The 121,353-nt window shown below is 42.0% G+C and overlaps 14 protein-coding genes across 22 annotated transcripts in view; 8 read left to right on the top strand and 6 right to left on the bottom strand.

Moving 5' to 3' along the window:
• metrnla (meteorin like, glial cell differentiation regulator a) overlaps window positions 1–3,458 on the bottom strand; it is a 6,643-nt gene extending 3,185 nt beyond the window's left edge. The window contains exons 1-2 of the mRNA XM_041062946.1: window positions 3,104–3,458; window positions 921–1,309 (exon numbers count right to left, since the gene is read on the bottom strand). Coding sequence (XP_040918880.1) covers window positions 921–1,309; window positions 3,104–3,201 — 487 coding nt within the window. The 5' untranslated portion in view covers window positions 3,202–3,458. The remainder of the gene's footprint in view (window positions 1–920; window positions 1,310–3,103) is intronic.
• Window positions 3,459–44,531: 41,073 nt separating this feature from the next.
• Window positions 44,532–67,831, bottom strand: tbcd (tubulin folding cofactor D). Of its 2 annotated transcripts, none has more exons than XM_041062931.1 (39): window positions 67,398–67,831; window positions 67,245–67,295; window positions 67,040–67,137; window positions 66,735–66,836; window positions 66,442–66,588; window positions 65,100–65,155; window positions 64,764–64,896; window positions 63,927–63,972; window positions 63,595–63,727; window positions 63,201–63,343; window positions 63,054–63,114; window positions 62,865–62,939; window positions 62,571–62,665; window positions 57,424–57,580; window positions 54,310–54,367; window positions 54,178–54,207; window positions 53,762–53,847; window positions 53,102–53,182; window positions 52,918–52,991; window positions 52,640–52,757; window positions 52,190–52,250; window positions 52,063–52,085; window positions 51,933–51,964; window positions 51,791–51,853; window positions 51,621–51,697; window positions 51,336–51,417; window positions 51,106–51,224; window positions 50,906–50,997; window positions 50,400–50,540; window positions 49,551–49,634; window positions 49,025–49,183; window positions 48,581–48,719; window positions 46,313–46,434; window positions 46,041–46,118; window positions 45,866–45,952; window positions 45,683–45,770; window positions 45,107–45,216; window positions 44,918–45,002; window positions 44,532–44,817 (listed from the first exon to the last, which is right to left on the bottom strand). In XM_041062931.1, the coding sequence occupies exons 1-39, from the start codon at window positions 67,579–67,581 to the stop codon at window positions 44,794–44,796; spliced, it is 3,594 nt and encodes a 1,197-aa protein (XP_040918865.1). In that variant the 5' UTR covers window positions 67,582–67,831; the 3' UTR covers window positions 44,532–44,793. The 2 variants fall into 2 exon arrangements, with proteins under 2 accessions (XP_040918865.1, XP_040918866.1); XM_041062932.1 differs by having other exon boundaries at window positions 44,532–44,814.
• znf750 (zinc finger protein 750) lies at window positions 58,544–62,795 on the top strand. The gene is made up of 3 exons (XM_041062933.1): window positions 58,544–58,661; window positions 60,136–61,421; window positions 61,582–62,795. The coding sequence occupies exons 2-3, from the start codon at window positions 60,157–60,159 to the stop codon at window positions 62,120–62,122; spliced, it is 1,806 nt and encodes a 601-aa protein (XP_040918867.1). The 5' UTR covers window positions 58,544–58,661; window positions 60,136–60,156; the 3' UTR covers window positions 62,123–62,795.
• Window positions 67,832–68,328: 497 nt separating the features above from the next.
• On the bottom strand, window positions 68,329–70,979 carry LOC121198633 (fructosamine 3 kinase related protein). The gene is made up of 6 exons (XM_041062896.1): window positions 70,730–70,979; window positions 70,309–70,460; window positions 70,057–70,148; window positions 69,788–69,870; window positions 69,511–69,633; window positions 68,329–69,413 (listed from the first exon to the last, which is right to left on the bottom strand). Exons 1-6 carry the CDS (start codon window positions 70,868–70,870, stop codon window positions 69,075–69,077), a joined length of 930 nt encoding a protein of 309 aa, XP_040918830.1. The 5' UTR covers window positions 70,871–70,979; the 3' UTR covers window positions 68,329–69,074.
• Window positions 70,980–71,141: 162 nt separating this feature from the next.
• On the top strand, window positions 71,142–73,164 carry arl16 (ADP-ribosylation factor-like 16). The gene is made up of 5 exons (XM_041063107.1): window positions 71,142–71,275; window positions 71,803–71,855; window positions 71,959–72,075; window positions 72,181–72,296; window positions 72,459–73,164. The coding sequence occupies exons 1-5, from the start codon at window positions 71,164–71,166 to the stop codon at window positions 72,622–72,624; spliced, it is 564 nt and encodes a 187-aa protein (XP_040919041.1). The 5' UTR covers window positions 71,142–71,163; the 3' UTR covers window positions 72,625–73,164.
• Window positions 73,165–73,308: 144 nt separating this feature from the next.
• Window positions 73,309–83,911, bottom strand: epn3a (epsin 3a). 3 transcript variants are annotated; one of them, XM_041063104.1, is made up of 11 exons: window positions 83,550–83,911; window positions 80,646–81,406; window positions 78,333–78,451; window positions 77,582–77,659; window positions 77,007–77,096; window positions 76,127–76,210; window positions 75,723–75,852; window positions 75,432–75,593; window positions 75,232–75,327; window positions 74,891–75,127; window positions 73,309–74,433 (listed from the first exon to the last, which is right to left on the bottom strand). In XM_041063104.1, the coding sequence occupies exons 2-11, from the start codon at window positions 81,241–81,243 to the stop codon at window positions 74,138–74,140; spliced, it is 1,890 nt and encodes a 629-aa protein (XP_040919038.1). In that variant the 5' UTR covers window positions 81,244–81,406; window positions 83,550–83,911; the 3' UTR covers window positions 73,309–74,137. The 3 variants fall into 3 exon arrangements, with proteins under 3 accessions (XP_040919038.1, XP_040919039.1, XP_040919040.1); XM_041063105.1 differs by having other exon boundaries at window positions 80,646–81,403; XM_041063106.1 differs by lacking the exon at window positions 77,582–77,659 and having other exon boundaries at window positions 83,550–83,910.
• Window positions 83,912–87,284: 3,373 nt separating this feature from the next.
• On the top strand, window positions 87,285–88,588 carry rasd2 (RASD family member 2). Its single transcript, XM_041063048.1, has 2 exons — window positions 87,285–87,825; window positions 88,071–88,588. The coding sequence occupies exons 1-2, from the start codon at window positions 87,285–87,287 to the stop codon at window positions 88,586–88,588; spliced, it is 1,059 nt and encodes a 352-aa protein (XP_040918982.1).
• A 1,123-nt stretch (window positions 88,589–89,711) lies between these two features.
• On the bottom strand, window positions 89,712–93,547 carry rsad1 (radical S-adenosyl methionine domain containing 1). Of its 2 annotated transcripts, none has more exons than XM_041063427.1 (9): window positions 93,200–93,547; window positions 92,908–93,041; window positions 92,596–92,800; window positions 92,141–92,506; window positions 91,409–91,472; window positions 91,164–91,311; window positions 90,782–90,851; window positions 90,523–90,626; window positions 89,712–90,281 (listed from the first exon to the last, which is right to left on the bottom strand). In XM_041063427.1, the coding sequence occupies exons 1-9, from the start codon at window positions 93,362–93,364 to the stop codon at window positions 90,134–90,136; spliced, it is 1,404 nt and encodes a 467-aa protein (XP_040919361.1). In that variant the 5' UTR covers window positions 93,365–93,547; the 3' UTR covers window positions 89,712–90,133. The 2 variants fall into 2 exon arrangements, with proteins under 2 accessions (XP_040919361.1, XP_040919362.1); XM_041063428.1 differs by having other exon boundaries at window positions 90,782–90,836.
• A 1,223-nt stretch (window positions 93,548–94,770) lies between these two features.
• LOC121198267 (GTPase IMAP family member 9) lies at window positions 94,771–96,462 on the top strand. The gene is made up of 2 exons (XM_041062265.1): window positions 94,771–94,789; window positions 95,438–96,462. Exons 1-2 carry the CDS (start codon window positions 94,771–94,773, stop codon window positions 96,460–96,462), a joined length of 1,044 nt encoding a protein of 347 aa, XP_040918199.1.
• A 521-nt stretch (window positions 96,463–96,983) lies between these two features.
• Window positions 96,984–99,993, top strand: btr02 (bloodthirsty-related gene family, member 2). Its single transcript, XM_041063429.1, has 7 exons — window positions 96,984–97,116; window positions 97,887–98,159; window positions 98,271–98,348; window positions 98,454–98,702; window positions 98,798–98,945; window positions 99,040–99,066; window positions 99,441–99,993. Exons 2-7 carry the CDS (start codon window positions 97,890–97,892, stop codon window positions 99,983–99,985), a joined length of 1,317 nt encoding a protein of 438 aa, XP_040919363.1. The 5' UTR covers window positions 96,984–97,116; window positions 97,887–97,889; the 3' UTR covers window positions 99,986–99,993.
• A 1,802-nt stretch (window positions 99,994–101,795) lies between these two features.
• On the top strand, window positions 101,796–103,569 carry cldnk (claudin k). The gene has a single exon (XM_041063430.1). The coding sequence runs from the start codon at window positions 101,802–101,804 to the stop codon at window positions 102,447–102,449; it is 648 nt and encodes a 215-aa protein (XP_040919364.1). The 5' UTR covers window positions 101,796–101,801; the 3' UTR covers window positions 102,450–103,569.
• Window positions 103,570–104,385: 816 nt separating this feature from the next.
• On the top strand, window positions 104,386–113,573 carry hgs (hepatocyte growth factor-regulated tyrosine kinase substrate). Of its 5 annotated transcripts, none has more exons than XM_041063423.1 (20): window positions 104,386–104,538; window positions 105,864–105,948; window positions 106,065–106,140; window positions 106,344–106,436; window positions 107,334–107,451; window positions 107,782–107,834; window positions 108,060–108,128; window positions 108,265–108,389; window positions 109,193–109,304; window positions 109,573–109,671; window positions 109,760–109,855; window positions 109,994–110,032; window positions 110,137–110,301; window positions 110,416–110,629; window positions 110,729–110,901; window positions 110,985–111,125; window positions 111,348–111,531; window positions 111,701–111,837; window positions 111,936–112,118; window positions 112,263–113,573. In XM_041063423.1, exons 1-20 carry the CDS (start codon window positions 104,502–104,504, stop codon window positions 112,362–112,364), a joined length of 2,301 nt encoding a protein of 766 aa, XP_040919357.1. In that variant the 5' UTR covers window positions 104,386–104,501; the 3' UTR covers window positions 112,365–113,573. The 5 variants fall into 5 exon arrangements, with proteins under 5 accessions (XP_040919357.1, XP_040919359.1, XP_040919358.1 ...); XM_041063425.1 differs by having other exon boundaries at window positions 107,328–107,451; window positions 109,220–109,304; window positions 110,419–110,629; XM_041063424.1 differs by having other exon boundaries at window positions 107,328–107,451; window positions 109,220–109,304.
• A 168-nt stretch (window positions 113,574–113,741) lies between these two features.
• zgc:103625 (methyltransferase-like 26 B) lies at window positions 113,742–114,911 on the bottom strand. The gene is made up of 6 exons (XM_041063187.1): window positions 114,712–114,911; window positions 114,415–114,577; window positions 114,230–114,289; window positions 114,048–114,115; window positions 113,870–113,948; window positions 113,742–113,789 (listed from the first exon to the last, which is right to left on the bottom strand). The coding sequence occupies exons 1-6, from the start codon at window positions 114,909–114,911 to the stop codon at window positions 113,742–113,744; spliced, it is 618 nt and encodes a 205-aa protein (XP_040919121.1).
• Window positions 114,912–115,703: 792 nt separating this feature from the next.
• Window positions 115,704–119,680, top strand: mrpl12 (mitochondrial ribosomal protein L12). Its single transcript, XM_041061654.1, has 5 exons — window positions 115,704–115,883; window positions 116,873–117,071; window positions 117,195–117,269; window positions 117,506–117,643; window positions 118,073–119,680. Exons 1-5 carry the CDS (start codon window positions 115,825–115,827, stop codon window positions 118,187–118,189), a joined length of 588 nt encoding a protein of 195 aa, XP_040917588.1. The 5' UTR covers window positions 115,704–115,824; the 3' UTR covers window positions 118,190–119,680.
• Window positions 119,681–121,353: the final 1,673 nt, after the last annotated feature.

Raw genomic sequence — 121,353 nt, 5'->3', positions numbered from 1 at the left:
TCAATCCACCAGTCCAGGGTTCAGATGACACGAGACCACTGTCTTTGTGAATCATCCTGGTGCTATCTCAGGCCACATCAGAGCACCAGATTTATACTGCAGAGCTGAGTGGAGCACACTAATGTGGTTAAAACAGCTCCACGCACACTCCTCTACATTTAACCCTCTCACTCTCCCTCACTCTCCCTCTCTGCTGTGCCAGATAATGACGCAGGATGTGGATATGTGAACCCAGAGAGCCGTAAAAACAGATGTGGGCCTGATACTGCTCATATTTTGCTTTAGGTGGAAAAAAAAACACAGTTGCTTGCACAGTTGCACAGCTTGAAACTGTGCAGGTTTGGCAGGTACGCAGCGTGAAAATAGATGGCTGTTTTTAAATTGAGGCCCTCTGTTTGGCTGTGCCCCTCTGCACACAAGCCAAATCCAAAAAAACAAACAAAAAAAACTATTACAATTTAGAGCCATGCAGCATTTTCACATCAAGTACGGGTAGTTACAAAATAGGCTGAAATATTAACATTATATCCTGAAAAACAAAAGGTTTTATAAAGCCTTAAAGGCCTCAAACAGTGCAAGTTTGAGATTGACAAGAAATATATTTTCCCCAAACCAAAATGTACAGACAATTCTACCAGAGAAATGGACCTTGGCTTCAGTATTAGCAGCGTGTTGGAGCAAATGTTGAGTTTCCTACTATTAGAGTCCAACTTAATAAAAGTTTCCACCAGTAGATGGCTGCATTTAGTGCACAGCACACACCACAAGGGACAGAGCACAAAGGAAACCAGTTCTGGAGGGAATCAATCAGAAGTCTGCAGACCTTTATAATGGCTACTTAGATAAAGTAAAAGACATTAATCTGCATGCTTGTCACTAATATTGTATTGCAGAAGCATTATAAAGGAGATAAGCCTTACCACCCAGTGAGTGCTCCTCTGCTCCCGGCCTGCCGCTGACCAGCTCGTACTGGAACGCTGTGATTCGCCGGCTGATGTCCATGTGAGGGACGGCCTCGATGAACAGCGCCCCCTCCTGGATGCTGAAGCAGTGCACCTTGCCCTGAGCCTGGTCCTCTTGGCGCAGCAGTAACCGCAGCTTGCCATTACGGTCCAGGTAGATGTTGGTGCCACTGGAGTCTCTGGTTGGTTTGATGCAGACAGAGAGACGAGCGGCGGCGGGGGAGACCATGTTGGGTCGGAGGTTCACGATGATGGCCCCCGTGGGATAGAGCCACTCCAGAGAGCCTTGGGAGCAACGTAGGTACACCTGCTCCACGTCCCTGGCATGGCCTTCATGAGTCAGACCGCTAGAAGAAAAGAAGGGAAAGGACGTCAGCAGACATCAAACATGCAACACCAAAAGGTTACAGGCATTGCGGTGCACAACTACATGAACCAAATAATGTGAAAGATTTCTTTGCGGAGATGTTTTCTAAACTCAACCTGAACCTTTTTTTTTCTTTACTACAGCATAAAGGGATTATTCAGTCAACTAAAAAATATTTTCTGGTCATTTATTGACTGAATTAACTGACCAAGGTGAAGACCTCAGGCAGACTCTAAGGACATTAAACCACATTCCTCCAAAAGCATTAAGGGCCGTCTGTGCACAAGACTGGCTGCATGACCAGTCACGAGCCAGAGCAGCCAAAATGACCTCAGCTCCAACACGCACACTCCCCATACCACATTGTTCCTCCCAGAGCTTTGGCAAAATGCACCACTGGCAGGCTGCCTTTGGGAAGAGTTTGGAGGCAGAAGTGGATGAATGGAGGGACGCAGGGGCTTCTGGGCAGACAACAGCAGCAACAGTAGCTGGGCCCGCTGCATGCAAGTGCAAATGCAGGTCACGCACCGAACCTCCCCCTGCTTTCAAGCCACCAAAGAGACTGGAAGAGACTTGTCCGGGCAGCACTTCGGACTCTGGCGCCAGCATGACCAAATGACTCCCTCCAGAACTTAATGCCTGGTCAGGGTTTGAAAACTCCAGTCTGTCAGTCATTCTGTGGCAAAGCCAGAGGCAGGAAGCCATCAGCAGTCTACCAGCATGTGCATGCCAAGCTAGTGGTTTGACTCTGGAGGAGAAACGCCCAGTTTCCTGAAAATGAGATGCTGAAATTCAAATTTGCCATAGATCTAAAGTAACCCATGGCACATGCTGAGCATATGCAGCTGAAGCCCCATAACCAGGCTCTCCTCAGCACGCCTCTAATTAAGTCCTTTCTAACTTCATCACTTCTGCATGCAATTAAAGGAGATTAGTCAAGAGACTCACTAATGAACAACAGATTATTGGTTAAGAGCTCAAAGTACTGAATATCGCCTACTCCTCCTGACTGAAGGATGAAAAACAAAACCACACTATTTGAGGCACAGCCTCTCAAGTGCAAAACAGATTTCAGCAGATGTTTGATGGGAGGTGAAACTTTCCAGTATATGCTGCCTGAGGTTTTAAAATCTGTTTAAAGATTTTAACCAAAATGCTTAAAAGCTCTTGAGCGATCTGTCACGGTAATCCTGTGAATGTTTCAGTAATTGTTTTTTTTTTTTTTTTTTTTTTTTTGTGGGGCTTATCAACCCTGAGACAAAATTATGAACTAATGTAAAATTTCCAACATCAGAATAATGAAGCTGAATAAGATTGTAATGACACATTAAAGTAATTAATCATTCAGTGTGAAATTCTGTACCAGTTTTACAGTCCGAATACTTGAAGTTCATATTATTATAGATAATAAGAAGCACAACTGTATTAAAAATCAACTCATAACCAGGACATTTTGTCAATTAGTCATTCATAAATCCAGCGCAAACCAGACCTAAACTTTTTCCGTCAACCTATAATAACCTTTCCTCAAAATTAATACAGTTTATTAACCTAAGAGGCCAGGCGGGGTTTTTTTTTTCTTCTATATTTATAATCTGTTAGAATTGTATTTCTGTCGTTAAACTCCGCTGTTTGCTTTCACATCACCGCCGCGTCTTGAGTTTCGGTCGCAGTCATTTCAGGTCGCAGCCGCTCGCTTACTTTCAGACTCCATCACACTCATTTCAGGTCGCATTTTAACCTGACGTTCAATAAACAGCTCGGCGAAGCTCACCTGCCCTTCCAGCTGCACTGGTCGCTTGAGTACTGGCAGAAAGAAATCCGACAGAGGAGGAGAAGAGGCAGCAGGGAGGCCAGCACCGGGGTGAGCATGTTTATCTCGCCGCTCACTTTGCCTCCTCTCGAGTGAAACTGTGATAGAGTCCACCGCCGTGTTTCCAGCTACATATCGTTTCCATGTGACCCCGGACCGCTCCGCGCTATTCCCCCGGGGCTTTCTCTTATTATTCCCGGAAGGTTGAGATGAGTTGAGGCGCTTCTTTAAACTCGGTCGTAGCGCTCAGTGCTGACAGCTCTCCGTGAAAATGTGGAGCGAGTTCAGCTCCGTCCGAGCTTCTGCAGCCCTGACTGCTCACCACGTCACACCCCATCCACAGCGGTTCATCGCATATGCTGCGTTCAGGTGCTCAGCAGAGGCTCAGATTTTCAAGCTTCACAGGGATAAAGCAATACTTAACGTAGCTTATGGCGCATTAAAATTGTTAGAAGTGCCTTTTTAAACTTTACCATTGGGCTATTCTGTTGTACGGTGGTTAAAAAAAGGTGAAAACTTTTAATTAATTAAAAGTTCTACTTGTATCCATTTGACAAGAATTTAAAATGATTATTTATTATTATAATTATTTTCTTTCTTTTATGAGTTACATTGTTTAAGATACAGCTCAGTGATTTAACGATCAAGAAAATGTCCACCTTCCCCCAGTTCTTTTTTTTTTTTCTTTAGTATTAAGGTGAGTTGCTCAACTCATCTCAACAAGTTGGAAAAGTTCTGACTTGTACTTGAAGGCAGCATCAAAGACAAGAGTTTTGTTTTGGAAGGACAAAAGAAAAAATACATTTTAAGTGAGCAGCATTGTATCTAAAGACACCGGTATGTGGATTGAACTTAGCTACGGTCATTATGACAGAAGGCTTATTGTTTAATTAAGCAGAATCTGATCAAAAGTGCCACCAGAAGTCATATTAAGATGATCTGCAATGGTAGTAATTTTAGGTCATGTTAGGCTTAATAGCAGTGTTACTACAGCACGACTTTGCTCAGTTTTGCTGCATTGTGCAATAGTTTTCAGCAATTGTAAAAATCTGTTGTGATTTAGTGGCTGAAAAGTGGTGATTCTTTGTGTCATGTATTACAATATAAACAGTACATCAACAATTACCCTAATAACCACAGCCGTTTGCATAGTTGTTGATTCAATTATTGCAAAAATGTTGATGTGTGAGAAACATGGACTGTTTGGAGAGCCAAAATGTTGTACTACTTCACTTACATCTCAGCAAGTTAACTGTTATTTATGTTCAGATGATTTCTTGGCTAGAGCGAAGAACCAACTGAAACTGAAAATCATGGTTTGGTCCTCTGGTCATAGACCCACAAAAATCTGCAAATATTGGCCACATCAGTGAGCAAATGGATGAAAGTCGTAAGTAATGGTCAAGTTAACACAACTTCACATGTTGTTTTTTTTCTGACATAATTATAGTTCTGTGTCTAAAATGTGAATAAGGTCACAGTGGCTCCATGTTTTAAATTTATTCTGTAATAGTTCATGTAAAAGATGAGTGGGAATTTGGAAGACCTCATGCCAGAAAACCAAACCACGGATTCCAGACAGTTCTCAGGTCAAAGAGTCATGTCAGAATATCCAATGAAAATAGTTCAATCACTATTAATTTCTGTAATTAAGTTACATTGACAATTGATCTATAACTTTATGACACACAATTCTCAACCATAGTTTACATGTAGGCCTGTTTCCAAGTGCAACGAGAGCTGCAGGGACTTGTAGGGTATGGGGTCCGTTAGTACTGGATGCATCTGTAAACATAAACTACTCATCATTCAAGTAATGGATCTTGGGCAACGTTTTCTTATGAAACAAAATGTTTTGCGTGTGGATGGTGTTTGGGATGGGAAAGAAACCCGTCTGACAAGGAAAACCAGAGTAGTTTGTAACTGCTACTTTTCCTCTCTGGTTTCTTAGGACTTGGAATTGGTTGTGGGTGGCTGGTGATCGACATGTCTGGATTACTGACCCGACATGCAGGGTACATGTCCTGGTTTGGGCCACATGCCACAAAAGGGCCCCACACACTTCAGATGTGTGCCGATAGATCTTCAGTTTGACTACAAATGTTTCCCCTCTAATAAAATTGCACAAACTCTCAGCCACCTTCCAGATTTTAACATTAAGCAACTTTTTAGTATTGTTTGCGTAATATGGATTACAAGCCTGAGTGGTGAGTGTGTGCTCTGGTTTCTGTATAGTCCTTGGCATATTGCAGGCAGTCTGGGAGTTGTACATCTTTATGAGGTAATAGAACCACAAGGCGTGTTTGGACATGATGTCTGAGGATCCATCACAATAACACCTGCACTGTTACGCCAAAGCTACACCTGTAAGACTTTCTTAATGAAGTCTGTGTGTCACACCCCTCGTTATATTTTAAGACTGTAGGTGACTCCTTCAACTCCACACATCAAAGTCTGTTAACAGGTCTTGGGGAGTTCTACCGCTTATGTAAAAAGTTGTTTAAAGTCTTTTGTGGCTCCAGACGAAGCTGTGAAAAACCTGAGAAACTGCCTCAAGTGATGTCACTTGAGGCAGTGACATCACTGGGGGGAGGCTTGGGGGGGTTGTAGTTAGAAAGAAGTGAGAAGTGAGAATCTCTATTTCTGCTGCTTCAGTCTTGACACTTTTTTTAAATTGTCCTTTGTGTGTCTGACAATGTTATAGGAGTGATGTCACGTGTCCTTGGATGGACACCAAACTCAAACTGAGTATGAAAAATTTCACAGGTGTTTAACTTTTTTCCAGCTTTGAATATTTACAATAGTATTTTCACAATGGGACAATAACTGTTTTAAATATTTTAGTGTGCATACTGGCTTTTTGATCTCTGTCATTTGAGTTTGCAGGGCACAAGCAAGTAGCCAATCAACAGAAAAATAGAATTAAAACAGAAGTAAAATGATGACATTTATTATACAACTAGAACACCTCTGTTCTCGAAGAAGAGTGCATTTGCCCTCATTTTGTTTTTCCAGTTGCTTGATCACTTGCTGCCAGTGTTTGTTATTTTCGCTCTCATTGCAGCTTTAATGAAGCAGGTTTAGCTCTCACCCTCCACCTGTCAGAAGTTTCACTGGTGGTGGGAATGGAGCATGGGCCGGGGGGGCAAATCAATGACAGATAGCAGGAGACTGAAAAACAGACAGTTAATCATATGGTGCGCTCGTGTTGTTGGTTTTAGATTGAAACTTGGCACAGGGACAGTGACGCTCAACAGTGAAGTGCAGTGTAAATTAGAGGATTAAGTGTGTTTGGTAAATATGTGTTATGTAGCCTGGGATAGTGAGGTAGAATTCAAGCGGAGTTTGGAGAGTTGGGGAGGGGGAGGCAGCTGAAGTTTTGGGGGGAGGGTAGGATTGTTTTTTTTGTCAGGCCTGTTGTCCCAAACTCTTGCTGAGTTTGACTCACTTTTATGCCTGGAGCTAGACTCCAGGTGAAAAAGCAGTCATAAAGTAGATTAGGCTGCTGACAGGATGTGATTTTTACTAGTGTTTGTCTCCACTGTCCCGTCTTTCTTTAACTCTTGTTTTGTCCTTATTTGTTTCACTGTGGTAAAACAAGAATGCAGGCTCATCCACGATTAAGCAAGCCCTTGTTAAGAGGACTGTTTTTTTTGATAGCACCTACTGCAGACAGTGAACAAACCTATTGTTCACTGCGGCATTTTCTGCTCTGGGCTTAAAAGTACAGTTTATTGATCTATTTGTCTGAGAGCTTCAGTTCTGGTGAATGAAAACTTGTCTGGAGTTAATTTTCAACAACCCTCCCCTCAACGTTAAACCTCCTGCTCTGAGAACCAGTTTGATGAATACCTAAACTGCTGCTGCTCCTTTTCAGAGCTAGTCCTGACCTGTTTCATTTGGCCTACTATCTTGGTTGTAAGATAAACAGTAAACTGCAGTCACACAAGACTGTCCGATATCTTGTGGTATGCATAAGCAGATTGCAAGGTGCTGATACCATCGGGAGGCCGTCTGCCTGTCATCATCCCTCTCTGGCTCCTTTCCAGGTCGTCAGAAATGCAGCTGAGCTCAAACCTGCGTCCACATTCCTCTCAGTAAACAGGAACCCTGTCATTTTGAAGTGCCAGCCATATGAGAAGACAGACGTGGTGTTTGTATCTCTTCTAACACCTTACACAACTTTGACAGTCTTTTTCTCTCGCTTGAACAACATGGTAATGAACATGGTGTACATTCCAGTTCCATAGCCCTCATGTCTCAATCATCAGCCCTGGTCAGTGATTATGTTGCTGGTAGTAAAGTCCATACATCCAGTCAGTGTGAAAGTATGTGGGAGGAAAGTGACATATTTGAAATATGCAGCAACTGGCCCATCTCACTCAGAATTCCCTGAAGTTTTTGCAAGCCATGAAGACAAAGCTTGTCTTTTGTTTCAGCCCTGATGGTGATGTATTGCCTGTGTGTTCATGATTGTGGGATAGAGAAAGAGAGAGGCAGAAGCCAGCAAATCTCATGGTTCTGCTCCTTGTGTTGTATCTATAGCAGGCCATGTGAGGATTGGCAGTGGAGATTGGATGTTGCCAAGGCCTCAACCCAGCGACATGCTCAAGTCCATGCTGAATTAGCCCTTGATGCCTTCAAGCTGTTCTCAACACCATGCTATCAGCTCCTTCATATCCCTCTTTCAGCAGCTCACAGAAGCCTGAGGAACGGCAGGACTGAGGGCTCATATAAAGAATTTGGGTCAGAGCTCACACTCGCTCTTGCAGGTGGGCAAATCTTATGAAAGCAACACAATAAAAGTGACCTCAGCTCTGCTCTGCCTTCAAATTTCCCAGAGATCAGATATGGATTGGGCCTACTGATCCAGGTGGTTGTGAAGCTTGAGGATTAGCCAATCAGTGGCCAAACATAAAGGCCATAGCTGAGCAAGAGCAGAGCATGGTAGGAACCAGTATTCAAGAAAATGAATATGACCCTTTAAGGAAAGTGGTTCTGTATGTTTAAATCGCACATCCTCTAGGACGATTTCCACTTTCCAGATTAGCTTCAGTGATCTGACTCTCATGGCTTCCTCTGGGCCACGTCCCTTCTGCTTCTTCATGGCCCTGTGACACGGGAGTTTCCTTGATGGGTACACTCATTCTTGGATTTGTTCAATCAGTCCAGGATGCTGTACACAAAAAGCTTCAGCCATTAGGCTCGTTGATACTGGGTGACAGCCATGGCAGACTCAGAGACTGTGGAGGTGGGAGGGAAGAAGCAGGAGCGCCTTCCTTTGTTAATTCCCAAGTTCTCTGATTCACATGGGAAGATTAGCTCTTTCTATCTGCCCACAGACTCTGGCATCGTTCCTGTGCAACGCTCTAACTGTGTTGAACACTGCAGGAGAACATTTGCCTGTACAAATGATATTGATTTCATATAGGCCGTGTCGGTCTCTGTGTCGTTCTTTTCAAAAGCTGGGTTTGGAATTCCCAGAAGAAAAAACAAACAAAGTTTTAACATTGCAGGGGATGTTGTCTGTGTTCAATCAGAGATGCAATGATCTGCCAGTGCAAACAGGCTCTCTGGGCATTTTCAAATGATGACTGAGAGTTTTTTTTTTTCTGTTTTTTTTTAGTTTTGGCTTCTTAATACTTTTATGAGGGGATCTTTGAGGAGAGACTTCTTGGCTTTCTCAATGTGGTTTTTAGCCCTGAAAAGTGAACTTAGAACACTTACCTATAAACACATTTTGTTGCTTTGATGTGAATGCATAGGTGATACTAATCGAATGTTATATACTAACATGCTCTGAGAGGGGCTGTTCTGTATGATAAGTGCTTTTACTTTTGATACTTTAAGTACATTTATCAGATAACTCTTCTGTATTTTGAGTATTTTCACATTGTGTGTATTGATACTTTTACTTAAGTAAAAGATCTGAATATTGCATCCAACAACAGCACAGCTGACACGGCCAGCCAAAGCCAGAGCTCTTTCAGTACAATTCCCATTAACAAGCTCATGTGTTTACACAAGGAGGGAGAATGAGAAAAGGAAATGCAGGAGAGGAGAACAGTTGCCCTATTGTGTTCATCCACATGCAGGGTTTTATATCAGCACATGGTTTGCCTGAAGAAACAACCAACAGACTATTTAGAACAAAACAATCTGTCAGATCTTGCTATAAACTAAGCACGATGGCTCTACATAGAAATTCTGACCCAGTGGTCTGGTTCTTGGAACGCTGATACAGAGGGGTCTTTAAGATCCTCTGGCAACCCTCTGAATGGATCTCATTCTGCCAGTAACGAGAGCTGGATTTCAGAAACCCAGAGTTCCGACACTGGTGTGGTCTGATCTGAAGGTGACACTCGCCTCATCTGCTGATTCACAAGCTGGTGACAGCTGCAGTCACAGGTGACAGGAGGTGGCAACGTGGGTCAGGAAAAACCATTTAAGCTCTGTGAAAAAGACAAAAAGGTTCATGTTTTGGGGATGCTCAAAGACACAAATGATCTCTCCTCAGCAGTTACACAGTACAAAAACCTGGAACCTTTCATCTTCTTTTCTGATATGTTCTGCTTCACTTTGTCAAGTCTTTATGGGCCTACAAAGACTCTACAGGTGGTCATCCTACTGTTTAACATATCACATCTTATTTTGCTGATTGTGTTGCAATGTTGACTCCAAGATAAGATGAGTGCACATGTGGTTTCATGATGATTCTCAATCTACTTTATCTCAAATGTGCATGATGAAGACAAACATACCAGGATGTCAGAACTGTTCCTCTTCCCACAGGGCCACATTAAGTATGTCCTCTGCTACCTAAAAGGTCAGCTTTGAGCTTGACTCAGTGTTCAGAATATTAAATTAGGTTTCAGTGCCTTGCTTAATTTGTTCTTCCTGAATTGTGAGGCAGATGTTTCATCGTCACCTCAGCACTGCTGAAAAACTGAAACTCACAGGCATATTTGAAAGGAAATGCCATGTACTAAAATAAACAGAGTGGATAGATAGGCTGAGTGGAGTAGGTAATACACACTCAGCACACATACTGGGGAACATTTGTTCAAGGGTTTTTTTTTACTGTTTTTTGAGACTTTGCTACAGCTCTAGCAGTGAGTGTGCCTCGCTGTCCCAGAGTATAAAATTACTACATTTCATCATCTTATTTTTCCTTGGTGCACTGTGAAGGGATCGTCTTTCTGATGAGGAACATGGACGGAAAAAAAAAAAAAAAACTGTTGAGCTTAGTGATTCTCAACGCCAAGTGATTGCTAAATACTCAAATCTCTCTTTTGTTTTTTTTGGACTCATATGAGAAAAACAATACAGGCATGCCATGACATGAATCAAAACATTAATAAAGGGCTTAGAGCAACACGCAAATAACCTGTTAGGTCTGTTATCTTCCTGTGTTCTGCCTGAGGTCATGTCAGGCAGTGCGCCAACAGAGCCTGTGGTGAAATGAAGAGCCATTTTGAGTCAACTAAATATCCAGTGTGCTCTGATGAAAATGGCCTCCTGGTAGATCTCTCACTTCTGACATATACAGAAAGACATCTAGTCACTATTTAGTTTCCTACTCTACACAAACACATGTAGCGCATAAGTGGTAGTGAGCAAAGGCTTTAAATGAGCCTCTGGACAAATGAGGCTTGATAGATACATGATGGGTGAAATCACCTGATAAGGTACCAGCATTATTACACTCACACTGAATTAGTTTGAGACTCTGCTGACAGGCCACGTCCACATCAGGAGATTATTTTAAGGTTTTAAGCAGGTGGTGCTGAATGCAGAGAAAGTCTAAACATTTAGTAACCTGGATGGAGTTGAAAGTGGCTGATGTGCTGACTGAGTGGAACACGGAGGTCATTGCTGCCAGATCAGCTGCGGGATCAGCTGAGGGATCATGGGAGCTGAGCACGGAGGCTGTGCTCTGTGATCTTATTACTGTGCTTTGTGTTAGTCGGCACTCTGCTCCAGTCTTCGCCCGCCTGGCTTAGCCTGGCTAAGTAGCTCAGTGTCTGAAACACACAAACACACACCTTTAAAACTATGGGGTTGAATCAGCAAGTTGTCTGGCTGGTTTGTGTATCTCTCTCTCTCTCTCTCTCTCTCTCTCTCTCTCACACACACACACACACACACACACACACACACACACACACACACACACACACACACACACACACACACACATACACACACACACACACACACACACACACACACACACACACACACACACACACATACACACACACACACACACACACACACACACCCTCCCATATACTCAAGGCTGGCACACTCCACACACACGTCCAGGGTCAGATGCCCCAGTGTGCAGATAGGATTCATCAGGTCAAAAGTCCTGTGGAGTCTTGATGTGGAAGCATATCAGATATACTCAGAACAGAAGACAGAAAGTTCACAATGTGAGAACAAATGTATGATAGAGGTTACGCTAATGGCACATCATTGGCAAACACTCTGGCATCAGACACATCAGCTGCCCTTAAGACAGTTAAATGTGTAGTTGTAGATCTGTGAAAATACCTTTTTAAGTTAAAAATACCATAAAGCAAATACCTGGCCTATAAGAAGAGTTGATCTTTTAAAGACACACACTGCTGCACACCGTTTGTGTATCACTTCGCTGAATATGCCCTCATAAGAAGGAGGTCATGTTATTGTGCTAACAGACACCTGTTGAAACACAGGAGACTCCGTCATGATGAGACATGCGTCTGTGCAGGTGAATCACAACCGGCTGAAAGAGCTGCAACAGGTGACACACAGCCACACACACACTCCCTCACAAAGAAGGCACGAGCAGAACACCCATTGCAGAGTGTAATGTTGATCATCTGATCTGCTGTGTCTAATACACAGCTACCAAATACAAGTTGTGCAACATTCACCTTTACACAACCTTTCATGACACTTGTAAATGATAGTTTTTAACACCATTTAGTGTTCCTAACTGCACTTTGTGAAGCCTGAACCTGAATCCAGTAGGTTGTCAAAAGTGAGAAGAGCCACAATATTCAGAGCAAGATTAAACATGCTTTCACATGTGTCTGACACTGCGTGAAGCCTGGACTACAAGCAAAGGTAAGCAGCTTTGAGTCCCAGCCATTTCAACCGTATGATTAAAATCCCAGGATATGTTTGCAAACAAAGCCAGCCATTCAGCGGTGGGCTCGCTCTGCACCTCAACCCTGTACCGCTCTCTTCCAGCCAAGCCTCAGATCCACCAGCAGCCTGGGGAATTGTATGTCGCACAATGGGCCCATTGTAAGTGTTGAGGTAACACCATAATTGTTACAATCTTCCCATTCAGGTGAAAAACACACCCACTTTTGACTCCCAGTGACATTTTGAGAAGGTTGTGGCTTTCAGTGATGCTGCATTAATCAGATATAATGAAGAAAAACGTGGGTGGCTCACGCACCTGAGGCTGTGGCCGGAGCCTGAATGAGCTCTTGTTTGTATTTTCTTGTATGTTAGTATGAGCCAATGAGGTCCAGACCACAATCTCTGTAGAACTGGAGTGACAGATTTAATAACATCCTGATATTTCCATGAATTAGATCAGTGGTCTGTGATGAAAGAACAGTCCACTGGAGAAGTTTAATGAGTCCTTTCTGCTAATATGAAACCCCAAATGAGAAATATTTTTTCCACTCAGATGATATTGCCAAAAAAGAGGCCAGTCTAAATAAACATGATGAAAGGAGTACACCTATATTCTCCAAGACTGGGTTTCTGCTCCTGGTTTTATTTATTCGTGGTGTGGTGCGAAAAACTTTCCAAAGGCAAAACATCAGCATGCAAGAAAACAAGAGAAAACAAAGTGAGGATCCTGTGAGGATTCCAGTGTCCTGACATGGTGCAGCCACATTAAATCCATTCATAGGATCAGACAAATTATTACTGTGATTAGCAGATAGTGATTAACAGTAGTCATCCTAATTGCAGTAAAAGTCAAATATAAAATAGATAAAAGTAGCAGATTTAGTGGTCAGCAAATGCAATTGCAGCATGTGCAATAAAAGGGAAAAATATAAACATGTTATTGTTTCTGAACAAAAGCCTTTAAATCTGTGGCTCTAAACATGAGGGACAGGAACCAAAAGGGGACCTTAGCCAAAAAAAAGTAGATAAGCTGCTTTTCTGAGTAAAAAAATATTGATACTGGTGTCGGTAGCAGCAGTACTGGCCCTGTATTTATCGGATCATACCAAACTTTGCAGTATCGCACACCCCTATTGGTTTCTATGTTTTGTTTCCTAATACATTACTTGAGATATAATGGTCTGGCCCAATTATCACTGGCCAATCATTAGCCAATCAGAGATGACGACCCACCTGGTTGTTAGAGGGGTGGGACTTAAAAAGGGCAGGTGAAGGCCGCGAGGCCGTTTGAATGAGGGGGACGCGGAGACGCTGGTTGTGTGTTCATTCAAATCTGTGAAACACTGTTGTTCATCAGGTGAAGACCCGGGACTTTTAGTCAGTGTGTAACCTGGTAAAACCGGACGCTGAGCCGTGTGTTGGAGCTGGTTTCAGCTCGTAGTTCAGCAAAACCACGGTACCACTGTGACCACCACGCAGTGCACCCAGTCCGCCATTAGTGCGCCGGTTTGGAGGAGAGGAGAGCGCGTGTGCGCGGAACAGAGACTTCCACCGAGTTTCTGCGTGAGTATGGAGACAGTGTGAGCACACTGAGGGAAACAGAGCAGGTGTATCAAACCAGGTGTATCAGCCTGTGAATCTTTTTGCTTCAGATGCTGAAACAGAGGCGCCAGGGGCCTTTCCACTGCGTGAGCCACAGACGCCACTTTCTGCTCACGTCCGCGCACACGCTCGGGCATCGCACCGCTCACCTTGGACAGACGCCTTGGAAACGGCTTTCTGAAATTTCTACGAAAAGTGAGTACACACAACATTTCAGTCCACGATTTCAGACGAGCCCCAACGAGCGCGCCAACGATACGGTTCCGAAAACAGTCACAGTTTACGGCGCCATGGTGCGCTGGTGCAACCTGGGGTTATGTTTTAAGGTGGAGCTCACCTGGTTCTGTAGTAAATATTTCTTAAGTCTTGGTGGTTTGACATATTTAAATTCTGGACCGTGATGTGGTTCATGTGGTAAAGATAAAGGCTGAGTATGGCACGCGGGACAGCGCAGCGGCACGGTGATAATTAGGCCTCAGCGGCCTCCTCAGTTCACGTTAGTAAACCCTTACTTCACCTCCCACGTGTTCAGGTTATCAGGGGTATGTGGAAAGGGGCCCGTAAGTCCTCAGAGTTGGACAGGGACGCCGTTTTCATCCACATAAACCTTTATTAGTTATATTAGAGCCCTCAAGCGCACCTGCTTATTTGGCTCACAGGTGCAGCAGCTGCCTGGGTGAAGATGAACCTGAGGACGGTGGTTCGCTCTGAGTGAAGCTATGACGGTAAAAAAAAAAACAAACAAAAAAAAAAAAAACACCGTCATCAGTTTGATCAGCGTTGATTTTCCGTTTTACATGTTGACCAGAATTTAATCAATAAACAATATTTAAAGATTGTGAAACGCTGCTCAGTGAAGAGAACATGCTGCCGATCTTTAAACCACCTGCAGTCAGTCTGAAAATCTTCATCTTTCAGCTGCACCACAGTCATCCTCACTCACACATCACAGTCTCCAATATGATCAATAACTATGACAGGAATGTTCCATAAGCTCGATCACAGCAGGAGAAATTATTATTCCCTGATCAGTGTGAGGTGGGTGTGTATGAAGCCTCACACCGATGGATTTATATTCAGTGAACTGATGTCCACAGAGTGTGAGTGTTGGACAGGATCAGTCCACTCCGTATCTTCACAGGTGAACTGGCTCTGACCTGCAGACTCAGACTGAGCTGGTTCATCATCATCATCATCTTCTTCTTCTTTCAGGTCCACAAACAGATCAGCATGAGAAGAAATCAACTAATTGTAAGTGAAGTTTTTATTCTCCTCCTGGGATGTTTGATCGGCCACTATGCCGACCTGTCTGTCTCTCTCGCACACACAGCACACACAGCACACACATACAGCACCAATCTGTCTCACCCTCTTTTTCTCTCTTTCTGTCTCACACACTGCTGCCATGCCATAATTATTTATGCCCGCCCGACCGTTTGCCTGACCGTTTGCCTGTCTGTCACTCTCTCACTTGCACACTCACTTGCACTCTAACCCTAACCCTAACCTTTTCAGCATTGTAGCGTCGATTTTGACTACGTGGGAAGAAGAGGCTATACGAGGTATAAGGTTCATTTCTTTGATGCCGGGATGTCTGGCCGCCGTGCCATAACTTTTCCTCCTAGAGAATTTGTTCCTGTCCATCCAGTGTGGCTGCCATCGGTCATCTCTTTATCTGTCTGTTGGTCGGGCGGTTGTATATTTGTTATATATTTGTTGTATGTTTTTTTTATGCTCGTCGATTTTGACTACGTGGGAAGAAGAGGCCATACGAGGTATAAGTCTTATTTCTTTGATGCTGGGATGTCTGGCCGCCGCGCCATAACTTTTCCTCCTAGAGAATTTGTTCCTGTCCATCCTTCCAACCTGGCTGCTGCTGTCCATCCATCCAGTTTTAGATTGAGTCCTCAAAAGGTACTAGGTATATTTTTTTTTCTTCAATGCTGTTCTTTGCTTGGCCACTGTGCCATCACTTTACCTTGTCTCTGTCCTTCTGTCTCACTCACACACATACAGACTCACACTCACACCTCTGTCTCTCTCTTTCCCTCCCCCTCATCAGCCTGCTAGGGGCTGATCTGGGGGCCCTGCATTGGCTTTATTATCAGATCAACCTAAACACCAAATTTCTAAAGCAGAAAGATGATTGCCAAAATATACAGTAATATAAAAATATCAGCAGTTATATCACATAAGGAAATCCTTCAAATAAGACAAATTAACTTAAACTTGTGACCATAGACACAAATGTGGAAGGACAGAATAACATGGGCAGCTGTAAAATACATTTAGATTCAGTTTAATTTGAATCTAAATGCTGGATTGAAACCTGGAAGAAAAAAAAATGCTGAAAAAAAAAAGCTGAGAAATATTTTTTCCCACAATGATGCGTCTTGTACATCGTCTTATCTTCTGGGAGACGACTGTGTCATTTCCAATGAAGAAAACACTTGCTGGTATATAGGACAGAAAACTGACAGCAAGGAGTATAATTATATATATTTTTCCTTTTTACTATTCAAATATATATATATATATATATATATATATTTTTTTTTTTTTTTTTTTAACTGTCTCCACATGTACTTCCCTGTAAATTCTTTTAATCTGTTGATTAACCTTGTTATTCCCCAGTGATAACTTCTCTAAGATGATCATAACTGATTATAAGGGCCAAGACTTTGATAATGACTCAGTTATTGATGATTGGTTCAAATGGGATTACTGATAGAACATTGCTGTTCTGATCTCTCTTAAGGATAACAGGCTTTGTCTTGAAGTAAAATTGCTCTTCTTTATAAACAAATGTGAACAGAGTGACAGCCATTTCAGAAGGCAAACCTGAAAAGATGTTTACAGATGGTAGAGAAACCTTTCCCTATGTTTTAGAAACCATGTCAAAAATGCTAGAGGGGAAGACACAGTTAAGGCCTTGTTCCAGTGCTTGAAGGAACAGAGTGAGGAAGACATGTTGAAGTTTGGACAGACTATAAGTTCTGCTTAAATGATTCTGTAGCTGCTGTAGCTCAATTATGAGTGAAATGAGGCCTTATTCTGTGGCTGAACTTCTAGTGATGGCGTTACTCTCTTTGTCCATGCTATTTACTTTTACATCATCTGTTGCACACATTTCTCCCTTGCTGTCAGTTTTCTGTCCTTTAGCACCTTTTTCATATACTTGTCATGTTATCTATTTTGGTTTGACTTTACATATTTATGTGTATGTTTTTTTTGTCTTCATAGTTAACCCCTTTTTGTAATTTTTTTTGTTATTGTGAATTTATTTAATTTTGTCACTTGGATGAAGAAAACCTTGTTTTCTGTAGTGCTTGATAATTTGTGTTTTTTGGTTACTTTTAATTTCTTACTTTACATTTGGACTTTTCTGTCCCTGAGCCCAAAACATGGAGCTGTCAACCTGTTGATATGATTAGTCTGCAAAAGGTATAAAGTGCAGTAGAAATCAACAGTGTCTTCTCAGACTGTCTCCATGTATGCCAGGACATTGGACTTGCTAATTACTGCTGAGCTTCTGTGGAAGGGTTTGCAAAGATCACAAGACCACAGCAGAACATGCTGAAGAGGAGTTCCACAGGCAATACAGAACTGGAATGTGATGAAGTTTTGCGTTAATGGACTGAGAGATGACTTTGGAGACTCCCAGAAGACTTTCCACACTGCAGGGATGGATGCACTGGACTGTTCCACAACAGTCTGTGAAAGCAGCAGACACCAGAGTCAGAGGAAGTGAGAGAGCGGCAACCAAAGGTAAGATCTGAAATCATGTTGAAGGTTTGGTTTAGTCTGTTTGCTTTTTATTTATTACTAATGATGGTTTTTTGTTTTGTTTTTTCTCTGTTCGAGTCATATGTTCAACCTTAAGAAAGGCTGGAAGGGGAATGTTGTGGCCTGACCTGATCCACCAAGCCCTGGACACCGCCTAGATCTCCGGACCTCATCTCTGAAGGACTGTTGCAGCCCACATCGCACAAGTCTGCAAGCTGCTCTTCAAACTACAGGACATGACCAGGAAGTGAATCTACTGCATCTGTTCCACAACAGTCTGTGAAAGCAGCAGACACCAGATTCAGAGGAAGTGAGAGAGCGGCAACCAAAGGTAAGATCTGAGGCCACGTTGAAGGTTTGCTTTACTCTGTTTGCTTTTTACTGATGGCTAATGACTTTTTTTTTCTCTGTTCAAGTCATATGTCCAACCTTAAGGAAGGCTGGAAGGGGAATGTTGTGGCCTGACCTGATCCACCAAACCCTGGACACCACCTAGATCTCCAGACCTCATCTTTGAAGGACTGTTGCAGCCCACATTGCACAAGTCTGCAAGCTGCTCTTCAAACTACAGGACACAACCAGGAAGTGAATCTGCTGCATCTCGGAGGTGGATGGGCTGATTTTTTGCGTAGTGAAGCTCAAGTGCTGATTAAGCACAGACTGCGACCATTTATTAACTCTGTTGTTGGAACCGAAGTTTTCCCAGCTCTTCACTTGTGATGCCTCAAGAGGACATGGTCTCAGGAAAGTGCAAACGAAACACAACTTGATCTGTGATGTTGGTTTTCTCAAGTGGTTGTTCAGCTCATAGGTCACATGGTATGACTGAATTGTCCAGCTGTGTTTTTGTTTTTTGTTTAGACTCAGAAACAAACACAATTTTCTTTGTGTGTGTATCAGAATCAGAGAAACTTAATTAATCCCTGGTGGGAAGTTCTTTAGTTACAATCAAACTCCCAATGGAGAATGAAAAAAATGCAATGTAGTATGCAGAAGAGTTGGAAGACAGAAGTAAGATGAAAAAAAAACTTTTTTTTTAGATAAATCTAAATTAAAAATAACAAATAGAACAATAAAAACCTACAATATCCACCCCTTTAGAAGGTACATATACCCCAATACCAGAAAAAATAAAAACATGTCTTTATTTATATTTATATTTATATTTACGTAGTAACATCATAGGTCTACTGTATATAGAAGTGATTACTGTTGAGGTACAAAGGTAGAGTGTGAGCAGGGAGACTGATAACTGGTTCAGATAGAATTATTGATGAAACATTGCTGTTCTGATCTGATGAATTGGCTTTAAATGTGTTTCTGGTGTTGGCTTTCTCGAGTAGTTACTCAGCCCGTGGACAATGTTTTATGAATGCATTTAAAATCTGTATTGGCATCCAAGATAAATTTGTGATCACATTTTTTGATATTGAGTAAAATCATTGTTAGGTCAGTAAGTTGGCTGGTTTTCCATCAGTAAATGGTGAAGGTACACAGGCAGGTTTGATGTAGATGGATTGGGGAACCTCCAAAGTAAGAGTTGTTTTTTTTTCATAGTATTCAGCCTGTGTCCTGAGCATAGTTGCATTGCTGTCCATCATCACCACCCAAATTTTGATAGAAGCTTTATTGTAAAATGAGGGTGAGTTGGACTTTGAGGTCAAACACTGGCTCGTCTGGCTCTGCCAAGTTTCGTTCCAAGGGGAGACTGGAGTAGGACCTTTCTGGGTTGAAGTGTAGTTATGGTGAGGAAAATTTTTGCGATTCTTATGTTTCTTTGGCGTCGGCACAAAGGGAGGCCTCCCGGCAGGGGACTTTTTTCCCGCCCCTGTAAAGCGCTACGTACAGTCAATCGTGGACAAGATTCACTGCAGTATCAAGCGACGTGGGGTTATTTGGGTCAGGTTTAAGTGTAGGTGGGTTCGTGCCTTTTTTATTTTCTTTTTATTGCATGGTGGACAGGGTAAAGGAAGGAAGCCTGGCAGAGAGACGACTCAGATAGCTCAGACGACTGTAAAGATGCACCCAGTTTGGGTATATTTGCTTAATTTCCCATCTAGTGGTGATGATGAACACAGTGACCACTGTGAAATCCTAAAAGATATGTCAAGTTCACCAGGTTGAACAATCATTATTAATTTGCCCCTACTGAGCTATATGCTTGAAATGAGACATTGTCATGGGCTGAATTAAAGAGAAAGTCTTAATTATAACAGGCTTTGTCTTGAAGTAGAATTGCTAATCTTTATTAACAAATGTGAACAGAGTGACAGGCATTTCAGAAGGCAAACCTGAAAAGATGTTTACAAATGATAGAGAAACCTTTCACTATGTTTCAAAAACCATGTCAAAGACACTAGAGGGGAAGACACAGTTAAGGCCTCGTTCCAGTGCTTGAAGGAACAGAGTGAGGAAGACATGTTGAAGTTTGGACAGACTATAAGTTCTGCTTAAATGATTCTGTAGCTGCTGTAGCTGCTGTAGCTCAATTATGAGTGAAATGAGGCCTTATTCTGTGGCTGAACTTCCAGTGATGAAGTTATTCTCTTTGTCCATGCTATTTACTTTTACATTGTCTGTTGCACACATTGCTCCCTTGCTGTCAGTTTTCTGTCCTTTAGCACCTTTTTCATATACTTGTCATGCAGTTTATTTTGGTTTGCCTTTACATATTTATGTGTATGGTTTTCTTTTGTCTTCATAGTTATCCTTTTTCATATTTTTTTTGTTATTGTGAATTTATTTAACTTTGTCAATGGGATGAAGAAAACCTTGTTTTCTGTAGTGCTTGATCATTTGTGTGGTTTTTTTGTTTGTATTTTTTTTAATTTCTTACTTTACATTTGGACTTTTCTGTCCCTGAGCTCAAAACATGGAGATGTCAACCTGTTGATGTTAGTCTGCAAAAGGTACAAAGTGCGGTAGAAGACAATATTGTCTTCTCAGACTGTCTCCATGTATGTCAGGACATTGGACTTGCTAATTACTGCTGAGCCTTTGTGGAAGGGTTTGCAAAGATCACAAGACCACAGCAGAACATGCTGAAGAGGAGTTCCACAGGCAATACAGAACTGGAATGTGATGAAGTTTTGAGTTAATGGACTGATGGATAAATGACTTTAGAGACTGCCAGCAGACTTTCCACACTGCAGGGATGGATGCACTGGACTGTTCCACAACAGTCTGTGAAAGCAGCAGACACCAGAGTCAGAGGAAGTGAGAGAGCGGCAACCAAAGGTAAGATCTGAGGTCACGTTGAAGGTTTGCTTTAGTCTGTTTGCTTTTTACTGATGGCTAATGACTTTTTTTTTTTTCTCTGTTCAAGTCATATATCCAGCCTTAAGGAAGGCTGGAAGGGGAATGTTGTGGCCTGACCTGATCCACCAAGCCCTGGACACCGCCTAGATCTCCAGACCTCATCTTTGAAGGACTGTTGCAGCCCACATCGCGCAAGTCTGCAAGCTGCTCTTCAAACTACAGGACATGACCAGGAAGTGAATCTGCTGCATCTAGAAGGTGGATGGGATGATTTTTTGCGTAGTGAAGCTCAAGTGCTGATTAAGCACAGACTGCGACCATTTATTTACTCTGTTGTTGGAACCAAAGTTTTCCCAGCTCTTCACTTGTGATGCCTCAAGAGGACACGGTCTCAGGAAAGTTCAAACGAAACACAACTTGATCTGTGATGTTGGTTTTCTCAAGTGGTTGTTCAGCTCATAGGTCACGTGTTATGACTGAATTGTCCAGCTGTGTTTTTGTTTTTTGTTTAGAGTCAGAAACAAGCACAATCTTCTTTGTATTTATATCAGAATCAGAGAAACTTAATTAATCCCTGGTGGGAAATTCTTTAGTTACAATCAAACTCCCAATGGAGAATGAAGAAAATGCAACATAGTATGCAGAAGAATTGGAAGACAAAAGTTTAAAAATGACAAATAGAATAATAAAATCTACAATATCCACCCCTTAGAGGATACATATACCCCAATATCAGAAAAAATAAAACATGTCTTCATATTTATATTTATGTAGTAACATCATAGGTCTACTGTATATAGAAGTGATTACTGTAGAGGTACAAAGGTAGAGTGTGAGCAGGGAGACTGATAACTGGTTCAGATAGAATTATTGATGAAACATTGCTGTTCTGATCTGATGAATTGGCTGTAAATGTGTTTCTTATGTTGGCTTTCTCAAGTAGTTACTCAGCCCATGGACGATGTTTTATGAATGCATTTAAAATCTGTATTGGCATCCGAGATACATTTGTGATCACATTTTTTGATATTGAGTAAAATCATTGTTAGGTCAGTAAGTTGGCTGTTTTTCCATCAGCAAATGGTGGAGGTACACAGGCAGGTCTGATGTAGATGGATTGGGGAACCTCCAAAGTAAGAGTTGTTTTTTTTAATAGTATTCAGCCTGTGTCCTGAGCATAGTTGCATTGCTGTCCATCATCACCACCCAAATTTTGATAGAAGCTTCATTGTAAAATGAGGGTGAGTTGGACTTTGAGGTCAAACACTGGCTCGTCTCGCTCTGCCAAGTTTTGTTCCAAGGGGAGACTGGAGTAGAACCTTTCTGGGTTGAAGTGTAGTTATGGTGAGGAAAAGTTTTGCGATTCTTATGTTTCTTTGGCGTCGGCACAAAGGGAGGCCTCCCGGCAGGGGACTTTTTTCCCGCCCCTGTAAAGCGCCACGTACGGTCAATCGTGGACAAGATCCACTGCAGTATCAAGCGACGTGGGGTTATTTGGGTCAGGTTTAAGTGTAGGTGGGTTTGCACCTTTTTTTATTTTCTTTTTATTGCATGGTGGACAGGGTAAAGGAAGGAAGCCTGGCAGAGAGACGACTCAGATAGCTCAGACGACTGTAAAGATGCACCCAGTTTGGGTATATTTGCTTAATTTCCCATCTAGTGGTGATGATGAACGCAGTGACCACTGTGAAATCCTAAAAGATATGTCAAGTTCACCAGGTTGAACAATCATGATTAATTTGCCCCTACTGAGCTACATGCTTGAAATCAGACATTGTCATGGGCTGAATTAAAGAGAAAGTCTTAATGATAACAGGCTTTGTCTTGAAGTAGAATTGCTAATCTTTATTAACAAATGTGAACAGAGTGACAGGCATTTCAGAAGGCAAACCTGAAAAGATGTTTACAAATGATAGAGAAACCTTTCACTATGTTTCAAAACCATGTCAAAGACACTAGAGGGGAAGACACAGTTAAGGCCTCGTCCCAGTGCTTGAAGGAACAGAGTGAGGAAGACATGTCGAAGTTTGGACAGACTATAAATTCTGCTTAAATGATTCTGTAGCTGCTGTAGCTCGATTATGAGTGAAATGAGGCCTTATTCTGTGACTGAACTTCCAGTGATGGAGTTATTCTCTTTGTCCATGCTATTTACTTTTACATCGTCTGTTGCACACATTTCTCCCTTGCTGTCAGTTTTCTGTCCTTTAGCACCTTTTTCATATACTTGTCATGCAGTTTATTTTGGTTTGCCTTTACATATTTATGTGTATGGTTTTCTTTTGTCTTCATAGTTATCCTTTTTCATATTTTTTTTGTTATTGTGAATTTATTTAACTTTGTCAATGGGATGAAGAAAGCCTTGTTTTCTGTAGTGCTTGATCATTTACGTGTTTTTTTGTTTGTTTGTTTTTTTATTTCTTACTTTACATTTGGACTTTTCTGTCCCTGAGCCCAAAACATGGAGATGTCAACCTGTTGATGTTAGTCTGCAAAAGGTACAAAGTGCGGTAGGAGACAATATTGTCTTCTCAGACTGTCTCCATGTATGTCAGGACATTGGACTTGCTAATTACTGCTGAGCCTTTGTGGAAGGGTTTGCAAAGATCACAAGACCACAGCAGAACATGCTGAAGAGGAGTTCCACAGGCAATACAGAACTGGAATGTGATGAAATTTTGAGTTAATGGACTGATGGATAAATGACTTTGGAGACTGCCAGCAGACTTTCCACACTGCAGGGATGGATGCACTGGACTGTTCCACAACAGTCTGTGAAAGCAGCAGACACCAGAGTCAGAGGAAGTGAGAGAGCGGCAACCAAAGGTAAGATCTGAGGTCACGTTGAAGGTTTGCTTTAGTCTGTTTGCTTTTTACTGATGGCTAATGACTTTTTTTTTTTCTCTGTTCAAGTCATATATCCAACCTTAAGGAAGGCTGGAAGGGGAATGTTGTGGCCTGACCTGATCCACCAAGCCCTGGACACCGCCTAGATCTCCAGACCTCATCTTTGAAGGACTGTTGCAGCCCACATCGCGCAAGTCTGCAAGCTGCTCTTCAAACTACAGGACATGACCAGGAAGTGAATCTGCTGCATCTAGAAGGTGGATGGGATGATTTTTTGCGTAGTGAAGCTCAAGTGCTGATTAAGCACAGACTGCGACCATTTATTTACTCTGTTGTTGGAACCGAAGTTTTCCCAGCTCTTCACTTGTGATGCCTCAAGAGGACACGGCCTCAGGAAAGTTCAAACGAAACATAACTTGATCTGTGATGTTGGTTTTCTCAAGTGGTTGTTCAGCTCATAGGTCACGAGTTATGACTGAATTGTCCAGCTGTGTTTTTGTTTTTTTGTTTAGAGTCAGAAACAAGCACAATCTTCTTTGTATGTGTATCAGAATCAGAGAAACTTAATTAATCCCTGGTGGGAAATTCTTTAGTTACAATCAAACTCCCAATGGAGAATGAAGAAAATGCAACATAGTATGCAGAAGAATTGGAAGACAGAAGTTTAAAAATGACAGAATAATAAAACCTACAATATCCACCCCTTAGAAGATACATATACCCCAATATCAGAAAAAATAAAAACATGTCTTCATATTTATATTTATGTAGTAACATCATAGGTCTACTGTATATAGAAGTGATTACTGTTGAGGTTCAAAGGTAGAGTGTGAGCAGGGAGACTGATAACTGGTTCAGATAGAATTATTGATGAAACATTGCTGTTCTGATCTGATGAATTGGCTGTAAATGTGTTTCTTATGTTGGCTTTCTCAAGTAGTTACTCAGCCCATGGACGATGTTTTATGAATGCATTTAAAATCTGTATTGGCATCTGAGATACATTTGTGATCACATTTTTTGATATTGAGTAAAATCATTGTTAGGTCAGTAAGTTGGCTGTTTTTCCATCAGCAAATGGTGGAGGTACACAGGCGGGTCTGATGTAGATGGATTGGGGAACCTCCAAAGTAAGAGTTGTTTTTTTTAATAGTATTCAGCCTGTGTCCTGAGCATAGTTGCATTGCTGTCCATCATCACCACCCAAATTTTTATAGAAGCTTTATTGTAAAATGAGGGTGAGTTGGACTTTGAGGTCAAACACTGGCTCGTCTCGCTCTGCCAAGTTTTGTTCCAAGGGGAGACTGGAGTAGAACCTTTCTGGGTTGAAGTGTAGTTATGGTGAGGAAAAGTTTTGCGATTCTTATGTTTTTTGGCGTCGGCACAAAGGGAGGCCTCCCGGCAGGGGACTTTTTTCCCTGCCCCTGTAAAGCGCTACGCACGGTCAATCGTGAACAAGATTCACTGCAGTATCAAGCGACGTGGGGTTATTTGGGTCAGGTTTAAGTGTAGGTGGGTTTGCACCTTTTTTTATTTTCTTTTTTTATAGCTTGGTGGACAGGGTAAGGGAAGGAAGCCTGGCAGAGAGACGACTCAGATAGCTCAGACGACTGTAAAGATGCACCCAGTTTGGGTATATTTGCTTAATTTCCCATCTAGTGGTGATGATGAACGCAGTGACCACTGTGAAATCCTAATAGATATGTCAAGTTCACCAGGTTGAACAATCATGATTAATTTGCCCCTACTGAGCTACATTCTATTGACATGCTTGAAATGAGACATTGTCATGGGCTGAATTAAAGAGAAAGTCTTAAGGATAACAGGCTTTGTCTTGAAGTAGAATTGCTAATCTTTATAAACAAATGTGAACAGAGTGACAGGCATTTCAGAAGGCAAACCTGAAAAGATGTTTACAAATGATAGAGAAACCTTTCACTATGTTTCAAAAACCATGTCAAAGACTCTAGAGGGGAAGACACAGTTAAGGCCTCGTTCCAGTGTTTGAAGGAACAGAGTGAGGAAGACATGTTGAAGTTTGGACAGACTATAAATCCTGCTTAAATGATTCTGCAGCTCGATTATGAATGAACTGAGGCCTTATTCTATGGCTGAACTTCCAGTGATGGAGTTATTTTCTTTGTCCATGCTGTTTACTTTTACATTGTCTGTTGCACACATTGCTCCCTTGCTGTCAGTTTTCTGTCCTTTAGCACCTTTTTCATATACTTATCATGTTATTTATTTTGGTTTGACTTTACATATTTGTGTGTGTTTTTTTTCTTTTGTCTTCATAGTTTTTTTTTTTTTTAAATTTCTTACTTTACATTTTCTGTCCCTGAACCCAAAACACAGAGCTGTCAACCTGTTGATATGATTAGTCTGCAAAAGGTACAAAGTGCAGTAGAAGACAATATTGTCTTCTCAGACTGTCTCCATGTATGTCAGGACATTGGACTTGCTAATTCCTTTGTGGAAGGGTTTGCAAAGATCACAAGACCACAGCAGAACATGCTGAAGAGGAGTTCCACAGGCAATACAGAACTGGAATGTGATGAAATTTTGAGTTAATGGACTGATGGATAAATGACTTTGGAGACTGCCAGCAGACTTTCCACACTGCAGGGATGGATGCACTGGACTGTTCCACAACAGTATGCGGAAGCAGCTGACACCAGAGTCAGGGGAAATTAGTCAGAGGAAGTGAGAGAGCGGCAACCAAAGGTAAGATCTAAAGTCATGTTGAAGGTTTGCTTTAGTCTGTTTGCTTTTTATTTATTACTAATGATTGTTTGTTTTGTTTTTTTCTCTGTTCAAGTCATATGTCCAAAAGGAAGGCTGGAAGTGGAATGTTGTGGCCTGACCTGATCCACCAAGCCATGGACAACGCCTAGACCTCCGGACCTCACCTCTGAAGGACTGTTGCAGCCCACATCGCACATGTCTGCAAGCTGCTCTTCAAACTACAGGACACGATGATGTTTTATGAATGCATTTAAAATATGTATTGGCATCCAAGATACATTTGTGATCACATTTTTAGATATTGAGTAAAATCATTGTTAGGTCAATAAGTTGGCTGTTTTTCCATCAATAAATGGTACACGGGCAGGTCTTATGTACATGGATTGGGGAACCTCCAAAGTAAGAGTTGTTTTTTTTAATAGTACTCAACCTGTGTCCTGAGCATAGTTGCATTGCTGTCCATCATCACCACCCAAATTGTGATACAAGCTTTATTGTAAAGTGAGGGTGAGTTGGACTTTGAGGTCAAACACTGGCTCGTCTTGCTCTGCCACGTTTCGTTCCAAGGGGAGACTGGAGTAGGACCTTTCTGGGTTAAAGTGTAGGTATGGTGAGGAAAAGTTTTGCGATTCTTATATTTTTTGGCGTCGGCACGAAGGGAGGCCTCCCGGCAGGGGACTTTTTCCCACCCCTGTAAAGCGCTACGTACGGTCAATCGCGGACAAGATTCACTCCAGTATCAAGTGACGTGGGGTTATTTGGGTCACGTTTAAGTGTAGGTGGGTTCGTGCCTTTTTTGTTTTCTTTATTGCGTGGTGGACAGGGTAAGGGAAGGAAGCCTGGCAGAGAGACGACTCGGATAGCTCAAATTACTCTCAAGATGCACCCAGTTTGGGTATATTTTCTTAATTTTCCATCTAGTGGTGATGATGAATGCAGTGACCACTGTCAAATAATAAGTAATAGATGTGTCAAGTTCACCAGGTTGAACTATAATGATTAATTTGCTTCTGAGCTACATGCTCTTAACATACTTTAAGTTGAACACCTTAATCCAAACCCTGGAGAAACTGTCTGAACATGTGCTGGATATCCGTGTTTTTTAATGAAATGTTATCTTAAAAAAAAAAAAAAAAAAGACAATTACAAAGTTGTTATTGTTCATTTACACTGTTGCTGACTCAGTCTTAAAGCTGTATTTTTAACCGAGTGATTTTATTAATGAATTTCATACCTGTATTGGCATCTGAATTATGTGTATTTTTAACAGAAGAAACCACAGCAAATTATTGTTCTAACTTTAGGTTCTTATGATATGGGCTATTCTGCTTTTTCCAAGGTTAACATACTCAGTTTGTACTGTGAGGTCAGTATTAGCTGTTATTGTGCTCTCTCCTGATTGTTCCATTCTCTGGTCAGTCTGTGTTGAATTGCGATAATGTTCATGATATAACTCAATGCGATGTAATTAGAGACCCAAAGTAATTTGTTCATATTTTATTTAATTTTATTTTATTCAAATTACACACACGGACGCACACACTCACACAGACCCACCCACTACTATTGAAATACACTATTGACTACTATTGACATTCTTCCATCCTCCCTAACTCCTCTTAAGATCTCCTTTTTATCCATATTTTCCTCCCTTTCCTAACCCCTCTGTGGCCCCATCCCCATCTATCCATCCTTTCTGTATCCTTCCTCCACCCTCCCTCCTTTCCTTCCTACAGTGATTTTCCATACTAGCCCATTTTTTTAATCATTCCCCTCATCAGACCCTTTTCTATCCGTCCTACGCTCCCTCTCTTCTTCTTCTCCCACCCTCCCTTTTATCTTACTTTCATTTGCAAAGGTAAAGAATGTATTTTGGGTTCTGCTTTACAGTAACAGTACAGACAATGAATGGGACAGCACAGCACACCGCACCACTCTTGCAACTTCCCGCAGGGAAATTGTCTAGTTTATTTAATTCTTCCCTCGACTGCCTCTCATCATGGGGCTTTGAATTTAATGATAAGAATGTCGGCCCCCTCGTTCTCCCCACGCGCCTGACACATCCTAGGGAGATAAATCACCACTATACGCCTGTGGCTGGGAGGGGCCAGTGAGGAGGAAACTGTATGGAGGTCTGGGTGGTTCCAGCTGGTCGGCTTCCAACTCTTAGTTGAGTCTGATGCAGGCTTGAGAGGAGCTTCCCTGCCTTTCATCCGTTTAGGAAACATCTGGAATCATCTGCCGGTTGAATGAGAGTGTGCGTGCACGTTTCTCTGTGTGTTTGTGTGTCTTCCAGGAGGTTTGCCAGGAATGTTATCATTGTGTAAAGATTAACCTTGCCGTCCAGAAAATAAATTAACAAAACTCTGGTGAATTGCCAGGAGATGTTTGGGCTTTGACATCATCTCCAGTGAACATATTCCTCCCGAACATCAACAAGTAGTTTACGATCAGTCTCCTCCTCATCATTCAATGAAGGGTGGGTCTCTCCATAACAGAGTATCTCTGTCAGAGAGTACACGCTTTATGTTCAATCATCCTGTTTTCTATAGCTTTTTACTTGTCAAAGAAAAGACTTCAGAATGCTTACAAGGGCTTGATAGTGAAGAGCAGCTACCAGTGCGTACCGTTGCTGTTTGACAGAGTGGATATTGTATCCATGTGAGCAGGTGAGCAGACAAAGCATGTGGTGGCGGCGGCAGCATGTTTCTCCATGCCTGAGCCGAGACATCAGGCCTGGATGTGTTGACAGAGACACATAGAGGCCGGGTCAGGAGTCACACCTGTCAGTAAAACACCTCTTTCTCTGTGCACGAGGCGCTGTCACCTCAAACACGCACACACACTCAGAGTGGCCCCCACATGACTGACAATACCTGCTGCCTGCACACAAACATGTCAGATCCTTCTCATCACAACAGTAGAGAATAACAACAAAAAAACCATCTGTGTTGCAGTGTTTGCTGTGTCACTGTGGGGTGAAAACCTCCAAAATGGCAAAAAAAAAAACCATAATAAAAATGACTGCAGTTTTTTTCATGTGTTTTTGAGCTTATTTGCTTCAAATAACACAGGAACATGTAATCGTTCTTTTAAGAGTTGCAATATGAAAATCACCAAGTGGTTCAGTTAAAGAGTTAAGTGGTTTTCGCACCACAACAACACATAAAAATATCATGGAAACATCTCTTCCTCCTTTTCCCCCTGTTTTTCATACATACAGTGTGTAAATACCCTAAAAGATAACAGACATTGCTGTCAGACATTACAATATAAATGTTTTTACAGCTGAATTTTTTGTTGCCATGTTATTAGTTGTGGACTAGGTGTGTAGGGAAGAGAGTTGCTGTGTTTGGACCGGGGAGAGGATGTTCAGGTCTGGCTGCAATGACACCAGGGGATGTGATTTTTGGGAGTATTGTGGAGGATGTTTTGCCTCCTGTGAGGTGACTCCTGACCCCCACCATCCTCTCCCAACCTGCTTGACCTCTGTCCTATTGTGGCTCTTATCAAATAGTTGAATGTTGAACATACATTCAGTTCACTGGCCTGAACAGGAGATAACACTGGCTCCGTCACACATCAGAGCAGCCTGCCTCTGTTCTCATAATTCTTATGCAGTATCTACTCCATCAGTCTATATGTAGACAGCTTCCCCTGTGTGTGTGCATGTGTGTGTGTCTTTTTTTACCTCTGGTCTATCCCTTTCTCCCTCCAAATCTGCACCTGCATGTCTCACTGCTCTGTTGTCCCATATTTCGATGTAACCTCAGCTCCCGTGCATGAGTGTTTTGTCAGAGCTGCCTGACTCCCTCGCCTGCTAAGACAACATGGTGTCGTCCTGAGGGTGCACCATGGCTCCTGCTGATCACACTCTGCTGAGCTGTGCTCGTACCGCTTCTCATCTTCACTAACACACACTGACGTGGCCCTTTGAAGTCATGAGGAGCAGCGTGGACCTGGGACTGGCCCAACAAAAGCAATCTGATCCTCGGCTGATGTGTCCAAGCATGCCTGAGGCCCCCCGACAATGGACTAGGACAGCAGGGGCCCCCTTTGCAACTTCTGTGTGTACCTAAGAATGGACCTGCATGCTGTTCGTGGGGAACTGGACATGTGAAAGATCTGATGAGAGAAGACGTTGTTTTGTGACTACAGAAAGATGGAGGTGCTTTTTCTGTCCAGTGGCCGGAGGTTCAGCGTCACTCTGGAGAGGGTTTTGCTCACTGTCTCTCACACATTCGAAAACAAATGTCTTTTGGACTCAAGGCCTTGTGCATGTCACTTCCCTTCTGGAGACTATGAAGGAATAAAGCCCTTGTTGCAAATCAGGCTCTGTCTGTGTCTGAGACTAGTTGGGCACAAAGGGAGAGTCAAGGACTGGCTGCTGATCTGGCCTTCAAAGCTTTTAGTACAACTAATTTGCCAAGTTTGATATTTGTTTATATTTCGAAATGATTAAAGACCAAAAAGGAGAAAAGAAGTTCTGTTGTGCTAAAGGGAGTAAAAGCAAGAAAGAAAGAAAGAAAGAAAGAAAGAAAGAAAGAATTTCTCAACCATAATGAGCCAAGCTCTTATGCCAGAGGATATCTGCCTCACTCTGCAGTCTATTGTCATTATGCAATTACCATCCTTTTTCAGGAGTGACACTGCATTCTGCAACATCTCTAATATGTAATTTATAAATAAGCTATTCGTATTCCCTTCACATTTCAAAAACCAGTGATGCCATGTGGTGTCTATGATTGGCAGGTTTTGAACACGAGGCTCTGGCAGGGAGGACTGTTCACTCTTACCATGAGTTATTCCTCGGGATATGGAGCTCAGACCTGCTTTTTATATCTCCACCTCAAATGTGCCAGTGACTCTGCCAAAACACCATAAAGAAGGATCCATGGCTTCCACTGCAAAATTTGCACAGTACCTCTCTGCGCTCAGTTTCATATCATCTTGAGTGAATGTCATGTCATCACCATGTTGACTGATCCCATGCTTTGAGATCGCTCACACACAGACGCACGCTCACTCACACTAACAGGAAGTGCATTTTCTTTCACACCTGTGTAAAACACTTCCTTGTTTGTCTTCCAAGTTTACACCAATAAGAGCATGCAAATTATACACCGTCGGCAAAACAGAGCCCAGGAATGACCTCAGCGCACAGCAACGCAGCTTGTCCCATCCACTACATCTGGTTCACTTTAGCTTCAGCATCAACAAGTGCTTCCACCTCCACAGTGCTGCTGCATGCTTTTTCTTTCTTTCTCTCTCTCTCTCGCACACACACAACACATATGAATCATGGAGGATGATGTGCTACAAAGCCAATGCATATTTCATGAGGCATTAGACACCGTATTATTCATGCTGGTCTACTCTTCTGTTTTGTTTGGGAGTCAGAGCTGAACAATAGATTCATGATGGAGGATTAGAATACCTAGAGTCCAACAAGAGCCCACAAGCACTCTTTATTCCCAGGAGGGGTCCATTCATAATTGTATTAAGAGATTTTCTGTGGAAGAATTCATGTTAATCGTTCTCAAGAATTTCTTTACATAAAAAAATGACTCATGTTTTGGATGTGGGCAGCGCAGAGGGGGAGTGAGAGAAGACTGGAAAGAGTGGGTGTAGTTGTGAATTCTGGAAGATGCCATAACACGATAAAAAAAAAATTACAGTGGCTTATCATGAGGTGGAGGAAAAAAAAGAAATCCAGCTTCCTCCAGAGGCCATGATGTGTTGGATAATCATCTTTCAACATCAAAAACTGGTCTGGAACTCACTACTGACTAACCTTATCCAGGCACTGTGTGTGTTCAGAAGAAAAGAACACATTCACTGAACCACCTTAACATTGACCTAACCCCATCTATAAACTTGCTTCTACTACAGTCTCAGTCGCTTGAACAACGCTCCCTTTGTTCCCTGTGTGAAGAGTGGAAAAAGAAGGAGACCGTGGTGCTACGCTGTAAAATCATTTGAAACAGACGGGGTCGCAGGTTTTGGTTGTAGTTTTTAACAGCTAAGCTTACCAAGTTTCAGCCCCATGAGCAGTCTCCTCTAGACCAGCTGCTGCTTTTCTGCAGAGCTGAACGCAGGTAGCTTTGCAGGGAGCAAGTGCTCGCTCCTGTTACATGTCAAAGGTATTTATTTGGACACACAAAATGTTTTTCTATGGAGGATCTGCAGCAAACCACGCTGCTATACATCTCCTGATACATTCCAGTGGATGAGCGGTTGATGACAAATTGTGCTCGGGGCACATTTTTTTGAGGGGGGGGGGGGGGGGGGGGGGGTGTTAACACCTTCAAAAATAAACACTTTCTTTGTTGCGTTCCAATGCACATTTGCACAACCTTTCTTTGAAACTTAATTGTCCTTAAAGCAGCTATAATTAATGTTTGTATATTAACAATGGATCGCAAGATTACTTGTAAGTGAAAGTGTTAGCGAGTGGTGATGAATCCACAAAGAATTATGACCCCTTTGGCAGATACACAGAGCTTCACAGCATCTTTCAGCTGAGCGTTCCTCGTTTTTTTCTGGCTTTGCTGTTTTGACTCACTGCTCCAATTGTGTTGTCTTCAGCTGCAGCAGACAGCTGTTCCAGGAAAAAAAAAGAAGAAAAAGAAAACTCCAGAAACCATCTGTACCCACCCAGGACCAAAAGGTAAACAAGTTACTGGTGAGTATTTAGCAGCTAAAAATCAAGATATTTCTCTCTTGTACACAATGATTTCATCCATCTACTCATCCTCTTTCAAATCACCCAGTATCGTCTCAGATTTGCTCCACAAGTTTTTGTTGTTGTTTTTTTTTGTCTGTATGGTTTTGTAATTGCTTTTAAAGAACTCAAGTCTCAATATTCTGAGTAAACATTCATCCTTGTAATCCATTTCTTTCAGACAGGCATCATACCCAATAAGATAAGGACAATTTAATACATTCCAGAGAATGAGTTCTGGATGACAAGTTGTGCTCAGGGCAGATTTTTTTTTTTTAAACCTGCACATGTAAATGCTTTCTTTGTTGCCTTCAAATCCTCATTCAAGTGTCACTTTTGTTTCTGCTAGATTCAATACTTCATCACTGTATGTGTTTGACACATTTCTAAGACATGGCAGGTGTTTGTAAGACATCTTAATAATTCTTAATGGTAGACAACCGAGAGGTTAATATGCAGAATGAGGGAAAAAATGATATACACAGCAGGGCGGAGTGGAAAAAGCAACATTAAGAAGTGCAAGAAGTAGGGACAGAGAGAGAAATAATTAAAAAAAAAAAAAAAAGCGAGCTGGGGGGAGACAAAGTGAGCAAATCCAATTTAGCCATATGTGATCCTATCTCCACAGCAACTCTTTGTGATTGCAGAGAGCAGTTTGTGAGCTTTGGCACTGACCAACTCTTCTCCCCCTGCCAGCCCCTTCCTAACTAACTGCCATCCCTGAAAAGACGAGGAGATGGATAGAAGGGGACACGATAGGGGAAAGAGATAAAATGCGAAGCGATGAGGGGAGAGGAGGAGAAAGGAGAGAAAGTGAGGGAGGAGAGGGAAAATAAAGAGTGAGTGGGGGATAGGGAGGTGATGAAGTGAGTGGAGACTTGAGAGGGGAGTTGCAGGACATTCCTGAGCCAGCTGTGGGTTGGAGGGGGAATTCTCACTGAATGCCTGACAAATAAAACAAGACACAGGCTATTTCAGTATTCCAGGCAAAAACCCACTGGCACATCGCAACGGAATGAGGGGGAAAGAGAGATTTTGGAAGGAAAAAGAGGGAGGCTAATGAGAGAACCAGCAGGCTGCAGCAGTCCGGTAAGGCAGGCCTATAACCGCAGAAGTCCAGCGGTTAACCTTTCGCTGCCTCTCCCTCTACTGTCTCCTGACTCCAAAATGGAGGCAGAAACTGGCGGCAGCAGTAGTGGTTCTTGGGCCCTCACAGCACACACATTCCTCTTGCACAGACAGGTGGTGGGGCTGTTTAATAAATACAGGATTTGATGGAGGGAGTCAGTGAAGAAGGAGGGGGAGGTCAAAGGCCATCGCAGACTGTAAACAGCAGAGCTGAGCAGTCATAATATGGCTACTGCTCTTCAGGGGATACAAAACCCGGACTCCACTCATAACTCCTTGTTAAATACTCACCCATTCAACTGAGATGTTGTTGACTATCTGAGCACTATTGTTCCTGTGGAATGACTGACTACAGATGGCTCACTATATTAAATGGCGCTGAAATATTACAGCGATGATGTTCCAGGGTAAGCAGTTGAAACAGTGAAGTTTAATGATTCTGATGCCGTGGCTCAAAAGCTAAAATTTCCATTTGATTTTCTCTAAACTCAGTTCCCTCAATCTAGACCAGATTTTGACCTGCTGCCATAGCCTCATCAGATGAACTCAACCTTCTCATTGATCCATCGTGCTCCAAATGTCTTCATTTCAATTTATTTTAAAGTGGATGTTTTGTTGTTCCAAAATTTTTCCAAACAATTGATTATGTCGGTTTGGTCAAGTTTGCATTTATACCACTACCAGGCAATGTTGCAAGGAGGATTGATTTAGTTTCATGTAAATAAAGCCCAGAATAAAAGTTCCCTCCTTCCTTTCTTGGTAACAGTTAATATCACCTACACCTTGTGCCAACTTTCGCTCTTACTCACTTTAAGAAGTGAGTAAGAAGTTATTTTCCCTCTGTTGATACAACAGTATCACAATTGATGATCTAAATGCCATTTGGTGAACTCACATTCATTGACCACAGTGAACAATGACTGAATTGACCTGTAGGAACGACCAAACAATGAAGTTCAATTTGTGGTAATGGAACAGCCTGTTATTTATGTCATGCATTTCCTGGTTTTACCAAGACCAGCATTAATAAGATAAAGATTTAGACCAATCAGTATAAACTGTGCTGTATCCTCTAAAGTTAATACCTCAAGTGGCTGCGACTGTGTTGCGTCAACCTCTAGTTGTTTGTCTCATACCATCTTCCTGTCAGGGCCCTGCAGGGCAGTAGCAGCAGCTCTGAGGTGGAGAGCAGGCACATCCACCACAGTCTTTAAAGAACTTTTTGTGTCACGCAGCAGAAGGCCGGGGCTTTCCGGTGAGCAGCACTCCACTGTTGCCACCCAGGGACAGAGGATGGCGGCCATGTGTGTCAGCGGGCCGCCACATCACAGCCACCCTCCTGCCAAAGTCTTTGTGATCTTCGCAGCAGCGTGAAAGCTCGCTTTTTCCTTCCTTTGCCCCCACCCCCCACCCTTTAACCACACAGATGAGAGGGCAAAAGGGAAGAAAGATCATCATTTCATGGGGGGAATCCCACATCCTGCAATTTTATCTTTTTGTCTGTCTCAGAAAAATTAGATAACATTACTGATGGAGACAAAAGACAAAACAAACAAACACTGGGGTAAAGAAGGTATCAGTGCACATGCAGTGCAATGCGAAGAATAAAAGGGAACAAGTATATAAACAGTTAATCAGCCTAGCGCAGTGTGCACACTTCCTTTATTGGATGTCAAAAGCCACTTCCTAGAGTTGAGTCACTCATTTCAGATGACAGTTGCTGGTAGACCGCCACAACCGCATCCACCGTCCTTTCTTCTTTTGTCTACTCATCCCAAATCTCCTCTCTCTCCCTCTCTCTTTCCTCAGCACTAGAATTAGTCTGCACAGGGTGCACTCTTGCTGGGTCAAAGCATGAGGGATGCAAATCACTGACAATTTCAAAAGGCTTCTCTACAAATGGCAGTTGTGCGGCGATCTCCACAAAACCGTTTGAGAACATTAATGTGGATAGTGAACATGCCTCATGGAAACAGCCCTGGAGCAGCAGAAGAGTTCAGTCCCTAACCCTGCTCTGTATCCCACATCACTGATGGAAATGATTAAGTATATTGGAGTGTAATTCCACCCCCCTCGGTCTGGCTCTTAAAATAGAGAAATAGAGAGGAGGGTGGATGGCCCGGGCGGATGTCTGAATTCCTCTGGTTGGAGCAGAGCAGCAACTTGTTATTAGGCTGATGTCGACCCGTGACCACAGCAGCAGGCCTGCCATGTGGGGGAGAGGGGCATGGCATCGCTTACCCAGAGGCCCCCCTCTCCTGTGCAAAAAAATCTTTTTGCCTCTTGTATTGCCAGCCAGTGTTTTTCCTTTTTAGTGTATTACTCATTTCAGTGGCATTCCTTACATTCAAATGTAAACAAAAAAGCACACACGTTTGTACACTTACACAGTTAACTCAGATCTTGAGTAGGCTCCAACAACAGAAGAGGCACTGGCTCATGTTTTGGTTGGTTCAGTATCTCTAAACGTTTCATAGAGCTGGTTTATGTGAAACATGTGTTTGAGTGCTCTATCCATAACTGCGAGTAGCACTGGCAGTGCTGTAAATAGTGATATTTATCATGTTAATAACCCACACACGTCTGGCACCGTGCAAACGCTCTGGTCATTGTGTTCACTGGAGGCTGGTAGGAAATGAGGCATGAACAACTGAAAGATTTCAAAGGAAGCAGAGGTTACGCTGAGCATGTGTACTCCCAACCACCTGAAAGTCGCAGCTTTCAGCCCTGTAATTTGGGCCGCTGATAAAAGACAAGGCACTTGCTACAATAACAGCAAAAATAGGCGTTAAAAAAATTTGCAAAGAACTGACGCTCTGGTGTTTTTGAAAGCCGAGGCTGTTGGGCTAACAGCAAGACAGGCGGCTTTTGAACTCAAGACATTGATCTGTCACGGTGAGGTTAACCACACAAGACTAAACAGTGGCCACAACCACATTTCAGATGTTAAAAGCCTTGTTACAGAGACAAACAAGCGAGATTACTGAACTGAGAGAAGATGTTGAAAATAAAAATCTCATCAGACCAACAGATGTAGGTTCCAGATTTTAACAGAGGTCAGCTGTTGAGTGGAATCTGAGTTTTGATGCTACCTCTAATAGTATGGTGCAACAGATGCACCCCAACCACAAAAGCAATTTGTTTTTGAAGTGGGCTTGGATCTGCTCTTGAAGTTCATGAAGATGAGTTATATCAATCCTCATAATTGTTTCCCTGGCAAAAATATTTCACCGATTTTAAAGGACTCCTTGGCTTGACCTCTGAACTCAAAAACTGCAAAGCCCTGACAACAAATATATGATTCCATAACTTCTCACACCCATAAAAAGAGCACAGGATGCAGCTGTGAATTAAATAAAGCACATATTGAAAACCTACAGCCCCACAGAAATATGGTGGCTGCGCCTTGCATCACATGACAGGAGAATATAGCTGAGAAGAAGCTGTCAACACAAGACCAAAAGAATTTAACAGCAACCATATCATCAGATTTGAGAGTCCTGTGACGAGCTTCGGGCCCCCCCGTTGTGAAGTGTCCGTCCATTTGCACGCCACAAGTTCACGGCCAGCCGTGGCTAATACACTGCCCTGGAGAGACCAACTTTGGCTGCACTGTCATCAGATACACTCAGTGCTGCAGCCTTATCACATGCTCCAACCACAAACCGTTGACTGCCTGTGACCCAGGTCACACTGCTAATTGGTAACATTTAAATTTGCCAGGAAAAAATTAGTGCAAACTCCTACTCGCACCATGCTGTGAAAATAGTAATCTGATACACTGGAGTCCAGCAGATGTGCACACAGATAAAGAAAATGACTCATATCACCTGAAACTTACAAAGTGATGCAGTTCCTGTGAGCTGATGTTATCTGATGTGATTCAACTGTTTTTCTAACTGATCAAATACAAAAAAAAAAGAACTCATTATCACTATTTTATGACTGCGTGGATGTGCACAGCTTTCGTGCTGCCTCAGACCAATTCCACTCAAGTACAACTTTTCCACTTAGACTTCATTTGAGATTATTTTTTAATTCATTTAAGTGAATAGAATGGATTTGGACAGAGGCATCATTTTAATTCTGGCGGCTATCAGAGCTGTTGATTTTTGTTCTAATACACTGTAATGTGGACATTAGAATAACAGGTAACATTTAAACTGCTGGGAAAAGAGAAGTGGAATGCAAATGCCCGTTTAAGCCAAGACCTAATAATAAAAAAAGTCAACACTGTCAAACACAATTTCAGAGATGCGGGATGAACTCAGTTTGACCAAGCGTTCTTCTAGTTGGGACGGTTTGATGATATTGTAGCAATGAGCTGCAATCACAGAGTGTTTCTGACCTCTGTGTTAAGCAGCCAAGTCTCCCCCTGCCAAGCACTGCAAGCAGATCCAACTGGGTCCAAAGCTGACCCACAGGCCCAGAATAGGACCCACATTATGTGACAGATGTTTATGATAGCTTTTTTTTTTTTTTGCCAACCACAGCCATGGCCTATTCCAAGTTATACCCCAGAAGAACACCTCTCCTCCTGCCTCTCGTCCCACAAAAATCCCCCTAAAGACCATCCCCTGGCCCATTTGCTCCCAGCCCTGGTGTCTCTAGAGCACCCACCTCCCTGCTGTGTTTGCCCTCCCACTGACTGATCTCAGAGAACAGCCGTTAATCTGAGGACGGAACGTTGTAGAACGTCTCCTTTTAATTATCAGAAAACTCCAACCAGCTCGGATAATGGATTCCAAATGGTGAGCTCGGGCAGGAGCGGGTGTAGGGTTGAAGGAGGTGGCCATGGAGGGAGCACAAGATCAGGAGGAAGGAGGAGGAGCAAAGAGATATGACTCCTTCTCAGGTTCTGACCTTTGGCTGCCCCCGCGCTTGTGTGCTTTGCCACAGATTAGAACCAGATTGACTGTGTTAGTCCAGGAGATGACTGAGTGACAGAATAATCTCACTAACAAAATCGGACGCAGCTCAGTGGAGCTATCTTTCCCCAGGGGGCTATTTTTCTGAGCTGTTGATACCTCATGTGCTCCAGCGATCTTTGACTCACGCAGACACTACTGATAGTGCGGCAGCTCTCTACTCAGAATGGTGATGAAGCATGGGTTGCTGTATGACGGAGCTAGCGACTTTCTCTGTCCTCGAATTACCAGAAGCCCATCAGCATTTATCATCATAGAAATAACTGAACGAGATAGAACCATAATCTTTTATGTGCTGTCCTCCTCTCTATTCCCAGGACGCACTGGGAGCTCGACAAAGACAGAGAATTCTTACAGCCCCAAGGTTTAACACTAAAGCAAAAACAACAGACTCACACAAAAACAAAACACGAGCTAATTATTATGGCTCCAAACACATCACAACTACACATACATTCACACACACGGACTACAGGACCACCCCTGAGAGCTGACCTGGCCATGCCCCCTACTGCTCAGCACTGGCGTGTGTCCAGAACAAACTGGGCCTCTCCGTAGGGAACGGCGGAGGCCTGAGGCCGTGCTGCTTAGCAGGCGCCGAGGGGGCGGCAGGCTGCCAGTGGTCAGTCCCTGCCGGAGCTTCTGGGAATGGTGTCACACTTACACTAAACCCCATCCTCACACCAGTAAGCTCCTGGGTTCAGGGCTGGGTGCAGAGGTCGAGAAAGAACAGCACTCCTACGACTGAGCAGCTGGATTTGCTGTCATGGATGAGCTCATTCTGGCCAGCATCCAAACAAGAGGCGAGCCAGACCCCTGACGTCTGAGCTGTCTCCATGAAGTCATTCTCCGAGCATAGATCAGTCCAGAGCAGCAGCAGCAGCACACAAACATGGTCTTGAGACTTTCTGAGGTTCAACCAAGGCCAGAGTGATGACAAGAAGTGAAGGAATATCTTAACTGGACTGAGCCTGAAATAGACAGCATACTCCAGAGTCCAAAGAAGTGTAAGGACAGCATCAGTGTAGGAGATGGACTGGCAACAGAAAAAAAAGTACTGAAACAACATTTTAATAAAAGACTCTCCAAAGAGGGCAAAGGGGCATGAAAAATGCAGCATGTCTTCAAGGCTAAATTTAGTCTTATCATACCCATAACCAGGCTACTGTGAAAAAATAACATCAAATCTTATCTGACACAAAGACCTTGACAACTCCAAGTGATGCCAAGAAAGCAGCCCTCAGCTTTCATCAGACACAGTACAGAGGAAGACATTTCCCAGAAGACAGTGAGGAACTCTCAGCAGGCCTCTTGATATCATTTTAACCCAAACAGACCAGTTGGCCGACAACCTCTTCTCCTGCTGCGCTACGTAGCACACACAGAACACGCCAGTGATTTGTGAACATATATGAACATAAAAATAATAAATACTGAGTAGTGGATGAGGAATCTGGGAGGTGCTGGAGCTGATAAAGGCTGTCAGACTCCTCCAGGACAACAGTGATAAGGAAGGCTAATTGGAGGCTGCCTACTCTTTAACAAGGTCGGTCAGTCTTCAGAAAACATCAGCCGAGGAAACTGTTTAATAGGACTAAATCACATTTTCTTTTGCAGATCCAACTTGACAACAACAAAAACAACAACAAAATGGAAAATAACATTAGTGCCTTGAGACATTGTCAGACTTAACAAACCTTTTCTAACACAGACAAGTGGCTTTCTGCCTCATAGAGTGTGAAAAGGAATGACAAAATAACAGAGGTCAAAACAAGAATATGACCTTTCCATTCGTTTAGCCAAATTATCTACAAGCATTTGTGTGTGCTGTTGATATAAAAACACACTGCCCATTAACCTGTGGTCTATGAAAGGACACAGGCTTAGCAATTAACCCACATTCCCAAACTTATCCAGCTGCCTCCATTTCCAAATGACTATAATTCCAAACAACGTGGTAATTTCCTAGGCAGAGAGCGCATGCCTGGTGTGCTGCTGATTATGGCTTTTGGAAACTTATAAAGACCGTGGTTTCCTGGAGGGAAACCGCATCAGCTGTCATATTCATAATTATAGCATTTCTGCTATTTCTATCAATCATATAATTATCGTATCTCTGCTATTTCTACCTAAACTTTGTTTCTACTATTTCCTGTTTTTCTTTGTAGTCAAACATCCATGATGTACACGACTTCTGGTGCAGTGTTGGCTGTTTTTCTTTTCCCCCTCATTTTCAGCACAAGTGCTGTTTTCAGTTCTTGTCTCTATATTTGCATGGCTAATTCACTACTCACTCATAAACCTGTGACTGTAGAGAAAGACATGTCTACCGCTGTCTTGTTGGTTATTTTCAGCCTACAGCTTCCCGTTTCAGATCACATGAATCATCTGAGAATATAAAAAATAAAAAGTACCAAGACTCAAAACTTTTACAAAATGCGTTTAACCCAATTTGGAGGGCTGTAAAGAGTCTTGAACCCAAAGCCAATCTGGTTGTAACAGCTGCTCCACAGGACCTCCACTCCATAAATTTAGGGCAATTAAGCCCTGAGCTCCACTAATGAACCTGACTAACAAGCCGGAGGAGGGTTTTTACTCCTGCACCAGGTGTTGAGGCCATACACAGGAAGTCCCAGCAGGAGCAACACCTGGGAACAATAAACTCTCTCAGTAGACAATAGCTCCACCTCAGGACTGGGTCACACTGAAGATTTGGTAAAAGCTGAACACCATGACTAGTCCAGTTTAACCATATTTGGGTGCAATTCAGAAGTACATTTGGAACAACAGGCCTGCATTGTGTAGGTCTTAAATATGATTGTTCAAGGAGTTTCCACTCTCATCTGTGGTTATTAGGCTATTGCAAGAAATGTTGCAGTGTGTACTTGGTTGGGTCCTTGCTTCCTTTAACCCAGGCAAGTATACAACGGACAGAGAGGATGAATGAATAAAAAAGAAAGGTTATCCTGAGGGCATTTAGAGTAACATTTGCCTCTGTGTCCACCACAGCTGAATAACCAATTGTAAAAGGGGATGTGATTTTGATTATATATGCTTCTGTGATGTTGATACCAATCAGTGGATCATGAGGAAAATTAGAAACACGCTGTTTTCTCTAGGCAATTACATCAACAAGTGTTCTAACTGACTTCATTCATGGTAAAACTGCACAAGCGCTCACATTGTCCTCCTGCAGGCCCAGCGACATGATGCACAGGACAAGGATGAACCATAAACAATCCTAGAGACCATCTTGTGATGGGGAACACACCAGTTGCGATGCCCGCCAACACGTTGGCGTTACGACCCATGAGCGCTCAGTAGTCATTATATTTCATTATTACAATGAGCCACTGTGGGTATTATTTATTATTTATGTTTTTAATTTCAGAAAGAAGACTGGATGTGTAGTCATAAAACAATATTAACGCAGCCTAAGTATTACCACTGCATAAGAGAACCTGACCATGTTCTATATGAACAGATCAAAACTTTACTACCCTCTCCACTCCATAACTGTTAACTCCAGCACACTGCTATGGGTACCACTTAATCTCATAATAACAGAACAGTGGAGAGAGCAAGGAGGTCCTTCCTAATATCACACCAAACTGAGTCAATGAGGGAGCAGCCCCCTCCTCTCTCCACTCCTCTAAAAGGCCACCATTGTATTTGAAGAATTGCCATGGCTACTGCCAGCGAACTGTAAGCCTTTTAGAATTATTAGCATTCCTCTCTACCCTGAGCACTGTAGCAAAGCTGCTCGCTTTACCATCAATCCGCCTTGAGAGAAACACACCATTTCTTTCATTAGCAACTACAGGAATTTCCATCTGGCTGGGAATTAATTAAAGTCGAATTATGGGCTGCAGCAATATTGGGCTACCCAGACAAATTCAACAACACCCACGGAGGGTGAGAGTGAATGTGGCCTTGTTAATGAGAATTGTAAGAGGCCAGCAAAGCCACTTGTCAGAGACACTAACTCAGCAGTTATTAGGCAAGACAGCGATGAGACAATTAACAATATGATCATTGATATGTCCATTTTCTTGGCTACCATTAATCCCTGTAGTAGCTGATGTTGTTAAGTAACTTCTGCACGCAACTGTCTTTATACCAAATTTATGTTTTGAAAGACAAGGAAAGTAAGAGTGATAGAAGACTTGGAGGAGTCTGGATTTCATGTTGAATAACCTCAAAGTTGGTGTCATATTTCCTGATTCTGTGCCACAGCAATATCATGTTGAGATTCAGTTTTACTGATGACCACAGATAAAAAATCTGTTATGTATTAAAACAACAAGTTAGTGTAAACCCACTTATGGAAAAAAAAGTTGATGACCGTAAGCCGTTTAACCAGTGTGGCATTGACGGCCAGAAGTTATACGTGATGTGGCTGCCGTAGGGTAAAAACAGCAGACATTTTTTCTACCCAGTATCATGAGTGTCCAAATTTACTTCAGTTTCCATCGGAAATTAAAAATCTACTTGAAATAATCAGATTACAGAAAAAATGTAATGCAATATACTGATTAGGAGCCTAGGGAGTTTCTTAAATATATTATAATCTGAAACCATCTATGTGCTAAAAAAAACAACAAAAAAAAAAACAGTTGTATCTTTGTCAGCGCGAGGCAGGGAAGCTGAAACAATGCGGTCACTATCAGAGTCTAATGAGAAAGCCTGGACAACAGGCAACCAGGGAGGCTCCACTATCAGGCCGGGGACTCCTCTAGTCCCTGGCACCTCCACTGATGCAGAAAAAGTAGGTCTGCATGGGACCCAAGGGAAAGCAGAGCCCCAGTGACATTCCATGGTTTGTGCCAACATGGCTAAATATAAACCATTTCCTTGGCGTGTACGCAAACTATAGTTTCAGTTTCACCTATCTGTGTTGTTCCAGGTAAAGGTAAACCGCTCCAGTGAAACCATTTCCAAAGTGTCACTAAATGTGACCTGAATGTAAGAAAAGTGTTATGCACAGGAAACTACAATGAAAGCTTTGTGTGAAGTTGCAATAACTTCCTGTGCTGAGCCAATGCAACAAATTTTTTTTCTCTGTACACTTGTTGCATACCTGAATGACAAAAGTCTAAGTCTAGCTAAATAGGGAAAAAGCAACACATGTTCATTTTGTCTTAACAACGTCACACTCCTCATACCATTAACAGGCAAGGACCACAGGACCAAAACACTGTAAATAAAGTGAGTACAAGTGATTGATCGTTTGCTGGATTTTATTTATTTATTTTTTTTAGTTTATTACAGTCAGTTTTTGGTCTGATGCATCTGTCAAAAATCTTTCTGGTGTACAAGAAATCTATGTTAAAAATAACAAAACAGGGCAAATAACTGTTGTTTTTGTCTATTTATTATCTTGTAAAGCTTGTGATTCAGGAGAGCGGCATTTACAGTCCATTTCTTTTTCTTCTTCTACAGGAGTTTGTCCAACTACATTATTTCCTGCTGGTTTTCACATCCACTGGTAATCAGGAAACCTGGACAGGGCTCTGCTGATGAAAGAGAGTGGTCCGGGTTAACTCCAAGTCCAACAGGGTAATGAAACATAAAAACTTTGCACTCAGTGCTAATTAATGGCAGTTAAATGGTTACCTTGGCAACCACCTGCGGCCTGGGGACTCCCAGCCAGTCACAAAGCTGATTCCTGTGAGGCCGTACTGTGGCAAGGTCACTCTCCCTTGAACAGACACCCAGCACAATAACACGTCACATACTGTACATACTGAGTTAATTTTAACTATTAAAGAATATTTAACAACAGCATCCAGTGTGACCGCTCACCAGTTGGTGTCACTTAGCAGCGTCATTACGTCATCCAGCACCTCTGGATCAATGACATCATCGTAGGTCAGCAGCATCTCATACATCTGGCTCGCTGTGGTCTTTCTTATCTACAGTTGTGAGAAAGGAAAAGTTTTGTTTGTTCTGTTTTAGGTGAGAGAGTCTGCAGTCACACCAGCGAGTCTGTGAGGCTACGACACTGACACAGCAGGTGATTTGAGCGAACAGATAACGACAGCTTAACATGCTCACAATGACAATGCTAACATGCTGATGTTAGTGACAAAGTATTGGACAAAAAAAAAAACTGACCTAATGATGGTGCAAAATGAAAAGTCACTGAAGGTCAGTCCATTCAACAGTTGTCAAGCCAGTTAATTAAAACCAATAAATGTCAACATAATGGTGGCATAGGAGGAAAAGTCAGGGTGACATTTGTTTTCATCCTGATGGGACTTTTTGTGTTTGTACAAGAATTTGAATTTTGTGCCACTTTTTTTTTATTCTAAAGCAGTTTATCAATTGTTCGACATATCTGCTAAGGATGGAAGAGTATTCCTCACTTTGTAAACTTACCACAGGGAAGGAATGGCAGAGCAGCATCAGAAGCTGGGACAAAACTTTCTTTCTCACCTCACCCTGGAACTGGATCAGCCCACAGAAGCTGGGAAACACCAGTCAGAACAGTCGTCATGAATGGTTCATTTTACTTCAGTGCTGAATGTAATGTTTACATTTATCAATGAGATAGAGACTTACACAGCTATACAGGCACGCAGCTTGGAAATATCTTTGGACTTCTTGAATTCTTTGCAAAGAGCCAAAAGATCCACACAGAATGGATGACTTAGAAAACACAGACAGAAAAACTTAAACTCTCATAGATGTCATCCACAATTTTGTTTTTTTTTAAAATAGCTGTCACAGCACTCACTTCTCTTGTGTGGTGAAGATTTCAAAGCAGCTGTTAGCGAGCATCTGATTGAGCATCTTGAGAAAAGGAACAGTCACCCTAAAAAAGGAAAAGAAATCACTTTCTTTACAGAGAAGATTAAATGAGATCAAATCAAACGTTTTGCATGGATTTTGGATTTAAAATTTTAAAGTGATTTCTTAAAAAGACGCAGACATTTAATAGAAAGGGCCTGAAGTAATAACTCTAGCAAGACCAAGAAATAAATAAGGGGTCTTTGTTTGTGTGTGTACCTGTCATTGCGGAGATTGTCTCTGAAGATGCTGAGCAAAGTATCACCAAACTGTGCCAGAGCGGCATCATTGTTCTGGATCCCTTTTAGGTAGTCAAACAACGACTGGGAAGAAAAATGCACCTGAATGGAGGCAGTGGAGAAGCAGCAGCAGTTAATGTGGAGTTTAGAACAGTGAAGCAGTGGTTGGGTGCTGTTTATCCAACACTGTCGCTGTCTTTAAGAAAAGAAATGACAGTGAGGTACAGAGATTGGCTTTACGCTTTATAATTTCCTGTATAATATCACCGTGTGCTTTTAAGTAAATGAGCGTGAACCCGAGGGGCCATGATATGAAAAACAGTAAAACAGATGATATCATCAAACGGCAGGAAAGAATGTGTCAAACATTGAAACTTGCAACCTAGCAACACAATTTGATACAGATAAACAAAGTTACATGGAAAGTTTGTGTCTGATTTCCTCATCTACAAATAAGCACAAAATAATCTGTTTCGTTTTTGTGTGTTTCAATGATTAAAGGTCATTTAAAGAATCAACCGACCAAAAATTATACACATGAATACTGTGAAACACCTGTGCACAGAAAACCGTTTTTGGTGCAGAATTTTTATTTTTCTTAGTCTTGGGGCTTTGGACAGTTTTGGTTGTTTGGCTTTTGCAGTGCTCTCTCTGCATTTAGACTGGCCTTCAAGGCAATTCCTGGAAAGTTGGTGGATGCTCCATCTCCCTTTGGCCTGTGTGAATATGTGCCTGTGGTGTGAGAATGGTAATCTTGGCCCACGTATCAATGCAGTCTTGGCTCAGATTCCCGCATGCAACCCTGTACAAACATATCAGTCCTCCCCGTCTCTGAGGATGTGTCTATGGCAAAGAAAGACTGGAAGAGCAGGAGGTAAAAGCAAGACGAGAGCCAGATTGTCTCCAAGGGAATATGTTTACAGCCTCCACTGGCAGAAAAGTTCAACTTTACTCACCTCAGTGCTGCTATTACAGGCTTTAAAGATATTTTTCTTTATTATATCCACAAACACTAAAAGTTAAAAATAACCTAATGATCACAAATCTTAACTGGCAGAACGTCTTCGAATGGTTAGGTCATACTGGAGGAGGGGGGAGAACTTGATCAACCCCAGTTTGGGGCCCAAGCTGAGCCTCCCAAGTGATGGTAGGGGAAAGGTCAGGAGTGGAGACTAATAGACATGCTTTTAAGTTGTTATTTAGCACAGCAATGCAAAGACCGAACTGATGGGAAATTCTTTCTTGACGGTACCACGAGGGACCCGTTAGATCAATTTGTTCTGGATAAGTCGGGGTCAATGCTTGAAGTTCAGGTGGTGAAGCTCAGGTGGCTGCCACAGTGCTGCAAGCTGGGACAGGGAGGACGTAACAATCTGATTTGTGATTTTAAGAATTCAGTGAAGTCAGGCCTTCTAGAGAAAGAGCGATTATTATGGTGCACAGGACTGAGTAGGCTCCATCAGACACATGGCTCCCCCTGCTGTTTAATTCCCTCCTAAATAATAACAACTACGAGCTGACTTTGCCAACTCTGACTTATTACTGGCAGAAGGATTTACCACCATCCAAAGAAGAAAAGAAAAACTGTTTGTTGCTCCCCCAACAAACAGTCAGGCCTTATAATGTGATGTAATGTGATGAAAATTGAATTTCTACAATGAAATGTAGCAGTGCTGTATGTGAAAACATCCCAGCTTACAAATGAGCAAAGTAGAATGATCTACCGATTAGTGTCTCTATTATTATGTAATGCCCATTATGTCATACTAGCAGTAAAAGGTTGAAACACCATTAAAGGTAATGAAGTGCCAAAGTCAACTATATATCAAACTCAATTCCATTTGCTATGTTCTCATTCCAACATGGTTCTGTGAAGCTTTTGTTTATGGCCTTCAACTGTGAATACAATTATAAATGCTTCTACTTAATCAATTTTGTAGGTGAAAGTGAAGTTTTATAAAACTCAGATGATTGACAAATTAAAGGAAAAACAAGTCTGAGAAGGAGAGCACTGTCTACTAAGCAGGTCCCCAATCAGCCATCAATATTCAGCTGGGTTGGGATCTAGTGACTGAGAAGGCCACAGTTTCTGATTCATACTCATTAATTCAGCATTCAGTGATCCCCTGTGTCCTGTATGAAAGTGTCTGCATTTGTTTTTTTGTTTTTCATTACATTTGTCACCCATCTGCACATCATACTGCTCTGAATTGACAATGTTCTACTCCTCCCAACACAGTTGACCTACTGTAGACTCAGTGATCCCTCCCACAGACACAGTGAGCCCCAGCAGGGTGTGGCACTGATACTGAGGCAGTCCAAGCAGCTGGGTGATATACTGGAAAGCTTGGGATGGAGCATTCCAGTTCAGACTGGTTATGGTCTCACTGAAAGACATAGCAAGCAGAGTCAAAGATTAACAAATATTACAAGTTATTGTGTGTAAAACTGCATCACGTCAAGCTTTTATATTTCATGTGTACTGTAGTACAAAAGTTTTAGGCACTTCAGATGTTAAGATCCTTTTCCCATCAGACAGTACCATCAGGGATGCATCTGATTGGCCTCAAATATACAGCAAGAGTTAGTAAGAGTCATTAAGAGCTATCTTCAACTGTGGCAAGTTCACATTGGTGCTGTACCTTGTATGTATACCAAACAGACAAAACAGCCTGGAATAAGAGTAACTCACACAGGAAAAATGTTCAGCAGCTCCTCTCGGTGGGGGATGTGGGGTACTGCAGGCTCTGTGCTGTGAAGGAGGCGCAGGAAGATGTTGCCAGCATGGGCTCTGTAGCGGTCAATCTTCTCTGCTGCCTGCTGGGCCAGGCAGCACATCATACACTTCAGCCTGCACACAGAATAATAGAAAAAAAAGATAAGTGGTATAATTCATGTTGATTCATAAAATCAACACATGGTGTCACTTCACAACTGAGGTATGACTAAATCACCAAACAGACTATTGCCTCTTTCTTAGGTACCCACAATTATCCAATAAATGATCCAAGTTGGACTGACTTAGTGCCATGGTACTGTGGCCACACCCTGAGACATCGAGGTGACACCAAAGATTACTCAAGCTCATGAGCAAACAGCAGGTCTGACACTGATTGATATTTCAAGTTTTATGGTCAGCTGCTCATGACATGTCACACTGTGTCTAGAAGTTTTTCTAGCTGTATAACAAAGTTAATAAAAATCTGATTTCTACTCACAGGTCTGCTGAAAGGATCTCAGGAGCACTGCCGGCCACCAGCATCGTCACATCCATCAGACTAGTCATTGCTGCCTCTCTCACCCTGGGCAAAGTGACAGAGAGAGTGGAGACTTTATCCTTGCGGTGACATGGGCTTGAATCTACTTTACACTCACTGACACACGCCACCATCTAAAACTTGTATTTCAGTGCCACTGGATTTGGCTGTTTTATAGTCAAATTAGCTTCATGGCTGCAGGGCACAATTTGCTTACGTGGAATGTTAATAAAGATAATTTATTCAAAAGGCACACCCTGAAACAGGTGCACAGGCGACTGGTGGAACCCCTGATTATTTGCCAGTTGTGTGAGGCAAAGAGAAATTGAGGAACATTTATGTTGTGATAAGGAAAATGAGAATGAAATGTGACCCTGCGTGGGTGTAGGCGAGAGGAAAAAAATAAAAAAAGAAGTGTGGAGTGAGTGTGGGGTGTCATGCAACATTAGCAGGAGAGATAAAGGTGTGCAAACAAGGAGGAAAACAGATTCAAGAGAAAGAATGAAGGAAAGAATAAGATTGCTCGACAGCCTGAGAGAAGAAGCCCATCCCATGTTGTGAGGACAAGTGACAAGCCTGGTGGCATTCCTGGCGAGTCGGTAAGCATGGCCTGGGGCTACTAGTGAGACAGGCATGCATGTCATGTCTTCATGTCCTGAGGTGAGGGGACAGAAAAACTCCAGAGACCTCAGGCAGGGGAACATTACTAAACCCTGAGGCAAATTAATAGAGCGTGTGTGTATCTGTGGACTGAGTGTGAGTGCTTGTGTGTATATGTACATGTGTGTATTGATGAGAAAGTTCACTCACCAGGCCCCGACATCCCCTCTGCTGTCTGTTGTGTAGTCATTCATGCTTTCGAGCAGCGTGCCATACACCTTGTCTACATTCTCCGAGCACAGAGCAGAGTCTGGGGAACCGTGGGCACAAACACTCGCCTTCACACACACTCTGATGGAGAGCGGAAAAAAAGTTATAAAAATAATACATAATAAAAAACAGAAAGGGACAACAAGCAAGATATCACATGAGTAGGGGAAATGGGATAAAATATTAGAGAAAAGAATTACAGAAACAAATGGGCCAACATGTCATTCAGGTCCTACAGGTATAGCCAGTCAACTGTTTATTTTAGCATTGCAGCCTACACAACTACACAGTTAAGCTAGCAGACAGGCAAGACAAAAGAGACGAGGAGACACAGGGGGCTTTGTGACATGAACCTTTAACAAATGACTTAAATATAAATATAGAAAAAAACTGAAGGCAGAAGGTGCAAAGATGAGAAGTCAATAAAACATTTATATGATACTCACTGAGCAATTGCTCTGACTGCATCTCTCCTGGCCTCTGTAAAATTCCCTTCCTTTTGGCTGACAGTGCACATCTGTTGGAGGCCTTCAAAGATCTATCAGGGAGACAGGACAAACTCACCCACACACTCACTTTATCCCTAAAAACGGAGGCAGATGAGATGTCAAATGGCTTGAAAATGTACACAAAACTTCAGACACACCTGCTTCAGTTTGCCATGGACCATAAATCTTGGTAGACAGCCGAGGGCAAGGGCAGATCCACAACGAGTGAGCATCTGTGGACTCTTCAGCCCCTCAATGTACTGAGATACCAGGACCTCTACACACATGCACGTAGACACACAAACAGACCCACACACCATGTAGAGATTATTTTCAAATTAAGACAAAGAGGATAGTCAGTGGAATAAGGAAATTATATTCAACCGACCTTGCATTTGTGAGTCAGCCTGGCCTGCCTGGGCCTGGTAGTATTCCTCACACAAGGCAGACAAAGCTGATACCACTGCAACCTGGAGATGCCGGTAAGATCAGTGAGAAGTTAACAACAAACAATCTTTCTGAACGAATTTCTCAAGAGCAGCCACCTGGTTCAATTACTTCCAAAGAACTGTATTTCTTTTAACTTGTATTTAACTAGTGAGTAAAAAGGATCATTTTCATCCTCTTTGATCCATGGGGTTACCTCAGTTTTATAAAGAAATATTACGCTCACCATAATGCCATCCTTTGCTCCACTCGAAACGAGATGAAGAGTTTTTATGGTGTCATCAATAAGCCACTGCCAGTCAGCTGAAACACAGTGTCACAACAGTATATACCTTTAGGTTAGATACTGAATGATATGAAAAGCGTAATAGCAGCTGTTTAAAATTATTAACTTACCGATTACAGGATTATTCTTAAAAGGCATTTTGGACAGGGACAGCTTTTCTATTAGGCCACACACTGCAGAAAAGATAAAATCAGTCATATCATCATCTTTCAAATAACTAAAAACCATTTTGGTATTTGTTGTTATACTTACTTGCTGGCCTCATTAATTCTCCACCAAAACCCCTACATAAGAGAGAATAATATTAATATGAATTTAACAATGTTTTTTTTTTTTTTAACGATACTGCTAAGAGAAAGTTAAACTGATTCAGTCTGCCTACCTGTACTGTTTTCTGTTGTGTAGCTGAAAGTGTGTCAAGAGGTGAAAATCAACAACAGAGGATGTTTTTACACAGTTTTTTTGTTGTCGAAGCTACATTTTTTGTAAGTTGCTTGAGGTACCCTTACCATCTGGTGGATGTTTTTTAATGCATCCACACATTCTGAAGAAATCATGTCCGTCACAGTCCTATGGAACAAATACAGGGAGAACAGAGTTGAAGGTGCATGTCCTACCATTGAACTGTATTTGTTATTTGTGTTTTTTCTATAGATGCTGCTCCATCCAGAAGTGTTTAAAACAATCATTGTGTAACACACGGCATGTGTGTTTTCACCCAGATGGTCAGGAGAGCCTTTGAGGATTCTGGAAATACCTCGAGAATATGCGTAAGTGTTGTTAAACAAGTTTTCAGATTTCATACATCGCTGGCTATTTATCTTGCAGAGAAACAGACACTTATCATTGTGACTCAAATGTAAAGCTAAAGCTAATATATGAGAAGCACAAACTGGGGCTCAGACTAGGACATCAACCCTTGGCTCAATGTTCTTTTGAGTGGTTGCTTAAGAGTCTACCTGTTGGTCTGAAGGCCCAGTTTGTACAGAGCATGTGTGATCTCTGCACATGCCATGATAGCTCCATGGCGACCGTGGAGGTCCATACCAACTGCCATGGGCAACAGCTGTGGCAGAACTTAAAACAACAAGGAAGAAAGCACATATATACATATATATATGACCAATGGCTGATAATTATAGGTTTCAATTAATTTCCAAAAGGCATTCCTCATGAGCAATTTATTTTCATTGAAAGCTCTACATTGCCTGGGAACAGGTAAGGCGACATTATTTACCTGTTGTTGCCATATAATCAGGCGCTTGAGGCGTCAGGTTGTGGAGTGCTTTAGTGGCAAGCTCCCGGATCACACTGCAAAACACACAAAGAATCCGGTGTTCTGCTTAAGAGATAAAAACAAAACTACAGTATCTATTTCCTCATATTTAACATTATGAGGACAGAACAATGCGAGTACTTACCCATCCCAGTGGTTGATCTTCATGGTTATTAAATGGTCTATCATGGCAGTGGTGTACTCTGGGAAACTAGCTATGTAAACACTGTGAGAACAACAACAACAATAACAACAACAAAAAGAAAAAAAGATGAGAATGAATACCAGCTTTTAACATGCCTCTGTAACCATTCAAAAGTGGGGGAAAAAAATAATTTCAGCCAGTTCTCATCATTTTGTGCATCTTTTTTTCATTTTACTTGTTATGTGCAGTTCTGCAGTCAGCCATACCCCGAGGCTAGCATCTTTATCCATTTTCACTGCTTGAATGTTTGCTCTGCTGCAGTTTTCAATATTTAGTTGTATTTGTTAAGAAGCTGCACATGTCTGGGTACTTCAATAAGCACAAATCATGTGATAGTGTTCATTCCATTGACATAGAAGGACAGGGTAGGACAGGGGAAAAAACTCTGATGGCCACAAATTCAGTTATAAATGTAGACATGTTTCTATTTGTTACTCCCTGTCCATCACTGAAGAAGAATGGGACAATACTGCTAGAACAAGTGTACTGTCCTAAGCATTTGCCCAAGTGCAGAGTCAATTGAGTATTTTATGACTAAGAAAATGTGGCTGTTGCAGACAAGCACTTCAGAACTGCCAATATGAATATATTGTTTCTTACCTGATATTCAGATAGCAGTTGTTGAGATTTCCCACAGCATAGTAGTCTGCTGCCGTTAAAATGTCAATGCCATGTGGAAAAGTTCCCTATCGAGACACAAACAAACAACAAGCAGCTGATTTTTCAGCTGGTTTTCAGGTGATTGTGTATGAATGGTCAATATTGTTCAGCACTAAAAAAAAAGATGTTGGAAATAAGGGATTTGGCTCCAAATTCAAGTAATGAACTCAGATTTTAGGACAGTTTTTTGGCTCCATGACTTTGGAAAAGTTTGTTGGTGCCCTGTGGCCTAACTGGGAGGCTACTTCTTTGCTTCAAAAGCTTTCACTAACAAGGCAAGTTTGAGCAAGACCTGGCTGTTTGGCAGAAAATAAACTTCAAATCCCAATAATTCTGTTAGTCGCAATGTCACAAACCTGTCTGCCGACATTCTCCTGGAAGGCAGCCTGGGACAAAATGAGACATAAAAATGAACTTGTGTGTGAACTGTGTCATGTAACCGTACATCTTTAGACAAGAGATCGTAGGATGTTGACCAGAGAACTTACAGAGGCGGCTCTCCGGCAGTTGACATTTCGATCAAACACAGCTGTGATCAGCAAAGCACTGCAGAGAGAAACACAGTGTGTGTGTGAGGGAGAATATAAATGATCTGATAAAAGACTTGTACCAAGAATTGTCCACATTAACAGTAAAGTATTTTAAGAGTCACAAAAATGCATAAAAAATGTTTAATGAGCAGGCAACTTAATGTGATAGAAATCAACTGCAAAAAAAACCCCAGTATATTTATGTTCTTCCCACTATTGCTTTGTAGGTCTAAGTATAAAATGTGATTCCCCGTGCTTTGTTACTTTGTTTTTTGACATTTAACTACTTCACAGTTCTGTAATTAACACTCATCCATTGGGTTTCATCTCTTTTGACAAAATCTTTTTGCAGCCTGGAAAAATTGGCACATATTTGCAAAACATATATGCAAAATATTACCGTTCTCAGTATGTCCTGTTAAATTGCACAAACGGCGGATCAACATCTTAATAATTTGTTAAGAATCTCTGACTAAGATTTTAAAATGACGCCCAAGTCTGGGTTACATCATCACCACAGAACTTTTTTTTTTTTTAACGGTGCACAGGTTCCAGGTACAACAGGTAAACGCAGCCACAATATGATTAACCATGACTGTTCCTGTAATACGGGAAACTGCGTGCGGTTACATTTTGACCTCAGCATCCCTCCACTGCACGTTGCCTCTACAAGTCTGAGGAGGGATGGATGTGTGAATGTCAGTTGGCGAAGGGGGGCCAGCCTACTTCATCACAGTGACAGCCTGACGCTAACTGCTGTTGGCTTTGTTTGCTCTCCTCCCATGTTCCCTGCCTCCAAACAGCAAGATTCAGGCCTGGAGCTTTACTAACTGCCCCAGTTTGACTTTACTAACTGCCCTTACCCTGAGGGCTTGGAAACAAAAACAGTCCTGATTCCACTCTGGATCATTCCCTAAAGGTTATTCTGTATTATGTCTGTGACTGCTACAATCAATAAGTACACAGTTCATCTGAGAAACTGTAACTGTGTAAGCAGAGATAGACCTGTGTGTATGTATGTGCCCCCAAGTCACTTAGTCCCGCATTCACAAAAGTGAATTTTCTGTAAATGTCATCAAGCTGTGATGAATAGAGCAGGAATCAGCTTGTCTGAGTGTTGCTGCCAAACGGTGACCGAAACCTACAGCAGCAGGCGAAACCTGGCAATCCTGTAGGCTAGGGAAAGGGAGGGTGTTGTCGCGACTGCTGATGATAATGGCAGTCGCAGGGGTTCAAACTGACTCTGCAGAGCTGGTCTGCACAGTCAGAGGCCACAGGTCCATACATGCACGCCGAGAGAGAAGAGATCAAGGAGGAGGCAAGCCGTTACTATTGACAAAGACTGAACATGCGTCAGTGTATGATATTACACTTTAGTTTCTCTGCACTGGTTGATGATTAGAAGTTTCAAGATGTTACTCACTACTTTTAAGGCTAACTCCTGCTTCTGGTCCTGAAAGAAGGCCCTGTAAGCCATTTTGCATTCACACAGTCTTACGTCTGAGTAAGCACCCTGGTCATGTTTATGCGAAATCCTCAACAGCAATATGCAACTGAATGTTGAATTGAATGTCTGCTCTTTCTGTAAATGTCCTATCATCTCTGAGTTAATCCACAAATAACATTAACATGAAAGTTACTTATGTCTGAAGGACAAAAAAAATTACTTTAACAGATAAATGAAGCCAGCACTGTTACTGTTTATCTTTTACCTACCTACAATTAATTTCATTGCCCATCTATAAATCTTTTTTTTTTTTCACAAAAAACAGAAAATTTTGAAAATCTCCTTGCCTGTGAAACAGTTTTTTTGTGGTTTCAAAGGTTTCAATACTTTGTGACAACATCTGCAACTACTTCTGCAGTTAAAAAAAAAAAAAAAAAAAAAAAAGTTTTCAGGCACAACAATATTTAATTCCACCACTAGATCTTTTGTATTTACACAGACCTTACAAATTTACTTCAGGTGCCATATAATGTTAAAATATGCTGGCAGTTCTCAAAATGTCCTTCCCAACAGCAGTGTGCTTGCTTAATTTTTTGGGAAAAGGAGCTCCATGAGATCATGGCGTATATCACTTTTGTGACAGACAGGACACATCAGAACAAATATTAATTTATATAAAAGAACCACTGGCACTGAGCCGCAAAAAGATCAAGCAGCATGCACTGCTTGGCAGCGGTGAAAGACAAAACACAATAGGGAAGTGCATGTATCCAATGAATGAAATGATGTCATTTATTAATGTCATTATTATTAAGTACCTTTGGAGTCACACAATATGTGATGACCACCATTTAATGAGTCTCAGAATGACACCTGTCCGTGTATTTAAGATAAAGAGTTACACGGCAGCCTACTTCAGCACAGAGGCATAAAACCAACACACAGGTATGTGTGCTGGTAACACGGGGACATGCAAGATTAATGTGGCACAGAAAAACTGGTTTGAGGCAGTAAATAACTGCTTGGAGGCAAATCATGCAGCTTCCATGCAAATTACAATGGTAATGAAATTCACAATGAGCTGCAACCTTAAAATCTCACTGATAACTTAAATTGTGTATTATGCTTCCACCTCTTGATTTCAGCTGTTGCATTTTTTATACAGCTGAGGAACACATGGTCAGTTGCCAGTTTATTGGATACACCTACAGCCTCTTTTGTGTTGCTCCATTGACAGCAAAGAGAAGGGATTATGTTGTTGAGGGTGGCAGTTACGGCATACCAGTAATGTTATTCCATTATAAATAATGCTGTAAAAATGCACATGACAATACATGCACATTTTTACAATACGAAGAGGACAAACAGCAGCAAGGACAATTGAAAATTGGATATTGGAAAACAGGTACTCTTATTTTGTAGATAAGCTTGGCTTTTTCCTGTTCCTGTGGTGAACAGTGAAGTGTTATTATAAACTTATTATTAGTGAAATGAATCATCTGGGCCCACAAAAGATGCATTCTTATCTCACAGTCTGCTTGACAGATAAAAATGTGTTCTTAGTGTGACTGTGCAGCAATATATGCACATGATGGTTTTAGGAAGGGAAAGAAGAAGAAGGTTACCTGGCAATCTGAGTGACAAAAGGCTTGAGCTCTTTGGGTTCATAAGCCCTGGCGAAAGACCAGCACACATAGCAGGCAGCGTCACGCACGTTGGAACCAACACTGCATGCTCCCCTCTTTTCCTCGTAGGTCAGGGACTTGATAATGAGTGGCACAACTGCAAGCAGACAACAGAAGTGGATGAGTGGTTGTATCTCCAGATCAAACAACTGAGATCAAAGAATGAATGTTACACATGCTGTACTGCAATCTTTGTGGTAAGGAGAGTAGCACATCTGACAAACAAAATCCCTGAGACTGAGACCAGCAACAACTAACTGAACTATTATGTGATTGTGCATGCTGAATACATTGTTTATCTCATAGTAATGAAGAATGCATTGGTTATTTTAAAAGAACATTTTTATTTTCCATATATTGAGCCTCTCAACTGTGGTAATATTTTCATGTTTTATTAATTTTATGGTTACATGCATTTAAAGCAACCATTTTGCAGCACATTAAGAGAATTGCTTTGTGGTGGTGTTCCTTGAAAATATTTGAAAATTTATTGAAAGCAACAGAAAGTTGTTGCAAAGAAAGCAAAGAAAGCAACAGGTAGTTGTCTGGTGGTCCAGGCAACTACCAAAATGGTGGCACTTCTATGTAACATCAGGGAAAGAAAGCACAGCACGATGAACATAGCAAGTGTGTATTGTTTTCTTTGTACACTGCTCACATAAAAAGTATGTTAAAAGTTTTACCTGCAAGTATGCAAATGTAATGCTGATGCTGCCAGCTTGCTTGTGAACTTGACTTGAAACTTGATGCATTTATGTAAATGAGCATGTTATTTTCAGTAACTGCAGAACGAGGCCTGTGTGGTCATTTCCACAAAAGAGAAAGATGGAGCAGGAAAGAGGAAGAAGGTGTCAAAGCCCCCACCCGACCCTATCATGTAAATCATCGCTTGAGGCTTGACTAATATCAGGTACATCGATGTTGCCCGAGGGCCCTGCTGTTTGGGCTGAAGCTCCACCCACTGGTGAGACAACACCTCAGAGAGAGGAACTCACCACACAACTAACCAAATACAGAACACACATGCACCATCACACACTTTCACAAACACACTCTGAACTCTTAGCACATACTGGAGTGAACGTCCTGACAAGACACTCACACTGGCTCTGGACTGTGGGGCGGCTCTCTGCAGGCCAAATACTCAGGAGAGGACACCGCTGCTACAACCGGAGCAGGTATTCATTTTTTTTTTTTTATCCTTCTTTCATTAACAGGAAAACAGAATTAAGTTACATTTACTTATGTACAGCACTTATGAAAAGACTGTCAATGATTTGTAAAGGTACTGTTGGCTGGTTTCTAGAGTGTATTTTAGGTTGGTATAAGCTTTGCATGCACCTGTTACCTATAAATCTTAATTAGCCCCTGCTTGCACTGCCAAAACTGATGCACAGGTAAGACGCTCAAAGTACCTAGCCCTTACAGAGAATCTTCTTTAAAAAAAAACAAACAAAAAAAGTTCAAGATACTTAGTTAAATAACAGCATTTTTTTTCTTTATAACATATACAGACTCGTGTGTAAATAAAAAACATCCCTGACCTCATTCAAGTCCAAATATATACTGTTTTAAGAAGAAAAAATAAAACTCAAGTTTTGACTGGGTTGTATTCACAGTGAAGAGGAATAATGTTAAAAAGGGACTTTTCGAATGAATTTCACTTCTTAAGAAGGGAGTGGCTTTGCGTGCTACTACAGTTCGACAGAAACTTGAGTGACAACTTCTTGCGACAGCGCATGACAAGCAGGTTCCTCCGAGTGGCACCCAGCAACACTTAACTCACAGCTTTAGGTGATGTTTCATTTCAAAGGCGAACCTGAAGTGCTTCAGATGCCACCTACCACCTACTACACCTACTTTAGCTGGTACATTACATGAAAAATTATTGAAGAATTAATTCTCATACTCTTGCTCATGAGCTCATCAAATGATGAATGGGAGCTGAGTGCATCCCACAGGTGTAGTCATGGGAAGCAGGTGGCTGGTGGTTCCCACGCCGACAGCACAGAGTTTTAGTAAGGTTGAGAGAGAGAGCAAGTCTCTGCATGCCCTCCAGGTCTGTGTTAGTAAGTGCCTAGTCTGCCCAGGGCCTGCCTACCTAGTGCCTCAGCAACTCTGTTACTTTACAGGGGAGATGACTGAAGCAATTTCAAAATGATATACAGGTGAAAAGACAAGCCAAGTAAAAGCGTTTGTAGGCTGCTGCCAATCAACTGAAACCACACTGAGACACGGGTGCACCTATGCAAACATGCGGGTGCCTTTTTGCATACAGGAGACAGGTTTTCATATTTATCTATTACGCTGTTTGGTGTCCAACCCAGTGCGAGGTAACAGTTGCAGAAATACATTAGCCCGAGGGTGCAGTGTTTTGTGCAGCTAGAGATTTTTCTGGCCGAGCAGCTAACGAAACACTGAGAGAAAACCCTTGCAGTGAGAGCCACTCTCCACCTGAACCAGTTAAACAACTTTATTAGCATCAGTGAGAATCTGGCACAAAACCTGCAATGATTCACGAGTTGCTCTTTTATGCTTCAGTGTCACATTCCCCAACAGCGTCGGTATACATGGAAAGAGGAACTTTAAAAATCTAAATCTAAACCACTACTAATTCCTCAATTTGCAATGTGCTATTTTTTCTTTCCTCAGATAGCGTGCATTAGAATCAAGATGGAGACTGCTCAGGAACGCAAGCCAAAGAGACCCCACTACATTCCCCGACCGCCAGGCAAGCCCTTCAAGTACCAGTGTTTCCAGTGTCCTTTCACCTGCAACGAAAAGTCTCACCTCTTCAACCACATGAAATACAACTTGTGTAAAAACTCAATCTCCTTGGTGTCACAGAAAACCGGACAAACAGCTCGACAGGTCAAGGCTGCGGCAAAGGGAGTCCCTGTCAAATCTAAGGATTGTCCAAGCCCCCTGCAAGCGGTTCAGAACAACAGTTCTGAGAAACAGAGAGCTGAGGAGAACAAAGCTGAGAGCAAAGAAGACACAGAGGAAGTAGACCATGGGTGTGACAGTCCAGTCAATAAAGACAGCCAGAATGTGACAAAACCAAACACAGTCACAGAGAGAGAGAACAGGGAGGTCAATGAGGCAAAGGCTCTGCCGCGCCCATCTGCCTTCTACCCTGTCACGCCCAACCGTGAAGGAGCAGATGCCTTCAAGTCATCTGTGGAGCAGTCAGAGGATTCGCAAACTCCTGCTCCCACCTTCAATCATCCAGGCTTCCCATGGGGCACGATTTCATCATCCATTCCCTTAAAACCATTACCCCCTCCCATGGTTCCCGAATACTCTGCTTACCTCCTGCCTGACAGGCCCCTGTATCCATCATACTACCTCCCAGGAAATCACCATGTGAATGAGCCAAACTCTCCTTCTTTCCGGCCGGAGTTTCTGGATCCCCAGAGGCCTTTGGTGCCACAACCCATTGCCCCACCTCACACTTCACTCTTTCCTGCATATACATACAGATACTGCCACCCTCTTCACCCACCACCCCCTCTCCATTATAACCTGTACAGGCCACATGAGCTCTCCATACCACTAACAGGACCCAGATATATTCCTCTAGATTTATACAGCCAGACCCTTGGGCCTAAAGACTATGACTTTTACATGCATTCACATCCCAGACACAACGGCTTCAATGCATCTACACAAGAGCAGAGCAACAATGACCAAAGTGGAGACAAAGCAACCAGGGAAAGCCCTAAAGCGGGTTGTTCAGCCTTGGGGTCCCCTGACAGACCCAGCCATGCACATACCATCCAGAGAGACACAGAGGCCCTGCACAACAACAGCACAGGTGAGCCACAGACAACTAGCCAACCAGAACACACAGCTACAGCTGTGCAACCCATCAAAAATGACTTGAGACAAGAGGAGTCTCCTGAAAGCTTCCTGCAGTCAAGAACCATAGATGGAAGGTAAGCAAAATCTCCAAATTTAGTTTGTGTGTTTTGTTTTGTTTTTTAAATCAAGAAAAAAAAGTCTTCTTCTTTTTTGGCTTAACTGAGCTGCAATATACTGTATTTGCAGTAATGGCAGTCAGTCATTTAAATTTTGGTTTTGGTCTGTCCCTTTCAGGTCAGCTGAGAACAGCAGATGTTCCTCCATGTCTGTCTCTGAGCCATGTCCTGAAAGTACATCAGAACAGGATGATGAGGACAGCAGAGACAATCTGGCTCCCCTCAACCTCTCAACGAGAAGACAGGATAAAGAAAAAAGTCCCTCTGACCACAGACTGAGGTGCTCAAACACAGAGAACTTCAAGGGTGATGAGCTGCCTCTGAACCTCTGCCTTCGAGCTTCTCACAGCAGCCCGAGGCCAGACGCTGAGCTGGATGAAGAACCATGCGACCAGAGGCAGACTGCAGCACTGGCACTCTGTCAGCTAGCCAGTGCAAGCTCTGCTGCCTCCTCATGTGACTTCAGCACCGCAGGTGGGCCCTTAAAGGAAGCCACAGACGCTAGAAGTCCTGGCTCTCCAGAGAAGACAAAGCACACAACCAAGGCTAAGGCAGGTGGCATGAAAAGAGCAAACCGTGGCCAGACCGAAAACAAGTGCCATACACCAAACAAGAAAGCAAAGGCTCCAGCACGGGTTCTGAGGAGGAGGCCTCGCTGATGCTAACAACTAAACTGACTAATAAAGACAGAATATCTCCCACCTTTACTACTGCAAGCCTCAACGTGAAAAGATCAAATTACTGAACACTGATGTTAATTAAGCACTGAAAGATTTGATTATTGTAGCAGGAGCAGATGTGACATGCCTACACTAACTATCACAAGGTCACTTGTAAAATAAAAATAATAATAGAATTTGTTGTTACAGTATGTGTCTATTATGTCTTGTTCTCACACTTCATTGGAAAAGGTGAAAATTAATTTTTGTAAGGGTTGTTAATATTTAAATTTTTTTGTAATGTAGAAAGCTGACTCTGGAAGATGGGGCCATGTAAATGTAAACATTGTAAATAAAGTAGTAACAAAAATTGACTACATGGACTACTGCTTACAGTAGTCCATGTATCTTATAATAAATGTTCCAGTGTGAATTTGTGGACACATACCATCTGTCAATCTGGAAGGCAGTAGCAGGCCTCTCCTACCAAGTTCTGCCAATGCCAGGCAGCCTCCATGCCAAGCATTGTCCGTTTCCTGGAAGCTTGAAAAATAACACAACACAGGTCAAAATATAGAACATGTTTCTGGAATATGGTGCTGCTTGAAAAATAGTCCCTGTGTGAGAAGTATTTTGAAAAAATACTTCTCACACAATTTCTTATATATATATATATATAAGAAATGATTACCAGCAGAGCGTGATTGATGGCAAGAACCAATTTGCCCCAGCAAGAACCTACCTGAAGCAATCCAACAATGATCCAACCACTTCATCTGCCAGCTCCTTGGGAAGCCTTCCAGTCACCCTCCCAATGCTGAAGGGTTAAATAAAATCACAAACTCACTGACATAAAGAATACCAACGACAAGTAGCAACAAGGATGACTTGCTATCAACTGTTGCAAATCTGGGTGAGGACAGATTGTTACCCCTTTGCTGCAGACCAGCGCACAATTGTTTCCTTATCTTTAAGTCCCACCAGCAGATGCTCTGTAAAATAACATGAAATTTTGATTTCCTGAGCAGACGTATCAACAACAATAACCTATTAAAACTGTATGGAAGCAGAAACTCACCAATGACAGTCTCTACTTCTTCAGGTATGTCATAGTCCTCCTCCTGTTCTTGTGTGTCCACATCAGGAGTCACAGCTTCAGTAGCTGAAGCAGACTGAGACATGGAAAGGTTTGCTGCTAGGGAGCGGCTGCCTCTCTGGTACCTAAAAAATATGCACATACATTTTTAGGACACTTAGCTCTGTGCTTCTGCCTGATCCAGACACATCTCCATAATGACAAGAAAACTAACCTGATTTAAAGCTATTCCCAACTGAATGGTTACTAATGGTTAAGGGAATCACTTCATTTCAGTACTGACAAGGCACTCTGAAGATACCCGTGTTTTTAGGTGTTACGAAGTTATGTTTTATGTAAATACACAATGAATTTATTCATTGGTATTACGTCTGACCTCCAAGCAGCCAAACGTGGCTTCAGTAGTGTGAGGCCAAGCCGCTGGATTAGTTTGACACCAAGCTTCCTCAGCATGGCCTGGCTGCTCTCTGACAGATGTTTCTGCTCCAGACACTGCAGAATTGTAGGAGCTGGGAAACACATAAAGACATAATTATTTTATGTTGTAATAACAACAATAACATGCTCCAATAACTCCTGTTCAGGAAATGCTGAAGACTGCCATCTTAACTATGTCTCCCTGCTGCCTTGATCAGACCCAAGGAAGTGTAGTGTCAGCTGTGAATCTTTTTATAGATTTATAGATAACAGGGAATAAAAGTAACTCACCATACTGTAGGAGGTCATCTCGTTTTCCATGTTTAAAAAGCTTCGCCTAGGGGACACAAATAAGATGACCAAATCAATTTAATATACTGCAGAGGACACAAGATAGCTGTTTTGAAACTGTATTTCAATAACAAAGTAAAAATTGCACATTACTCTCAGGAACCAAAGTTAATTACTAGTTACTAACTCATATCTACGTCTTGTTTTTTTTTTTGCATCACTTCAGCCTCAATCTACACACAAGAACATGAAAGTATGGGTACTGTAGGCTCCTTGGCTGAACACACAGAGCCAGTTTTGAACACCCAAAACACCACACAGGCTGGGGCCAGACTGACTTCACAGACATTAAGTTCAAAGTAATGCTTTCTAAACATGTTTTGCAAGTTTATGTGCCAATGATATGAATGTATAGTACATGTTTGAGGGCAGCAATAAATTACCTTAGCTGGTGGGAAGTGATATGAAAATACTCAATCAGTGATAAAGGTTTGCAGTGAATACAGGTGTAATCTGTGAGGCTGGAAAAGTGAATTTCACGAAAGTACCCTCAGCCCTGTTCTCATTTGCTGAAGAACCATTTATCTTAAAGCTGTGGATTAAACTGACATCACTCACTTGAAGCAAGAGATCCCACACACGCAGCAGGTGCATTACACACCTGCCAAAACCACATTAGGTATTGGGTGAAACATACCAGTCATGTCAGCTCTTGTAAACTACCCTCTGCAGGCCTTAATAGAGCAGTGTAGACAGATTACCTTGGCCTCAAACAAACACACAGACAGATGTGCACACAAAACCAACTTAGGTCGATCAGTGAGTATATGTGTTTACCAGAGACTGTAGAGCACCATCCAGCACCATAATGTCTGTCATTGACTGGTCATTGGTCTGTGATATGGTGGTGAGGCTCCAATCCAAAAAGTCTCCAAGGCGCTTCTGTTTCACATCAGGGCGTGTCATGAACCTGTGCAGTCATGAAAAACAGGACAAGAAAGAAATAATAGGTTTCATCTGGATAAACCAACGCAGACACCAGTAAAGACATTCTAAGAACAACTGCGCCATCTACTGGTCAGAAAACTAATTACAGTTATTGACTTAATGTGGTTTGTGATTTGGAGGCAAACACAATTAAAATACTATGTAATGACCTATTTAAGCACTTACTTTGACACCAGTACAGATGCAGCATCTCTGGGGGTATCACTGACGACTAGATAAGACTGCAAACAAGAAAAACACTGTCATTCTTACTGTATGATACCATGACTGTCAAACATCTTCACATACTTAAAAGCTAGAGTAATACAGATAAACTTTTTGGGGGGTAAATAAAACTCAGTTCATAAGTTATGCGCCACTGGATTCCTGAATTAAAAAAAAAAAGTTATTATGAAGTTATTATTACTATAAAGACATATAGACCAATCTCTCCAACACAAAACACAACACAATAAAGATTATTTCCAGCAGTGAGGATCACTTCCGCGTTCAAAAAGCTGCAGTTCCTCGGCTGCCGCTGGGGGCTGGCTCCAGAAGTGAGCAATTCTCCACTGACCCCCATGTTAAAATAGCCAACTTTACAGCCTAAAAAAACATATTTACAGCCTGGTACATTTCCACCCCCGTGAACACTGTGGGGCGGGTGAGTTTTTTGTACTACACCCGTTTTAGTGTTATTTAGGCTTAAAATTCTTTCATACATTAGGGCGTGGTTACGTTGTGTGACACCCCCATAGACAGGCACTGGCAGGTAGCTCTTTGCTAAAGCATCGGCTGGGCTAGGCGGCTACATTCAGAGGCCTCCTGCTACCTCCAGAAGTTGACAGGTGCTGCAGTGTCCGTGTTTGTTTGCCAATGTTCGGATAGGCTTTTGTGACAATATGGCTTATTGTAGTGTAGACTGTACTAATCGACCGTCGAATGAGTCTGTGTTGCAGTTTTTTCGGTAAGTAAATTTCTCACTATTTTACCTGGATGTTTGCACAAATTAGCATGTGTTAGCATATTTTACTTGATTGCCGATTTATGGTCGCTGCTCATACAGATAGAGGACCGGAGGAGCTAATGTTAGGAACGCTGTTGCGGTGTGTTCCGTGCTCTCAGAGTCCGTTTATTGCGGGAATACTAGGCTACAATTTTATTTCGTCTCATTTTTCTGTTTTAAAAGTCCGACATTGCATGGACAGAGCAGCTCCCTCAGTAAGCGGCTGCTGTTGTTTGTGTAGTGCTGTAACTGTAAGTGGATAGTGGATGGAGGCAGCGGTGAAAGCCTGTAAATATTAAATATTGCTCCGAGCTAAGTGGGCGGGTTCTCGGCCGGCTGACCCGTACAGTAACGGCCTCTCCGCCAAATATGGAAAGTACACTCCCACTAAAATCCAAGATGGCGCAGCTCAAATGCCCATGGTTTGGTCACAAAACCGACTCCCCGAAACCAATGGGTGACGTCACGGGTGCTACGTCCATGTCGTATACAGTCTATGATTATTTCATATACTTAACTTACCTTTGCAATAGCTAAAATTCGGTCCATAGTGGACTCTCTGGCCTTGCCATCATCTGACTCCAGATGTCCATCCAGACGAGAAAGGTCAAAGGGTATGAGGCAGGTCATGGACAGCCACAACAACAGCATATAGCGCGTTTCCCAAGTCTGGAATGTGTACATGGTAAAACATGCTGCTAGTAAAGCTAACAAGAAAATTAATACATGCCAAATTTGTAGGAGGAAGACGCACAGAGGTTAGATATGAAAGACAGGATTATTATTTTACCCATAGAAAGAAATGCCAGTCTCACCTCAGAGTCTTTGGGATCCTGCCTGGAGAGCAGATCCAGGACTGGCTGGACGTCGGCCACCTCATGAGGAAAAAGCTGCATAAAGACTTTATAGCCTCTTACCTAACCAGAAAATAAATAAATAAATAAAAAATTAAATACAAACACCCTAGGGCCTGCATTACCGAGCAGGATTACTGAATTAGCTGGACAGGTTTGCTGTGTAAGTACAATGTGTGTTCCAGGTTTTACTCTATGCAGTGCGGTCTAGTGGATTTTCAATGACTTGGCAAACTACTGTCAGCAAGACTTCTGTTTTTACTGACCTTACAGATGATGTAGAGAAACTTGAAGCCCAAATGAACCAGTGAAGGGGGAGACTTTTCACTCCTCACAAAATCCAGTATGATGTTTAACATCCATTCTAATATAGAGAAGGGGGCGTTTTAATAATAAACACACTGTCCAGGTGAATCTGAATTTACGGCACTAATACGAACTATATTCAGAATTATATAAATCATAATGTACCTAGATGTGGGTCCAGCAGATGCGGCTGCTCTTGGTATCTGTTCATTATCACTGTAGGAGGAAATGTGAATTATGAACAAAACCACCCATGCAAAGCACTAATTAAAATTTGTTTTGTTGAAAATTCATGAACTCTGCGGAGGACTGCCTCACCGAGGAACTTCTGTGTGGCGGACTCGCTTGTCACCGTGTCCCCATGCACCTCCGGCAGGCTGGAGATGAGAGCTCTGGTCTCACCGCTTTCGCTGAAGCCGCCCAAGACACAACTTGTGGCAATAACGTCGGATTCTCCCCCTTCGCCACCGGAAGACCCATTCTCTGATTCAGATAGGGCCATTTAGACAGATCTTCACCTACGAAGAGTCTCTTTATAGAGGCTAACGTTGTCGTTTATTGTTGTGAGTTATGAACCGGTTAGCTAGCTAGTATTACCAAAAGCAACGGGTGTGGATGACTATTACCCTAGGAAACGATGTGACTCATCACTGAATTAGTCTAGAAAGTATTAACGAGAGAAATGCCTATACTCGAACTGAAATTAATTTCACTAAACAAAACCGTTGCAGTATGCCTCCTCTCTGCTGCCTTCGAGCCCCGCCCCGGTATGGCAAGCGAGACGTGCCACTAGATTAAAGTAAGTGGTTCTGTTGCTGAGTGTAAGCAAAATGCATTGTTACTTAATGTTGCAAGTATTTTTCATAATGCATGTTTATTGATAATTTGATTTGCATCTGTGTTTTAAAGATGCAGTATATGAATAAGCTTGCTTTGTAAATCACTGGCCTAATAGCACAGCCTGTACCACTCTCTGGAGAATTGAAACTCAAAATTCTAGTTAGGCATCAAGACAAAAACCTAAAACATCTCAAGTCTATGGGTTCATCAAAACCTGAGAGCAACAGAAATTATGACTATGTTTTAATAAACTGCAAAAAGACTAATAAAAAAGAAGAAGAACCTGGAAGAAGAAGAAGCTGTTGCTCATCCTGGAGGCAAGGGTCAAACAGTAAGAGGGTGGTGAGTTCTTGTTGCACCAGATAGATACAAAACAGATACCAAACACAAACACTTTAGATCATCCCAGGATTTATTGTTGGTTAAGCAGTGGACAGCAAATAGTGCACTGATTCATTACTATTCAGCAATATTTTGTATGTGTATGTAGTGTGTCAGTCATAACATCAACAGTCAAGCTATTATAATGAAGATGAAGGACATTGTATTGCATTCACTGGAAAAATCAAATGTTCTTTGCACAGCAGTATAATTAAGTTAGGTGCTGGTCAAACACAGGTAATGCAAAAGAATAAAGAAAAATAAGAACGATTTTGCAGCATCACAAAAAAACCTTCAATTTTGGACCAACTAAAAACATGTTGGCATTTGTTCTTCCAACTGTCAAGCAAAAATGATAAATACACAAAAACCCTTGCTTGCTCTCCCACTTGTAGAAAATGATAAAATAAAAACCAAGGAGTTTTCAGTTGGTCCAGAGCTGAATATTCTGGTGTGTGGTAAGATCAGCCTTGTTTTATATATTATTGCATGTTGAAGTTTATGTTTGATTGAAGGTGACCTTCTCACAAGTCAGTGTAGGGAATACAGAATACAGCAAGTTGGTGCAAGTAGAGCAGTCAGGGAAGAATTAATTTTGTTAAGTTGATTCTCTATTTCTTACACATAACAGACATAACAATGTTAAAATGTTAGATTTAGTATCTTCAACAATCAGTCACACTAGTTTTGGTCAAATTTGAATCTGTCAATATATACATAATACTTTGCTTGTGTTTAAGACTTGAGAGCCTTTCTGCAAGTGACTATGAGTAATTATTTCAGGAGGTTCTTCATAATCCTTACTGAAGAGCCTCTGTAGCCACCACCAAAGTGGTTCCAGTGATTCAGATAGTGAAAGAGTTGATAAAGCTGGCTTCTCTTTGCAAAGCCTGGTGCTTGAGGAATCTTTTCATGGTAGGCAGAGTAAAACGAGCTGTTGAAGCCACCAAACATCCCGGCAATACCCAGCTCAAACTCTGAATGGCCATAGAAGGAAGCAGGGTCAAAGATGACTGGGCCTTCTGCATTCTCCGCCACATTGCCTCCCCATAAATCTCCATGGAGGAGAGCAGGAACAATCTCTATGTCTGTGAAAAACTGAGGGATCTTCAGCTGTAAATAACAGAGACAATATGTGAAATGCACTGTCAGATTATTGATACATTAATAAAAAATGTGCGAGGTTTTGTTTCTGAAAGTAAGGGTGCACCTGTAGCTTGGCCCATAGCTCTGCAGCCTCCCTGTCTCCATAAGATTTCTCTACCATGTTGATCTGGTGCTGCAGCCTCTGCTGGGAGTAAAATGTCACCCAGTCATCCTGCCACTCATTGTTCTGGAGAGATAAGGAAAAAAAGAAGGTGGCACTTATACTGCTAAGTATGAATGTAAGAGACTTAGAGACCACACACATGCACTACATATGTACTACGTCTTAGTAACTAAAATACAATCTTGTTTCACCTAGTGTACAAATACAATATTTTTACCTGTGGTAGATATCCACAGCATGTAGTAACATTAAAGCCAAATTTTTCAGTAACAGCCACCTCCGACTGCCCAGCTCCTTTTCCTGTGTACCAAAGAAAAAAAGTCATATAGTGCATGTTAATTAATCAGTACATTACACTCTCATTTAAAATATGGGTTTGTTGCTATTCATATATGTCAGCAGTGGTCAGAAGTAGCAAGAGGATAAAATATTTTTTGTGCATTTGTCTACATTTGAATGTACTGAAGTGTAGTTAAGGTGAATTACCTACTGTCTGCTGCTCTTTATTCAACTTTTCCAACTGTCTCTTGTTCTGAAGATGCAAATCTGCCAGCTGCTCTCCTAGTCGCTTTGAGTACCTACATATTGAATTTAGAAATAAAAGGATTTGTTTTGTTTTTTTAAAAGAACAAATAGATATATGCTATTGTGATATTTTCACGTTGCCCTCGAGTCTAACCTGTATACAGTGCTAATGATACTGACACAGTACTAAACAAATGGTGTGAGAGCTCTTACTTGCTAAGACCTCTCATGTCCAGATGCTCCATCACAAATACACAGCCTCCTGTGTCAAGTTCAATCACCTTCACAGGCTTGGGGACTTTAACAGTTTCTGTCTTTAAAATGGCTTCCAAACTGGCCATCTCCCCATCAAACATCAGTTTGGCCTGAGTAAAGCAAAAACGGGATTTGGGCTGGTGAGCATGTAGTTTGCATGTTCACGACACAAACAACAATTAGCCTATTCCTCGTTTCACAATGTGTGCACAAAGTTCAGTGGCTATCATAGAGTGTAGCTAAATACTTGGAACAAATCATATTCCCTGTTGTGCTTTTCCATCCAGATTAATAGCACATGCGGTGATTCAGACATCACCTAAAATATATGTCGCTATGATAAATTAAAATATTTTTAAAGTAGTAATAACAAGAATACCTCGCTCTTGTGATTTATCTTCACAAACACTCTCCCAGTGTCAGTATCATAACTCTGGCCCTCGCTGATGCATCCACCTCCCGAGTGACCAGTTGACTTCAGCATGGTTGTCCCCAACTCTTTCTTTAACTTAGCTTCCATGGTTATTTCCTAGAAACAATTCCAGCCGAAACACAGAGGTGCAAACAGCAACAGCACAGTACAACTGCAGAGTCAGGACTTTGAGGGGGGCGTTTTCGATGTTACCTGTTGTGTGAGCCAGCGATGATCTTGTTTTTCTTCCGGTTGTATTCATACAAGGTGCAACATTAACCAATGAGAAACAAGACTAGACTGATTGATCGGTCGATCGTCCTATCACAGCGACGTACCACGGTCGTGTGAGCGTCGCCATGGTGCCAAGTCTGGCTACCTCGACTAAATGCTATCCATAGATGCTAACATTGCTATGCTCCTGCTGGAAAACAAAAATGACCAGAAATGAAACGTGTTTGTTGCTTGGAGCGACTGGCGTCGGCAAGACGTTATTGCTGAAGCGTCTACAAAATATCCTTTACGCCTAGGTGAATGTTTTTGTAAACTAGAGCTAAAAAGAAGTATACAAGTACTGTAAACTGAAAATGTTGTGTATTTAAAAGGGAGCTAATATAACGTGATGAGCTAACGTGTAATGCAATCAATAAGTGCTAGCTAACAAACTATTATTTTATTACAGTTTTTAGTTTATTTGGAACATTAGCTAAAATGAATGCAGACGAATGCAACTCTTTAATAAATCCTCGATTCATGGAGGTTATAATGTTGCAATAGCAATATTAGTGGAGATTCATATGAAGTACATAAATGATATGGAACTAAAGTAAATTAAAGGACATTAAAATATAATGTTATAGGGTGGTCTAAACTGCATACCGTTAGAAAAACCGATTACAACAAAATGCCAATTTCACAACTGAACAAAACATTTTAAACGGTTTACATAATGTATAAAGCAAATTTTATAAAGCAAAACTGACATGAAGTTCACAGCACTGGCTCTTGTGGATTTTTATTCCCTAACCGATATTGTTTACAGCTCAGTTTGCATGGATTAGATGACCTGGGAACACCTCCTACTCTGCCTACAGTAAGTGATAATGAAAAAAAATTTAATACGGTGTTTGCAGGCTTGATTTTGATGTGACAGATATATATATATCTATATATCCATATAATGCCTCTAATCACAGGTAGGAACCAATCTGACAGACCTGACACTGAAGAAGAAGAAGGTCACAGTAAGAGAACTGGGAGGCTGCATGGGCCCCATATGGCCCAGTTATTTCAACGACTGCTCCTCTGTCATTGTATGTTTTTGTATACATAAGGCATCTGTTTGCAAGATTTGATGGAATTAAATAGACTGTTGGAATTATGTTACTGAATGTTTGTTTCTTTGTGTTTTCTCATAGTTTATGGTAGACTCAGCCAACATCGCTCAGGTGTCCTCCTCCTGTATGCAGCTGCTGTCCGTACTCTCTGCTGAGCCCCTGTGCAGTGCCTCCGTGCTTATTCTCTTCAACAAGAGGTAACAATATGAGTATACACACCGATCCCTACATTCAGTTGCCATGTATTCAAGATGTGAGAGTCAGGAGGTTCAACACAACATGTATATTCAGTCTCCTAATTCTGTTGTTTCTGCCACTTTGTATTTTCTTATTTTTGTTTTTATTACACCTTTTTCCAGGGACATGCCCTGCACTATGAGTCTTATAGAGATGAAGTCACTGTTAAGAATGGATGACATCATTGAATCTGCTACTCAGCCAATCACAACACTGGAACTCAGTGCCCGCTCTGGACAGGGACTTCAGCAGGTGCTCAGCTGGCTTGAGTCTAGCACAGTCAAGTGATCTATCATATGTTTGTTCCTTAAAAAGCCATGCTGCTATTTAGGACTTTGAATAATGGTTTTAAGCCTTTTGGAAAGAGATGTGACTATCCTCAGTGAGCAAAGATTGTTTGTACACCATTTTTAAGAGGATGTACTGGTGTGTTTAGTGTGGACTCACTGAAAAAATAGCGATGTGTTAATGGCGATGTATTCATGATATGATGGCAAGATGGTATGGTTTTAAGGTTGGCTATTTTAACATTTGTTAAATCAACACTGTAGGTCTAACTTGCAGTTATCTATGCTGGTCACTTTTAATAGTTAAATCCTTTGAATTGCAGGGATTCATGACTGACTGTAGTGTGATCATAGGATCATGTCATTGTAACATTGGGGGAAACCTCATGCGTCCCTAAATAAGGAGAAATCTCTGTCTGAAATAAAATAACTTCTTGCACTTCAGTTTTAAAAACTAATCAAATGTGAAGAACAAATGTAAGACAGACTACTGTAAAGGAATGCAGCATAGTAGTTATGACTTATTACCAGCAGGGGGCACAAGGTGTACAACACTGAATACACAACACACAATGCTGAAATTGTTACTGGGTGTGTGCCTGTGTTGTGATGATTTCATATCAAATGTATTGATATCAAGGGAAATGAGAGTATGTAAAGCAATAAAATCAAATGAACAATGAAGCAGTGTTATAATAACACCCTTATATTTGATGAGTCAGTGGTTCACAAGCAATGAATAAAACTATGATTCATACATTTTCTAATGTTGCCTCGCTTATAGTTAACTCTGAAGTATGAACAGTCCTCCCAAACTATAATTTCATTCACTTAACCCCAGCGATTCATTTCCCCATAGTAAAATTGTATATACGCTTATGTTTCTCATCAATTCTGGTCCAACCAAAGTCCCACAAAGTTCATAATGTTGTCTGATGAAGTAACATCTCAAGAGCAGGATATGTCTTTCAGAAATTGTTCCCAGTTATTAGAAATTGTTTTTTTTTCAGGAGCCAGAGTATATGACAGCAGCAGCAGCAGCCAGCTAAGCTAATCATACCAACAGTTGAGTGAGCAGACTTGTTGACTAACTGAAAAGCCATGACACATTTGCCTGGTTAGTATTGCTGTGCAGAGACAACAAAATATTATCAAACTGTGCTTTTGTGTAGGTTTGTATCTGAATTCAAGTAGCAATAGGTTATGGCCTTAAAGAAGTTTTACATGACACTAATATTTGCTGATACAAAGGTGTCATCTCTTTTATGTCCCTGCAGCATTCGTAACCAGAGGAGCAGGACAGTCGGTTATAGTGAAGAGCAGAACCAGCTTGCATCAATCTAAGGGTTACTGTATTATACCACAATATAAAAACAACCAAGAATAGGGTTTTCATACAATTTCTCAAGTTCTTGGGGCTGCAGTTCGGTTCGCGGTTAGAATGATATTTCAAGAGCAAAACCTAATGGCATTCACCCTTTTCTCAGATATTTTCTCTCCAGTTTAGTCAGTCCTCATAAGAAAGGGTTCTGACTGCTCTGTGCAGCCTGTGATCCCTGAGTGCTGGCTGAAGAGAAGGGCAACAAGGGCTCAGGGAGGTTCCCTGGCAGCTCCAGACCAGGCTGGGTGGGGTGAGTCAGTGACGAAGGGAGGCTGGCAGGCTGGTGGCTCATGGGCAGAGGCAAGGAGGCACTGTATGGAAGAGAAGTGTTCTGAGGAGCCGCAGAGGTGGAGCTGGAGCCCATTTGATTCAGAGTTAGTTTGGGCTGCTCAGTTTGAAATGGATTGGTGGCTGAAGGAGCACTCAGGCCTGGGCAGAAGGAAACATAAAACAGAAGAGTATTAGGTTTATTTTAACCAGTTTTTCAAATTAGATTTATCATTTCTGAAAGCAGGTCTAAAACCTGATAAATCAAACACTGTTAACATTCAGCCTGCTTCATGTTTTTGTAAGTGAATCTAGCATGGCACTATAATTGCAAACAGGATCATGTGGCATATTTGGGAATTTCTCCATTACAAGGTTCCTTTTTAGCCACATACTCCTAAGGTTTGGACACAGTCAAGGTTTTTAAAAGTCCATATTTGTATGACATGCTGTGGTACCTGAGTGACAGTCCTGTACACATAATTTGCATTTAACTGGTTAAATTATGCAAAACACCCAGCTGATTTAAATCTAAAGCTCTTAAAGGATCCGCTTTCCCAGTCTTTCCCTGATTAAACAAATTGAGTGTTGCATCTCTAGTCAATAATGCAATAAATACCTGACAAAAAGGGATTCTTGGTCTTGGCTGGGGGATTTGCTGGGATCAAGCTATCCAGGTTTACCAAGGACGCTGCTGTGGGACCCAGGAAGGACTCAGGTGTCTGGCATGTACGAGGGCTAGGGGCAGTCAGGCTTTCTCCAAGACGTGACAGGTCAAAGAGCTCAGGACTGCCCTCCCCTTGCCCGTTGACATTCACCTGACCTCCATCCATGGCCTCATCAAACAGATCCCCATCTAACAGCAGAACAGCAGAGATTACAAGTATGTGGGATCCACAGAACCACAGTAAGAGAATGTGAAGAGAAAAAGAGACTAAAGTAAGAGAATGTTTTGTTTACCTGAGGGACTTCCAGTTCGTTGAAAAGGTTCCCTGACAGCTCCCTCAAGTGCTGTTCTTTCTGATGGAGCTGAAAATGGATCAACTCTCGAGGAGGCTGTAAAACATAACAGAATTGAATTATTGTGAAATATTGTGTTTCATATATTTCCTATTTGTCTTCATCTGAGCTGTATGAGTGCATGCACTCTACATACTCACCTGCAGGGAAAGCCCAGACACGGCCTGTGGCGTTGAGGTCAGTGACATTGTTCGACGGCGCATCCCAAGGGCCAGCTGGGGGCTCCCACGGTGGAGGAGGGCTGTTGGAGGTTGGTGGCACCATCCACGGAGAATCTACTCTTGAAGTGTTAGTGCTACCCTCTTTAGGAACAAAGAGGAGAGGTATAGAGAGTAAGTTTATCATTCTATGGCCACAATTTACTATATATTATTTATATTTGGTGCTTAAACACTCCTGTTTTGGTCATAGCAAGCTAACCCAAGGCTCACCCAAGGAGTCCCAAGGGTCTGTGCCGCTCGGTTGAGCTGCTGCCTGGTGTGTGGAATTATTCCAGCGATGGTCACCAGAAGGCGGATCTGAGGGCACTGCAAAAACATCTACCAGGTCCATGAAGGCGGTCTGACCACATCAGCAAGAAAAAAATCTGCGTCAGTTCATAATATTGCTTCAGCATTCACTGAACACATTCAACACAACAGCTAACTTGATTTATTTATGAACTTTATGAACAAAACATGGTCAGACCCACTAACGGTACATCATCATCAGCATTGTCCTAAAGTATTTTAGTGGATTTGGTTGTGATCCTTGGGCCATAATTACATGTTTTCAAATGGTTATGGTTATATTTCATCACCCCCATTGAGATATTCCATACCCCAATATTTCATACCCCGCCTTTAGCCTCCATCTGACGTTTGCTTTCCTCCAAAGCTTTCTGGAGCATCGACTCGTCTCCTTGACGACTGAGCTGTTCCTGTCAACAGATACAATCATGGATAGATGCCTTTGGGTATTATAGCTTCCAGCAAAATTCACATATTGTCACATCCTAATATATTTATGACTCAGTGGCAGCACACAGGCTCCAATGCTAGCTTGTATTTTTCCAAGGAAACATATGACCCAGAGACAGATGTGCGCTATGGCCGCAGACCAGAAAATTCTCCAGTCAAAGAGAGGAGAGCATCACTGTGCTCTCTAACAGAGCAGTTCTTTTGTGCTACAGTATACTGACACAGTGAGAGAGAAAATAGGGAGGAGAAAGACAAAGAGACGGAATGAGACAGGGAGAGAGAGGTGGGGTACAATGGCTTTCTGATATAATGGAGTAGATATAACAGAATGATAAGTATGCAACTTAAAAAAGGCATAGTAGGTGTGGAAATTCGTTACACATTTTATAGTGGGAAATAATCATCAAGAAAACACAGGGTGTTGGGTAGGGTAATGGTAAGATGGGAACACACACCATCCCAACTATAACCTTGATGCAGCCATGGTTACTAAGATTTGAGACTTTAAAAAGTGTTCAAAGTGATTCACATCAAACTGTAGGACTGCTGGAATCTGGATAAATCTGAATGTGATCTGGATATTATCTGGATATGTGTCTATGGTCATCTGCAGCTGTAATTTCCCAAAGTTAGTTGTTAAATGTATGATCGTAAGTGTTCTCAATGTCCGTTAGGGTTTCAAAACCCTGCTAGTGTGTTCCCAGCATTACAAAGCAGAAGCTCCACAATCCCCCCAGTGACCCCAAGCACCCCTACCTGCTGATGCTCCTCCTTGCTCAGGCTCAGGGCTAACTGGAGCTGGGTTTCCTCATCCATATCCAATGTGGCAGGTGCCTGTTGGACTGGCTGTGTGGGTGTTAACAGAGGAGAGAAATGCAATCAGTTTTTGATCAACAAATGTGGACATAATTTTTGGACATCCTCACAGTGCATTGCATGCAATTGTACAGGTGTTCCAAACAGAGTAAAGGGGTCACACCCGTTGCTCTTTGTATGACACCACACCAGAAAAGATCAGAGTGGTTGAGATGGGTGTCTCCTACTACTGGATTAAAGGGAGAGATCTTGTGGTTAGTGGAACAGGAGGATGAAGCCACAATTGTTTATTAGTCCCTGCAGAGAGTTGCATGGCCATTTGCTGTTTAAAAGTGAGTGAGGGAGGTTATGGATCAAATCTAGAGAGGAGAGAAAGTGAGTAATACATGCAGTTGTGTCCCAGAAGGACAAACACTGGGCTGTGACATTGGTTTTAGTGTGCAGAGCAACAGGAGATGTGCTATAGGGCAAAGGCTGCAAAGGAAGGATCATCCCTTGTTCCAGTGTACTTGTACCTTCTGTGCCTCCTCCTTGCTGAGACTCATAGCAATCTGGAGCTGGGTCTGTTCATCAATGTCCACAGGGGGAGGTGGCTAGGGTCAAGCAAGAAGGATTAGGGGGAAGACTAATCAAAGGGAAAGGTAAGATCACGCTTGACTTTGTTTGTGTGATTTATTAAGAAATTATTGAGAGAATATAACGATTTGAGGTGATTGAAAAAAGAGGAGGAACACAGAGGTCTAATTTATGTATCCCAATTTAATCATCAAAATTCACAACTGATTTCTTTGATTTCAGAAGTGGAAACGGCAAAGCACTGCAATATATTTCCATAGTAGCCGAGCAGAAGTCACAGAGGGCAACAAATGCCCTTGCCATGGAGACTAGGGCGGGATGTGGGTGTTTAGGAGTGGATCAATGCACACATCCTGTCTGGCTTCTCACTGTTTCACTCGCAGTGTCCTCACTCTTTAGCATGCCTCACACTGATTGGTCAAAGTGCCATTATCGACCACATCAGAGACAGAGTTGATGATATCGCTTTCTGTGAAAGGTTCTGGGAAATGGTGGCCTAGTAGACACAGCAGGAGTGCTTCACCACCGTGACTGACAGTGTACAAGTCCTTTAATGTTTCACTACAGAATTGCAACATAACATGTCCGCAGCAGGGCAGTGAAGAAGCCTCTTTCTGTCAGGCACATGTGCTATATGGATAAGGGGTTTGTGCTCTGTGTGTGTGTGTGTGTTGTCTCAGTTAGAGGTACCTTTTCACTTTCTTCTCGGCTCATAGCCAGGGCCAGCTGCAGCTGCAGCTCCTCTTCTCCACTGGTCGCAGGCCGAGCTTGCTCCAGGTCTGGAGCAAGTCGAGGAGAGGAAGAGGAGGCTACAGAGACAGAGGAAGAGCCAAGGGAAATGGGTGTTTACCGAGGAAGGGGGAGCAGAAAATGTAGACAAAAACATTAACGGATAGAAATAGAGGGGGAAGAAGATGGAAGGCAAAGAAAGAAACACTTTAGGCTAATTTTTAAGATAAAAAAAGGGCTAGCACTGTTGTTGCATGTTAATTTTTTTTTCCATTGCCCGTTGTTTAGGGGCCTTTGCTGGCGTTGCTTGCCTCGGTCTGCCTAACTCTGCCTGCACTGAGAACAATGGTGTGCCTGTGTGGAGAGTTACGGTGGTGGAGGGGGAGAGGAATGGATGGGTTGGAGTGGGGCCCACCTTATTACCCCGCATCCTCTGGGTTGGATTCAGGTCCAGATTTGGGGAGGGAGTGGGGGGCTGGCATTGTACCAGTCTGGATGCCAGGCTGTGGGTCATGGGGCTAAAACAGTGCAGCAGGCCACACGTTGGCCAAGTCAGGTCTCAGAAACCAATCATTTCCACTTTGCTGCCCTTCAATATCCTCCATCTGAGATGGAATGCTTGCAGACAATTAGCTGCTGCCAACCTCCTGACCTACAGCCATGCCATCCATCAGCACCAACACTTCAACCATGCACTGGAGTCCAGGAATCTCCAGGATACTAGTGCTGACCTCCATTTTTGCCTTTAAAATCACCCAGGGCAGAGCAAGAAGCTGTGCTGTCATGCAGTGTTTCAAAAAACAGAAATACATTGTTTACACAAGCCGATGGCACACATACATGCACATAACGCACACCACCACAGGTTCGCACACTAAACCACCTGTCAAGTGTTTAAACACATGCAGAACACCACACTCTACAGTAGGCCTTTTAGAAATCATCCTATTTGGATAAAGACCAAGTGATTTTAATTACTTGCTATGATCGCTAGAGTGTGAAATTGCTGTGGTTATCCAGCATGAAAGCCAGCCTCTGTCTGATATACTGAGGCTTAAAACATAGCATTTTGTAGTGTTATCAGATGTATAAATTTTTTTCTGTGTATTACAAGGCGTTCTTTTATTGTAGTATCACTGCACCAAAGATCAAGAGCTGGGAGGTTGTAAATGGCCACATGTTTTGCACTCGCACACGTTCTGGCCCAGAAAAACATCAAAAACATCTATCAAGTGGAAATTGTATTGGTGAAATGGGACTTCTGTGGGACTAGTGGTAATAAAACAGTCAGATACCATCTGCAGACATAACTCTGCTTACACCATGAAACAGGCCACAGATATCAAGCAGAGTGACTGGTGCCTTCATGAAACCACAGTTATGCTACTGACTTACACCTTTTAATAAACACCATGTACCACACAGACCACACAAATGCCAAACTATATGGTACACACCACTGACTCTACATTTACAAATGTTACATACAGCTACTTGATGCTTTTCCACAATATGGTTTCAAGTTTGAACCGTTCACTGTAGTTGGTAAGTTAATGACATCAGATGTCATAACTCGTCCACGCTCACACAGGGAGCACTTAAGTCTTATATCACCTTGCCACCTATCCATGATCACTGGAGCGGCTTTACAGATCCACCAGATAAACATGGCATCCAGTTGCAGTTTGACATTAGACTGAAACCAGCACAAACAGGGCCTCCTCTCTTTTGTAAATCCAGTTTAGCTGACGTGACTGTAAGCAGGAGAATGAGAGGAATGCAGATATCCAATTCACAGTCAAGAGCAAAACCGAAAACCCTTTCTATTTAAAACAGAAAGAACAAGAAAGTAATAATTATCAAGGCTTGAATGTTGTAATGTGCTAGTGATATTAAAATAGCATCTACGTCAGTGAGAAATCACAGGTGAGAACTGATTGATGTAAATATCTCACAAGCTGGACTAAAGGTAGAGATGTATAACTGGCAGTGTCTCAACCCTAAGGTGGTTGACAAACTTAGACATTAATTCCACTGCTTTCATCATCCAGAAGAGCTTGTTTGAATTTATATGATAAACACATGACCAAATAAACTCATGACCTGTCATGTGTGCACTCTTGACAAATGACAAGTCACATGCCACAGGAAATGTTTAGGTATTTTTCAGATCATTGTGTACTTTGAAGAACTGAAGTAATGTTACCGTTGAAGATTAGTGTGCTTGTGTTATGTCACAATGAAATTAATATATGACATGTCTCTGCTACTCACAGTGAAAGGAGGAAGGTGAGTCTTTGCACCTCCCAAAATCATCCCCATGGGCCCCTGCTGAACTGGGCTGGCTCGCACGGTGTCCTGGGTATGGAGGAGGCAAGGCTCCAGAGCCATAGCTACTGGTGACCCCTGCCATGCGCGTCTTGGTCTTCAGTGCCTGGCTCCTTTCCCTCTTCAGCTTTTCCTCATCTCTCAACAGAGCCACCAGTTGTTTGGCCTTCTCTCGGACGTTGATACCCTGGTCACGTCCATCCCGATCTATGTACTGGAAGTCTCTCAGTGTCTGGATGGTGTATATGTTCTCCCGACACTCCTTGGCCACACGCTCAGAGCCTGTTTTGATCAGGTAATCCAGCAGGGTCAGCGCCTTATAAACATGGCGCCAGTTTTTACCATGGTCATTGAGCCGCTTCCAGATCATACCCATAACCTCGGTGAAAGCCACTACATTGAAGGTCAGGTCTGCGATTTCAGACATGAGCGAGCTGGAGGGCCCCCAGTGGTCGTTGGAGGTGGCCTCTCGGACCTTGATCTCGGCCTCTGTGTAGTTGTTGACCATGTTTTTCATCTGCCGGCGGAGCGATGAGGTCTGCATGATGGCAGTGGTGTTTTACAGGTGGCAAAAGACAGTCTAACAGCGGGCCAGCCCGCTGTGTCGCCTCAGGCAAGGTGGTTCGTTAGAGATCAGTTCAGCAGAAAAATGCAGTGAAGTTGTCCACCTCCTGGCAACTTCAGAGACGTCCACCAGTGTGTTCCTGCTGAAGAGGAACACACATATTAGATGTACATTACTATTCTTATGTAAAACATTAATGGAAACAACTTTCTCTCATTTAACAAACACACCACATCCTCAGTATTGTTACCCCTTCTGTATGCCATTACTAATAGTGACTATAGCTCAACTCTCACACATTTTTTTTTCATTCAGTAATTGTGTTTGGAAAGAAGAAGGAACAACTCAGCACCTCCAAGCAATGTGAAACACAACACCTGGGTTCAGTTTTGCGTGAGTGTACACACTGCTTTGTTCCTAAGTAAGCAACGACCAGCTCGATCAGAGCTATTTCCTACATTCAATTTAATGAAAAAAAGAAGTTTTTTTCTTCCCTGAAAAGCAAATATTAGTTTCAGACTCAGGGACTACAATCCAGCCCGCCAGTGTAGAAATATGAATTTTACCTCAGAGTGTTATCAAAGCTGGGAGGGGCTCCACCCCTCCTGTTTTTCTGACCTGATTACATCACCACAGCAGCAGCAGGGCTTCAAAGCGTTTGAAGACTCACAAAACTGTAACAAAACAGCTGAATTCCTACACAAATACGTGCACAGCGGTCTGCCAGAATCACCAACAGCCTCCTGTTTTTTCATTTTACTTCAATAATTCAAGATAATTATATAGTACAGTAGAGTATCTGTCTCCTTGCCTTGGATATTGAACTCTTTTGTCTTACGTCGGCAGGAAAGTGAGTCAGCTGGAAGTGAGTCTAATCTATCTAAGCTCTGAGATGGTTGAACAAAAATGATCAATCGCTTCACTTAAGAGTCAAATGCAGTGTCATGAGTAAGCATTTCCAAAATACTAGAAAGGGGTATGAGAAATGTGCTTTCAAATAGCTGGTATTGATCCTCTGAGTCAGTGAAATACAGAATATAATAAAATTGTTCTAAAATAGGTGTAAGATTTCTATTGAGATATATGTGAACTTTTAATATAGAAACACTAGTACTGTAAATAAAACAAGTAAACTAAAAAACATTTTAGTTTTAATCCTTAGATGTGTTAGCAAGCTGTGGTTGTTCTATGAAAAAAAAAGGTGACTGCAGTAGGTTTGCCTGAAAACTCTAACACACCATGAGAGAACTTCCTGTACTGTACGGGGACTGTAAATATATTATTAAGTGGTGCTGAGAGTCAAAATGTTTGTGGCCACAGGTTAAATCTCAAGTGGTGACCACTGCAGGCCCAGTTCACCACTTAGTCCCATTGTTATCTCCTGCTGATTCCTGAGGCTATACTCAGCTGGAGACTGTTTGAGGAATAATTAGAAAGTCAGTCAAATGTGTCCTTCCTGCAACTTCCTGTAAATGAAAGTAAAGGAGAAAGAGAAGGAGGTTTAAACAAGTGACAGAGAGAGAGCGAGAGAGAGCAGAGCTGTAACAGGAAGATTGGACTTCTAAGCCAATATGGAGTTAAATTAATTTTGTGGCATATCTGGCACCTTGATTTAGACTAACAAATTATTATCACATAAGTCAGAATGAGTAGTTGGGTGAGAGAGGCAGCAAACACTCCCCACCACTACACACACACAAATACTCTTTTTATCAAACACACACACACTCACTCTATCTGTCCTGAGAAAATAGAGATTTCTCACACAGTTTGAATATCACTTGTGACCTTGAAGTGGTGGCACATTTCACCGGGTTCTTTAAGTACTGTGAAATATACTTTGGAGGATTCAATTAATCTGTAAAACATATATTCTTACTCTATGTGCGAGATTACCAAGCAAGCAGTTTCCTAACGCTCTTTATCTCTACCCATTGCAAGCAAAGTGAAAACTGCTCTCAGATCAGGCCTACATGCTCGGCCAGGTATGTTGAATCGTGCCCTACAGATGTGTAAAGAAACAGGAGACCACCGGATGAAAGCCCAGGTCTAAAAATCTAAAATGATTTCTCTGACATGTCCTTTTTGCCCCAAACCAGGACGACCGGGCCCATTATCATTGCACGTTGCGTCAAATGGGATGATCGGGTAGGTGAAGTATGTGACCGTGACTCAGCTATGTTTCCGAGTTTGAAAGTTGAAACCTCGACCAGAAAAAAATTGAAATGAAATAAATAAAACAGGAAGAAAACGCTAAATCGTTCGCTGCCTCCACTTTCACTTACCTTCATGTCATTGCGCGTCAGTGGGGTCCCAACTTGGGGAGGTTTTGGGTGGAAGAAGAAACGCCTCCGCCTCTCGACATGTCCCGTAGATTTCGGACAGGGAAGAGAACTAGTGTGAAAAGAAATCTAAGGCGCAGGAAAGGAAAACATCCGCGGAGGATCCGTCTGTACTCGATACGAATCCAAAACTACAGCGAGGCGGTGCTTATTTGTTATCAAACTTAACTTGAGTGTGTGTGCATATCATAAATCCAGGCACTGGGCTTGCAGATGGCTCAGCACCCCCCCCCTCCCGCTACTAAACACACACATACACAGAGTAAAAATGGATGGAGAGAGAAGAGAAAAGGGAGGGAGGCCCTGCTCGGTGCATGCAGAGTCAGACTTAACCGTTTCGCTGCCTGATGGAAAAGCATCCGCGCTGACCGGGAGCAGGTGATCAGAGCACAATGAGGAATCACACACAGGATTATATAGGAAGGACTACGTGTTGTAGGCAGAGTCACAACGGTAGCGGCACGGCTTGCTTTCGTTCACAGTGAATCTGCTAATCTCACATCCTAAAGAACAACAGTGATCGTATATTAAATTTCAGGAAATCACTGTGCAAAAATCCCTTTTAGTAAAATAATATCCAAACATTACAGAAACTACACACACACACCCCACAAGCAGACAAGTATAGTGATGTTACAGTTTTGCACTAGGAGGTTAAAGTAAACATCATAAAATAAGATAAGGTGGGTATAAATTCACCACAGACACCATGAGAGATATAACAGAAAGACTGTGTTGTAACAGTTTCTATCAGTGAGCGGTGTTATCCCAGAGGGGTTCTACAAAGAACCACATTTCCTTTCCAGCAGCTTCATCACTGCTTCTCTGCTCTTTACTTATTTATCGCCTCTAATGGGATGTTGTCATAAACTTATGCATTATACACGGCCTAAATCTTGTATTCTATGTATTTACAATGGCTTGCATTCAGTGCTTGGTCCAAAGCAATCGCCAACCACCCAGTTGTGTTTGAAAGTACAGAAGGGTCATATCACAATGGTGAGTGAACAATGATTACCTAACTGAGGGAGAAGCAGCAGGAGAGAGCAGTGGGTCTTGTGGCAGGTCGACTGAGCAGGACAGACAGGAAATACCAGCTCCACCTTGACACAACAAAGGCACGACTCTTGGAGACGACAAAAGAGTAAAGTGTATACAAATCAAAAGTTCATGAAGCAGAGTGAAACTAGTTTTTAAAGAGGCCTTTGGGGGAATTTCTCGAGGTCTGAGGTTAGAAAGCTTTTGGAGAGCGCTTTCCTGGCTGTACATTTGCTCGCGTTACTTTAATGTGACTCGCACTGATCAGAGCTCAACTTCATATACCTCCTCTGGCCCTCCTCCCCTCTGTCTTGCCACCCTATGTCTTTATTTCTCCTGAAAACAGATGCCTGAGCAGGCTTTGTTTCCCAACAAAGGCCTGATGAGGTCAGTGCAGGGGAGGGAGTGAGGAAGGGAGGGGAGGCATGTGGGCAAGGTCTGGGAAAACAGGGGGGGGAGGTGAGATGACTGATAAATTACACCAGGCTACTACTGCATGGCAGTGACATCACACAGACGAGGAAATCTGACTTCTTGTGCGTGGGTATGCATGTGGGTGGGTGGGTGTGTGTGTGTGAGAGAGAGAGAGGGCACAGAGAGACAGAAAGACAAACAGAAAGAGATTTTTTTTTTACTTAAAGTTTGCTGCTAGAAAAAACAACACGAATGCTTCTAATCACTGATCGATTTCTGTGCACTCAAGGAACTCGTCTCTAAATCTTTAACTTTCTTTTATGGAATCTGCTCATCTTTGCTGCCACCTTGTGGTATTTTGTGTTGTTTGTTCTCTTAGATTACATCGTGCTCTTCCCTCTGGCTGCTTCGGTGATATTAAGCTGTATATTAGATTTTTTTTTAATCTGTTGCTGATGTGTTCATTTCTTGCCAAATAGTCTTAAGACCTGATCTGATCTTTGAGATGCAGCAAATCTCATCTTCTATATGGTGCATAATGTAAAAACTGAATGCTGCTTTTCCATGTTCAGTTTAGACTTTTAGAGACAGTAAGCAGACGTGTCTCATATGATCTGAGAGGGGGAAATGTATTATCAGATCAGATATCTATTTTGGCCCTAAAATCAGTCAGTTCTTTATAAATCAACAGCAGCATTTTAAAGTAGTAAAATAGCATTTAATGGAGAGGATAGGATGAATAAATAACACCAGTCTGCAACATATTTATTTCTTGTTATGATTATTTCTGTTTTTTTGTATTTTATTTCATCTTATCTATGTTTTAGTGAAATCAATTTTATATTGCTATTTATTGCTGTCTTTTTTCTCTCACATACACACGTATATGACTCATTTTAAAGAATAAGAATAATATATGACTCATTTAAAATGTATTTCAGTGTCTGTTTATGTGCAAATACTTTCCAAGAAGAAACTATTATGTGGGCAGTCCATTCAGAATGCCCTTGGCTTGTGAAAAGGATGGTTTGATAGGAAAAAAAAGCCTCAGTTATTTGGTATGTTCTGGCTCCTGCAATGAACTGACAAAGTATTTTTTGCTAGTGTTCAGTTCAGTGCTTTAAAGTCAGGCAAGGTATGATGCAACCTTTAGCTTTTACTCCCTTGCTAAACCTTCACTCTACAACAAGTGAATAGCTATTGATGCAAATGATTTATGTCCCCACAGTGAAGCTTCAAGTAATTTTTGGAATATGTCTTCATGCAGTGGTTATACAGAGGAAAATAACATCAGATTGCAGTTGCTGAAGCTGGCAGCGCTGCAGAGGACTCATCGTCAAGCTTCATGAATCATAGAGTAGAGCTCGAGCTGTGCCCCCAGTTCTAATACTCAGAGCAAGTCGTGATCACTGTAGAAATCAATAGGGTTTTGTATGCAAGTACTGTTCTTACCACACTCATGAATAACAAAATCCAAAACACAGTTATGGCAGGCGATGAAGGTACATATTTTCAAGTCACTACTGTTATGTGTGTGACTTGAAAATACACTGTGTGAAGGTTACATGAACATAAAAGAAAGAGGCCACAGTAAATAACCACTGTCACCATGACAAAATTCTCAGAGAAGAGAATGAAAAAAATGAATGTGTGCTCACACTTCACGCCTCCAGTGTCCATGACTACAGGGATTTGGGCAATTATCTGAACACTCTGTCCACCAGTTCATTCATCCATTTATCCATAAAGAGGCAAAAAAAAAAGCCACCTGCACATTAAGGCTCTAAAAATAGACTAGGACCTTTCACCAGGTTTTGAACAGATAAGAATGCATTTTCTCAAGTGTTTGTGTTAGAACAAAATGTTCAAAGGCATAATTTAATTCAAACTTTGGATCATTTTGAACACATTTGGAAAGCTGCAGCATACCAAGTAAAAACTACTCTCTGAATATTTCCAGACTGATCTAGAAGCTCGTTTCTTCAAAGGTAAAGTGCAGCAGTTTAAAGTGAAGATCTTGTCTGCTTTTTTTTGTTTGAGAGCTTTTTCATGCTTCTATATAAGGACTATGTTCTGGATGACACTCTGTGACGCAGAAGCTGTGCTTGCTGTGGGTGTATAAGAGATGACACTCAGCTCTGTTTCGCAGCACACATGGAGAAGCAACTAGGTTGATAGGATTTCGATAGCCTCTCTGTGCCTGGAGACGCTTGAAAGAACATAGAGATGAACACAACTGAGAAGTTTTACCTTCCCGTTGATGGCATCCTAGAAATGTTCAACTCTCTCACCGGGCATCACCAGTCACACATTATGCATCCAGTCCTGCAGAGCACAGTCCTCGCCCCAGTACTCCAGCATCCCAAAGTCTCAAACATATCGAAGACAGGCATGGGCATCATCAAAACAGTTCAAGGGCGCTGGAGCCAGCAGGATAAGAGAGTGGTTACAAGTAGATCCTCAAGTTCTGGCAATGAGCAAGTATCGACTGATCGACTCCCAAAAACGTCGGTGGATCTGCTGGAGCTGGGTCTGACCAAGCACAGGAACTGTCAGAGAATAGTTGTGCTTGGTGCACCTAAAGTGGGTAAAACCAACATTCTCCGGCGGTTCTTGGGTAAAGAATTTGAAGAGCACTATGAACCTACAACTGAGGACTTCCACAGAAAGCTGTTCCACATTGGAGGAGAGGCATACCAGATCGATCTCCTGGACGCCTCAAGTGAGAGGGACTTCCCTGCAAAACGGAGGTTATCCATCCTGACAGGTGAGCCAGTAGCCTATGTGATTTTTAACAATAATAGAATTTGTATTGTTTAAAGTATCAGTAAGATGTTTAGAGATGCTCTTTTCACCCAAGAGAAACTAAAATTCTGGTGTTTCGAGGATAAAATTAAAGACACAAAAGTTACATTATAACCTTATGAAATTCACAAGTCCAGAAATATTATGGAGACAGGGACTGTGTCCTTTAAACCGACTAACAACGACTACTGCTCTCTCTCTTTGCAGGTGACATCTTTCTGCTCGTCTTCAGTTTAGATGACAGAGACTCTTTTAGAGAAGTCTGTGAGCTCCTGGACGAAATCACAACTGCTAAAGCAAAGTTACTAAAATTAAAAAATCCCGCAAGAGTGCCGGCCGTGATATGCGGGAATAAAGTGGACTTGGAAGCAGAGAGAGCCGTCAGCCGGTCAGAGGTGGAAGAAGTCCTCGGTGAGGATGTCTCATTCTTCGAAACCTCGGCAAAAGACGGTTCTGGACTGGAGGGTATGTTCAGTACCCTTGCCGCTCTGGGCGGACTGCCTGGCGAGACCAGTCCTTCCCGGCATGAGATCATATCCATCCTCACCTACCAGTCGCTGTGCATCGGGCAGCGAGGCAGGAGAGGAAGCCGGACGCGGGGACTCGGTGCGCCCTGTGCCGCCGTGGACCCTCTGGCACGCCGCCCGAGCTTCACCAGCGACCTTCGGATGGTGCTTGGATCAAGCACCAAACAAAAGAAACCAGAGAAGTGTCAGATTCAATGAATTGTGAGCCTTCTCTATAAACCAATTGTAGTAGTATGCTGCAATGTCATATTACGTAAGGAGTTATACTCTGTAGCACCAGGCTGGACCGGTGTATTTTGTTTTTGTATATATATGTAACTGCATTCTGTTTTCCAACAATAAAAGGGATTATTTCTAACTGTCATATGTGCACTGTCGTAATCTGTTCATGCAAGGAAAATTCACTTTTTGCGTTTTATTTCAGACATGTAGTTCGTTTATGAAACAGGCGATGGAGACAAATAATACTTCTCACGGTCATGAACGTAAGCAATCAATTGTTTTCGAGTGATGATGCAAAACCCGATCATACGTGTGTGGGAGGGAGATGACTCAAACACCGACCTTATGCGTCTTCTAATATCTCTTATTAAAGAGACTGTTCACATTTAGGCGCGCCCACGACGTTATGAATGGCATCAAGGACCGAGGTGCGGTGTGACAATGCCCGTTACTCAGCGCCAGTAGTCTACGCGCTCATGTATCACCATGGTTATTTCGAGGAAACAAAGAATTAGAGCATCATTTGTGTGAAGAGGAAGACGTGGGCGAGAGGAGGGAGACATAATGAACTCTGTGAAATCAGCACCATGGAGAGAGCCCACTGATTATTAAACACAGCTCTGCCACTGAGCTGAAGTTCAATTAATATAACTATTAAAAAAAAAAAAAAAAAAAAACTCCTCAAAGTAAGAAAAGTGAGTATACATGAATCTACATTCCATGATCAATTTCATAGAGGCAGAGAAACATTTGGTAACACTACATTTTATGGTCCATAATTTCTATATAGTACATCTCAAAGTCTTTTCCTATGCCCAGTGCCAAATTATGAAGTTCTGAGACCATTATTTGACTTTGATTTTTTTCTCCAGTTTACCTATTAATGTAGGATTAATGTGTAAATTGATGTTCCAAAAGATGCACAGGTGCTATGATCAGAGTTCGTCAGGGAGTTAATAATAATTCAGATAGTGTGCTATCTACAGTACTATATGTGATAAAACCACAGACCTGCAACTATTGCATATGGTTATGTTAGAGTGTCTGTCAGTGTGCTGAAGATGGCGCTAGCTTAAATAAGGAATGGCATGGAATTTGATTCATTTATTCAGCAGGTATATTTACAAATGTAGCAAAATTCACATATATTCTCAAAACAGCCACACACAAGGCAGTTATATCAAAAAAAGACTTGTGTGACAAAAGAGTAATAATTATGTTTAGATGACAGTAAAAAGTTTTTAAAAATGTTTCTGCAGCAGCGGTAATTACACTGGTCAGGTTGTGGTGGTTTGAGTCATTACAGCCAAACAGCAAAGCAACAAATAGAAGGAAATACTAAATGAATTCAATGTGAAAAATGGCTTAGCTTTAATTAAGGAAGGAATATTGCAGGATTAAACATAAATTAGACACACTAGACAGATTTCACTAATCAATCGCAGGATGTTTTTACACATCCTACCAGCTTAACCCACAAACAAGCTTTCTCCAAAGTTATCTGCTCTATTAACATTGCTGTTATTGTGAGTTGGAGGTCTTCTGTGTTTGTCCATCAGCACTGTGGTCCCTTTGTGGTCTCTGGAGGATCTGTGTTTCTAGTTCCACCATTAGAGCTGGCAGTATGCTGTCAAGTAAGGCCAGTCCGTCCCAGGAGCAGCGCAGACTTCTGATAAGAAAAGGCCAAAAAAAAAATAGATAAGAGATTCAGACATAAGTGTAGAGCTGCGATGAGTAACTGAACAGTTCTTTGACAGAAAACTTTTTTGTGAATCCATTAATCATTTCTTGTTCCAGTGGTTCAGGACAATAAAAAATAATCATTATTTGCAGCTATACACAAATGTGGAATCTCTTTGTTGTAAAACTTTGCATTCAAGAATCAAGAAATAATAATCATCACAAGTCACCTGTCATCAAGAATCAGCTTTCCACTCTGTAGCAACTCTTGGACATCAGTGGATGTACCGAAGACTTCATGGAGGCCGAGATCAGGGCTAAACATCTCCCAATGCTGTTAAAAAACCACATTATCGCATTGTACAAAATTCACTGAACACTGAAAATCCTCTTAAATGACAGAGGAGAGCACAAAGAACCTGTACTGAATAGAATGTTTTCCATCAGGGTCATGAAGGTAAAAAAGGGTTTATTGTGTGTGTGCTTCACCTTGTGATTAATGCCCTCTGCCATTCTCATTCCCATCACCAACACCTCCTCCAATCTGAAAAACAAATACCTTTCAAAACACAAGTCCACAGTAACTAACTCATAATAACAAGGACAGGACAGAGTGAATAAAAGGACCACATGGACGAATCTGCTAATGGAGTTTCACAAGGACAGAATGTCTGAAAGAACAAGCACATGTATAGCGACCTCTAACACTATGTTTTTCACACTGTGGTAAATTACACTCGATAGATTGGCTGATACATAACTGTTACATTTCACACTGGCAGAGAATTTCTGGGCAGCTGCCTTCTGGTGTAACAACCAAATATACTCATTACAAGACACAACACCGCCGCCTGTAAGTGCAACAGCTCACAGTTCATGGTGGCTGAGCGGAATCCTCCTCCGTGTCCCATGTCCCCTCTGTTGGACTTCACGGATCCACATGTCAGGCTCGAGAGTCTGGGTCCGCGCCTCCCGAACAACACCTCCCTCCCCCAAAGGAACAAACCGCCCGTGTGCCCCTATGACAGACAAAAATATTAAAACAAACTTTTCCACAGGAACAATTTTCCTTCTTTCTTTCATCAATCACTGCTTTCCGTCTGGATAATAGATCACCTGGGCCGACACCGATGTACTGTCTTCCCCTCCAGTAGCTCATATTGTGATGACTCACAGCGTTCTGCGTAACACAATGAAAAGCGCTGTCGTGATTGTTCCTATCAGACGTGTTCATGAGTCAATATGGCGTGGACAACAGAGCAGACATCTGCCTTATTGATGAAGCATTGGTGCAGAGAGTTTACCAACAACGAAACGGAAAAGCTGAATAATACCCTCGAGCACCTCTCAAATAATAAACAACGACACACATTGTTGTTTTTCGTTTCATAAACGCTATTAACAGTGGTTAAGTGTTCTTGTGCAATTACAGTGTTCGTAAAACTCATTAGATTTTATGTATTGCACGCTGCATTGTTTCCTGTGAATTCATGTGGAGGACATTTGAATCCATTTGAAATGCATTAAATATCCGGTACAAACAGACAGAAGCTCTAAGGTCTGTTCCAGCTCTAAACACTTTTCAAATACATTTGAACTATAACTTTTTTTACACTGTAACACTGAAACTTGTCTTCATTTGCCCTCTGTTCTATTGTCCATCTTTATTTTTTCTTTTATTTTATTGTCTTTTAAATGTCATTGTTATGCATTTTTATGCCTTATGATCTTCCTTTAGTTTTTAAAATGCCTTATACTAGTAAGTTTTCCTTTTCTATAATCTTTATATAGGAATCAAGTGAATCAAGGGAGGAGGATCAATGAAACATCACTCCGCTGAGGACTTACATTTCTTGCAAAGTTTGACACTTCATACTGCAGAAAGCCATTCTGGTGGAGAGTCCTCCTGGCACACCGGTACATCTCTGCCGTCACATCATCAACTGGCACGGTCACTTCCCCTTGTTCTACCTGTTTAAACAGCTGGGTGCCTCGCTCAAGGGTCAGCTGGTACAGAGACACATGGTCATCACACACCTTCAGCAGCTCAGACAACTCATTCTCCCAGGACTCAACACTCTGCTTGGGGCGTCCAAACATGACGTCCACCGACACCCTCCCTGGGCACAGCCTCCGAGCCTCTTCAATGGTTTGCAAAGCCTGATGAGAACTGTGGTCTCTTCCCAGAATTTTCAGATCATCATCCTGCAAAGACTGAAGGATTGAAAATATAACATGAACAGTGAAACTACATGGTACATAAGCTATTCTTTTGTGATCAGTCTTCGATAAATTATGCTCACCTGGACTCCAACGGAGAAACGGTTCACCCCAGCACGGCAGTAATCCTCTAACTTTGACATTCCCACAGGAGTAGGGTTTACCTCAAGTGAGACCTCAGCCTTATCTGATAGATTCACCTGCCTGGAAACAGTCTCAAGAATCGCAGTGATGGTTGATGGGTGTGCCAGGCTTGGAGTCCCACCCCCAAAAAATACAGAGGTGATGCTGCAAATGAAAACGAAGAAGGATATGTGAGGGCATGTGCCGAAAGCTGAAGGGGGGATACAGGATGATTTCATGCAGCAGGTATAGAAAAAAGAATTTCACCGTACCTGGATACCTGACTGAGCTGCAGCAACGTCTCTGTCTCCCGCTGAAGGCAGTCAGTCAGGATGTGATAATTGTTCTCTCTGGGTATATACTTGTTAAAGTTGCAGTAGGTGCACCTCCTGAGGCAGTAAGGCCACTGTAAATTGGAAGAGGGAGACGACCTTGACATCAGTTGGGCAAACTTTCTAGACATAATATTTTTAATTTAACAAAAACTCTAGAATGAAAAATGCATTTGAAGATGGGTTTGCACGGAAATATTTCATCAGTTAAATTGATCAAAAGCCGGCTCACGTGAACATAGAGAGACGCCTGCTTTGTGAGACATGGAGAGGCTGCCCTTTCAGACACGTCTTCAGTTATTTCTCCCAGTGAGAAGAATCGCAGACCGGGAGAGAGGGCACGTCCGGCTGCAAGAAATGTGCGTTTGATCATTCTGGTGACAGGGTTTATCTTCATTTAACCATCTGAAAGCAGATTTAAATGTCCTTCGAGTTTGTCCTTCGCTTGAACACATGGCTCCTTATAGCAGCAGTTACACGCGTCTGGCCCCATCATAACAATAAAAAAAGACACCAGCGTGGTCAAACTAACGCGAAGCCTTTTAGTTTGTCTACATAGTTTGTCTCTAGCAGCTGTCACCTCGCTCCAAACAGGAAATACATAAACGTGATTTCCTCTTTATGTGTTACAATGTTTGACCACATAGAGGCGTTGTTTTACTAGTGTTATTCGTGGCACTTACAGCTTGTATGATTACCATGAGGAATAAGAAACATTAAGTATCTCTATGTCTTACAAAGGGCTTCTTGAAATCCCTCGGGGGCTTTGGACTTTGATCTGTACAGTAAAAAATAAGCTGTGAAACACTCCTGAGGTTTGGTGGACCAGCTTTGTGTCAAGAAAACAGCTGCTTTGTCTAATGAGACACCTAAGTAGACGGCTTACCTTACTTTCATTCATTTATATTAAATTAAATAAGTACAATTTGTTTTAATTTGCTTAAATCAAACATTAGATGTATGATGGTGTATGATGCATACCGAATTTAACTATATCAATTGCAAAAAGTATTTTTCTCTGTAGTTTGCGCTCCCAGCGTTGGACATGAATATCTGAAGACCGAATGTAGCCTATTCATGATCCCTTTTTGCATGAGGCTGAATTAAATATTACAAATATTATAGCAGGTCTTTGTAAACATTTGTTGATGCAGTAAGGACAGATAAAGCCACTAGTCTATATTTGGAGAATTATTTGTACTCTAATTGCACTCTACTCGCACAGGATCAAACTAATTTAATGAGCTATTGATTTCCCAGAACCCAGGAAAAACAATGTCTGATGGGCAGACAATGAAATAACCTTGTATAGGGTCACATTTAAAATTAGAATATTAACCGAAACAAAAATGAGCAATGTTCAAGTGTTACTAAAAGCATTCACATCACACACATCAGCTGTATGATGTGTGTCTGTATGTAGGTGAAGGAATGGGCCAGTCAACATCCTCAACAAAGAAAATGTGTAACTGCTCTCATCCTTTTATGTATTATTTCCAAAATGTGAAAATTTACATCATTTCATTGAGTGTGTATTTCAGTGAAGTCGATAAATGTGAATGCGCTCACTGCCAGCTTCCAACCCTGAGGACATTTTCCACTTAATATTAAATCTGGTGCCCAATTACCTCATCAACAGAGAGAGAGAGTGAGAGAGAGAAAGAAAGACTGGGGGAAAGAATAGGAATGTGTTTTCATTAAATACATGCAACAGTTACTGTGATGAGTTCAGTCCAGTGAGAAGATAGAAAACTTTGGAATAATCCAAATTAAAACAGTGAATCTGTGCTGTAAATCTGCCAAATGGATAAGAGGAAGAAAGGTAAGCTCACTGATTTTAGACATACAGAGGGTAAACAAATATGAAATGGAAATGACTGCTCTGTATCAAGCAGCAAAACAGAAAATGTAGTGGTATCATGTGTTGTATTAGTTTGCATGCCATTTAGCAGCATTTATCAGCTAAAAGAGATCTAGTAGGCATTTTGGCTGGTCCTGCTTTCTGTCCAGACTGAAACAGCTCAATAACAATTTGTTGGTTTGCCATGAAATTTGGCACATACATTCATGTTCCCCTGAGGAAAAACTGTAATCCCTCTAGTAATCCCCTGACCTTCCAATAGTGCCACCATCAGGCCACAATTTCAGTTTGTCCAATATTATGGCAAATTCCTGCAGAACTAATGACATTCCCATCAGCCTCTGCTTTACTTTGTGGCAAAAGTTGGGATGCTAACATGCTAAACTGAGATGGTAAAAATGGTAAACATGATATCAGCTCAGCAATATTGATATCATTTATCTCAAAGCACAGCCTCACAGACTCATAATGTTGCTAAAGTTGCAGGGTTGAAAGCTGAACATTCTACAGGAAGACAATGAAAGGATACATAGTGCATGCAGATGTCCATTTAGCATTTAATGGGTGTTACTTCTTTCTGAAATTCAACTGAACTTTTCATTTTCACAGCATCTAGTACAGAACTGAGGCTTATGGTGGTTGGTAGTAGTGGACCTTCTCAGTTCCTACTAACTAATGCCATTCTTGGGAGAGAAGAGTTTTCCAAGGATATCACCAGCATTTCTGGCAGCAGGAAGAATGTTGGAGAGCTGGCTGGCAGGCGAGTGGCTGTGATCAACGGACCAAACATCTATGACAAGGATATATCTCAAGCCAAGAGGAAGATGGAGCTGAGACGGTCCAAGTGCTTGTGTATCCCTGGTCCCCATGCCTTTCTTGTTGCCTTTGACATGGAGAAAATCTCCCCGAATGATATAAAAACCCCAAGACTGCTGAAGGAACGCTTTGGAAAGCACTGTCTAGGGCACTGCATGGTCCTCCTGGCCTACGAAGGAAATCTGGAGGGAGCTGCCTTGGAGGACAAGGTGCAGAAGACTGGCTGGCACCTGAGAGAACTTACAGAGAAGTATGGTGGACGCTTTTACATTTTCAACAAAAACTGGAGAGATCGCAGCCGGGACAGAGAGCTGCTGCAGAAGATAGAGTGGATGGTGGCCTCATTAGGGGGGGCTCACTTCTCCAGCAGAACTTTCCAGAAAGCAGAGGAGTGCGTGAAGAAGGAGGAAAAGAGGCTCAGGAAGCAGAGAGCCGCAGAAATAGAGAAGGCATGGACTGAGATGGAGAAGCAGTACATAGCAGAGGAGTTGTATCACCAGAAGGATGCCTATACCAGTAGTGTTGGTGCTGAGATCAGAGCCAAGGCGGAGGTGGACAACGGATGGCTCAGAACTTCCCTGGCCAGAGGGCTGGGGACAGGTTTTGTTGTGGGAGCTGTCATGGGAGCGCTGGTTGGGTCTATAGAGGGACCAGGAGGGATGGTTCTATATGGGATCATAGGTGGTGCAGTGGGAGGATCGGCAGGAGGAACAGCCCAGGTAGCTATAAAGCATATGGAAGACAGAGTGGCTCCACCTGCCAGACTCAACTTTAACTCAATCTTTATCAATCGCTTCTTCGCGGCTCCTCGACCATGACAGCCTGACAGTAACTTCTGACCTGTTTTTCAGGAAGAAAGCGAAAAGAAAAACTTTATATCATGTGCTCTTTGTATCTAGCTGTTGGTTACGTAGCTTTCAAGATGACTCGATAGAAAATTGGATAAAGAAATGTACGATTCCCTTTTAGCCTGAAACGCAAACTTGACTCCCATACTCTTTTGTACTTTATTTTTGCTTGAGTTATATCAGCTATATACTATACCATTCTATTCAATGCTTAAGTTTTCACACATACCATAGATAAAAAGAACAATAAACACCTCATGGCTGACTTAAACTGTAAGTGAACATGTTTTAAATAAATGTAGTTGTGATTATTTACAGCATAGTTGCTGTTTGGTTTGCACTCGTTTGGTAACCATATAACATTTTTTTCAACCAGCATTTCCTGCAATCTCAATGTGGGTTAGTTAAAATGTAGCTCAGATAACATTCAGGGTGGAGTCTCAACTGAGAGTGCCATTGTCTGAAGCACTGCCCCCTTCCTAGACAGCACACACACCTTAGTGCACCTGCTGAGTGTTAACCATCGCGGCCTTCACGTATTACTACCCTGAAACTCCGAACAGAGGCAGTGCATGCTGACCACAGTGCTATCTGATGCTATCTGGATAAGATCAACTTGGATAGGTAAGACCACATTTAGTTTTTTCTTTTTTGTTTTCTGTTTCACTTTTGGAAAAGCTACCTGTTTACCGACCATCAGACAGAAATCAGTCCTCTGAGTCGTTCATGAACATGTTGCGTAATCTGAGATTGTTTCTTGAATGAATGTCAGAGTACAATGAAGTCAAAACTCAGGGGTTACACATCTCATGAGAAACAACCTTAAGTATTCAGTAGTGGTTATTTTGTGTTGAGTTGTAGCTCCCCAGTGATGTAACAAACAGTTTGGTTGCTACCTGTTTGACTACATACTTGTCTTCATATCTTTTACTTAGCTGCTTCCGTTCTCTGTTAGTCTATCTGCCCATGACCACAAAGAAATTCCTTTCAGTGTTTGTGGCAATGACAATAATAAGACATTGTGGTAGAAAATAATCAGAGCGCTAGGCTTCACTATGGGGAACTTAAGCTTGAAATGAATGTTAGAGAACATATCCTGTTCTTTGTGTATCATTATATAACATGAGAGGAATGTTGCTGTGTTCAAGAACATGATGTCTGTCCGGAAAGGCTGAGCGCTGAGTGATTCTTCCACCACTGTTAATGTACATGTATAGATACTCAATAATAAATAATTAATATATACTAGATTTGCAAGTAGTAACAGCTAACAATGCTCAAGCCCCTTCCCATACTGTGACATTATGATTTCCTAAAAAATATATGTTCACGTTAGATGTTAAGTGCGTTTCCTCAAATGTTGACAGTGCTATCATCGTCATTTTCATTTTCAGATAATGGCCTCTACCATCAGCCTCCTTCCTGAGAAGCACTTTTTGTGCTCTCTGTGTAGAGGCATCTTCACCAGCCCAGTTACCATACCATGTGGACACAGCTTCTGCTTGTCCTGCCTCTGCCAGTACTGGGCACGACACCAGTCCAAATACTGCCCCCACTGTAAGAGAGTGTTTACTGACAAGCTTGACCTCAGTGTCAACCGTATTCTGGCAGACGTCTCAGAAAACTACAGGAAGACTCGACCACAGAAACCACCTGATGAGGAACTGGTACTTGCTTTGCTTGCTTTTTGCCAGTCGTCTTATCATATGTGATATCATGTGATAATTAATACATCTAGGACATTTGTGTACGCTTATGTCACTGTTGCACATCTACAGGTTATTGATGTTGAACAGATGCTCCAGGAAAGGCTGCAGAAGATAGAAAGGTTGAAATATTCTCTCGAGGTACAAAAGGTGTGTTGAAAACCTTCATAAAACAGACAAAATCTCTACAGTCTTGTCTATTCTTTAAAAAATGCGCAAAGCAGAATGATGATAACATTGATGATGTCCAATCAGAGCTCTTACCTCAGAGAGGTGCGAGAGAGCCAGAAGGTCTTCTCTGCCCTGGTGAATGCCATGGAGAAGAGTCACAAAGCAGTTGTTGCTGCAATTGAGGAGAGACAGAGAGATGAGGAGAAGAGAGTAGAAACGCTGGTGAAAGAGCTGGAACTGGAGATCCAGGAGCTGAGGAAGCAGACCGCCGAATATGAACCTCAGGTTGCTGTAAACGGTGATCAAAGCGACGACACAAAGCTAGTTTCCTTGGTAAGCGCACGGCGGACAACTTGATTGTGATGGTGAAGCACTGATCCCGGCTACCATCAGTGAAATGTTTACATACTTTTTTTTATGTCATGCAGAACATTGTTTCCACGATTTCCGTCTCTGACATGAAGGACTGGTCTAAGGTTACCATAGAAACTGACCCTTGTGTTGGGGTCACCAGACGAGCACTGTCAGATATGTTGGATAAGATCAAAGTAGAAGTCAACAGGCTCTCCAAATCTGGTGAGTAAAAGATTTCTTATGTATCACATTGACATAAATCAGATAATTTTCAGCGTCAGTGACATTTCTTTTTCCTGTGGCTCTTCCTTTACAGAACTTAAGAGAACAGAGAAATACACAGGTAAGGCTTTGCCTGCACAGTCTTTTTAACACCCCTACAGTATATTTCAGCATTAACTTGCATGATTGATTAAAAAAAGTAATCAAATAATCACAAATGAGAGTTGGTCAGGCACCTTTATGACAGTGGGTCATAAAGGTGCCCTTTGCCAAATACAAAGGTCAACAATCCTTTGCCTTTTTTTTTTTTTTTTGTTGTTGTTGAACCAACCCAGTGCTGTATTTTGAAATAGGTGGGTGTTGAGAGGCTGTTGCAATTTTAAAAACTTAAATTCAAGAGTGAACCCCCTCTATACCCCAGCAATTGTTGTACTGTCCTTTGGTGCTCCATGCTTTTTGGCTCCTTCTTGACCTTTAATCCTCCCTCTTTCCTAGTGGATGTCAATCTGAGTGCCAAGACAGCCCACCCCTTCCTATCTGTCTCAGATGACAGAAAACAGGTGAGACACACAGACAAGCTTCAGGAGGTCCCAGATCACCCCAAGCGGTTCGACCGTGTGGCAAACGTGCTGGCCAAAGAAAGCTTTGGCAGTGGGAGGTCCTACTGGGAGGTGGAGGTCGGGGACAAGATTGAGTGGAACCTGGGTGTCGTCAGACAGTCCATTAACAGGAAGGGCAAGTTCACTGTCTGCCCTGCAAATGGTTTCTGGACTTTAAGCCTGAAGGCTGGAGGTCAGTACATTGCCAACACCGCTCCTGCCACCCTGGTGGCTCTGGAGCAGAGGCCCAAAAAGGTGGGTGTGTTTTTGGACTACACAGAGGGCCGTGTGTCCTTCTACTGCGCAGAATCTGGAATCCACATTTACACTTTCACAGATACCTTCATTGACAGGCTTCATCCATTCTTCAGTCCTGGTCGCCTGCATGGTGGCAAAAATGCTGCTCCCTTAATCATCTCCTCTAGTTTTTGCAGCATCTGAACATCAATCCCAATCCAAGATTACTCCAATATAAACACAGTTGCTATTCTTGTAATTATCTTTTCAATTTCTTTTTATTAATTTAAAAAGCCATGTGAAAATCTACTCTGAACCACATTTTCCCTGTCAGAACAGTGAACAAGTGGTTGCATAAGGGCTGACTCTCTATACTCGAAAACTTCAATGAAACCCATAAACAGATTGAAAAGGAAAGAGGAGGGTAGAAGAAAAGAGAAGACTCTCATAAATGAACAAGTGAGTCAAAGTCAAAAAAGAGGAGAAAATGGGTTGCTGAGTTGGATGGATGTAAGGGGGGGGCGGGGGGTACAGGGTTGGGACAGAGGTTGACGAGGAGCAGGGAGGGAGGGCACAGCAAAACAGCAGGGCATTGTGCTCGTACACCAGGCACTGGGAGACACTCAAACACATTCATGCATCCACACAATAATACGGCCGTGCACACAAGCGCATGCTTCTGCCCACTGCCACACAGACTTGAGCTGGCATCTCAGAGGGCAGCCCCATCTCCAGTCCAGTCCTGGGTGTTAAAGCTGATCGACCCCCTTTGCTGCAGTTGACCCAACTTCTTAGATAGAGACTCCCCTGATCTCCAGCCTGCCTGTGGACTAAGCTGAATTCTCAGGGCCATCATTCACATCTCTAGGCATCCACACCTGCTCCACACAAGCAAAGGACCAGTAACACTCACCTGTGGACCAAGGGGAGCACAGAGAGTCCACAAAACTTAATTTGAGGTAAATATCTTTAATCACATCTTCTATCAGTGCATTAGTGACATTTAAAAAAAAAATCTAAATATAATTTGAAAAAACGGAAACTTTTTTGTGATAAAAACTATACATTTGCCTGAAGAGTTAGATGGATCATAAATAATGTTCTATCATATGTTCAGTCGTATCACAATTAAAGGTCCCTGTTTAAGCATCAATAGTCTTAGTGATTGGAGGGGTGTGGGATTTTATCAATTGTTCTTGCATCATTGCAATGTTTTCCTGAAAATTATCCCAAACACAAATGCCTAAAGGAAGGTCTGGAGGGCCTTCAACGGCCACTGAGGAACTTTGAGATTGTTCACTATTATGGAATTATGAACAATTTTTTGTAACAGTAGTAAGTAAATAGCAGTCTAAAAGGATAAACGCTTATCCTTATTAAATTTATTGGTCTCATCAGAAGCAGCCTATGAACTGATCTTGTGCAAGGAGGGTTTGATTCACAGAATTGGTAAAATGTGGATACTGAGAGCAGCGATAAATAGATGATGCAGATCCTCCTGGCCCACTCTACAAGCCTTCATGAAAGCTGCTTGTGTTCAGAGTCTCCTCATGTTTTTCTGAGATAATCCACTCACCCGGCAAGGCGTAGCTCGACACCCACAGCTGTGTCAAAGAAGGCTATTCTCTGTGGTTCTTACTGGAATCCATGAACCATGGGCCTCCCAGCCTGTCTCCAAATATTTATGATAAACATATGCCCCATTAGTCTTTTCATACTTTGCTAATGTAATGCTGTTAATTGTTGTAAGAGGTAACAAGTTATAGAATATTTTTGGCTTTGGAAATTTTGCACCACTACTTGTGAGCTGAACAAAAATGGATTTAATTAATATTAATTGGTTTTTCAGGATAACCCATCAACATCGTCACCCAAAGACTGAGGATCCAGTGGTGGACCAAGACATTTCCAGTACTGTAGACTGTCACATTTCTTTGTGGGACTAAACGTGGGCCCTTTTCAACAGACACTGACCCAAAACCGGGACAAATCCATCTGATTCAAAAAAACACCTTTTACCATGGCAACCACGGGCATGCAGTTGCTGGGCCTAATCCTGTCCATTGTGGGCTGGGTGGGTGGGGCGATAGTCTGTGCCATCCCCCTGTGGAGGGTCACTGCCTTCATTGGTAACAACATTGTGACGGCTCAGATCATTTGGGAAGGCCTTTGGATGAATTGCATTGTGCAGAGCACAGGTCAGATCCAGTGTAAGGTTTATGACAGCTTGCTGGCTCTGCCCAGTGACATGCAGGCTGCCCGGGGCCTCACTGTGTTCTCCATCCTGCTCTGTGGCCTGGCTCTGGCTCTGGGGGTCCTAGGAGTGAAGTGCACTAAGTGCATTGGTGTAAACAGCCTCAAGGCCCGTATTGCTCGCATCTCTGGAGCCCTTTTTGCTATCGCGGGCTTCCTCTACCTTGTGCCCGTCTGCTGGACTGCCCACTCCATCATCAGGGATTTCTATGACCCACATGTGGCAGCTCCACACAAGCGTGAGCTTGGCCCTGCCCTTTACATTGGCTGGGGGGCTTCAGCTTTGCTCCTTATTGGGGGATCTTTGCTCTATGCTGGGTCAAGTCCCCCTGGCATCCCCGGCTCTCCCACCTTCAGCAGTGGAGAAAGCAGTCCTCGCAGGGCACCTGCCACACAAGTCAAAGGTTATGTCTAAGTTCCCAAAATGTCTGAATGCCTTCAAGTCTCACAAATCCACCCCAAACGATGACAAACCTGTTTTTTCTCCTCTTGATTTTGCTCCTTGTAATTGTTTTATATTTAATGTTATTCCAGTTTGCTTTTTTCTTTGAAAAGCCGCAGGAGGCTGTTTAGGGAAAATTGAACTCATTTTATTATTTCATACCTGATATTCTCAAATAACCATTTTTCTCTGTCTGTCAGTGTATACAATAAAATTTCTGGTTGTCCAAATTCTCAACTGAAGGAATATGTGTGTGTCAACATTTTTACAATCACAGACATGAAAGCTAATATTTTTTACAACCCTATGTGTTTGAGATGAGAAGTAGGCTATAGTTGATTTAAAAGGAAAATCTTTGTTTGACTCATTTATGTAAATGCTACTATGTGTTCTGCTGAGAAGAACAATAGAACAATGGAGATGTGTGTACATTTGCTTGTGATGCCATATTGTTGAGAAGCGTGTGTGTGTGTGTGTGTGTGTGGTCCTCCATCTCCTATCTTCCATCTCTTCTTCCTTGTCTCAGCTACCCTGTACCAGGGACAAAGAAAAATATATGATCTTTCTTTCCCAATTTAAAATTTTTGTTTACCTCCTATTAACAAATACAGTAATGTAGGCTCTCTTGATCTCAAACCACCTCCTACTCTTTGTCATAAACACAATGGACAAGAATTCACTGAAATGGCTAAAGCACATATAACATTAAAACAGATGGACGCTTAGGATGGACGTGTGTATGCCTAACAGTCTGTGTGTGTAAGCATGTAATGTGGGATGTAACAAGCTAAAGTGGAAAAATCTTTATTCATGAGACATTGTTAACATCCCTCAGATTCTGTGCTCATTTACTTTGAAGTAAATGATCATCCACAGAGAATTTCAAAAACAGGTTCAGTAATTTGAAACCACTGAGAGCCTTGGAGTTTGGTTACTGTAAATGCTGGCATTATATTGTTTCTGAATTTCAATATCTTTTTCCCCAACTAAATTTCTTGTTCTCTTAAATGACACGTAATGGCATAGAAAACACACTGTGGCATTTGGTTTCTGTCTGCTGTAAACAATAAATTTGATCATAGCTGCGAGGGCATACATGGACCCATCTGTGCTTTTATTCCTTCTGTCCGTAACAGCAGAGGATAGAGAAGCACAATGCCACTTTATAGAGCACTACAGCACCACAATAACAATAACAATGGGTACCAGTGTTCCAAGTGCCAGGTAGTGACTCATACATGACCTAAGTAGGCCTATACCAATGTTGGTAGAGTAATGCTGTGAATACAGTAAGACAATCTGTGCTATTTTACTGTATATTTGTAATGGGGAAAACAGAGTGAGACATGTGCACTAGTAAATAATCAGCAGTCTTAAAATAGCTTTAAGGTAAGGTACCTATCAAAAATCTGTTTAAGAAAAACGTACTGATGAAAGTATACAAGTTTTAATATTTAAAGAGAAATTGAGAGGATGGAAATTTGCAGGCTTTTCTGTTTGAAAGTGTCAAGTGTATGTGTTTCACCTTATACCGCATTGTTTGAATGTGGACTGAAGTCTCCTTTGTTCCACCTGCAACCACGCCCAACATTGATGCCACAGGGTCATGGAGAACACCTGTACATCAATGCCGCAAGGTGAGTTAAAGTTAAACCACTGACGCTCAGAAGGTCAAGCTTGAACTAATTACTTAGCTACTTAGGTCATATTCAATACTGTTGATCAGAAAATATATAAAAATAAAATAAAATAAAATAAAATAAAATAAAATACAATTAAATTAAATTAAATTAAATTAAATTAATAAATAAATAAGGTGCGTGTCGTTTCATTTATCAGTCGTTAGAGGGAGAAAATGCCCCCATGTTGCTATTTCTGCGGCGGAAGCAGGAAGTAGGAAGAACTGCACAGCTGTGCTCCGTGGCTAACGGAGAGGCTAACAGGCTAACCATCAGCGGTGGAAATATTAGGACGCGTTTACCAAACAGGACTCCTCGACAGCGACTTTGACACTTTGAATCTAATATGGGGAAGGGCGGAGGCACATTTGAGAGGCTCCTCGGTAAGTTATTCGCACATTCGTCAAGTTGATGGTTTATTAGCCAACTGTGAGTCAAAGTGCGATGTTTTCCAGCGTATTGTTTTGACAGACGCTGGGGCTGTGGCTCCCAGGCCAGCTAATTTTAGCTTGCTAACAAATTCGCTATTGTTTGGAGGCCCAACTGGGCTCACTAAATTTAGCAACTCGGCTAAGTAGCGAGTACGATCTTATATGCTCTTTATTTTTGTTTTTACTCCGAATTTAATGAAACCCATATCATCTGTATCATCTTCGAGCTATTCCTTAAGACAAGACGAGCCTAACGATTCCTATTAGATTGCTTAATATCAGCGTCAACACGCTAATATATAAACGTTAGTTAGTTATTCAGACCAACAGTATTAATGTTCCTGTACAACTCATGACATGGCTCGATTGTCTGTGGCAGGCATGCAGCCAATAACGGCATTAGCTTTTATGGCTTGTAGTGTCTTAAGTTTTTAAAGTCCACAACAGGTTGACTAGCTAGCTGCTTAATCTCTTCCCGGTTGGGATCAACGTTACACTAAATTAGAAGCCTCTCCAGGAAAATACAGAAGATAACCTTAGATGGTTATAATTAGTTTGGCCCAGCACCATCCGAAGACAATAAAAGCAACCGTTACATATGGTTTCATGGATGATGTTCAGAATTCATTTAAGCTCATCAGGTAAGAGCAAAGGCTTTGAAATCGAATTAACAACAGACAGAGAATAGTTTATCACCAACCCCTTACTTTCAGTTGACACAGATAGCCAGAAGAACCTGCTAGCCCCCCCCCCCCGAGTAAAAATGAGGTGCTGGCGCCCCATAAAGCCCCAGTTGATAAACCGTTTCAGAAATTTAGAAATATACACCCTGTAAGCACAGGGCTAACTTACATAATGATGTTCCTGAAACTAGTTTGATGCTGACATAGGGCATCAAAATCAGGTACAAAGAAAAACCCCACTGTAAGCCCCTTAGCATGGAAGCTGACACTGTGCCATAGCTGTGAATATTTCCATATCACCAAAGATACAGTTAGTCAAATTACAACAAACCAACTGTCAAATAGTCAAGTTTGCACTTTTAAGGCCTGAATTCATTTCAGGGCTAGACTACATTGGTTTTAGCTAGGTACATAATGAACTGACAACTAATAGATACACATTATATTCAAATATAAAGCCCAGAAGGTCTATCACACTTCTCTGGGACTGCTATTAAGAATGACCTGTTGGTTTGGTGTAGCTGATACTATGTGGTAGATATTGGGCTGACAGTATATCTATATTAAATCTCTAACCATCTGTACTGATTGCAGATAAAGCCACCAGTCAGCTGCTGCTGGAGACTGACTGGGAATCCATTCTGCAGATCTGTGATCTCATTCGACAAGGAGACACACAGTTAGTGGTTCTCTTTTTCTTTTTTTTTAAACAAAGAAATCTGAACAAGTGTGCTTTGCTGACCTAATTCATTGCCTGGGTTTTCTGTTGAGTAGTATTTGGTTTTGTCTTTGCAGAGCTAAATATGCTATTGGGGCCATTAAGAAGAAGCTGAATGACAAAAATCCACATGTGGCCCTGTATGCACTGGAGGTAAGAAGTATGTATATAGGTGAAAATGTTGCTGCTAAATTAATTTCTCAGCTGGTAAAAAAGAAAATACATTATGTCATGTAAAAATGTAACTGGAAACCTGCAGTTCTGTTGTATATTTCAATTGTATTAGTATGCTGCAAAGCATAAAATGAGTCTGACATATTTGATGTAGTGAATAATACTGTGTCCTCCCCCTTCAGGTCCTTGAGTCAGTAGTGAAGAACTGTGGCCAGACAGTCCATGATGAGGTGGCGAGTAAACAAACTATGGAGGAACTGAAGGATCTGCTCAAGGTCAACTCCATTTTATTAACTCCTTAAGCTTCATTCTCCAGCTGTTTAATTTCACATATACTGTCCTCAGTGTTTGTTTTCAAGTTGCAACCCTCCAGTTCTTTCAAATCAGGGGTTTTGACTTCAGTTGTAATCAGTGCTGTGTTTCATTGTGAAGCTGAATTTGCTGAGAAGGAACTGGAGCAGTGGTAGCATTTATAGAATTGGGTTTAGGGCTTCATTATCAATTAATTCAATGATTTGTTTACTAGAGTCAAGGTTAAATTCCTCAAATGTTTTGTTTTGCTTGACCAGCCATCCAATACCCAAAAATTTCAGTTTGCAATAAAATAAAACATGAAAAAGCAGCAAAACCTCAGCTAATTGATCTAACGGTCAAATTGTTTCACCTCTTATCTGTGCAGCTTTTTTACATATTTGTCTTTTTCTTTCAAAGTAACATGTAAATAAGCAGAGGAAAGTTTAGATACAGTTCTTTCAACCTCTTAAACACAAACAGGGCGAGTTGTGTGACCTTATTTCGGCTTGAAGCCTTAGCACCTTTCCCACCCTTTCTCTTGGCTGGATAACTGTTCACTGCTGTCAGGCAGCTGGCTGCGTTACAGCATGAGCTAGCAATATTTGATTGGATCCTCACTGTGTCATGTGACACAGGCTCCTGCGGCTCATGCTGGTTTCAACTTCCTGATGATGTCACTCTCTTGTGACACAGAGGGTTTTTCAGACTAAAGCAAGGGACTTCCCACCTGACCTCTTGTCATCAGACACAATGTAGTTTGATTCAGTCTGCTCATACCAGTGTGACAACAGAGCTGTAGAACATAAAAACAAGGAGGACTTTAAGGTGTACAGCCACATTTCCTTTAGCTGGTATCGTTCTTTTACCACCAGAAACAGACAGAACCAAATGTCAGAAACAAGATCCTGTACCTGATCCAGGCCTGGGCTCAAGCCTTCCGCAACGAACCCAAATACAAGGTGGTTCAAGATACTTACCAGATTATGAAAGTGGAAGGTAAGGGGATACATGCGCATGCACTGTATTTATTTATTTTATTGTATTTTGGTTTTTTTTTTACCATGTCAGCTCAAAAAAAAGCCTTAGAATGTAACTGAAAGCCTTTCATTAACAAAGGTTTTGAATATTTTTCTTGCCTGCTGTAGACAGCAACTTTAGTAAATAATTGTAGGCCTTATTGTCCCTATTGGTTTGATTGTGAAACAGGTATTGCATTGCATTCTATCTGGAATTAAAAAGGTCTTAGAAAGTCTTAAATCTAATATGGTGTACACTGCAGAAACTGGAACTTTATTCTTAACTGGTCTGTTTTTCTTTTCTCAATAGGTCATGTTTTTCCCGAGTTTAAGGAGAGTGATGCAATGTTTGCAGCTGAGAGAGTGAGATATTTTGTCTTTCTTGTTTCACTGTAGTAGTGTAGAGTAAAGATTATAAAGTGAGAGTTATGAATTGTGTGGTAAATGCACAGCATAAAAGAAGATACTGGTCACGGAACTGAACTATTTACAAGAGAGGATATATTGTAAATGCACCAACGTCCATGGCTTTTTATTTTTATTGTGTCAGATATCTGTAGTAATACTTGATGTCTACTTGTTGTTTAGGCCCCTGACTGGGTTGATGCAGAGGAGTGCCATCGGTGCAGAGTCCAGTTCGGAGTTATGACGAGAAAGGTAGGCTGGGCTTTCTTTTAACTAGGGCACTTGTGGATTATATGGTTTCCTTCATTCAGGTACAGCGGTGTGTGTATGTGTGTCTGTAGCACATGTGCGTAAGTTGACCTCGATTTGTTTCCCTGTGCTTTTCCAGCACCACTGTCGAGCCTGTGGTCAGATTTTCTGTGGCAAGTGTTCGTCTAAGTACTCCACCATTCCGAAGTTTGGCATCGAGAAGGAAGTGCGTGTGTGTGAGCCCTGCTTTGAGCTGCTTAACAAGTGAGTGCAGCGAAAAGTGTAAAATATGGTGGCCCTGGACAGCGCCACAATAACTGTCTCCTATAATGTAGAGAAGTACTTCATTAGCTGCGCACTGGTAGATTGTTCTCTTCTGAGCTTGAGCTCTGTTAGCTTTAGGGTAAAAGATTGAATGTGGAAGATAAGGTCATCGGAGAATAGTGCAACCATGTGGCCATTTATAATGTGTTTTTCCACCATTTTGAGTTTTTTTTTTAAATGTTCACCATTGCTGTTTCACCACAGCAATTTCATCAAGTCTCTACCAAGTTTAATACATAATATATGTGGATAATACTGAAAAGTTACTGTTTATTCATATGCTGTGGCCTATATGATATACATGACCATGATTTAAGAACACATCATGCAGTTTAAATGTTACAGGTTTACATCCACTCTAAACAGTGCTGCAAAATTTGATGCCATTTTTGCTAGAAACGGCTTGAAGAGTACAAAAATGTAAACAGCTGTAACTCAGTGGTAATGAGTCTTACTGATAATTTCACACAGCTTTAAAATTCATGGAATTTATGAATCTCCAAAACTCTACTTGATTTTCTGCCCGTATGTGTGATTAAATGCATTTCCAAATCTGATAAAACCTGGTAAACTTTTCCTATTATTACCCATAACAATTTTGCAGCATTGACAGAGGGGTGTTCTCCCTGGTGGCTTTCTTGTTTGTGTTGTTCTGTTTATAGAGAGTTCTTGGTGTTTCACACAGGATTCTCTCCCCTAATTTACAAGGTTGTTTGTCCTCCCTGATCCCTTTTCCTCACCAGCCACCCCTCCCTCTCTCCTCCTCTTAGGAAAGCTGAAGGGAAAGCGCCGCCCTCAGGCTCTGCTGAACTGCCTCCTGAGTACCTGACCAGCCCACTGTCCCAACAGTCACAGGTAATTGTTTTGAAACTACTGGTAAAAAGAATGCAATAGCTTAGCTGATGATCATAGTAGTTACTGAAGGTTGTATATGTTAAGGACTCTGTATGGGAAAACACACATGCATTAATGTATTTAATGATCCTCTGGCCTTTACCCATCTCTTTATTAGGAGTGTGTTTCTTCATCCTTTTACCCATCCATGTATTGTAGTATCTTTGGTCCCTTTCCCCTCATTTTCTCTTCCTGGATCTTACCAGTGCTCGCTCTTCTCTTTCACCAGATGCCACCCAAGAGAGATGAGGCAGCACTGCAGGAGGAGGAGGAGCTGCAGCTGGCCATTGCCCTTTCCCAAAGTGAGGCTGAGGAGAAGGAGCGGATGGTGGGTCTTTGGCTGAATTTTAACTTTGTATTTTTAGGGCCTGCTTATAGAGGAAAAACTGACATATAGCTGTTTTGTGCATTTACAGAGGCAAAAGAACTCATACTCAATGTATCCCAAAGCTGATCCCACCCCAGTTACTTCCTCAGCACCACCAGTCAGCACTCTCTACACTTCCCCTGTGGTAAGACTTCTCTCTGGCAAAATGAATCATTCACACTGCCATTATTCACATTTCATTCAAATCAAGTTGAAAGACTATTTTACAAATTATTGCAATATCTTTTGTTACTGACCAATATGAACTATTCACTCTTGCTAGAACTCCTCTGCTCCATCAGCTGAAGATGTAGACCCTGAGGTACATATATTGTCCTTCTCTTCTTCAATACATGTATTATTATACTATTATTAGACTACTGGTGATACTTACAGTACTGATCTGTCTCTGTCACAATATTCCAGCTGGCCCGTTACCTGAACAGAACATACTGGGAGAAGAAACAGGAAGAGGCTCGCAAAAGTCCCACCCCCTCTGCGCCTGCCCCTGTGCCATTGGCTGAGCCCCTTCCACCAATCAGTCAGCCTGTAGAAAGCCATGTTCCTGTCCAGCCAGTCAGCATAGTGGAGGTATATTGAAATATTGTTCTAAGTGTAGATGTAAGGAGTAGTAGTTTTATGTCTAGCTGAACTCGAGAAGGCAAACCACAAGTGACTTTGCTTCCTTGTCGTCCCCACCTTCAGCAGCAGTACCAGAATGGGGAGTCAGAGGAGAACCATGAGCAGTTTCTGAAGGCTCTGCAGAATGCCGTCACCACCTTCCTTAACCGCATGAAGAGCAACCACATGCGTGGGCGCAGCATCACCAATGACAGTGCTGTGCTCTCCCTCTTCCAATCCATCAACAACATGCATCCACAGCTGCTGGACATCCTCAACCAGCTAGATGAGAAACGATGTGAGTGTTAGCTGTTTGCAAGTGCATTGTCAGCTTATGTGTTTCTGTCTCTCTGTGTAGATGATCTCTGAACTATCACATTGTGCATGTCCCTGGCAGTGTACTATGAGGGACTGCAGGACAAGTTGGCCCAGGTGCGTGATGCTCGGGCAGCTCTCAATGCCCTTCGTGATGAACACAGAGAGAAGCTGCGTCGTGCCGCAGAGGAAGCAGAGAGGCAGAGGCAGATCCAGCTGGCACAAAAACTGGAGATCATGAGGCAGAAAAAGCAGGTACTTAAACGACGCTCTCCAATTAGAATGCAGCTATTGATACACTATTTGTTACCATGCTCATAGATGTCTTTGAACTGCAGGAGTACCTGGAGATGCAAAGACAGCTGGCCATTCAGCGCCTCCAGGAGCAGGAGAAGGAGAGGCAGATGCGCCTGGAGCAACAGAAGCACACAATCCAGATGAGAGCCCAGATGCCTGCTTTCTCTCTGCCCTATGCCCAGGTACACAGTGCACACTGACTTCTGTCGCACTCTTTCTGCTCATCTCACAAGCTGCAGCTCCAAAGCATACTACGTCATCAGCTATCAGACTTCACTACAACTACCTACTTAAACCAGAAGTTAACCAACCCTTGCTTACAGCAGTGGTTCCAGTCTAGCAGATTGATTGAGATGGTAGCAGGTGGTCTTTTAGAATAAATGTCTGTATATGTTGTTACACAGATGCAGTCTTTGCCCCCCAACGTGGCAGGAGGGGTGGTGTACCAGCCTGGTGCTCCACCCAGCTACCCAGGCACCTTCAGCCCTGCTGGTTCTGTGGAGGGTTCACCTATGCACAACATCTATATGAACCAGCCTGGGCAGACTGCACCAGCACAGTACCAGGCCATGCCTGGTGCTGCCACAGGTGAGGACGACAACAACAAGATGACAAATAAACTGAGAATTTGGAAACAATGGTTTTAAATACTCTCGATATTTGATGACTGCATTACATTCAGTGACGAAGCATTTTGAGAGGATACTTTAATATGTTTATTCCTGTGTATGCGTTACATTGTTCTGTGTTCCTCCAGATCCCAGTATGGTTAATGCGTACATGTACCAGGCTGCAGGCACCAACGGGCAGCCTGCTCCTCCTCCCGGTCAAGCTCCACCCACTACTAGTCCACCCTACTCCAACTATCAGCCCACACCCACACAGGGATACCAGGTCTGATTGAGTCCTTTCAGGTTTTCATCACTACATATAATACTGTTAGTATAATGATAAAGAACCAACCCACTAATCTTTGTCCCGGTTCTGTGTAGAATGTGGTCTCACAGGCCCAGAGTATGCCTCCCATGTCCCAGGCTGCCCCAACTAATGGTATGGGTTACATGGGCTACCAGCCATACAGCATGCAGAACATGATTTCAGCCTTGCCAGGACAGGACCCCAATATGCCCCCCCAACAACCGTACATGCCAGGCCAGCAGCCCATGTACCAGCAGGTCAGTTGTTTAAGAAAACCTTCCCACACACTGTGGAAAATTAGCCAAACACAACACAAAAGCCATTTTTACCTTTACTGCATCCAGGTTATGTCAATCTTTGCTAAGCTTCTTATTTTTACATGCTCTTTCCTTTCTTGCTAGATGGCACCCCCTGGTGGCCCGCAGCAGCAGCAGCAGGCACAGCAGCAGACCCCTCAGGCCGTGCCAGGCAGCGCTGAAGCACAGCTCATCTCCTTCGACTGAAGGCCCACACGCTGCAGGGTCTGACACACTACACCCCCTCTCCTCCTTTGGTCTCTCCCCTTGCAATGTGAAATATTGTGATGATGTTGCAGAACTGTTGCTCTCCTTGCCTCTCCCCCACTGGAGAATGGGAATGTGAGGTGAAGCTGCAAGAGGGGGCACCATAACCCAGACCCTTTCATCCTCTTTCTCTCTCTTTCCAGCTGATATGTATGTAGTATTTCCTTATTAAATGAATAACTGAAGCTCAAAAATAGTCAGTGGTAGTTAAAAATGAATAAGAAAATATGATAATAATTGAGGAGAAAAAAAAGACATAACCATCCCTTGTCTCATATTTTTCTAAAACAAAATTTGCATGTTAAATTTTAATTATTTTCTGGAATGGAAGTTAATTATTGCAGCCTATCCTAACAGTTTGGGGAGTGATTGAGAGACATCTGTATGTGCTGGTATGAGAGGTTATGGGTGTGTGGATAAAGAGCGATGTCTTGGGAGAGAAAGCACAGTCAAAGGCCTGAAATACATGGCACTAACTCAAATCTCCATCAGGTTCATTCCAGTAGTAGTTTTCAGTCCCATCCCTTCTCATTCACACAGATACACACAAACTAGGGTCATCTTACCATGTTCTGCCATTAATTTTTGTGCACTGCTTGGACTCTTGAGTGTCTTAATGTAGTTTCTGAGATGATGAAACACATTGTACATTGTGGGAGGAGTACTAGAAAATTAGCTGGGTGGTTGTTTAATCTTCATTAAATACGCTTTCATAGATTAAATCCTTAAAATCACAAAACTAGAGATCATGAAACATATACTAAAGCAGTCCAGCAATTCTAAAAGCATCCTGCATCCCTTTTTTTAAAATGACTTGCCGAACATTAAATACCATAAAGAACATAAAGAATCAAAGGATGCCCCAGCCTTTGTGCATGTGGTTGTAACTGTCACGGATGAGGATATCTACATAGTAAGTACAGGTGGTTCTTTTACAGGTTCTTTTCTTAAGTGTACTTGGCTCTCCAGAAACGTGGGAATGCTTGCAGGGCAAACATGATGTACTGCATGTATGTATCACACACCCAATCAGTGATTTCTGTAACCCTTCAGTTGCCATCTGTGAACTTCTTTATTCCATCATACTGATCTGTCTGACTTTACAGTAATTTTAAAATTATATTTAATAAATATCTGGTTCTTATTGTCCACTTGCTTCATCTTGGGTTTTTTTTTCTAGACTCTTTCATATAATTTGAAAAGAAGGACATATCTGGAATGACAGCCTTTATTCATGTAAATACAGTCTTCCATTTAAATTGGGCATTACAACATACTAAGGACATTTTTAAATCTCCTTTGTGCAGTTTGGCTTTTTTAAAGTTTTCTGAAGATGAGGCATTTGTAGTATTCTTCCATCTCAATCTGCAAATAAAACATTACAGGTGTAAAAGCTACATTATAATTATTATCAGATAGTTACCCCAAACTACAGTATGACTCACCATCCTCTCCATACGCAACCCGTTCCCGTAGGCCATCTGTCTCAGTACATCGATGTCTGGAAGACCCCACTCCGGATTCCTGTGTAACAGAATTAGACAAGTCAGTCTTCACCAGCCACCAACACATACTGTTGTCATGTAGTAATATATGACCAAAGTAAAATAAACACCCACTCACATTTTTCGAAGCTCTGCATCCAGGTCCTCATTACAGCTTGGTGTAATGATGCCATTAATAGCATACACCTGAAAGATATTTAATGGTTGTAAATCTTAACTGTGTGTTTTTAAAGACTTGTTCCATTCTTTAGATTTTCACGTTTACATTATGAAGGCGTGATAAGTGCTATTGGCACATACCCCGTATGTTATCAAAAGGCCATTCTGTCTGAGGATCTGACCTGCTCCACTGAAAACACCCTTGAAAATTGGCAACACACAAAAAAGAACGTTTTCAGATTCTGTTTCATAAATGCAGCACATCATGGTTTTCCCCCAGCCAATTAGATCAACATCTATGTTTGTTTTTGGATGACCAGGCCTACCTGTGCTGTCTTGAACGAACTGTATTGCAATAAGTTAATGGCAATAATAATATCACAGGAGCTGCGAGGAAGACCTGCCCATTTCTCCCACGGTTCGCTGGCATCCAGGTGGACAGGCTGCAGCACTGTCTTGGCATGGGTTGCAGCAATGTATGCCTTGATACTGTAAACAAGTCAGGCAGACTCAACCTTACATTTTTGCTTCAAATTCCTTACATTCTCATAAATCACTTTCATATCCATATATTACTGTATTAACTGGAAAGTGCACAACCTGTTGCTATACAAGACACAAACCTGTCCCGTGACTCCTCTTTGATGTCTGATGGCTGCCAGGTGACAAAGGACATCTTCTGGGCAAAGCGTATTACATGCTGCCCAGTTCCAGAGCCCAGCTCTAAGGCAAACAGCTGCCTGTGGGACTGGTCCTCCAGCACATCTTCAAGCACTGAACACAGACCCTCCCAGTTCCTCTCTGCTTGAGGAGACAGCAGCATGGTCTGAAGGAAAGAAGAAGAAAGACATGTCACCCTATTATCTTGTGCTGCCAGCCTATGCATTGATTTGCTCTCTCAGATGATCTCTCTTACCTTTGCTTTGCGCTGGCTGGCAGAAACTAGCTGGGAAATGGCATTTTGTTGGAAGCTGGATGTGGTGGATGACTGTAACAGCAGATGGCTGCAGAGATTACCTGGTTAAGAGGATTCACTCTGTGCTCCTCCCCAGTGTCCAGCACTGGTAAAGTGCAGGTACAACACAGCTCCATTCAATTAGGACAATAAAGTTGTGCCTGAATATTACACAGCAACTGTTTTCCTAAAAGTGCAAATATGCAGTCAATTACATTTAGTGGGATACCAATCAACAGGATGATCACCATAATGTGTGGTGTAAATATAATCTGGAATAACAAATATAGCAAACATTTGAACATTTCCGGACAATATCTACACAACCACATAATTTAATGTCTCTGCAAAGCAACCTTTGGCCAACTTTTGTTGTTTTTAAATTGTGCTCTATAAATATGACTTCACTTGGTAACCTTTTTCCTATGTTTTAATTTAAAGAAAAAGAAATCTTTGATTTTGAGGAAAGGCTATTTTTTTTTTTATTTCAGTTTGCTGCAGGAGTTTATCTTCTTTTCACTTCAAACCAACAATGTGTGTGTAATATTCCACATACACGTGTAACTATAAGTATTGTCTCGCCTTCTCCTTTATTTATTTATTTATTAAACAGGTCCCTTACGGGCCCCCGTAGATTTTCTAACAGTTCACGCAGGGCATTGTGGGTAGGTCAGGCGCCATGTGCTTTTGAGGCAGAGGGGCTGGAAGGAGACCTGTCTGCGACAAACTTGGCTTGTTTTTAGAGGGACACTGGGACAAAAGGCTCCACTTCGCGTTAGGCATGTACTGCACCAGACGCTGCCTCCGGACCGCGCTGCGGGCTGCGGCGGTCACACACCGGTACGTAACGTCCTCCGAGCGGGCAACAGTCACTCACGTAACACCGGCGCAGCGGTAACGGTACATCAGTGTCCGACTGTTTGCTTCTTCAAGGGCAGACAGCCGCTGACTGCTGCGAGTGGCTCTGGTCGTTAGACTCGTGGTTGTCTGTGTAGCTTTTGTAAATAGAGAGGGTGCTTTTTTGTCTGCAGTTAAAACGAAGTTTCACGTTTTACGGTTGTGTGATAAGTGGGTTAGCCAGCGCTAGCTCGCTAACTTCTCCCGGTGGTTAATGCTCCCTCACAGACTTGAACTTCCAGCGTTATGAACCAGTGATCGCTGCAGTTAGTCTTGGAACATTTTGTCCTCGTGTTTAGTTTTTCGAGAAAAGAAGGAATCAAATATGCAGTAGTTGGATATTTTTCCTCCCTTTAAGTTGCTCTCCTTCTGACAGCCAAGGTCACACTCCAGTAACTGGAAATTCATGTTTTTTATTTGTCAAATAACTACAAACTGCATCTCCTACGGTGTTCGTGTAAAGCTGTACACTGAGCAAACTTGTGGTCACTACTAACAAGCCAAAAGGATTGGGATTACATTTTGATTGCTCCAGTTAAAGGTGTGAATGCATCCTCCAAAGCGAATTATGATTAAGTTAATTTAAATTTTCAGCTGTACATCGTGAATGTAACTTATAAATAAGCTTTTACTGCATGTCAGGCAGGTGACACCTCCCACACATTTGGATACCAGTCAAGGACTGGAAGCCTGAACCCACAGCAAAAACCTCTTATCTAAGGACTCCTTAGACACAATATTTAGAAAAGGTCAGAAATTATTAGTGAAGACACAGAATTAGATTGTATTCTGAGGCCAGATGTGAACTACAGATGTTCCCATCTGAATATATAAACACTGGATAACTCAAGATGCAAAATGTCCTGTACCCTGGCCTTTAAAGACCAGGCACAGTCAGTCATTTAGCTAATCCACTTTCATTCATTTTCCAGGCAACAGCTTCAGCGGCAGACGCCGGCCCTGTGTGCTCTCCGACTTCTGAAGACCAGTCCAGCCACCCACTCAGATGCCATTGCCACCCCTCCTTTAGATGGAGCACCCAAACAGTATTCTCCCAAAGTCCAACAGCTTGTTAATGACATTGCCAGCCTCACTTTGTTAGAGGTGTCAGACCTCAATGAGCTCCTCAAGGTTTGTGGAAAACTTTAAATACTACATTCAAAGCACAGTGCACCTTGTCAGATAGTGGTTTCTGTGATCCATCTGTTTTGTCATGTTGAGTGATTATTTTCTTTTTTTTCTTCTTTGTCATAGAAAACTCTGAATATTCAGGATGTTGGAATGATGCCGATGGGGGCGATGGCTGCATCAGCTGTACCTGCAGCTCAGGTGAGAATCAATTCACAGAGGATGGGCAGTTTTATGAGAACAACTTATAATAAATTATCATCTACTAGAATACCACCACCGCAAAGTACAACTTATAAACTGACTGAAAAATTAGACATTCCTATGATTCATTATCATGCCAAAGTGTCTTACTGACTAGCAGCTAATACGTACAGTGGAGTGTACAAGTGTACATATAAATATGCTCTTTTTCCCCTCCCCTTGTGTGAAACTAGGCCGCAGAGGAAGAGGAGGCACCAGTAAAGAAAGAGCAGACTCACTTCACAGTCAAATTGACAGAATTAAAGGCAGCTGAAAAAGTCAAACTTATAAAGGAAGTGAAGAACTGCATCCAAGGATTGAATCTGGTGCAGGTAAGTCTCATCATTAGTCATTTAAAGGTACGCTGTAGAGGTTTTTGCTACTATTAACACTAAGAAGCAAGGACCATATACATGGACATTCCTGCTCCCAGGTTTGTGTTATTCTGCTGACTGACAGCCAGTGGCAGTAATGTGCCTAGAAATAAGGGCTAACTTGCTTAGTAAACATGAAAGTAAAGAATTTAGGGCTTAAAATGTGTGAAGAATAAGCTTTTCAAATGTCTTATCAGAATACACTTAATGCATTCTGGTGAGAAACTCTGAATGTAAACAAATACTTTTTCCATTCCACTGTTTTCTTATGAGTGTAATATGGTCTTAAAGGCAGCGGAAATACTGTATGTTGGGCAACAAGATACAGTATTTGAGTTTGGGCAGACTTTATTATAACTAATATTGGCTTTATCCTTCCTAAACCAGGCTAAGAAGCTAGTGGAGTCTCTTCCTCAGGAAATCCGGGCCAATGTATCCAAAGAGGAGGCAGAGAAACTGAAAGCGGCCCTGGAGGCAGCAGGCGGGACCGTGGTGTTAGAGTAGATCTCTGTGCTCACCTGCCCACCTGTTCTCCACCATTTTGCTGCTCATGCACTTCGTCCTTCATTCTATTTTTTTTCTTTTTTTTTTTTTTTTACACAACAAAGAAGACAGGATCCCAGGAGAAAAAGAAACAAAGAAATGCCTTCTGACATTAATACTGTCTCTTAACAGTGTCAGGTGGGGCGGCAACTCAGACTGAACTTTCCAGGCACAAAGCCTGCACAAACGGCCGCCCTGCTGTTTGCTTGTCAGTGTGTCTGCTCATGTGTCTGTCTGATACTGGCCTGAAATACTGGCCTGTGTGCCCAGTAAGTCAGTTGATCATTCTGTGGGCGTGTGTTAAACTTTTCACAGAAGGAAAGATTATGCTGTAGGGACATGGTTACCATTCCCTATGTTGAACAACACCAGATACTGTATCTAGGTCAGGGGATGGCAGGACTGAGTCCTTATGTTGCTCATAGACTTGTTAATAATGTGATTAAAGTTGAAATCTCCATATTTATCTTCTCTTATGTGTTCTTATATTGATCTTGTGGTTGATTTAGTGCAAAATGATGGATATGACAACTTTAAAACTGATAAGAATGAAACTGAAAGATTCATTTAATGTGTGTTGTGTTGCTTTAAATACATTTGTATATTGTAATTGCTTAAGGAAGAGGTGAATGTTCTTATCTGCAGTAGACTGCATCCTGTTTCACTGCTGCTCACCACTAGAGTTCATAATATCTCAGTGGTTGTTTGAACCACATTTTAATGATTGATTTTCAACATCTACAGGTGAAAATGTCCACATGAGTCCCTCACAATAAAGTGGGCCTTTTTTCATAAAGGAAGAGCACAGGTGTTATTAACTGGCTCCGCATTGCTAAGTGTCCTGGTCAGTCAGTCAGTGTGACAGTGAGTCAGCATTCACAATACCAGAGTCCGGAAACCTAAGCTGCTAAAACGGAATTCAGCCATTATTTATTTTATTGTTTACACCAGTGCTTTCCCTGCTGTGACTTGTAAAAAGGTCATCTGTGAAAGAAAGGACTACTAGTCATCACTAGATGGAAAAAAAAAACTGAAAACACCTGTATGGCTCCTTTATGTTGGGTTAATGGGACATGAGCATTTTTCCAACACACTTGTAGGAGGTATAATTTTCATGTTACTGCTCGTGTTTTGTAAAAAATTTAAACAGATGCTGGATGTATTTTGTGATGAACTCTGTGTACCTTTTGACGTGATGATACCACTAGGTGGTGTCTGGAGTCTGTGTTTAAGCCTGTTTTTGACACTTGGTTGAAGTTTGCCTTGAACAAGATAACAGATGCGATTGAAATGTTGAGATAAAATCTTAGTGATGTGTTACCATCCCATCAAAATAATCGACCTAATCGAGGACCTAATTCTTGGCATGTGTTTGATAACTGTATATTTTCAGTGCTGTTTCAGAAATTCAGGAGATCACAGGGTAAATCTATGGCCTAAGGCATATTTAATGGGATGGGAGATATTTATAAAGTCTCACATGTAAGTCATTGCTTTTGCTGTGGCACTACTTTATCAGTAGGGGGTTGTGTTTCCTATTTTATTGAGAAAGCTAATAGGATTAAATACCTATTAAGTCCAAACAGACACTATATCGGTTAGACTTGGGTTTTAATCTGTAGCCCATTTGAGAATAGATTCATAATAAACTCAGGGACACCCACATAGATTGCACCTACATTTTGCCTTAAGTGCAAGGCACCTGAGTAAGTGTAGGATGATGGATAAGAATGAGGAGGAGATGACTTGCAGCAAAGCTCTCATGCTGAATTGAAATCAAGGCTAGATATATGGTACCCACATTAGTCAGCTCCCTCCAGAGCCCATGAGCTGAAACCAGGACAAACTTCAGACTGATGCTGAATTACTTATCTTTTTCAGAGGCACTGGAAAACACACTGAAGAGATGGTCAAAGCGCATTGTCAAAAAGATTGTACAAAGAGGATAATTAGCCCTGAATACCATTAATGGATAAAATACAAGGATGAATGAGAGCATACATTTACTCTACCCAGAGGGACTATAAACACCATGGATATTACATACAAAAGGAATAGTAAAATAGATTTTCATCATCAGCTGCTTATCTGGGTCTGGGCCCAGGTCGCAGGGGCGACTGCCGCCCAGTCCACAATGCACTGAAGCAGTGCCGCCCAGAGTGGGGAGTTAATTCACTCTTTTGCATGAGGAGGGAGGTACCCTGATGCACACCAGGCGGAGTGAGGGTTTTACCTCCTTAACTCAGTTAAATACGATGTCTTTAAGCCGTGACGGTGCGACTGTGGGGCAGCATTTACAACACCAGAGTCCTGAAACTGCTAAATGCAATTCAACCATCACTTTTATTAATCATACCTGTGCCTTTCCTACTGTCAAAATATTGCAAAACAAATACTAGGAAGAGATAGAAGAAAGAAAGAAGCAGTTTTTGGTGATGTTGAATTGTGTGGGCCTGTTATTTAATCCATTTATATCCCATTAACATTAACAGCTAAATAACAGAAACACCTCGCTGTAGATTGCAATACAGTTCAACAGCACTGCAAACTGCAGCCTCCAAAAACATAAAGATGAATCAGCTTCAGCAAATAAACTGCCAACTTAATGTTTATGATAACAAACTGTCACTGGCTGTTGTCACGCGTGTCTATGTGTCAGATCCTGCAGCACAGTGTGTTTGCTCATGTCTTGCCTTTGCTCTGACTTAGATCAGATATCCAGTTGCTGTTTCTGTCATCTGTCATGAGTCCCCTGCCTGTCACTCCGCCTCTGAGTCAGCACGCATGGTGCAGTGCCCGGCTGCCCATTCACGCCACTGATGCACTACTCATTTAAGCATTTCCCTACTAAAAACCAAAACTACAAGAAAAATTGATCAAAAAATAACGCTTGTATAGACTATCGTTGAATGTTCATCAGTAAATAGGAGTGAGGACATTCAGTCTGTTTTTGACCTTGTGACCTTGAGACTGAATGCTATATTGAGACTGCTGCATCTGTTCTTGACAAATATTTGTTTGAACTTTCTGACCTCTGATCTGTGTTAGTTGAATCCTGGGATTCTGGCACACCACATTCATAAAACTATTAGCAGCAGTCATGCTGACTTACTATTTTTATATTA

The sequence above is a fragment of the Toxotes jaculatrix genome, chromosome 18 (genome assembly GCF_017976425.1).
Source record: "Toxotes jaculatrix isolate fToxJac2 chromosome 18, fToxJac2.pri, whole genome shotgun sequence".
NCBI lineage: Eukaryota > Metazoa > Chordata > Actinopteri > Toxotidae > Toxotes > Toxotes jaculatrix.
This window is presented reverse-complemented; position numbering and strand designations above follow the sequence as displayed.

Coding starts and splice junctions, on each gene's coding strand:
- znf750 (XM_041062933.1), top strand. CDS start 60,157: ATGGAGACTGCTCAGGAACGCAAGCCAAAGAGACCCCACTACATTCCC. Junction 61,422..61,581: donor TCAAGAACCATAGATGGAAG/GTAAGCAAAATC, acceptor TGTCCCTTTCAG/GTCAGCTGAGAACAGCAGAT.
- tbcd (XM_041062931.1), bottom strand. CDS start 67,581: ATGGCCCTATCTGAATCAGAGAATGGGTCTTCCGGTGGCGAAGGGGGA. Junction 63,728..63,926: donor AGATGACCTCCTACAGTATG/GTGAGTTACTTT, acceptor TGTGTTTCCCAG/CTCCTACAATTCTGCAGTGT. Junction 50,998..51,105: donor TCCATGGCAAACTGAAGCAG/GTGTGTCTGAAG, acceptor TCTCCCTGATAG/ATCTTTGAAGGCCTCCAACA.
- LOC121198633 (XM_041062896.1), bottom strand. CDS start 70,870: ATGGAAGCTAAGTTAAAGAAAGAGTTGGGGACAACCATGCTGAAGTCA. Junction 69,871..70,056: donor TAAAGAGCAGCAGACAGTAG/GTAATTCACCTT, acceptor TTTGGTACACAG/GAAAAGGAGCTGGGCAGTCG. Junction 69,414..69,510: donor AGCTATGGGCCAAGCTACAG/GTGCACCCTTAC, acceptor TGTTATTTACAG/CTGAAGATCCCTCAGTTTTT.
- arl16 (XM_041063107.1), top strand. CDS start 71,164: ATGCTAACATTGCTATGCTCCTGCTGGAAAACAAAAATGACCAGAAAT. Junction 72,076..72,180: donor ACGACTGCTCCTCTGTCATT/GTATGTTTTTGT, acceptor GTTTTCTCATAG/TTTATGGTAGACTCAGCCAA. Junction 72,297..72,458: donor CTTATTCTCTTCAACAAGAG/GTAACAATATGA, acceptor ACCTTTTTCCAG/GGACATGCCCTGCACTATGA.
- epn3a (XM_041063104.1), bottom strand. CDS start 81,243: ATGCAGACCTCATCGCTCCGCCGGCAGATGAAAAACATGGTCAACAAC. Junction 76,211..77,006: donor GCAAGGAGGAGCATCAGCAG/GTAGGGGTGCTT, acceptor ATCTGTTGACAG/GAACAGCTCAGTCGTCAAGG. Junction 75,328..75,431: donor TGTCTGGGCTTTCCCTGCAG/GTGAGTATGTAG, acceptor TATGTTTTACAG/CCTCCTCGAGAGTTGATCCA.
- rasd2 (XM_041063048.1), top strand. CDS start 87,285: ATGAACACAACTGAGAAGTTTTACCTTCCCGTTGATGGCATCCTAGAA. Junction 87,826..88,070: donor GAGGTTATCCATCCTGACAG/GTGAGCCAGTAG, acceptor CTCTCTTTGCAG/GTGACATCTTTCTGCTCGTC.
- rsad1 (XM_041063427.1), bottom strand. CDS start 93,364: ATGAAGATAAACCCTGTCACCAGAATGATCAAACGCACATTTCTTGCA. Junction 91,473..92,140: donor TGTCAAACTTTGCAAGAAAT/GTAAGTCCTCAG, acceptor TGTGTTACGCAG/AACGCTGTGAGTCATCACAA. Junction 91,312..91,408: donor GTACATCGGTGTCGGCCCAG/GTGATCTATTAT, acceptor TGTCTGTCATAG/GGGCACACGGGCGGTTTGTT.
- btr02 (XM_041063429.1), top strand. CDS start 97,890: ATGGCCTCTACCATCAGCCTCCTTCCTGAGAAGCACTTTTTGTGCTCT. Junction 98,160..98,270: donor AACCACCTGATGAGGAACTG/GTACTTGCTTTG, acceptor GCACATCTACAG/GTTATTGATGTTGAACAGAT. Junction 98,703..98,797: donor ACACAAAGCTAGTTTCCTTG/GTAAGCGCACGG, acceptor TATGTCATGCAG/AACATTGTTTCCACGATTTC.
- cldnk (XM_041063430.1), top strand. CDS start 101,802: ATGGCAACCACGGGCATGCAGTTGCTGGGCCTAATCCTGTCCATTGTG.
- hgs (XM_041063421.1), top strand. CDS start 104,502: ATGGGGAAGGGCGGAGGCACATTTGAGAGGCTCCTCG. Junction 107,835..108,059: donor CAATGTTTGCAGCTGAGAGA/GTGAGATATTTT, acceptor CTTGTTGTTTAG/GCCCCTGACTGGGTTGATGC. Junction 111,838..111,935: donor CACCCACACAGGGATACCAG/GTCTGATTGAGT, acceptor GGTTCTGTGTAG/AATGTGGTCTCACAGGCCCA.
- zgc:103625 (XM_041063187.1), bottom strand. CDS start 114,911: ATGCTGCTGTCTCCTCAAGCAGAGAGGAACTGGGAGGGTCTGTGTTCA. Junction 114,290..114,414: donor GTTCGTTCAAGACAGCACAG/GTAGGCCTGGTC, acceptor CCAATTTTCAAG/GGTGTTTTCAGTGGAGCAGG. Junction 114,116..114,229: donor GCCTTTTGATAACATACGGG/GTATGTGCCAAT, acceptor AATATCTTTCAG/GTGTATGCTATTAATGGCAT.
- mrpl12 (XM_041061654.1), top strand. CDS start 115,825: ATGTACTGCACCAGACGCTGCCTCCGGACCGCGCTGCGGGCTGCGGCG. Junction 117,072..117,194: donor ACCTCAATGAGCTCCTCAAG/GTTTGTGGAAAA, acceptor TCTTTGTCATAG/AAAACTCTGAATATTCAGGA. Junction 117,644..118,072: donor AAGGATTGAATCTGGTGCAG/GTAAGTCTCATC, acceptor TTCCTAAACCAG/GCTAAGAAGCTAGTGGAGTC.